This window comes from Calonectris borealis, chromosome 4 (genome assembly GCF_964195595.1).
Source record: "Calonectris borealis chromosome 4, bCalBor7.hap1.2, whole genome shotgun sequence".
Taxonomy (NCBI): domain Eukaryota; kingdom Metazoa; phylum Chordata; class Aves; order Procellariiformes; family Procellariidae; genus Calonectris; species Calonectris borealis.
In genome coordinates this window covers 15037485-15152381 of record NC_134315.1, presented here as the reverse complement: position 1 = coordinate 15152381, position 114897 = coordinate 15037485, and the positions used below count along the sequence as shown (strand labels likewise).

General features: G+C 39.3%; 4 protein-coding genes across 11 annotated transcripts; 1 reads left to right on the top strand and 3 right to left on the bottom strand.

Annotated features, from left to right (window-relative positions):
* Nucleotides 1-26556: 26556 nt before the first annotated feature.
* On the bottom strand, nucleotides 26557-28014 carry DRD5 (dopamine receptor D5). Its single transcript, XM_075150531.1, has one exon. It carries the CDS (start codon nucleotides 28012-28014, stop codon nucleotides 26557-26559), a length of 1458 nt encoding a protein of 485 aa, XP_075006632.1.
* An 11470-nt stretch (nucleotides 28015-39484) lies between these two features.
* On the bottom strand, nucleotides 39485-55191 carry OTOP1 (otopetrin 1). Its single transcript, XM_075150530.1, has 6 exons — nucleotides 54906-55191; nucleotides 48828-48964; nucleotides 45836-45894; nucleotides 44094-44224; nucleotides 40780-41723; nucleotides 39485-40391 (listed from the first exon to the last, which is right to left on the bottom strand). Exons 1-6 carry the CDS (start codon nucleotides 55189-55191, stop codon nucleotides 40221-40223), a joined length of 1728 nt encoding a protein of 575 aa, XP_075006631.1. The 3' UTR covers nucleotides 39485-40220.
* A 2627-nt stretch (nucleotides 55192-57818) lies between these two features.
* Nucleotides 57819-87280, bottom strand: LOC142081731 (transmembrane protein 128-like). Of its 6 annotated transcripts, none has more exons than XM_075148768.1 (9): nucleotides 87178-87269; nucleotides 86519-86707; nucleotides 85325-85439; nucleotides 83216-83323; nucleotides 81709-81792; nucleotides 79488-79824; nucleotides 79110-79214; nucleotides 78120-78205; nucleotides 75690-76199 (listed from the first exon to the last, which is right to left on the bottom strand). In XM_075148768.1, the coding sequence occupies exons 2-9, from the start codon at nucleotides 86638-86640 to the stop codon at nucleotides 76194-76196; spliced, it is 963 nt and encodes a 320-aa protein (XP_075004869.1). In that variant the 5' UTR covers nucleotides 86641-86707; nucleotides 87178-87269; the 3' UTR covers nucleotides 75690-76193. The 6 variants fall into 6 exon arrangements, with proteins under 6 accessions (XP_075004870.1, XP_075004871.1, XP_075004869.1 ...); XM_075148766.1 differs by having other exon boundaries at nucleotides 75690-75943; XM_075148765.1 differs by lacking the exon at nucleotides 75690-76199 and adding an exon at nucleotides 76517-77803 and having other exon boundaries at nucleotides 87178-87280.
* A 29-nt stretch (nucleotides 87281-87309) lies between these two features.
* ZBTB49 (zinc finger and BTB domain containing 49) lies at nucleotides 87310-107234 on the top strand. Of its 3 annotated transcripts, none has more exons than XM_075148762.1 (8): nucleotides 87310-87416; nucleotides 88935-89108; nucleotides 91099-92204; nucleotides 98281-98327; nucleotides 102138-102211; nucleotides 102968-103050; nucleotides 103141-103302; nucleotides 105878-107234. In XM_075148762.1, the coding sequence occupies exons 2-8, from the start codon at nucleotides 88957-88959 to the stop codon at nucleotides 106549-106551; spliced, it is 2298 nt and encodes a 765-aa protein (XP_075004863.1). In that variant the 5' UTR covers nucleotides 87310-87416; nucleotides 88935-88956; the 3' UTR covers nucleotides 106552-107234. The 3 variants fall into 3 exon arrangements, with proteins under 3 accessions (XP_075004863.1, XP_075004865.1, XP_075004864.1); XM_075148764.1 differs by having other exon boundaries at nucleotides 87317-87416; nucleotides 88917-89108; XM_075148763.1 differs by having other exon boundaries at nucleotides 87317-87928.
* Nucleotides 107235-114897: the final 7663 nt, after the last annotated feature.

Sequence of the window (114897 nt, the reverse complement as noted above, 5' to 3'; positions counted from 1 at the left end):
CTTCTTCCACACTATAATCAAAGCCTTTCAGTGCAATTTTCTTAACTGACAGGATACAAGAGATAATTGTTGAATTTTTGAGTGACTTCACCCAGAAAAGCCTCTCTCCTGTTAATCCATATATTTCTGTCTCCAGCAGGAGCAGGCTGCAGTGATGATCATTTTTTTATTTGCTCAGAACTTATTTACCCTGAAATTGTTTTACAGTGCATCAGAGGAAAAGCTAGCGGTAGCCATACTGATTGTATCACTTCTAGCTAGCACTGCTTCTAACATGGCTAGCTGCTCTCGTCCGTATGCTTTCCACAGAGACAGGGTACAACAGTGTTCCTCTTGACTGTGATGGAAAAAGTCAAAAAAAGGAAATCAATGGGAATAGGAAAAATGTTTTAATTAGCATCTAAAATTTAAAATGCTGAACATATCGATCTGGAAAGTCTCTAGTAATTACAGCTGAACAACAGAGAAATGCCACAACACTCAACTACACTATGTTTTAAAGCCATGTGGCAAAAAAAATAAAATCGCTGCTGAACAATTTTATTCTCTTGGCTCAACTTCAGTGGCAGCAGCAATTTGTGTTGATATTCTGGAGTGGGAGACTCCAATCTGTGTCATCTGGATGGGACCAGTGGGTGCTGTAAATGCGCTCCTCATTAAGGCAGTGTGTTTAAATGAAGGAGCGAACTCTACCATCAACCATCGAGAAATTTCAAGGCACCTTGCTGTGTGCTAGGAACTTGGTAGGCGCAAGTTTAATCTTCCCAAATGAGTCACGATAACATACACTCAAGCAACAAATACCATGCTGAAAATAAACAGAAAATGGAGTCTCTTCAATATATATTCCAAATCCCAACATCTGCTCCACAATAAACATACGCTGTACAGTTGCAGAATATTAGTCCTTTCATTAGCAGAGGTAATCAACTTTGAATAGCTGACTACCTGCTTGCAGTAGTTACTTAGTGCTTTACCTTAAATAGCTATCTTTTGGAAGAGAGACACCCTGTAAAGGATGTTTTAAAGATCACCTTTCAACAGCATCCTTACCTCAACTTAGTAATAGTTATAATGTATATATGGGGGTGAGCTATGGCCCATGACCTCTCTCAGCATCTCAGGCGTCACCGCAGTGCTCGCTAACACCGCACGACAAGCAGTGGAGTTGCACTGGATTGAGAGCTGCCGCGATGGGAAATGGTGCAACGTGCCTGCGGGGAGGATGGGAAAAGTCAGGGACCCATCTGCAGACCCTGCTTGTCCTCCTCTGAGAGCAGAGCAGTGGGACTCCCGAGGAGCTGCTCTCATCTCTGCTCATCATCTTCTCAAGGTCTTTTTCTCATGTCAGAGAGGGCATTTGGAGGCACGGGGGAATCTGATGACTCTTTCCCTTACAAAGATTGTCAGATGAGGCTGAGAGGAGGCAGGGAAGCTGGCCATCCCTATCACAGCCAAAGCAAATCAGAGTGCTTCTGAGCAGCAGGATAAACCCAAATGCAATGCAGTCTGCTCTGTGGCAGCAGCGGCTTGAGGCAGAAAGGACTATGCATGGTTCTGCCCCCACTCTTAACTGGGAGCATAGCACCTCACCAGGACACATAAACAGGGAGAGGAGGCCTTTAACATCCCTTACCTACTTTTTGCCAGGTAAATCCTATGGGATCATCCTACCTGGCTCATCCTACAGCCAACCACATCACACACCAAACTCGTTCTCCAGGGCAGCTGCAGGAGCCCTGGGTAGCTGCCATCATCTCTTGTTTGTCAAACATGCTACTCTTCCTGGGTACCTGATTTATGCCCATAGTCTTGACCATTTAAAAGCGTTTACAGAGTCGCTGAGGTCAATGGAGCAACTGACCCCTGCCACAGAGAATGTAGCTGGGCTTTAGGCATTCAGAAGTACTCCTGTAACAGGCTCTGAATAAACACTTACAGCCAGAGGGGGAGAAGTGCCAAACACCCGGGCACCTGGCCACGCTGGCAGCACCCACAGCCCCGAAGATGCGTGGATGCATCCTGCACGTGACAGGCAAAGCGTCACACCAGTGAACACTGGACATATCGGAGGGGAAGGGGGGGGGGGGGGGGTGCCAACTGTCACAGGTGCAGCAAGCTCCTATTACAGCATCTCTGTTATCTACCAACCTACCAGGCAGTAAAATCATCTTGTCCATAGGATTCTTCTTTACCTATGAGAGGGCAGTCTAAAAAGCCTTCATGTTGATGAATAACTGGCAAATATTAAGAGTTATCTTCACTCAGCAGTGGCACTTTGCCAGCTGCTAAAATATCTCAATGACCTCAGAACTTCAGAAAAAAGAATGACAAAACTTTCACAGTATAATGAAAACAGAGGAATGAAATGTAGTCCTCAAATTAGGGCAGCGCCCTGAGTTTTACTGCTCATAAAGTCTAATGCTTTCTTCTACCAGCATAAGAAAAACAAGGGCTAGTTTTAAAATTGCTCCCTCCCCAGAGTCCCCATCCTGCTGTTGGACACACACTTCTTGTGCCCACCGCATCCACTGCTCACAGACAGACACTAGCGACTGGCAACGTTTAGTTTGTTGGGTTTTTATTTTTTAAAATACTAGTGATAAAGGACAAACTTTTCAAGAGACCTTGAAATGCATTTAAGCAATAACAGAAGTGGTTAGATTTTGACGTGAAATGAGCACGGCGAGTTGGGCCATAAGCATCTTTGAAAAAGGGCTCCTCTGTCAGCACCTGAGCAGTGGGAAAAGGTCCAGCTCCAGTGCAGCAAGCAGAGAGATTTTGAAATATAGCGCTTTCAAATTATTTATAATAATTTAAAAATGTTATGGTTTGAGCTGGTCTTTAAGGAAGTGAACTCAAGTGCCAGCTTTTTGCAACAGGGTTCATGCGGAGATCAAATCTGCCTCAGTCAAATTCCTGTCCAACTGCTCAGTAATCTAATGATCACCTTCCTATTTTACAGGTTACACAAATTAATTTTAAATAGAAAGATATGACATACAGGAGGAGAAATGAACCTATGAATTATCAAAATTATTCTTTCCCTGTCTATTTTGACATTGCCTATTTTGTCAGAGATTACCAGGGTTGCTGGAGTCACACTACTAGTCATTTTTTGCCAGGAATATCAGGCTGCATAGCTAAGAAATGTGTGCAGTTTGCAGGAAGACTGAGAAAAATAAATAATACCTGAATACAATGGTGGTATGTGAATGATAGCGTTACATTGCTTCCCACCAAAAGTATTGCCCCAGCTGTAACCAGGGCTGGATGCAGGGCTTTGTTTCCATGGTCACATAATTAAATTTTAGATCAACAAGCTGAAAAAATAGTATTTTCCTAAAGTAAAAATAATCCTCTGAATTCTGGTGAGACTCTGACTGTTACTGTGCCTATGTAATTTTGCATACAGTGGCCCTGGGTTTGTGTCACTATAATGGTGACAAAATCCTGGTCCTTGACACTCCCAAGAAATGTAAATTTTATGCTAAGATGAGATGTGAAATACTGAAACTCTTCTGATGAGAAAGGATGCTCATAGGAGGAAAAGACTTACAGGCTTGCCAAGGCACTGGGAGACATCCACTAAGGCTGCTCTTAGTCCTGAGGCTGCCTGCCTACTGCCTGCTACCCAAACCGTGTCCTGGGGTGTCCTTCCCTCCCTTGACTACAGGGCAGCCAGGAAGATGAGTCCCACTAGGCGAAAGTGAGCCTGTTTTTCTAATACTGCCTTGCAATTGGGTACTCACTGTGTAGCAAGCGTAGGCAACCGTACAACTGAAGAGGTACAGCCCCTTTCCAGGGATTTGTATTGAAATGCATATTGGTGTCAAAAGATCAAAGCTACACAGGCCAACTGACCATTGCTCACTGGATCTTGCACGAGCTACAGCCATTGCCATGCTTGAACAGGCCCTGTAGGAGCTCCCGTACCACCCCAATCCAAGCAGGACCTTTCCCCATGACCTGACAGCTCCAGCTCGGCCACGGTGAGATGAGCTGGGAGAGGGGATGCCCAGCTCCAGCCTCTCCTCCCGTGCTCCGGCAGCCCCCGGGCAGGGCCAGGCAGCCCCCGGGCAGGCGTAAGCAGGGGGTGGAGGTGGAGGCACAAGAGCTGCACAGGGCACAGCAACAGGCTTAGCTGTCACAAGTTGTCAGCAGTGCAGATTATCAGAAGCACCTTTTGTAAATGTTTCTGTATTATTTTATATTACATACATGAAGAATGAAGATACTGTACCTTCAAGCGCATTGCCTAACGCTACTCTAGGGGCAGCTAACCAAAGTTTTATTTTCAAGCATAGCTAATAGTGTGAAAGGATATGACAAAGAAAACAAGGCCATTACTCTATTTTTCCCCTTTGCAATTTACTTTAATTAGTACTTGTTTCACGGCTAGAGATGCTGTATAAATGTTATTACTGCTATTCATAGCATACAATCAATCTACATATATGGTTTCTTCTGATGGTAATGTACAAATAGCATGTCTCATGTTTTGAAAATCACTTGGCTTACTTTGTACAATGTTTGCAGATCCTTTCAGTCAGAAAAGATGGTATAAATATAAATTATTGTTTCCATGTGCTGTTTTCTTCAAATAAATATAGACTTTATCTAGACTCCAATTTTTTTCTTCCTGGATCTTTCTGTTGATTCTTAATTCATCTCTGTGGATTCTGTCAAAGGCAGACACTAAAGTGTAGTGGTAATTATTGCCATTACAAGCACAGATGATCAGACTATGCAGTGCAAAGGTTTTGTGCTTTTTAGAAAAAAATCACTCCTTCTACTTACGACATTTATCTAAATGAGCTTTTAAAACAATTTGGCAATGGAATAAACAAAAGATAGCATTTTGTTGCAGAATATTAATTTAGTCAATGCGAAACGTTCTTATTTGAAAGTGCTTTCAGCCATTGATCGTGTCTCGGGCTCCAGCTGTGGAGGACTGGGTGCACTCTTTGTAAATAGTTTATTTGGGAGGACAGGAGTGGCAGAAGCTGTTTGTTTTACTGGTATGCCTCGGGGTAAGTCAACGTAAGTCCTGATCCCTATTTACACCCACACAGTACCACACCAAACTCTGGGACCCTGGTCCTGAACGCTGGTCCCATGTTCCTGGAAAGTCAGTGTTCAAGTATTTCAGAGCTAGAGCCTTTTTAGAAATTAAGGTGTGCATTGGGTTAATGTACACACAGACTCTGAACCACCTGCAATAAATTGATATCCCTCCACTTCCAAGCTACTTCAGGTATAACAGCCAAGTACCTGGAACTGATTTAATTGTAATATTACAGCCGTCAGAGGAAAACATACTTTTCTATCAATTCATAAGACATTTTATAGTAATCAATGTGCATTAAGTTCCACAATTTCTTACCTACAAAGGATTGAATTCAACTCCCAAAGCACAACCTATTACTACATAATGTGGCACAAGTAATTTCTGGAACCACTCTCCTGTCCTTTAGGATTAAATTCAACGTTAGTACATTCCCCACATGCTTCAAAACAAAAACTGTGTAAAAGATGGTGAATGCTGCAGTTCGATCCAAGACCACTATTAAAATAATAAACCAAAGCAAAATTTATTGTGTATTGGAAAGTACCTTTCAGATCACTCCAGAGAGGATACGAGTCTGTTGTACCAGCAAAGGAGATAAATGTTTCCCTTACTGTGTATGTCTCTCTGCATTCCAGCAGAGTAGCAGGTTATATTTAAACTCTAGAGGACACCATCACCTTGCCCCTCTCGTTGGTAAAGGTTTTAGCCACTAAATTTATTCTTAAACAAGTCAGTATTTATTAGCCTCTCATCCAAAGCTGGACATTCATGAAGATCTGCATGCAAGTCCTGTATAACCCTCTGTCTAATTTGCACCCTTACTGCAGAGCCAGACTTTGTGTTTTGACTGAAATTCTAAGAGGTGATATTCATACCAGCTGCCTGGTCTCTAGTGGCAACCTCCTGCCATACATCACAGCAAACCAGCTGCTCCTCCATATGGTTTCACAGCGTAGCTGCTGGTGGGACGAAGAGAGTGACCAGAGCTGATCCCTCTGCCACCGCTGCCTGTGCTCCTGGACGGTGGTGGGGAAGCCTCCCAGCTGCACAGCCCCCACGCACGCATCCCGGGGCAAACAGCCGTGTGCCACTTTCGGAGATGCTTCCACTGCAAATCCCACACGGGTCAGGGGCCAGAGGGGGCAACAGAGGTGCACAGAGGAACAGCACCCGTCTCGGTGAGACCAGGTGGTCCAAAAACCAGTAATATTCCTCATGATCTCTGATGGTTAAGTCTGAGCCTGTAAATCAAAAGGAAACATGCCTGGGCACTCCAACCTGACTGTTGTCTATAGCGTTAAATCACTATGGAGGTCCCTGGCTCAGTTTCGGCCCGTGCCGACTGGCAGTCTCCCAAAAACTTCCCATGCAGACTCTGGGAGCTGGGACAAGCCAAGGACCGTTCCTGATGAGCAGTTTCTCGTTTCTCTGTTATTTCTTACTGCGGAGCATTGTCATGAGTTCATGCATCTTGGTAATAGGTCCAATTTCCCCACTTTTTGGAGACAGTGCTTGTGTGTATCACTCTCTCAGTAAAATGTTATGCAAAACTTTCTGGTTATGTTTTTTTCAAATATGGAGTAGGAAAACAGAAAAAAAGTTTCTAGGTTCACACTTGTCAATGTTTTCCTATTTGCTGGCCCCTAAAAAGTTTCTACTGGCTACACAGATTCCCGTATGAGGCAAAGCCTATTGACAATAAAATTACTTTTCTTAGACATTTCCATGTACCTTCCAAAGTAACAGTCAATGCCCCAGTGCTCAGCCGCTCGTCCAAGCACAGTGCTGCACTTTTAGGCTGCAGAGAGCCATCCTTCAGCTCACCATGTTTTTCATACTGTACTAGAGCTCCCTTAAAGAAAACAGCTGCCTTAATTCTTTGTGATCGTCAGGTGGCAGGAGGTGACTCATTTTGAACTAGCAAAAATCCAAGAGAGAAAGAAAATGCCAAAGCTCCCAAGTTCAGGACTCCAAAAATGACTTTCAATTTGACAAGCATGAGTGGAAAGAGCTCTTCACCAGACTCTGAACTGCAGCTCTGCTTAGCTCAGGAGCTGCAAAGCACAGGTCAGGCCAGTGAGATATGCAACGGAGAGCAAAACAGAGAATACTGACAAGGCATTTGCCTTCCCAGAAGAAAAGGAGAGGAATGATTCTGACATAAATCTAAAAAGCCTGATGAGCATTTAGTTCTTAACTGGAATAAAAGAGGGGTGAATATAATTATAAAAAAGCATGCAGAGCCCCAAGAGGAATCTGGAAGACTCTTAGAGGACCTGTACATAGAAACACGAAACACTAAAGCAACTACAATATTACTAAAGAAGTTCCCTGGGGATTTCACAAGTACCCAATTCAGGTTGCAGGAATAAAGCTGTTGCCATTCTCCAGAGAATCTCCAATGGGGCATAAATCAAAAGCCTAAAAGCAAAAGGAGATGATTCATCTCTCAGATGGGTACCCATCTTGCTGAGAACAACGCAGAGTAACCAGTTAAAGCCCTGGAGAAGGTGATCGGAGGAAACAGATTTCTGAGTAACCTATCACCAGCTAAAGATACTGCCTTGTGATAGCAAACTTCCACAGCTTGTAAGATTCAGTACATGCTCAAGCCCTTAATCAAATTATTACATTCATATATTTCTGAAAGCCATGACATGGACTCATCATGCTTCTCAGCACATTTGCCAATTTAATTTCAAGGCTTTGTAAAGAGAAATCAACTTTTCTAGAAAGGTCAGCCAGTTTGCCCTGTTTGAGGCAGGGGGGCTGCAATACTGCTGGGGTGTAGCAAAAAAAGCAGCCACATTCTGGGCAGAAGCAACCACAGCTTTAGAACAGAAATGCAACAGAGCGGCATTCAGCTTAGCTGCATGCAGCAGGTATGCACTGTCTGTACCACAAGAAGCCCAAAAGAACAAGATGTGGAAGAATTTAGGGAGTTATATGTAATATCTTAAAAGGAGCTAACAGCATGCAGGTGAAAAGCTGTAACTAGAATTACATAACAAATATAGCTTACTTGCTCTCTGGGCATTTTCATCTTCACTTACTGATCTATCTTTCAGTGGGATCACTACTAATGTTTCAAACATGTCAGCAGCTTCCAAAGAACCTTCATGTCTTTTAAAGTTAGTAGCTTCAAAAAAATAATTTCTTCCCCAAAGGTCATTAGTAATGCACTGCTATTGCAGTAGGTCATGCTTCATGCTGATGAGGTGGAGACATTTTGAACTAGCGTATTTTTATTTTATTTTAAATTACAGGAACCATCTCAGGAAGGCTCACTGCAGATTAAGGATGGCTGTCCAGGCTAGCAAAGTCAAGCTGAGGGACCTCCCTTCCTGCTGGAACCGTAGCAGTGAATAAGAGACCATGGCCAGAGAATTTGCAGAGAGCTGCATTAAAGCTAATGAAAGTTGTGCGTGAAGAACAGTTCCAGAGCAAATGAATGAATAGCATGATGACAACTAGATACACAGATGTATTTTTTCCCAAATATCATCAAACCTGTGTGATATAGGGAAGACCAGCAAAACATGCACAAACGGGAATCTAGTGAGCTCTCCTTTTAGCGTCTACCGCAGTCCTGAGCTGGGAGTTCATGCAGTTGTACACAGCCAAGTGGTCTTTTGCAAAACAGGGTGGAGAAAGGAGGCCTGTTATCCTCCCAGAGTATATGGGGTACACGTTTCCAGCTGATTGCCTGTTACGGAGCTGGTAAGGTAATTCATGGACCTGTTTTCCCCAGCCTTGGTAGAGCAGTGCAGCTGCAGGGACACGAGCAATTGCCTGGCCTGGCCTTGTAAGAAAACATGGGAGATTTGACCGGGGGCACTCGGGAGCATAAAAGCAGGAGAGTCCTTTCACCCTCTGTGCCCTTTCCAAGCAATGCCGGGCTGCACCTCAGCCGCATATCCCACACCTCTCAGTCACGATTTGCTTCATTCTGAGGATCAAAAATCCCAAACACAGCTCAAAAACTTTACATTGTATAGCAAATATTCTCTCTAAATGTGTCTTCAATGAAAAGATTGTCCTAATGGCCAGCACCTGAGAATAAAATATCCAGGCTAGCCAGAAGTGAGCACCCAGGCAGGAGAGCCACGTCTGAGCTGCTGTGGTCTAAGGCCACCGAAGGACCTCAGTGCTCGCAGGTGAGGGGGCACAGCCCGGCCTCCAGGCTGGAGTACAGAGGCACAGGCAGGTGTCCAGCTTCCATATTGTGCGAGAACTCCTCAAAAGGGTTACCCCAAAACCCCCAGCACACTGTAGAGAGCTGTCTAGAGCTGGTGTCAAACACCAGGTCTTGGAGTGGAGCTTAAGCCTCAACTCAGGGCTGTGAGATGGGTGGGTGAGCTTTCAACCCATCAGTCCAGAGACTGAGATCTGCTGGGGGAGCTCCTCTGAGCTCATTCCTTTCTTTATTGCTCACTTGGCATACAGTAACCTGGTGGTTAAAGTACAGCAAGCAACAGACCTGGATTTATTGCTTTATTTTTGTCTGGGATGGGATGTTCAAACTCCAGCTTCCTAGAACAAATTTGGACAAAGCAGCTAAGCCTTTCTACAACATTGCTTAGGCTTCTGGGGACATGTCCCAGGTGTCTTTGTGATCTTTACCCCTTCAAATTAAAGGAAAAATTGTCTGTCTTTCTAGCCCTAATTAGGAATTGCTGTGTTGCCAGCTCTGCAGTTCATATCATGACTCAAACCTGACAATCATGAGATGAGGAATCACCTAGTCTAGGGGGAGCCGGGAGGGGAAAAAAAGAAATCAAATTTCATCACTAGCCTTTGTAGCTTTCTACTTCACCTCCCTTCCCCACATAGCTGTGATAACTGTTAACATATTTCCTTGTTAATTGCACAGAGGGAGTTTACTTTTATTCTCTTCAAAGGAAAATAACACTAATTTTCAATTACTCACTTGATTAGTTTCTTTCTTGCGTAAACATCCTCTCCAGATTTCCCCCTTTCTTCCTCCGCACTCTTCCTTGCCTGCAAGTGAGCCCCCTCTCAATGCCAATCCACTTGCAAACAGCAAGTCCTTCAGCTGAGGGCCATGCTCCGCTCCTCTCCCACCCCTCCCTCTGACTCTGCCTCGCCAACCCTCACTGCCTATGGGTACATCACTAATTTACATTGAAGATACATTAGGGAAGAAGAATCATACTAATCCCCCAAGCCACTGACAGCCTTTTGCTGTCCCAAACCTCAGCTGTGCCTGCAGCCACAGGACAAACGTCAGTGCGATGGCATTCATGTGAAATGACCGATGTTTGGGAGTGTTTGCAAACCTCAACTTTAGGGCGACATCTTGCAATCCCTTCCATTTTTCAGAAGTTCCTGCCGTGGAACATGACCATTTTTTTCTGTAGAATCCTAAAAAAGTTGATATGAATGAAAAATTAGTTTTTCTAATCTGGCTGCTGCTTCTCCGTGCTTTATTGAGAACTGGGGTGGGATTTACCAGATATACATACGGTGTGTGTGGTCCACCCCCTGTTTGCACCTCACTGTGAAGCTGCGTGACTGCACAGGATGCCTGACCCTGCTCACACCAGGTCACCTCTGCCCCTGGTACTGCACTAAAACACCCGTGCTTTACCTCCTTTACTGTTCTGTAAACTCACCCACAGTGATGGCTACAGAGTGACCAACAGGCAGGGGAACAACAAGGGTATCATCAGGGGATTAGTGAAAACAGAAAGACAAACGTTACCTGGAAATTTATCTGCTTTTGTCAGCTTGTGTCATTTTTAGCTGAAGTGGAAAGAAAATTGTGAAAAGAATTTTTGGCTTGGATTGGAAATGGATATCTGAAAAATAGCTTCTAAATAAGAACAAATGTAGCTTAATACAGTGGTGAGTCAAGTTGTTGGAAGAAAAAGAGAAAAGATTTCTTTTTGTAACAGTAATGATAATTCCACTGGCATAAGTATCTCTCAATGCATGATTGAAGGTAATACTCAAACAGACGAATGTCTGCATCATTAGAGACATAATAATCACCCATAAATTTGGGACACATCAAAAAAATCGAATTTCATCAGAACATTCATGCAAACAGCAAATTCTTCAAATCAGTCTACCTTCACCTTTCACGTACAGAAGGCACAAGCCATCCATCAGCTCTTCACCTTCTCATTTTTTCCCTCTTTTTAGGGCAAGTTTCCAGGTATGGCAGGCCACTGGGCTAATGCTGGATACACTGTGGTATAAGCAGGAAAGTGGTGGGAGCCATTGTGGCTCACCAAGGACCGGCAGGGAACAAGTCCCAACAGCTGAGGGTAAGAGTCCCTGTGCCCTGCCTGCCCCCGCGCCGGCTGCCTGTGCTGGGGGTTCGGGGCGGGGGGCGTCCTGCAAGCCCCACCGATATCACGGAGCTTTAGTTTGATAAGCGAAGGGTGGAAGGATGGGAGGAAGAAAAAGCAAAGCAAGTGAGGCACAGGCAATCACTCACCACCTCCCCTGCGTAGACCGATGTCCAGCCAGTTCCCGACCGAAAGATGACTAACCTACCGAACCTCGCTCCTCTCTTTTATTGCTGAGCGTGACATTATACGGCAAGGAATATCTCTTTGGTTAGTTCAGGTCATCTGCCTGGTTGTGTCCCCTCCCAGCCTCTTGCAGATCTCCAGTCTATTCGCTGGGGGGGCAGAGTGAGAAGCAGAGAAGGCCTTGATGCTGTGCAAACACTCTTCAGCAAAAGCTAGAACATTAGTGTGCTATCAGCAATGTTCTGGTCACAAACCTAAAACACAGCACCATGCGGGCTGCTATGAAGAAAATTAACTCCATCCCAGCCAGAGTCAGTATAGAAGAGCTGATTTTCAGATGAGATGTGCAGCTCTGGCTGTAAATAGCTACATTAACAATACAGAATTCATAGCCAGAAGCTGATCATATTTTTGTTATATTTATCAAAATTGCCTCTGCATCTTCAAAGGCAGATTTAATGTAGTTGGGTGAGCTGGCCATTGAAAATCTTATGAACACAATACTAAATTTGATGTCAGAATGGCTTATGCAGCACAAGTTGCAGAGTTTTAATATGAATATGGGTTTGTTTTCTTTCTACCGAGAATGTAATGATACTTCTTTTAAATTGCACCTAGCAGCCTTGTCTTTAACTTACTTTTTTGTGGGGGAGAAAAAGAGCTAGGGGAAATAAAATATTGCTGATAGAATTTCCTAACAATCTGGCAATCAATTGGAGAAATACAAATTACTTAAAATGCATCTGAGTGAAATATTTTTACTTGAATTTAGATGTTTCAATTTCTTGTTTGGAGTTATGTTTTAGGTTGGGAAGGGGGAGAATCAAGCTTAGTGAACTTCTAGACTCATCAGATCTTGGACTGCCAGCTGCACCTCAAAAGCTGTTGAGGCGTGACAAGTCTGCTTTCGTTATACATCACCAGCTTTAGAATCGGATTTTTCCTAAGAAGGATATAAAAATGACAAACCCACTCAGTTACAAAACTACTTGGTTACTCCTACGAGTGCAGGATGCTGCAGTTATTCTTTTGTTGTTGTAGTTACCTCCAAATTTTAACACTGAAATAAATAGGTTTCTGCATTTTAATTGTGGGAAGGAAAACAACAGTTGGCCTTTGCACACAGCCACTCACACACCCACAAATGCAGGACTGGGGCTCCCATACGACACTGTCTACAGCACATTCTGTCACTTAAAAGCATTTGATTTGCTTCCTCAGACTAATACTTTTTTTTTCTACTAAATCCTGCATAGGAAAACAGCTATAATCCTCCAGGCAAGGAAAGAACATTGGCTGAAGATTTTTTAATGCCATGTTATCTGCACAGCGCTGACTCAAATGGTTAATGATGTATGGGAATGTTAAGTAAAACTTGAGTCATTTTCTTTTATCAGGCCTGCCACTCCTTAGATGTATAATTTAAAAAATAACTTCAATTTTTTCCCAGATCTGCATAGGGCAAGTCAGTTACTCTCAAAACATTGGATTGAAAATACATGGAAGAAAAAGACGATTCTCTGTCAAATGTCTCTTTGAGTTGCATCAGTGAGTCAAACTCTTCATCTGAACCATGCTCCCTGCTTTGCCTTTTTTTGGTTTTGCTTTTCTTCCTGCTGCTTTGTTATCAAATAACGATTCCTACCAATCTATTGCAAATTTACACCCATGCTCTTACTGAAACCACACATTAAGATGGTGTGAAAGTGCCATAATTCAGTTCTGAATCAGGCTTACAGAGGTTACAGGATACTTCACATAAACTAGGGAGGCAGAACTGTAGTAGGGCAGAGGTTTTGCACAAGTCCCCTGTAAAGTGTAACTGAAAAGTTCGGAACCATTTCTCTTAAAAGCATATAAATTCACAAATAAACTAGACTGGGCGTTTTTGTTCTCTTTGCCATGTGACATAAGAAATAAGGAGGCATTAAATGAAACAGAGAGGCGGCAAATCAAAAGCTGATCCCAGGAACCAGTTTTTCAAACAGTGTTTTACATCCTCAGATTTGAAAGTGAAACCGTAGTGAACTTCTAAGACCAAGTTGGATATTTACACAATCTTCAGTAATATCTAAAGTTAGTTAAAATTGTAGAGGAATCACTGCTCATCAAGGCTACAAGGACACCACTCTGTAGCAGGTGGTAATGCCTTTAATTATTCTCTATGACAAACAGACTTTCAAGTGCACACACACTTTGCTTCATCAGATATAGAGGCAAAATACTTCAGACCTGAAGAAGGGCTTTTTTTCCCAGAAGTTTGACTGTTTATTGTATCAGTTAAATATAAGATATTATAGCTTTCTCGGGATTTATAGTAGTCAATGACAACAAAAACCAGTGACAGAGTATAAAACATCATGCCTCAGACACTAGTATTTTAAGCACACTAACAAGGAACAGCTACAGAAAAGGAAATGCCTTCATTTTGAGCTGCAATATTCAAAAGGGTTAGACAAACCGTGCACACAACTTACCAGTTGTGACAGTTCCTTTCTTCTGGGATTTCAGTGCAAGATCTCCCTGAAGACCTCAGCAACCTCCCTCCCTCCTCCAGGAAAGAGTTATTGGCTCATTTTCAAATACCTTCAATACCAGACTGGTAAATAGGACATAAACTTTCGTAACTGTAGAAGACGTTAAATCTAACGCTTTGCCATACCCACATTAGGGCTTATTAGAAGTTTGACAAGAGACATTTAAGACACTTTTCAGTGCTCCTCGTCCACTTCTTCCTACAGGAAGAACTTCGTGCTGTGGGAGTATGACAGTTTATCTTGCATAGGTCGCTCAATGGACTTCATTGATCCTATAATTACTAACAAGGTCTGGATTCCAACCAGAGGCCAAATGCAGAGACACTTTGTATAATCCACCTTCGAGGTATCTTCTGCTGCTGTATCAAATATTTGCTAAGAGGTGGAAGTGGGAGAAAGAAACTGAGGCTGAAATGAAGCCAGAAAGCAATCCAATTACTGCTTGCTAACCCTAGAAAGTTTTTTGTTGTTTTTTCTTTAACATTTTAAGTGTAGGTTTGTCAGGCTGGACATCTCATCTTTCCTTCTAATTAAATTCTGAGGTTTACCAGTGAGGAGCAAATTAAGCCAGTGGTGTGGCACAACATGGGCTGCACAGTACAAAAGCCAAGAGGTAGAAAAGCATTTCCAACTTCCTTTTAGCTCTCAGTTTTGGAAAATCCCAGATGAGTGGAAGCTATGGAATGGGAATACCAGCCAACTAATTTTATCAAGGACTTTTGATCTGGACTGAGCCTTTGAACTGGTGGGAACTGTATCCGGGCTAAACTTTCAAAGCACATTATTTACACCAGGACCAGACTTTCTGAGCTCTGCTCACTGGGAGAGAAGAACTGGACTGAGAAATGCTGCCAATGTGAGCCTGGGTGTGAGCTGCCTCCAAATCTGTCCTTGCTGGAGGAAGGAGATACAAAGGTGTAGCCAGTTCATGAAGAGCCAGCCTTGCATGGGATGCCAAGACCATAAACTCTAAGTCTTTGTGTAGCTATTCACTTCTTGTATTTCATCCTTCTTCTTCTTTCCTGTATTCTCTTCTTGTATGGATATTCTAACTCATAAAGATGGGGACTGGTCATAGTATGTAGCTCATCCTGTAGAGAAGGTAAGAAGGCAGAGTATGAGAAGACCACATTCCCACTGTTCAAAGCCTCGATAGATACGATGTCAGTCCAAAGTGCTGGCAGCTAAGGTTCGTGCAGATCCCACCGCCTCCAACAGAGTCAGAGACTTAACTGAATAGCTGAGAGTAGCAGGAACTTCATAACCTGACACAAGCAGCAAATGAGACCTCCAAGGACTTAGGAAAGTGTGCATCTCTTTTCTCAAAGGAGAGCAGATTCTCAAAGGGAGAGGGTCTGGCTCCAGCACTGGGCAAGACTAAAGACTTGAATAGTCAATCCTCACTTCAGTCACAGGTCAGTTGCAGGTAAGCTAGAAGCCCAATGCCAGTCTGGCCTCAGATCATCACTGCTTGCCAACTACAAAGAATACACAGACCCAAAGAGGTATTTTCGTATGACCCGAAAGTCACTGACTTGAACACAGAACAAGACATGCAGAAATGAGTCTCCTCTGAATCTGGAGTTCCTTCGCGGGGAAAAAGAAAAGAGAGTTTGTGGAGGACAATTTCTAGCATATAATTGTTTCTAGCTGTTGTAGGTGAAAGAACGAACTTAAATTGTGAACATTAACAGGCTGCAGATAACTGGTATGGAGGAGCAGAGGTTAGCATCCGAAAGCAAACTTTTGAAGTCTCAAGCAGAAGCCTGCTACTGCAACCAATACAAACAGGTAATTTTTGATAAAACCTGGACTGAACTAAAGTGGCACATCCTGAATCCTCCAGTAATAAAGAGGTGTGAGACAGCTAATTAGGAGGCTGATCACACAATGTGCTTCTGCACATAGACTGTGCAGTGCATGGGGTCCTGGAAAGCCGAGGTGGTGCAGAAAAGCAGGGTTCCCAAAAAGAAGTAGTCATCCTGGAAAGAAGAAAGTTGAGATCTTGGCTAGAGGAAAGATCTGGAAAGTAGGTTTCCTCCAGCTATTGATTAGCAGCTCCCTAAGGAGACTATCAGACACTTTTAGGACAATGTATTATATCTAACCAAATAGAAAATAACTTTTTTTCCTGTACCAAAAAAATTTCTCTAGTGCTCCAAATAATATGCTAGGAAATTAAGAAGGAGAGGAGAGACAACAAAAAGGACAATTTTAGAATGGCAAAGTCATGTCTTCTGAATCATCTTCACCACTGAATGACCTGTCCTAGCAGATTAAAGTTATAAAGTTTGTATTGCTGCCATCACTGAATTCATCGCATTTGCTTTTATACACAAGGCACTGAAGCATACCATCTTTTAAAAAAGCAACTGAAAGTCGGCTGTGCTTCTTTGAGCAACAAAATAAAGCTCTCAGCCCAGAAACATGAAGTTAAGGGCGTCTTTCAGCCTCCCCGAGGCTGCCTGAACGTGCAAAGAGGCACAGATGTAGCACAAGCCGTTCTCCAGCCAGCCCGAGCTGGGGGGCACATCGCATAGGATGGTCCTCATTTTACACCCATTGGTCCCAGTGCTGCAAAACCCTGCTCCAGGGTGTTTTAATAGCCCTGTACATGAATGGATGCAGTAGTATGTGGGGGCCCGGGCTTTGCTTCATCTCACAGTGAGAGAATATAAAGTAGATGCTGAACCAGGTGATGCTCACAAGCGAGAAGGGGCGATCCTGCTTAACCTGTGCTTGCAAAGTCGCTCAGTTTACACACTTCTATGTTGCATTTCAAAGCCTGTCCAGCTGGGATCCAGATTCATTTGCAACATGTACAGGCATACTTGAGTAAATACATCTGTAACCTAGAAGGTATTAAAATGTTTACATTTCCATTTACGTGGAATTTAGGAGCCTAAATTTAGGACAACAGTCTTGAAAAAAATCCCACTTCCACACCCAGCTGATTTTTAAGGCAATATTGTCTCCAAGTGCCTAAAGCGATGCCATCACGTACACCCCACTGGCCTTCATTTTTGCTAAGACACTTTCCCACCAACTATGAAGGGTTGGCACCTGGAGACTAGGTATTCCTGCATTGCTGCCACTTGCTTGATTTACCGAGCACACTCAGAGCCTGCCATTTAGCTTGACTCAGAAACATAGCCAGTAAGGACAGTATTTGCAATCTGTATCATAGTCTGGTGGTTAGAGACCCGGCTGAACACAGAGAGATAGTGTCTCCAGCCTCCAAGGAGAGCTGCTGAGCTGCGGTGTGAGCAGGGGCACCGTCTCCCCTTCTCAAACCTGGGGCACTTTTGGGCCAAGACTGTCATGTGCACCAATCCAGAGGGAATGCAGGTACGAGATGTTGAGCTTTACCTGGTGCGGATCTTCGTGATAACATGGTGAATACATTCAAACAGAGGTATTGTGACTTCTCATCCAAACAGTACATAAACAAAACATTTAAATTTTGGAGTTTACTCTGCAGATCTTTGCAGGCTGTTACCATCACCTGGGTATCCTGACAGAAGCCACCAAAAGATTAAAAAAAAAAAAAAAAAGGAAAAGAAAAAGGAAAAAAAAAAAAGAGAAGCATTCTGCAAAGATGTAAACCAGCGTGAGCCTTGTATACTATAGAACTGAATATTTTCCTATTAGATATTACATGATATATAACTGTTACGAAGTTAAGCTTTCTGTCTCTTAAGCTCATTTCCAACTGTCCCATCACTGTACAAAAGTATCTGTACTCAATATGCAAACCAATAGTAGAAGCTGGTATCTTTGTATTTGAAAAAAATATTGCTAATACTTGTATTCAGCAAAAAGCAGAACGCCTACATCTTTTGTACTTGCATTTTGGCAGATTTGGGTTTGAGTCACTAAGAGTCAACTCCATAAAGTCATGTTACAAGTCACCACAGGATGTCAGCTTTTTACAATACATATATGCATTCAATATATAGCAGCAGATTTTGACTATGTTCGATACCTTATTTGCACAGATTAAAGAAATCATAGTACTGACATATTGAGGGCCATTCTACCAGAGATTTCAAATGGGACTAGGCACCTTCAGAAAGTTTCTGGAAAACAGACTTGCTTATAGCAATCCAGCAGAACTAGGACAGACCTCTAAAATGCCCTACCATCCCACAGTGAAAACAGCACTATCCAGCACAGTGGGAAGATGATCTCAAAGCTCTCTTTGCTCTCCACTCCTTGACTAAGTATTCCTTGCGGGATGACGTAGGGTGATGCTGTGGAAGTTATTTTGCAAGCTTTAATAAAATGGAATAAATATGACAGCTGTTCGTCTGCTGCACAGTGGACTGACACTTGAGTTGTACCTGTTTAATGATAAAATGAAGTGGCAATATTGAAGTTAATCGGAAGTGGTAGGTGGGGATTGCACAGAGCAGGAGAGTCTGTGGATCCTGGGAGGGGAAGGGGCGCGTGAGTTGTCCATTCTCAGCACTCCTCCATCAGCCTCCCCACAGAAATCTCACCAGTCTTTGTACAGCCTCCCAGAGCCCCAGGAGCCCTTAAGGATGCTCACTGCCCAGACCCCATCCTGACCCCTTCCAGCCCCCTTTCACCCACTCGCTCCAAATCCTACTGACCTCTTGTTATCACCCCTGCCTCAGCCACCTGGGACCATATCGATTCCTCCTGGTCCCTCGCCGTCTTTAACTGCCAACAAATGTCTGGCTTCCTGAACCCTCAGCTGGCTTCCTGAACCCTCAGCTGGTTTCTCTCATTCCTCCCTAAAATTCTCTCCCTGCCTCATACCCAACTATTGTCTTCCCCGTCCTCAGACATGGCTCTGCTATTGCCAGGATGTTCAGTCTTGCCTACTTTGTTCAGTGCTGCTGAGCTGGTCCTTGAATTTGCACTTTTCTATTCCGTTTGACCTATGAAACCCTGACCTATGAAACTTTTCAAATATTATTTTTAAGAGCAAGACATTATTTGAATTATCAAAGTAGTTGTTTAATACAGAAAATACTTCTACCTAAGATGCCATTTAAAATTTGGACACTGTGTTACCTAAGCTGGATGTTTTGAAAGGTTATGCAATACATTTTATCTTCTGATGAAGCAGAAACACTTTGCACGTTGTCACAAAGTCTGCACCTTTGTTTCACCAAATTGGAAAGACAAAAACATTGTTTAATATCCGTCATTGAGAGACATCCAAGAGGTACTTCTAAGTCATTTCTTCTTCTGCTGTCTCAAAATGCTTACAGATAAGATCAATTAGCAAATCAGTATAAAAATATTCTGACTATAAAATAGTTGAGAGAAAGAATTTTGTACGCTCCCTTTCACTGCATAATTCAAGTTTGGATTTTCAAAGATTCTCAACAGCCAAAACGTCTTTCGAACATCTGGGAAGACTGTGTGCTTGTATTTGATTGTTGTGATGAAAGAATAACAGTAAAATTTTAAGATCTGACTTGCTTCCTTCTGGATGAATATGCACATTTTGTATTTATATAGAGAAATATATTTAATTACCCTGTAAATATGATGAAATATATTTTTTGTGTGTGTATATATCTATATAAAAGAACATATGGATGCATGTAAGTGTATAAAATCAAAGGCATATACTCTTCACAATGAAAGCATCCAGCCTTTATTTCTATAAAAAGCCAAAAATTAAACCTCTTGTAGAAAAAACTCTGTTTATCTCTATGCCTAATACTGATCCATTCTCATTTTGTATAATCAAGCAAAATCCCTAAGAGCTTTAAAAAAGTCTATTTACGCTTGTCCTCTAAATTATGTTTCTGGTGAATTATCTTGTGTTGAGGAGGGAAATGTTGTCGCTTGGGGAAAAAAAAAAAGATCTAAAAGATTCCCTTTGGGCTGGAGACATAATGTAATTTAAGTGTTGCTTGAGGTAGTTCCAGATTTGGTGACGATGAGGTACGCAAGCAGCTAACTCCAGGAGCTTCTCTTCACCAAAGGAGACTAATTATATGAAGTTAACAAAGCAAGCAAAAGATCAAGGCCAAAGGCTAGAAATGTAGATTTTTAATCTTACTAAAAACCTTTTAGATTTGAAAAATGAGGTCAAAGGGTAAAAGAGAGCACGCTGAACTTCCTTGTTAATATTTTACTCAAGGGACATTTTCAAAACTGGAGCAGGTGAGCTGCAGATTAGACTTCTCTGATGTCCTCGGAAGCAACCAAGCTCAGGCTGCGGTCGAGGTTCATCTCTGCTCTGCAATCACCAGCCTGTGCTTTGCAGTGCTCCTCAGGGGCTCTGGAAAAACTGTATGAATTTAGGATTTCTTCCACTCAGTATTAGGCCCCTAAACTATGACACACGTGCAGTTCAGATATCTAAACCCCGAGCAGCTACCATAGCCACATCCTCCAAGCGCTAGCCAGGCAGCAGCTAAACCAGAGAGGCTACACCAACCAGATGTCGTTTGCAACCACATATTTCAGAGTATAACCTCGAAAAAGAAGAGTGTGGTTTCTCTTTTATGTAGTAAACAGAAGTCAGAGCAGTTGTTAAAAAGTTCAGATTTCCTAACCATTACATGCAGATTTTGAGCATCCACCTTGGGAGCAAGGGGTCTACCATGCAGCCAAGGTCTAGGGAGTTGGTGTTTGTGGTCAAGGCTGAGGCACTTGTGCATCAGAGGGAACAACTCACTGCCATGCAGTCCCATGCAAGGGCTGGCTGATGCTAGACCGATTTCATGCGAACTGAACTTATCTGTACATGTTGCTGCTGTTTCTTTTCTTATTTTTCAGACCTTCCTCCTAATGTGAACCAGCAGGTTATGAGCAGCAGGTTCAGAGCATTCCAGCTTCTTGTGGTAGCAATGAGAGTGCAGTACAACAGACAAACAAATACTTCTTGTTAGAAGTGGGGAATAATTCACAGGAAGACATTTTTTTCATGGACTGGAATTTTTAATTATTTTTTTATGATTACTGCATTGTATTTTGCAAACCTCACACGTGTGACTGTGATATAAATTATTAAGGCCATAAAAATGTTTAGCCTCCTCAAACAGCTATCTGTCCACTATAAACCTTATTGAACATTATCTCCAGTCACAACTGAGAATGGATTTAGACATATAACAAGATAAAATCATCTTGTAAATTTTCTATTAAACTAAACTATCCTGGGAGAGCCAGCAGGCATCCTGGAAGAAACAATCCATCATCTGCTTCAGATGATAGTATTATTTGTATTTCCACTCTTTATACTGCTAATCCCATTATTGCTCACTGCAATCTTACCACTGCTACAATAAACAAAAGGCTGAAGACAGAGGCACATCTTGGGTGCCCCATTAATAATGGAAATGTCCTCATTTATAGGTATTTTTGTGCACATCTGTGCTTTTAAACCAAAAGTGCACCTTCACCTTTGAAAACATCAGTTTAAACTTACAGAGGCATAATTCTGTTCATAAAAGCATAGTGCACTATATAGTTACCAGGGCACTAAAAATGCAACCAGTTGTTGCTGATCTGAGATATGATCAAAGTGGAGATGCTCTGTGTGGACTTTGTGAACCTCCTGGAAAGTTTGAAAAGTCTTCCGAAGTTTGAAAACAAGTGAGTAAATCTGAATAAAAGAATTATTTCTGCATATCATCTGGTGAAATATTTTGTTCAGCATGCCAACTTTAACATGTCATCATCCACTAGCAGAGAATACCAGTAGTAATATTCGTAAGAAGCCAGGAGAAATAATTTCATTGCTCTGTGACCTGAGCCCACATCCATCACTGAGGTCTTCTACTGATTTAAATAGGCACCGAATAATTTTAAAGATCTGATGAATCCAATTAAACAGTAGTGAAGATGGCCTCAGAGGAAAGAAAAATCCCTGCATAATTATTAACACCGACATAGGTGTACACCCTGCCTTCTGTGTGACAGTGACAAAAATGCCCTCCTTGTTAAGAGTGGCAATTTTGGCACATACAAGCAGCTGAAGGACTTGTGACCTCTCAAACCTCCAGTCTGATGCATGTTGTGAACGCTGCCTCCAGTCTTGTCAGTCTCTTGAATGCTGAGTTTATACATGATTGACTCCTAAATGGTAGAAGATTGTGCTTAGTTTGCTTTACACAAGAAGCCTTCCTAATTTTGAAGCCTTTTTTTGTTATATGTTACAAAAATACAGGAGTTCTCAGTAGGGAGCCTCCCTGCACAGGCACATCAGATGTGGCTGGCAAAAGTGAAAAACACAATGAAAGCAAAGGGATAAAGTACCAAACTTACCAAAAAATTATTGCAGTAATTTTTCTCCCTTTGAAAAGTGTTTTGTTTCTCTTCAGCTCTGAGAAAGTCACCTACATTTCTTTAGCTTGGGGGGAAAAAACCCAACACTATACAACCCACCACTCCTTGGTAAAGCCAGTGCTGTTAAAAGCTCTTTGGGGGTTTGAATAGAGAAAGAGTCTTCATGGTGTTTGCAGCATTTTACATAAAACACTGTACTTTCACGTCCTCCATGTCCCAGCTTCTTAAAAATGAACTAGGATACCTTCACGTGTTCTGTTCTTTCATTAAAATGAACTCCTCTGTCATTAGTTGACTCAGACAGAAAACACAGAGATTACTGATATACTGACCCTCCTTTGGATATGGAGCTATCCAGGACTAACAGAATAAGCCGCAACAGAAGATTTGGCTGGCTCGAAGGTAATTTAACAGTGACACGTATTGCAAGGTAAGATACATAAACAATAACACAAAATAGAAACTGAAAATAATCGGGGATCTTGAAGGTCAGCCGTCACTCAGGACTAGATTAAGTAACGATGACTCAAAGCCAAACTGCACCGTAAATTCAAATCATTAAAGTACAAAGGACAAAGAAAGAAAAACCCCAAAAAACTGAGCTAGCAATAAGTGATCATGCTTAATTAGGGAGTAAAATGCATGACAGGAGGAAGGTGCCTTTCACGGAAGAAAACATATTGAGGGGAGGCACAAAACCATTGGCACAGATGAGTTCCAGAGTGACACCACAAGGATATGAGGATTATAAAAACCTACTTGCCCTTCCAATGAACTCTGCTCTACGGCTCGGCAGAGGCAATAGTCCTTAAGAGGGAAACCATTAAAAAGTAGGGCAGCAGTTTCATCTGAGAGAAACCAGTTAAAACAATCTTTTTGGGGATGTTCTCAGTAAAACGGTCTGCCCCTTTTTATAGTTCAAGGCAAGAGACACATTTCTTTAAAAAGTATATCTTACTAATTCTCGATACTCAGGCTTTGTCAGTGATAAGTAATTAAGACACATTAAAAAGCAACAAATCATCCCTATGTTACAACTCAAAAAAAAGGGTTTTTTTCAGATCTGTAAGGTCAACCTGTGCTTCTAGCAAAAAAGTACCTTTTCTCTGTCTTTCGAAGCAGAAATGTTCCCTTTCTGATATTCCTAGGCTCCAAAGGATGAAGTCCCCGATAGGTACATATTCCAAGGAGAGAGACTATATCGAAGAGCCACCATCAGAAATCATTTACCAGCTGAAGTCATAAACTAAAAATTTGTGATGGAAAATGGCAATTTGACCAGTTTTCTGTATTGTCCTAAACATGCTCCCAAATTCTGGGTGCAGGCTAAAAATTGTCTTCCTTCAGACCTGAAGTAAAAGCCGGTGTATAAACCCACTGATGGAGATGTCATCTTCTTGCATCCCAGCGTTAGTCCACCCACTTATTCCAGAAACCCAGACAGGTAAAGCCTCGACAAGGAGAAAACACCTGTCAGAGGGATGCACTAGCGTCTTCTTGCACACATCTACCCCTCCTCCACACCTGCAGGGAACTGGATCCAAGGGAACTGTCACACCACCAGCACAGGGATTATTTTGAAGAGGAAAGGCTACCTGGGGAGGTGGGGGGACACCCTCTTCACTGTTACTACTGAAACTGTTCTGCTGCTCTGACCTGCCGCTGGAGCAGGGTGTCACACGCAGCATCAGACTGCGCAGCCCGTTGGCACGCAGGTGCTCAGGAAGAGATCATCTGTTTTCCCTTCCCCATTTCCCTGGGCTGTTTCTGATGGAATATGGACAAAATTGGATAAAATATAGGCGTTGCCCTGGGAGCTGGAATCAGCACCAGGTGCCTGCACCTCTTCCATCTGGGTATCATAGGCTTTTTGCACAGATCCGGAAAGTTTAACATGCTGTACTAGCCTCAAAACTTGAGCAGTACCTAGAAAATGCAAAAATCTAAATTCTGGTTGGGATAATTCATCACTGCACCACCAGCAGCGTCCTTCATTTTTATTTTGGAAAATGATTTTATTCTGGGCAAGTTTATCTAACCAGCAGGGCTAGAGCTATGGTTAAATCCTGGCAACATATGATTGCTTTAGCAGAGAAACAATAACATACCCACCCTCAATGTCAAGCCATTAGTAGGTTGAACCTAGTTCTGGGCATGGGATTTCTGCTTTTCAAGCTTCCCTAAGCCACAGTCACAATACCCTTTTCTGAGGACAGCTGTAAAGGGATATTACACTGAGATTTCATATCGACAGCAAAGAAAATGCTCAGGTAGATGTCAATCTTCAGTGACAAGCAGTTGAAAAGATAATCCAAAACTATGATATAACCAATTAGTATCAAAGACTACACACAAAAAACATTGCTTGCAGAGAAAACCGGATTACAGCAGAGGCAACCACAGAGGGATTTCAATCACATGCCTCCTGCGCTTCTTCCACCCCATATCCCAAGGGGTGGTAAGACAATCCCCAAACCAGTATCGGGGGCTTGACTTCCAAAGAGGCTCAATCCTATGTGCGCAACATTCACAAATCCCAGCATCTGCTTAAACGACTTCCCCTGAAGCATGCTGACGAGTGCGGATCCTGCTCTCCCCCCAGACATCGTACAGGGGCTTTCAGTCCCAGTTAGGCAGGATGGGGGGAGGCCCCAGGTGAGGCTGGTCAGGCCATTAGGAGGGCACGCTACTGAATCAACACCTACAATTCGATTTAAATCTGCTCAGCTCATGGCATGGGTATTTTTAAAGGGCAAATGAATTCAAATGTTGTTCATTTTGTGAACTAAAACTTGAAATAAATATTGGTATTGCTTTTACTACCTTTGATCATTTGTCTTGCAAATAACATCACTTTTGATTTCCGAGTTGAAAGCTTACAAATGTTTCTAAATAAAATATTCCATTTGATGTAAATATTTCAATAGAAAGAGAGCTTAAAATACTCTTTTACAATTTTTAAAGACTGCTTTAAAATGTTTTGTAGAGTCAAAGCACTTAAAGTATATTTAAGTTCTGTTTAATAAGTAAATAACTAAAAAAATCCATCAACAGCATTTTTTTCTTCTCTTGGTTTGAATGAGTTCTCTAATGTCTACACCGGGAAATGCTGATTATTAACATCATTTTCAAATATAATTATTGTTTTTAGACACATCCAGCTCCTAATGCTATCACCAAACTCTTCTCATTAATAGTATCTTTAAAAAGTAAGTTCAAGTATAGAATTAAGTGGAAATTTTTAATAGCTTGTAGGTATATATATTGATATTCTTAGCTGCAGAGAGGGATAGCAGCAGTTACAATACTAAAGAAAAAGGGGCATAAATCTAGCTGTCAGTAGAGCCATATAAGAGTTCATTTAAGTCAATCATTCCTATAAGCCTTGCTTTTCTTCAAAAATTGTATTTTCTATACAGACTATTTTGCTTTTAAAATAATAGGGTTTAGCTGTTAATCATTCTAACCATTCAAACATAAATGTTAAAGTTTCAATACTTGTTGTAAACCTTTCAGGGTGATAAATGAAAGATAATAACCCCTTGGTCAATGTAACTTTTATTTATTCATCTGGGAACATGGCAAAGATATCATAGGCAACAATGCCGCCTAGGAGAACATGGATTTCACATAATCTGTTTTGGCAGAAACACGCATTTAAATGATCATCCAAATCACCACCTCACCATTTCCAGCTTTAAAATAAAAAAAAAACAACAACAAAAAAACCCAAACAAAAAACAACAGAGAAAAAGAAACACAAGATCTGAACAAATGAACAGCCTAGAATTTTTTTCTGTTTAACGTCTATGCCAGCCACATCTGTCCCTGATTTTAGAAGTTGCAATACTTAGCACTGACAATGGCACCTATCATTTGCAAACACGTTATAAACATGAACTGACGGTAATTATACCACAATACCTCACGACAGCTAATCAACACGACTGCCCGCTCCTCTCTCAGCCTGGGGAAGTGCTGAATGAAGTTTGTGCTGCCAGCTCCCTGTGTGACAGTGTCTACATCCCGCAAAGTGCTACATGTAGAAGTGAGTTTAGCATGAAGTGACTGACTGAACTATAGCATAAAATCAAGCAGGTTTTTCCACTCAGTGCTAGTATTTTGTTGTATAATCCAAGAAGAACTGACCAGGACAGGATGCAATTTAATGTAAACCATTTGGAGTGAAAGGTGTTATTTTGCCTAGTGAAATCTCCCCCTCACAGTCCAGCTCACAGACAGAGTCAGTGGCAGCCTCGTGGTCAGGGGAGAGCTGGGACATCCTATCAAAAGGGTCCTCGCGATTTTCCTCACAGTCAACCACATTTGGGATCATGTTAACATAAGCAGTCACTATCTCCTTATGGAAAAGGGTGTCCTGGTTGTAAGAGATAAGCTCGTTGCTTATATTAACAGTCTCCACTGGAGTACTAGAGCAAAACTGACCGCATCCCAGGAGGTTGGAGAAGACCTTTCTAAAGTCAGCATTGAAGGCATAGATGATGGGGTTGAGAGAGGAGTTGGCCCAACCAAACCAGACAAAGATATTAAAGGTGGTCTCACTGACGCAGGGAAGGCCAGCATCGGGATCACTGGGTGGGCTCTCGCAGAAGGGAACCATGCAGTTCAAGATGAAGAATGGCAACCAGCAGCAGACAAAGACACCCATGATGACGGAGAGAGTCTTCAACACCTTGGTCTCTTTCCTGATGGAGGACTTGAGGCTTGTGTGATGGCGGCAGTCAACGTGGCTGCTCCGGCAGCTCTGCGCATGCTCCGCTGCCCTCTCCAGGGAAGAGATACGGCGAATCTGCACCTGGGCAATGCGGTAGATTCGAGTGTAGGTAACTATCATGATAGCCACCGGGATATAAAAACTGATCAAGGAGGATGAAATAGCGTAAGTCCTGTTGAGGCTGGAGTCACAGCTCTCTGATGGTCCAGTGAGGGTATCATTGCTGCCAGAGGTCCCATCAGAGGGTCTCATTGCTGCTAATGCCACCCATGTGGTGCTCAGATCTTCTGCCCAGGTGGTGACAGCACCTGCTGCTGCCCAGCCAGTGCCAAATCCATCTCCAATATCACCAGCAGCAACAACATCCCCACCTTTGTGCCAGTTGAGCTGGACAGGGATGAAGGAGATGAGCACAGACAAAGCCCATGCCACACTGATCATGACCAGAGCCAACCGTTGGGTCATCTTCCTCTCATAGCGGAAAGGGCTGGAAATAGCCCAGTACCTGTCCACGCTAATCACGCATAGGTTCAGGATGGAGGCCGTGGAGCACATGATATCGAAGGCCACCCAGATGTTGCAGAAAGCCCCAAAGGGCCAGTACCCAGCCACCTCAGCCACCGCCTTCCAGGGCATGACTAGCAGAGCCACCAGCAGGTCCGAGACAGCCAGGGACACGATGAAGATGTTGGTGACCTTGCTCCTCAGGTGCCGGTAGCGGACGATGGCCGCACACACCAGCACGTTCCCAAAGAGCGTCCAGAGGATAAGCAGAGCCAGCAGGCTGCCCGCCGCCACCTGCGCCGCCCCAGGGGCGCCCGCCGGCCCCCGCGTCCCGCCGGGGGGCCCCGCCGCCGGCGACAGTGGGCTCCGGCCGCCCCGCAGCATGGCTGGAGGCTCCCGCCGGCGGCGGCGGGGCGGCGGCGGCCGGGACGCGCCGAGCAGCCAGCGCCGCCCCGCCGCCCGGCCCCATGGGACCGCTGCCCCGCCGCCACCCCTGCTGGATGCCCCCCGCCCCGCCGCTCCGGCGGCCCCGCTCCGCGGCTCGGCGCGTATCGGGCTCTGCGCCCCGCCGCTCAGCGCGCCCCCTGCTCGGGGTCCCTGCCCCGCGGCTGCTGCCTGGGGTCCCCGCTCCGCAGTTCGGCGCGTCCCCCTGCACGGGGTCTCTGCCCCGCGGCACCCGGTTGGGCTACCCGCTCCGCGTCCCCCTCGCTTGCGCTCCCCGCTCCGCGTCCCCCTCGCTTGCGCTCCCCGCTCCGCGGCTCAGCGCGCCCCCCTGCTCGGGGTACCCGCTCCGCGCCCTCTCCTCGAGGTGGCCGCTCCGCGCTGCGCGGCTCCGCGGCTCCGGCTGGCTCCCGCCCGGCCTGGCTGGCTCCGCCCGCCCCGCGCCCGCCGGGGCTCCCAGCGCGGCGGAGCGACGCCCCCGCTGCCGGCTCCCCGCCGCCCGCTCCGCGGGCCGGCCCTCCCGCCCCCGCCGCCCTCTGAGCATGCTCCGGCGCCGGGGACGCCCCGTCCGAGCCGGCGGGCAGCGGGGTTTGAGGGGGACGGGACGGGACGGCGCGGCGGGGGCGGTCGCCCTGCGGCTCTCCTTTCCTCCCTCCCGAGACCGAGTCATCCCCGCAATTTTTTGCAGCCGTCACCGGCTTTGCGCGGCGGTTTTGCGCAGCTGGAGGGAAAAGCGCGGTCCCACCGCGGGGAACGGGGAAATGCCCCCCCCCCCCCCCCCCCAGCATCCCCGGGGGAAGCGGGGCTGCCGGGGACGGGCACGGCCACAGCTCGCTTGGCCTCTCGCTGGCTGCGAGCGGGGCTGAAAGTTGCCGTGGGGGGAGCGGGGCGGGCTGGGTTTCTTCCATGGAGAGGGGAAACAGCCTAAATCGGTAATTGTTCCGAACGGTTCTGCTGGACGACTGAGATGCATTACAAGAAACCCGGCAAATGAAACCCGATTCTTTCTCTTTTCAGCTCTTTTATGGGATGAATCATTCCTCTCGGTAGGGCTCCAGCGCAGCTAGCGAGCGGAGTTATGACCCTAAGCAGTACAGGTGTGAATGCTGTGCTGTTGGACTCGCCATGCACTAATGTTATGCCTGTGTTTCAGAGAATGCTTTAGTGATTTTTACTCAAAATATTACGGATTTAGTTTCTCCAAAACTTAATTATTTTTTAAAACCATTGACAGAGATCAAACCCGTTCTTGACTCAACAGCCTGTTTTGGCACTAGAAGGGCTGAGAAAGGCCTTCCAGCTGCTTCTCCAAGCAGATGGGGAAGGACAAGACTCACTGTACCTTGCTGGATCTGCAGAGACATGAAGGAAGATTAAGTGTTAGGGTTACTAAATAAGGAGTAAAAAAAAAAAAAAGCTCTGCAACCTTTAAGGCAATTTTCTAAAATTGTTACAGTTACAACTGGAGCTTCACTTTAGCTCTCGCTTAAGAAATTTCCCCATTTAAGCAGAGTTACTTTTCCCCATTTAAGCAGAGTTATATTTAATATTGGAGGGAGAATTTAGCTTTGTTACCACTGAATTCTAAATACCATGACTAAAGCTGTGATGCTGAGGCAATGTGTTGCTTGCACAAACTCTGCTTTCCTAAGCAGTGCCTCTTACAATTTGTAAAAATGAAGGACCGAATTGCACAAGTACTTGTGCACATGCCTGTTGAAGCTGCTGGTCCAGAAATGTGGCTATTTTATGTAAAAAAGCAATGATCTGATTTGCTTGTTTAGTTTACATTCATTGCTTCACCAGTGTAGAGGTGTGTGTGTGCACATACATGCAAATCCATCAGCACAAATTATGTATATAATACGATATCTATATGCATGTATGTATTTACATGCATGCAGTCAGTATGCATTAGCTATTTAAATAAACAGATGTGTAGGTATCTGTCTGCTTAATAATAATAGTGGCCCAATAACAACATAGCCTGCCCACACCACGCACACACTGGTGGCTTGGTACAAATCAGCCCCGGTGCTGGAAGCGAAGACGTTGGGCCGTGGCTAGGAGCAGCGGAGGTGCAGGCATCTGTTCCTTCTTGCCAGCTCTGCTGTGTGTGGTGGAGTCAGGCAGAGAGGAGGCGCAAGCAGCTGGGAAAGACGCCTTAACCCATTGAAAAAAAAATTGACAGAGCTCACTTGTCAGACATCTGAAGAATGAAATTTTACTATGCTTTCTACACTGCTGTCTGCAATAGGCAGACCCAAAGTAGAGAGGAGTTTCCAAAGTATCTCTTTTATCGGCCAAGTGTTGCATTTGGCTGTCTGGTTCCTGCGTAACTCAGAATTTAGAGGATATAATATCCTCTCCCACCAATTTCATCTTTAGCAAACATTCTTGAATTTCAGCTGGTGTGAACTGAAGTTGCTCACTGGAGGTGCTTATGGAAAAAGACCTATCATTGAGCTGGAGGAAGTTTCATCAGCCAAAGACACACCTGTACCTATAGGTGCACTGGTGATACAGTCTTCAATGTTGATCCAACATTTCATGCATGCTCCAAACCTGTTTTCAAGTCACAGGAATGCACTAAGAGATCAGGAATATTTTCAATGGTAGTAGAAAATAATATTGGTTTGTGATGGGGTGGCATATGAGACTAAACCCCCCCGTGCTAATAGACTCCAGTGAGTTGGGAAGAGGTGGAGCAGGAGCAGGCAACAGGACAACCGCATTGCTGCAGCACGTGTACCGGATCATTCATACCAGGCCAGAGCAGCAATCATGTAATGGGGACGTTTATGGTATGGTATAATATTCCGTCCATTGCCATTAACACTTTTTGAGCCTGAGATAAAAACCTTTAACATTTATAGGTTATTGGCATCCTTTTTTTACTTTCTGTAGGCAGTTTGCATATAAATCTCATTTTAAAATAGTCCATTAAAACCACAGCTGTCACTTGCTGAGAGATTTGGGGTGGGTTTTTTTCATCCTGAAATCATCTTTGTAATGGCTTTTGTGCTTTTCCTTCAGAGCTTTGTCTCGTTTTTCTTTTTTTTATTCACCTGTTAAAATTGCACTTCTCTCTCACAGCTGGCAGATTGGAAGTAACGGAATTTAACTGCTATTGCAATGGTTCTGAGCGAAAAAAAAATCTTTGCAGTTCCTGATTTTAGAAATGTATGTTTTACTGGCTCTTTCCCTTCATTGCCACATATTCTGTTTCCATTGCAAAATACACAGACCCACTGTTCTGCTGAATGATATTTATTTAAAATTAGACGTTACTCAGAAATTCACACATTCTGTCATCTAAGAGATACTCAATGTAAAGAGATAAAAAATAATTAATGCCAAAGCAAGTCAAAATATATAGATGCAGATGTAGCATCCCAGTAAAAACCTCCCATTACGGTTAGGCTCTGAAACAGGCAAGAAGAGGTAGTGGTAGAGGTGGAGGAGGCTGGAAGTCACTGTACATTAGGCCAATTTAGCGAAGTAGGTGGACATGTTCTCAACTGTAGAAGTATACTCAAGTGGAGCTATATTTAGGAGCATCGTTGAACGTATGCTTAAGGTCCATCAGTTTTACTCACTGAAGCTGAAATGCTTTACTGCACAGGGATGGACAAAACACAGGTATATATATAGCCACGTGAAAATATTGAGGAAGGAAGGGAGAAAACTGGTATCGTCGATTTATTCAGCACGGAAAAATCCTTGCAGACTAGGTCTGGTTCTGCTGCTCGTGTTGCAAATAAAAATAAATGTGAGCAATTGGAAAATGATCAGAAAAGCGTTACAGGAATTATGTCTGGGAAAGTTTTTTAGCTGAGCAGAGGGCACCTGAAGGGTTAGAAACAGCTGGTGATGTCTTACAGGGGGAAAAGTTTTCTGATAATAGATGACTTTTAATTTTTCAGTTAAGGTTATAAAAACTGGAGTGGCTAGAAACTGAATCTATGAGAAATCAGGCTATAGATAAGGTGCACATTTTTAACAGTAAGGATGATTAATGGCTGATGCAATTGATTTCGGGTTGTAATGGATTTGCCATCATTTGCAGTCTGAAAGCCAAGGCTGAATGCATTTCTTAAAGACTGTGCCTCAGCTCACCCCCCAGCTCTGTCTTGATTCAGACGGTACCAAAGAGTATTCTGTAGTCTGCGTTGTGGGAAGAATCATTTTAGACAATTACAGTTATTCCTGCTGGCCTTAAAACCTATTCAAGTTTTTGTTGACTTGGGACTGTGATGGATAATTTTAATTAACCATATATAGCAGAATGCACAGTCCTCCCAGTATCTCTGTTGCTTTTTTTTCCTGTAATGAGTGTGATATGGTTCCTACCTAAGTTGTTGATCACTCCCTGGGTGAAATCATGAAGAAATTGATGCTACCAGAAGAGATTTCCAAAATTTTCCTTTTTTTGTTATTCATAATGAGCCTGACTTCATTTAAACCAATGGTGAAAGATGAGATGTATGCTAGCCACGACCAAAAGCAAAGGGAATAGGATTGTAAATACAGTTTACTGGTGGACCATCTTAGTTCATTTTGTCTTATAAAGTATTATCTTGTATTTTTGGATATTCATAATTATATGCTAAAAATTAGTATCATTATTTTTCAGCGGCTACAGAAAATGCAGCTAATATAGCAAGAGCTCACATGATGAACAACTACTAAAGATCAGTGACATCTGAAACAAGACAAAGAAAAAAGAAAATAAACTGATTTATACAATACAATTTGGGTATGTTATTCGTATTCTCTGGGCATGCATGGCTACATCCCAGGTGAACATGTGTCCTGGGAAAACTATCAAGATGAAAAAAGTGATTGTAATGTTCTAATACTGAACATTTCAAGATTTTTATTTTCTCTTTTGTCAGCTGTATTACCAAACTGCAAATAAAAATCAGGTGGGCTTAATTCCCAAAGAAGTTGCTGTAATTTTGTCTCTGGCTTAAATAGTATAAAGATTTGCCCTATGGAGTAATTTGAAAACAAATTTCTTTTCAGTGTTCTGATTTCTCTGTTTCTCTAACCCACTGTATATTAATGGGACCTATGAATTTTATATTGAATGTATAAATTATAGGCTTTTTTAGTTAATAATTTTTATTGGAATGCTTGCAATCGATGTCCTTTATCTTAGGATTTTACCCTGTCCATTAGCTTGGTGTGAGATTGTCTTTCACAAAATGAGTAGGAAAACCAAATCCTCTATGAAATCAAACAAACAGTAGTTTTCGTAATGAAAAGAGATGCTATTTTGAGGACTTGTAAGTCTGATAGAAAAAGGGAACTCAGAAGGCAGAAGTCAGCGGCTGGGTCTTGGCCTCTCGAGGAAAGCAGGTAATGTCTCATAGGGTTGGACAGTAACTCATCGCTGGGCTTCCCTCCTCCCAAAAGCCAGCTACTGGATGGAAGGGAATGGGATTGGGAAGCGGGATCCCCAAACCTCGGCTGCTTTGCTGGCACTGTGGGACAGCTGCATCCTCGTGGGATAGCCTGTTGCAAGTGCTAAACAGGAGACTACAATGCAAGGTAATTTTACAAGTGTGTCAACAGTTAGAGCTGATATGATTTTTGATCTGTATTTTTAAGAGTCATATAGGACCAGGGCTAGATTTTGTAGTTCAGGATTTATTTGGGTGAAGAATTGCAGTTTCAAATTTTTAAACACTAGTGGTAAGAATGAGCAACTTTGTCACTTTGAGATAAACTGCAGTAAATTACTGCTTTTACTTAGTTCTGCTTTTTTTTGCCTTAAGTAAGACTTAAAATAAAATGCCTCTTTAGAATCAACAGGTCTCAGTCATTTCTGTAGCAGAATATCAGCAATAGGGATTAGAACGTTCTTTATTAAATATCTATTGCAATAATCCTTTGGACTGATGGTGCTATTACAGAACTGCTGATGAAGACTTCAGTCTGCCAACACAAGACAGAGTTGTACTGGGGCTGACAAAGAAAAACTAAAGTGTATTATTCTGTCTATCCATGAGAGAGCAATAGCTATTTATTTTGAATTAAGAATAGCCTTCTGCATGCTGAGCAGAGGCATTTCATCCTACAGTGTGTCTAGGTTTGCCATTCTCTTGGTTTATCCTGAAACTGAACCCAGCAAGACTTTCTGTATATTATTTTGGCAGGCTTGGTCAATCAGAAGACTCTTATATATACTAACTTTCAAGATATGTTAAAAGATTATTTTTGCCTTGGGAATTCAGCAGAGGTAACTGTACGCAGGCCAGGCTTCATGAAACATAAAACGCGTATTGATCCGAGAGAAAAAGAGTTGCCATAGGGAGCAGCGGGTTCCCAAATGTTACACCAGAAAACAAAGCCAAGGACAGAAACTATCAATTGAAATATTGTCTAGCTGCTTTCATCAAAGAAAATATTGCAGATCAAATTATCTGATATTTGCGAATTGTTTGTTGCGCGTAGGCTGTACTGATTGCACTAATTACCTGCAATAATGATACCCAGCTCTGGATCTGAATTTTAATTTTAGAATAATTTGCAGCTACTTATCGCTGCTGCCGTGGCCTTTCTAATTAAAAATAACTAGCTAATGCAATTCCTTTTAATACTATTGACCCAGATCTGTGGCCTGAAGAGTGATGGGCTATTTTATTTTAGCTCTACTTAAACAAAAAAGATAATCATGAGAATTATAGTTGAACAAAAGTTTAACATCCATTTCTGCTTTGACAGAACATGAGGTAGTTTCCTTCCTTGCGTCGTTAAATCTATTAATTATGCCCCACTGATTCATGTTGTCCCAGTGCCAGGTCCCCACCTAGCGGTGTCCGGACTGGCTTGTCCCTGTCAGGTCTTACCTGTACTTGGTGGCCGCATCTCACAGCCTCAGTGTCGGTGCCACACCTACGCGCAGAGCTGATGTCGGATGCAGGCACAGTCATCTCTTCTTCATATAGTGAAATTTGGGTTCTTGACTCTTATTGCACTGGAAAGGTTTTCCAAAATGAAATAAAAGAAAATAAAATTAAAGGTTTGGAGAGAGGAAAGACACTCTGATGCTTGGAAAAGGACTCAAGAATGTTTTCAAAAGTATGTTTGACTGGTGTTGCATCTTATTAAAGAATTTCTTGGTAATGAAGCTATTTGATTCAAGCGGGCAGTGGTGGAATTCAAAAATGTGTTGGTAAAGATTTTACCAAAGGACATATTTATAGGAATGAAACTCTGTTCTCTCTTAGGTGAAGTATAGTAGCAGAGGAAAACAGGAGACATGCCATAGAAAACTGCAAGTTTTGTTTTAAATCTCAGCCAAATGAATATTATGGGAAATAACACACCTCCTCATAAAAAAAAAAATACGGACTCTAACCATTGACTATTGGCATTAAAGTGAAATTCCCCACTATCATCAACTTCAAGATCAAATTCATCCTTTAAAGCTAATAGAGCCAACTCTGTTTTTTCAGGTTCCTATTAACAATTGCAGCTCCTTCAACTTTGTTTAAATCCAGATCTCATTTTATTCATGCGTGCAGAGAATGAGGCCAAATCCTCGGGGACAAGAGTCCCAGGGAATAAGGGATCCAATGAGCCAGCTGTACGTACATCATCTCTAATCTGACAGAGCAAGGTAGGAAAATTAAAAAATGAATGTTTGTATTAAAGTCTTGAAGTTTAGGGATCTTTTTATTCCATGGATTTTAGGTGCAATTTATTGAGTGCATGTTTGTTTTTGATAACACTTCACATAAGATATGGTGAATGGTATCCACAGAGTCATTTTTCAGGATCCAGAAATGAACTGTTTAAGGGTATTTCTACACCACTGTGCACAGATACTCGGCAACTTGCGTTTTATGTATTGTCAGGTCACATAGAGAATAAATAACATTCAAGTAGCATTCATTGGTTTTGCCAGGCTGCTTGCCGACCTGCCTTGCTAAAACTTCAACAGGGCCATCACAGGCCTAGTCAGACAGAAGTAAAGAAGTGGTGTTAACTGTTAAAATAAAAGCATCGTCTGTAAATCCACAGTCTAGTAGTGTCCAGAAACCTCACCTTAGAGAAAGCTCTGAAGAACTACCCTTTTAAAAGCCTTTTTCTCTTTATTCTTGCAAATGTGATTTCTAAGCATTTCTTAATCTCATTGAGTAATAAATTAAATTAAAATTCATACTGACTACACAAAACATTGTCATCAAGTTTACAAGTAAATTACGCTGGTCACATTATTATGATGATTGAAATTTGCCCTTCATTTTCAGCTAGAAACAACTCCAGCAAACAACAAAGCCTACAACTTAACAAAACTACTATATCTTTAATTTTCTTTTTAACCAAATCATGCTTTGTTCAGAGTTTTTGCAGGAAAAGGCAGAATAACATAAGCAGGATATGCTATGTGGCCCTACTTAGGAAAGAGCAGATCAGATCTTGAAGAATTTATTATATGCTGCTCAATGGAAGAGACAGCTTTTTTTTTTAAATGAACTAATCATCCTTATAAGGACCTTAAATTCCCTAATCAGTGGACAGAAGCATGTACTTAAATTACTTGGATAATTTCCCTCTCTGCCGTTCTCTGGAGCCATCTACTTCTCTGCACTGATATAGTCCACTCAAAGTCTATGGACCACAAGTGGGCCATACAACACAGGAATATTTCCAAAATTATCAAAATGGTCATTGGAAAAAATTTTTATAAGTGATTAAAAGAGAAAATTCAAAGTATTGAGAAATACTAGTAAAAGGAATTAAGTTCTCTTAGAAAGACTTGACCATCACTCCTCCACCTTCTTCCATCTTAGAGTTAGTGTCACTGACACTGAAAAACACTTGGAAAAAATGTATGGTCATGCAAGTTTGACTCTTCAGGCAAATGTTTGAGGATTGTAGGAATCTTTTTGCACCTTAGCAGCCTTTACTCCTCTACATATATGAGTTTAAATGCTACCCAAGCATATATTATTGAATAAATAAAATTATCTAAGGAGGAAGGGAGGGAATGGAAGAGTCTAAGAGAAGGATATGGTGAACATCAGAGAATAGCTGTCTGGTTAAGATTATACAGCAAAAATTTAGAATCCTTTACATATCAAGTGCATTTTGGAATTGTCTAAAGAAATTTCCTTTAAAAAAAAAAATCTCTTTTAAAATAATATTAAATTGGTCTCAAAGACATTCCCTAGGGATCTCAAAGTAGACAAACTGTTTCCTGGAGGCACCTCAGGAACATAACAATGAGCAGCTATTAGACCCCTCTCCTGGGTAAGCCAGCTCTCCTGCCTCCTGTCGCATGCTTGAGCAGGTAGGTAGCCAGAAATAGGGTAACTTAATGCTATTTATTATATTTTAAAAACTGTGATAAATTAGTGTTGTTGATACATGCTAGAGAAAAACAAAAAAGAGAAGTTTGAAAGCAGATGTTTGAGAAAGCCCAGGTTTAGCATTGATCAGAGAGCTAGAGGTCACACTATGTTAAACAATCTGATTATTGTTCCTGGACCAAAAATCTATGTTTATTAAAAAATTTCTAAAATGTTCAGAACTTTATGACTCACCATTGCTTCAGGAGTAATTAAACTAAGACCTGCTTCCATAAAACATTCTGCATTTGGCTAAAACAATATTTTTTGAGAGAAGTCCTGTTGTGAAAACCTCTTAAGCTTCTCAGACCAAAATCTAGTCTCTGGTTCCCTGAAACAGAACCACTTAAGTCAGCAGGGTTTCATCAGCGCAGCTCGGAATAGAATTTGCCCATTAGCATGTTTAAAGCATTTGTTCACTCCCAGAGTGCTGCCTTAATTCACTTCTCTGAATAAACTTCAATTTCAGCACTCAAAATCAATTTAATATTGTGGACAAATGAAATTATTTCAATAGTAATCCTAAGAAACAGAAAGGGCTAAGTAATTGCAGATGAAATATAACTAAATAAGGATGCTATTTATTTTTGAAACTTCCAAATGTGTGCTAAGTGTTTGTAATAGAGCCCCTTCCTGGCCCTAGGGATTAGCTAGCTCTGCTTCGGTTGAACACAAATGCTGGGAATCAGCTAAAGAGCACCAGTTCTAGCTGAAGAATGACATAGACCCATCCCACAGAAGGGGAGGAAGAAGAAACAGGCTTCCTCTAGCCATCTTTATGAGCGCTTAAAAGATGAAGTGGAATTTGTGGGCTTACTGAGTGAAATTTTTTTTTTCTGATACCAGAATTAGCTGGAGGGTTGGTCCAACAGTTGATTTGGAAGGAAGATTAAAACTTTATTTGATTATCTGGATGGCCCTATTCACTCTACTTAAAATGAAAAGAGTCTGAGAGACAACCAAGTGATGTGGTTAGAGCTGGTGTTTGCTTGGAAGTAAGTGAGATCAAGCAGAAAGATAGAAAAGGCTACTCTCCAGAATGAATGTAAGAACTAATAGAGGTGTGATAAAAGAGCATGATAAGCAGCCCTAGAGAAAGGCAGAGATTACAGCAATCTTTCAAAACTCTTTCAAAAACCACTCAAAATCAAACAACTGGAATTGCTTTGCTCAGCCTCGCTGATGGTTCATCAAATCCAGACTTCACCTGAGACTTCAGATGAAAGTTGCTTTACCTGATCTGGGTTTTGCAACAGGTGAAGCAGGTAATGGCTGTGTGTACCGCAAAATAGAACTGAAGATTAATTATGATGTGAAGCAACTCCTAGAAGGACTCGGGTAATTTATCGAATGGTCTGTGTTTGCCATCTAGTGGTACAAAGCCAAAATTTTTGTTCTGATGCTTGAGAGCAGACCAGGCTGGTGCAATCTTCTGTCTCAGCAGCAGACCTCTCCCATGCAGAAATACGACTGCTTCCAGGCAGGTGGCGGTGGCAACGGTGGTTAAAAGTATAACTGGCCTTTGGGGAACTAGGGGCAGAAATTTTGCAGCCCCTGACCCACCAGATTTAGGACTCGATCATGAGTGAGTTAGCAAGGGTTATCCAATAATGGATCTGTTGCTCCCTTTTAGTACTCCGGTCGTTGCTCCAGTCTTTTGATCTTACAGATCCAGATTTCAAGAATATTCAGGCACCCAACTTTTCACTGCTTTCTGTGAGAATTCAGGCAACTAAATATCCTTTGGGATTTGAGATTATTGGGATTTGAGATTATGTTCTAACAGCTTGTAAACCATGCTTGTAAAACCCTCAGCCAAGGGCCTTCTGGACTTCTGGAAGCATCAGCTATGCTTGGCAGCATCCCTGTATGAAGACATATGATTATCTTCCAACCAGGAGACTGAACTACGAAGAAATTAGCAGCTCGTAAAAAAAAAATTGTACAGGGAATATATACCATTCTGGCAACGGAACGTATATACCTAAACATAAGTTATAAGAGTAGTTTTCTCTCTTAAAACATTTCAAGGAGATGTGAATAAAGAATTAAGTAAAAGGTTAACTTTATTTCTCAGTTATGTCATATAGTAAATACAAAACAAGGGGGATGCATTAATAGAAATATTTTATCAGAAGAAATTATATACAGCATGATATCTAACCGTACATGTTATTTACCTGGATTTCTTGCTACATTGTTAAGAAAATGATAATTATATATTGATTTTTATCAGTATTCAGGAAGTTTAAAATAATTCCCGCACCCCAACTAAAGCAAATGTTTTCAGATTTTACTATAAAAACATAGCTAGGAATTAAGAGTTGGAGTTTTCATAGTATCTCTGTGATTCAGGAGCATCACTCAGTTTAGCTGTTCCTGGAATTTTCCTTCCTAAGTCATATAGATTTTTTCTTTCACAAGCCACAATGAATGAAAACAAAGCAATACAAATTATGTAGAGAACAAAACCTAGATGACTAAAACAAAGATTAATGAGATCGAATTAACTTTACTAGGCAGTGTTAATCATATTAACACTAATATGATTCTGAAAAGTGTACCTATACAATAACACCACATATATAACAAAATATGTGGAAGAAAAAAATAAAAAAAATTACATGCTATTAGCTATGGTCCCTTCTTTTTAAAAAAAATTACTGAATCTTCTATTTATTGAGCAGCTGTTGCTATGTTCATTCATTCATCCATCCACTCATTCAACTGTTATTTATTTAATTAATTATTCAATCAATTGTTCACTGAGGGACCGTATATGATCTATGTTTTACAATTGACCTCAAAGAGTGAGGCAGCTGAATGCATCCGATAGAAAATAGAAAAAGGCATCGCAAGGTTCACAACAATTATCCAGGGTTCAAAGCCAAAAACTATTTCTTCTAGTCCATTGTCATATTCCGGACGGCATCCGAATGCCGGTGGTATCCAAAGCTGCAAGGAAAGAACGCAAGGCCAATATTAATCACCAGCGATACGAGTGACTAGCCCTTAATGACTGTGACCCCACCAAACTGCAATTTGGTTTCAGAAATCCCTGGGAAAACCCTCCGTGTTGCTGCTGGGGCACACTGGTGGAAGAGGATTTCAGCTTCCGCTGCTGCTACAGTTTTTGTACTGTGACTAAAACGAGCCTAGGCTCATTTTATTCCAAGTTTAAATAAACTTTGTTCCCCAAAGGCACATTCACTTATTCTTCCAGAAGAAGTAAAATTTACTTGCTGCAAACTATAGAACCATGTAATTTTAATATATTTATCAGGCTTGAAAGGTTGGGAAGCTTTTGGGTATTAACTTGTGAATTACGTTCAAAATGTCTTACCGAAAGATTGCATAGGAATAAAAATGCAGCAATGTTCTTCAGAACTCTCCTCTTGTTGTTAGTAACTGAATTTCTACTGTAAAATGAGAAATCCGAGCCTGAATGCATGACCGAACTGTTTTCCTGACTCGTTTCTTCTTTGGCACCACCACCACCATTTTCTCTCCCACAGATACTGCCCGTGAACAGGCAGGGTACCTCTCCACTGTCACGAGCAGCTCTGTCATTGTAAATCTCTTTGTATGAGGCGGTAAGTGATAAAGTGCTCCCCCGAGATATAGTCACTATTCGAAGAGTTTTAATATCGTCGTTCACCTTTTCCTGCTCACGATGTATGGATTCAATGATAAAGAGGTTCTGAATATATTTCTCAATAATAACCAGGACGGAGTAGGGCAGGTTATACCATGTGTATTTTGGATGAGCCTGGGCACAGATAATGGCGAGGATCGAGCCCCAAGAGAGGAGCCAGGACCCTGCAGCCGTGCCCACCAGCAGTTCTGCATCAAGTTTTCGAGCGGGATTTTTTGAATTATCCAACGATCTATCTTCCAGTCTGTAGATGAGAAGGGCGACGATTCCAGCTGTACACATCAGAGCCAACACAAAGATGGCATGCAAGTAAAACATAGTAAGTGCTAACTCACTTTTGATTTTTGAACGTCCAATCTGAATTAAATACACAACAACTATGGCAATTGTGCTAGTTAACACGATTAGTCCAAAAATCATTCCAACAGTTATGCCATGGAATTTGAATGGAGTTTTGTGCTGTTGGTGGTGCTCTACTTTGCGGCCAATGTTCTTCCACAGGACATAGAGCATCGTGGATGCTAGGATGTGGTACTCTATATTAAAGGGGTATAGATAATATATTCCTTGAGAAAATATCGAACAGAGAGTTGTTGTTGTGCAATTGCATTGAGGTGCATGATCATCTAAAACTAAAAGAGAGGGAGAGATTAGTTATGTACATTATAAGGATTTCTCATTTAAAGTGAATAAATAAAAAATAAAATTATAAAACATAAATAAAATAATAAAACATAAAAGGTAAGATTTCAGTCAAACAACACATCATGCCACCCAGTTAGCCACCTAAGAACAGGTCTCATCATTAAAGTCATTAACCTAACAAAGCTTTTGTACATGCACTGAAGTATGATCACAGCAGTACGACTTCACTGCTCATCGCCTGCTGAGCAATAATCACATCATGAACGAATGCTGCACCAAAGTGCACCAAACTTCAGCAGGGCCGTGGTAAAAACACCTTTTTTTAACATGAAAATCCAGATCCCAAGGGCTTTGAGGCTCAGCCCTTCAGCTCAGAAGTGTTTTACAGAGGCCTGGGGATCTGTGGATCAGATCAAGGACAAGCTTAACAAGGAAGGGGCTCGGTTCTGCTCTCATTTTTATCAGTTATTTACTCTAGTGTGGTTTCTGATACCAAAATCACTTTATTAAAAAGTTGTTTATGTCTAGGAAAGAGGTGAAGTAAACCACAGACACTTTCACTCAATGTCCCTGTATAGTTTTAAGGTTACAAAAAAATTAAAAATCAATCTTCTCCTTTTGAGAGGAACCTATGAAATCTCTGCACTCTCTGCAGTGCAGTTACCTGCATTGTGAACCCCTAAGGCATCTCAATGAACAATCGCTCGTATTTGTAAAATAAATATATTTAATGTGCATTTGTAACGTAAGCAAATAATTTCAGAAATTTCCACAGTGGCAGAAAAAAAAAGATACTTATTTTCACATATAATATATAAACATACATGCTGAAGAGTGCATTTTTAGGTGCTGATCTTAGATTTGTGCCTGGAAGTTTTTCTTTTGTTTTCTATAATTTTAAAAGAGAAGAGGAGAGGAGGAAGTTGGTATTGTTTTGTCTCAAGCACACACTGTTAAGAGATGAAAAAAAATAGCTTTTGCAGTGGATTGTATGTTAATGCCAAACTTGTCTTGCGGATCACTACTTCACTCCCCCTTGTTTCAGATGCTATAGCTGACTAATCCTAATTGTGTAACAAGTGTGGCAGCAGAATAATAGGAAATACTATAAGGAAACTGCTTCTATTTAACAACTGGAAGTATCAAGAAGAGCCACTAACTTGTGATTTGCCTGCTCTCTACTAATGCTCCATGATTACAAAATCTCTGAACTATGAATTCAGCTACCTGATTATTAATGGAAAGTAGATAGTTTCCATAGATACATCTAAAGGGTAACACTCACAAATAGATGTAAAATTGTGGGCATAATTTTAGACACAGTTATACTGAAAATACTATTTTACAGATTTTAAGATTAAGTTTTCACTTATATATGAACTTTGGCAAGAATTATTAAAAATGCCTAAAATTTTTCAATTTATACAGACTATAAACAGGCAAAAAAGAAATTAGTTCAGGCTTTGGCTTTGTAGATGCAAAATCAGGAGTTTTTAGGATACGGGCACTATTGAATTCACTGGGTGGGAAAACATACATTTTCCTCTTCAAAAGCTGTCTGTCTTTTCCCTTGTGAACACAATCAAAATTTATCAGCCGATAAATTTTCATGGGAAGAAAATTACTTATAGCTGCCAAGAACTTTTATTTTCTCTTTAAAGTTAAGCACTCCTAATTTCCCTATGCTTCAGTGGCGTCTGAAAGCGGAAGGCATCCCCAGCAGTTATACTCAATGTTTGTTGACTATAACTTGCATCATCTTACCAATGGAGAAAATGGTTCGTTATAAAAAAAGAACCACCCGGAGCAAAATCCTTGTTTTGTAAAGCAGCACTAATGGATAATCCCTATCCCTCTGAGCCATTCCACTGAATCCCATAGGATCACACGCCATGCGTAACCACTCTTCTGGGAAGGATCTGCAGAATTATCCACACTTGTTTTGCTATGAATAACTTACAAAAAAATAAACTCTGTTTTTAACACTGCTATGTTCAATTTACTTCTGTGATTTACTAATAAAAGGGTTCCTCAGTGATGTTACTCCTGAAATAAAATGTTTTTAAAAATCTGTTTGTTTGGAACTTCCAGCATTTATTTTTCTTCTGGACCTCATCCAAAGGGGAGATGGGTAAACAGAAAACTATGGCCTGAATCACATATATGATAATGATAACGATCATGTAACATTTTAGTTGTGATCTGAACTGATCACGTATCGGCTCACTACCATTTGCCCGGGAATGACTATGCTGACATAGTCAGGAATGACCCAGCTCCATCCTGCAGTGACGCAGTATTTTGTATGAGAGTGTGTTGGAGCAGGAATTCCAAAATGTACCAACCCTTTCGCTTACCTATTGTTATGTTCCCAAAACCAAGTGTGATTAGTCTTTCCTTATGTTCATTCAGTTGATGTTTTGACTCTGTTAGCACTCCATTTGTCCACAGGAGTAAATTTGTGAACACGGAATGGATAACCCCAAACCTACGACATAAAGTAATTATTGAAGGAATCTGCACAGAGTATACATCCATATATGTTAAATAAAATGGATTAACTTTCTGTAAACATGCTACATGGCACTATTTAGTTGTCAGTGCAAGGAAAATAAAATCATAACCGATCTTTCTAAAGATGTTCCTCAGTGGAGCACAATGAATGTTAGACTTCCAAAATTTTATAGAAACACAGTGTCTTAATGTATTAAACCATTAATACCATGCTGTTATTATTTGTTATGCTTTCTTATGTGATGGTTGTTATTCTTTGGGCTGGACAAGCTTCATGTTAATGACAGTGATTGAAGTCTGAACAGGGTTAATTGTTTTGCAAGCCATATTTCACAGCCTTCTGCGGTGCTCCTTCATACTCACTGTGGTCTTTCTTCACAGATACCACCGCCTTCTATAACTTCTAGTCTATGCATTTTTGTCTGCTGGAGATGGTTGAAGCCAAGAGAGGGCTTTGTCCCGCTCAGACTACTGGTACAGTGAGGGTAGGTCTCCAAGTGTTTTTGAGACTCCTGGTTTCTGACAAGCTAGGCGTTTTTCTCCTGCACCTGAGGCTGGTAATGTTCCTTCACCAAGAAGCAGTTCTTTATTACTGCACTGTTCTCACCGATAGACTTGCAGTTGGGGATTTTTAAAATTCTACTTATAAACTGAGCTGATTTCACCAGCTGGCACTGCAAGCCTTCTGCAATCTCTCTCCTCATTGGCATGGGGCTTGAACACGTACCCAAGAGAGCAAAACAAAAGGAGAACCTTTTCCATAAATGACATTTCTGAGTAAATTTCTTTTACTTCCTATAGAAACTGGTCAGCTCATTGATAATTTGAGTATTTTCAAAGTTACCATGTTTGCTTATTTACGTTCTATGCACAGATAATTTGCATTAATCCACCTTCTCACAAAACCACAAATACATTGGAACTGGCTGCGCTGCCTCAAAGACTAGTCCTCGGTTCTGTAAGAAATGTCTGTATTCAGCTGTTCAGAGGACATAACAGTTACACCGCGAGAACCAAGTTCTGGTGTCAGAAATGTGCACAACCCTTACTGCTTTGGGTATATGGGATACCACTGGGGAGGCTGCATTTCCCAGTGAATTTGCACATCTGCATCTAGTTCTGAAAGATGCTTTCCATAAAAATCAATATAAAATACCTCAGATATATTGCACTGACTGATGGCTGCTGATGGAGATTCCCTTTCAGTAACTAAACAAAGAAAACATAATATAATGCATAGTCCTAAGACACATACATGGCGCTTCCTTCCTTCAAAAAAAGCAAGTGACACTGTGGTATCATATATTGCCCATTTCCCTCTCTCATGATAAAAATATACTTATTCTGTGACTGATGTATATTACAAAATATAAGCACAGTTTAAATAAGAAAAAAATAATTCAGACTAACGATTATCTCCTCACTTGGGTAAATGAAGTTACTTTTTATTTATATTAAAACAATTAAGAGGACAATCAAACTCTGTAGGTTTTCAAAGTCCCTCATACAGTAAAACTGTAGGTGTTAAAGCACTGTGCAGACCTACACCTATTAGCATTCCAGATGAAGATCAGACCCACTTTACCTTTCAAGTGTTTTGAAAGACTGGATAATATCCTTTGCATGACACCAAAGAAAGTACACCTAAATGAAAGGAATACACAGAAATGTCATTACGCTAATGAGCATGTGTGACACGCAAAAAGGAAAGTGCATCTGTAGACGGAAACTCTGACGATTTAAACTGAGGCAGCTCCATCTCCACGCATGTGAAATAACTTCTGATTTCCAATAATGTTCACCAGAACCTCTCTGGCATGATGAACCTAAGATTTCTTATACGCAATGTCAGTGGCTCAACAGTAGAAAGTCTTAGTACAACTCACCAAAACATATCTTGTGGCTGTATCTGGAGAGGTTTTTTTTTCAAAGGAAATAAAGCTACCAGCTGTGGAGAACAGTATGATTGCTGCAGGGCGTGGTGATGCTAAGGTTGAATAATTTATTAAATATATGAAATTCTAGGGAGGGAGAGAGATAAGTGAAAGGACTTGATTAATAAAACAAACAACGGACACCCAGGAAGCAAGAGAAAAGGTTGCACTACCACTCCGAGAGACAACCACACTAGGAACACATGCAATTGAACTCAAGTACAGCGCAGAAAGCTCAAGCTGGAGAATAAAAGAGAGAGAGATAACAGTATTGAGTTAGCAAGTAAAGAGGAAAGAACTGTTAAAAGTGGGAATCTGTTTGTGGGAGGATAATGGAAACCTCAGGATACAGATTGTTGCTGAAACAACACCAGTTCCAAGTGCTGGTAAGTGCAAGGAGAATGATACCAATATTCCTCAGGGATGTTAGGGTGAAACTAAGAACTCAGAATAGCTCCTAGGATATTGAACTTGACAGTAGGTGAGCTATCAGGAGAGAAGCGGTCCAAAAGGTTTTCTTAGAAACCTGTCTGGTTTGATGTTCCAGAAATGGTCTTTGGGTTCTTCTTCAGCAATTACAGTAACTGGAAGTCCATTTTACCACTGTGCCCATTAATGTAGGCACCCTGCACCACAGCTGGTGTTGTCTGAGACATTCAGTATCTGATTTTTGAAAAGCTAGGAAAATGCAGTTCTCTGTGGGTTGCCTACACCACCTAGCAAAAACATCTTCATTCATTCCTCTAATGAAGCATTTATCAAAAGGAGGTGTGACCACTGTAAAACCCCAGGTGTAGAGACTACAAGGTATCATGGAGGTTTCAACTGAAATCAAACAAATTGAAATTAGCGCCTTAGTCTCATCTAATTACATGTTCAATTTCCCATTCTGGGATAGGTGCAGTAAAATCTAACAGTAGATATGAAAGCATTCTTAAAAAATTTAAAAAACATAGGTTTTGAAGATCTGTTCAGACATCAGAGTTAAGAAAGCGGGGGGAAATAGGAACAGAAAAGTCAGTAAGGTAAAGAAATAGCATAAAATCCAATTTTTGCTCACAGAGTACTCATTGCCTCAAAGGGACTTCTGCCTGTGAAAGAGCGTAATGCACAGCCTCTCTTGGACGGGCAGGTATGTGTTAGTTCATTGCTTGCACAGCTGCAGTATGTATAATTCAATGGCACATATCAGGATGCCTCATTAGAGTAAAATACAACAGAATCTGACACATACTCTGTAGAAAACAAAACCTTCGGTTTTTAGATGACACATAATTAGGGATGTTCTCTGCTGTAATTTCATCCTGTGTTTCAAAGTCATGGGAAGATCTGTCTTAGGTAAGAGGTATCTGGTAAATTACTTTTTTACTTTTCCTTGGATTGCTCAGGCTAACATTCAAGATTTCATTATTTTAAGCTAAGTAGATGATAAATTCAGCAACATTGGGTGATGTAAAATTTAAATTAGAATTCTTGTTCCCTTTGTTCAGCATTGTTATACACCATTTCTTCCACGCTCCAGTTCACGGTAGCTAGAAACCTTGTCAGCTCAGGGTCACTGGATGCAATGAAGAATGCTGCATGCAAAGCAGCAGGGGAAAAAGGCTTAATTTCTTTGGTTTGTTTTTCCGAGGTAAAGCAAAGAAGTTGCAAGACATGGAGAGTGGATATTACAAGAATGTGAAATTAAGATTACTTCAGCCAAATCAGAATTTCACCCCCAGAGAAAAAGATAGAAGAGGTCAGAGTTACTGCTTAAATTTCAATGCTTTTTTTGTTACAGAAAGCACAAAAATGTAAGTTGTTCAAATGCAACTGCAATTGCTAGGAAAATCTTTCTTTTCTTTCTGAATGACTTAATCATCTTCAAAAGTGCATTAAATGACCTGGCTATAACTTAGTATCTTAGTTGGGTGGCTTTTTCTTTCCTTCTTTCCTACAAATCTGCTGTCAGGGGCTCAGAGGAATTCATGTGATAAACAATCAATCAGCTGTGGAATATCACCATATAATATAGACCCAAAGCCTTAAAATAAACAAGCAGCTGGAATATTTTACTGGAGTCGCTGACTACTTCGTTTGCTACTGTGCAGCCACTGATAAGCATAACCAAATGCTTCTAGAAGGAAAATCCAAATGTTTGTTTGGTATAGGAAAGATGTGCAAATGTTTTATAACAAGCTAAATACATGGGAAGGGTTTTGTCCCTTTCAAGTATTAGGCCTCCACCCCTAATCACAACGGGACATCAGGATAGACAGATTGAATTGAATTTGTGTGGCAAGTCCTACATACAAAAATAAGTGAATTGTCTTTAGCCAAGCTGCTCATTTCAGCCTGAAATTCTGAAAGTTATATATGTAACTTGAACTGAAAAAGGCATGTAACTTCAACTATAGGAGAGCATTTTTTGATTTCTTCTTTTTTGAACCCATGTGAGTTTTACAGCTGAGCAATTTCAGGTTGCAAGGCCGGAATTTACATATAGAAAGGTTATACATGCACAAGAATTTAGTCCTCAAAAGTATCCCGTGATATACTTTGAAATTAAATTAGTATAAAATTCACTGATGATGAGAAGATAAAAGATATTTTTTGGAATAAATACAGATACAATATAAAACTGCAACGAGTGACTTTTACCTGTAAGATGGTGTGCATGGCATGTGTAACAGGAAAAATGCCTTCGGTTGGTGATAAACAGTTTGAAAAATCAATATAATATCCAATTTTAAAAGAGTCCAGAATTAAAGTAATCACTGCAAATAATGTAATCCCACCTACAAATGAAAAAGATATTAGAAAATGTCAATGTACAGTTATAGTGTCTAGAGACAATCTGTACCAATATGCTAAATCTGTTTAGGGAAATAAAAGTTGATCGATATCCGTGTTCTTGTTTAGGGAAATAAAAGCAGATCGATGTTCATTAAGATAATACACTCAATGTACTAAGTCCCTCTAATTTGTGAAAGCCTCTGCCCAATATGTTACGAAAGCACATCCCCGTACACGCCTCGCAGAGTCAGTGCAGAGGAGCCAGCCCAGCAATGGCCAGGCCCTGGAGACACCCGGCACCTTGCAGAGGCTCCCAGCTCCTTGCAAGGTCAGCCTCTCAAGTAACGGTAGCACTGAAGCGGCCATACAGTGCATGAATTAATGCTCTATACAGCCACATAGCAAACTATACAATTCCAGGGAGCTGAACAATCACGTTACAGTCTCCTGGCCCAGGAGCTCGACAGTGGGAAGTAACACAATCACTTGGTATGCCTTCCCCGTCGTCCAGGAGGTTACGCTTTAACTCAGAGACCGAAAACTACAATGAGCTGTATGGTTTGTTCTCCTAGAAAGGAACCAAAGATTTCATTTCAGTATCTATTATTTTCACACACACACAAAAAGAAAACCCTAATACGTTTGTCTAAACATGTATTTCGTATCCTAAAGAACTTTCAAAATACATGTTTCCCCTTGTTTAATTTTTTTTTCTTTCAGGAATGTAAATGTTTTTATAAACTTATTCTGGAAAGCTATATGGTAACACAATGTATATTATTAATTATTGGTTTTGTACCTGTATGACACAGCACAACTGGCAATAAAATTACTGAACCAAACTCTAAAGTCTTCATTTGCTTGGGTTTTTTATTCTCTAGGCTTTTATTCAAACAAGTTTCCACTGGATTTAGTTTGGGTTTATTTGAATTAAGTCTAGATAAAAATCTATCCATGGACCTTAACTGGACCTTAAGATATAGATCAACATCAGTATCTTAATCTTTCTTTGTAATTCCTTACAGAGTAAATAACATCACTAGTGTTGACTTTGATGAGTGTTTATCTTTTATAAGGGCACACAACTAACTTCCTTATAAGCACCATATGTTCCACTTGACTTGTGTTAATAAAATATAACACTAATTTAATAATTTATTTAATTAATAATACATTTATTACTAAAGTTGCATTGATAAAAATTAAGTATAAATGATAAAAATACAATGTATTGTTGTTTATTATTTCACTGATCCTTTAAAATTAAACAAAAATAGATTTCAGAAAATTTTTAAACCACAAGTGTATGAATTCCAATAGGATTTTATGTTTCTGTTTTACAGTCTCTCTATAATAAAAACAATGTCAAATTATTGACGGAGTGTAGTTTACCAAGAGACAGTTTGCCTCCCCTCAACTTTTGCCCTCATATTTCAAAATCTAAAACCTCCGCTCTGTACTTCATGCATGTGTATAACACTAAACATTTTTTTATTTATGTTTATTATGTCAGCTAATTTGTATTATTCCTAACATATGTGAGAGGACTGGAGCCCACATTTAAATAGGTATGCCTTTTTCATTATGTATAAAAGTAAATGGCATCACAAAATGCAAAATTCTAGGCTACTCTTGAGATTGAGTGATACGTTTCCTTCTTTATTTAAAGATTTTAAATTATTCTAAAATAAATTAGAATTGTTAATTCTTCTGAAATAACTTTACCTGAGGTAATTGGACCTGCTGTGAGCAAGGACTAGATGACCTCCAGAGGTCCCCTCCTACCCAAATTATTCTACGATTGATTCTGTGATTCATGGTTTATTTAGAAAGTATGCAGGAAATGCAGCCTGTTTCATTCTTTGTCTGAAAGACGTCAAAGACGACTTACTGTGTATGGTTAAGTGTTTCAGTAGGAAGGAAAATGCTATCTTATGAAGAAAAAAGATTGTAAAAATCTTCCACGATTACTCTACAGTGAGTTGTTATGCCTATGTTACTTTACAGAGTATTTTAGGAAGGTATTTAATTCCCCATTTGTGACACTAGTAAGGTAGTTTTCCAATTAATTCAGTGCAGGATCAAGCCCTGAGGAACTGCTCTAGTGAGGTAGTAATGTCAGAGCAAAATGGGTAGAAATGTACGTTATCATGTAGAAGTTCTGCATCCTTGCTTCAATTACTCATAAGAGTGTCTCAGCAGAATAGGATCACAAGGGCCTTGTTAAACTAGAAGAAATGGGAAGAGGGAAGGGAAGGGAAGGGAAGGGAAGGGAAGGGAAGGGAAGGCAAGGCAAGGCAAGGCAAGGCAAGGCAAGGCAAGGCAAGGCAAGGCAAGGGGCTCAAGTTTAAATTCACTAAAATAAAAAGCAAACGCATCTTAGCTTATTGATCTGTCTCCTGCACCATACATGCATCTTGTCTTTACAGGGATGACCTGTGCTGTAGTTCCACTTTGTCTTGCTTGCATTTCACAAGGTCACTATTTCACCTGTATAGTTTTACAGTTTTACTGTATCAATGCCCAGGAGACCACTGGGACACACACACACACAAAAAAAACCCCAACCAAGAAAAAAAAAAACCCACGAAGTTCCTTTCACCTTGAGCATTTTGATTTATGCCTTAGTATTTCTCTTCATGTTTCGTTTACTTTCACCAGAGATTTGGTGGGCTTCAATCTGTTCCCACTGAAATCAATAGTTTTGCCATTGTCCTCCAGGGATTAGAAGATTTTATATGGCTCATTTCTTTTATTGTTCAATTATTTCACTTATTCAAATGATAATCTAGATGTTTCTGGCAATCACTCAGGTGACCACGCTGTAAGCATATGCAAAGTGTCCAACATGCATATTTAAGGAGATTCAAGAGAGAATGATTGTACTAATTTGCTTAGGCAAAAATCAAAGCACAACTATAATGACCGTACATATGGTATGCTAATGGTTTTCATGTTAACTTTTCCTGATGGAAACTTCAGTATTATATACTAATACTAAATACTAGATATATATTTATTATATATTTACTTATAAATTATGAAGATCATTCTACTATTTTGCTATTTCTGTTTGAAAGCTAAAGAAATATGAAGTGATTGCTACTGAGCATTGAATTATTAAATAAAAAATTGGGATTTTTTTCAAATGGTCATTGAAACCCGCATATCTTAGGAAATCAAGAATAGGATTTTCAGTATTGCTAAGTGCTTAATTCTTTCTATTAACCATCAAGAAGAAGAAAGCCATAATGATACAGTTGTGAGAATGCCACTCTAAACTTAACATGTTACTTGGTTTTTAATAATAGACAATTTAATGCAAGAAGGAAATACACAAGTTGAAGTCTGTCAAGAGCTTTGTAAGTTGACGGGCTGTCTATGCTTTAAACAGAAGCTGTGCTGCTGGGGAATGTGATAAAATAAAGCCATTTGGGAAGCCAATTGATTTTCTTTTGAGTTCTCTGTCTCACTTGGCTGAACTTCCAAATAATGGTCAGAGACTTTTCTCTAACAGGAGAGTGTATTCAGGGAAATAACATTTGGAGTAAGTCAAGGAAAGGACTTCCTGAACTTCCCTGTGATTATTTGGGTCGGGGTAACTGTACCTGATTCAAGATAAAGCTCTCCCTGAAACTTTTCCCACATTCAGACTGTAAGAGCGGTTCTTGGTCTACCAGACAAGTGGGAAGACAACTGTGCTCTAGGGTTCACACAGTTGCAAAAATGCTCAAGGAAACCTTTCTGCGAGCAATTCTTGTAAACTGTTTGTCCTTCTAGCGTTGTTAACCATGTGCAAGAACTCAGTTATAGGAGGTTTTTGTTAAGCCACTCTTTTTCAATATTTGTCATAGCAAAATGCTTCAAGTAGCCAGCTACCACCACTTTCACTAAAATGATATACACAGTTTGAAGGGAATCATGAATATATACTCATTTTATACTGGTTAGTGCATGGACATTTTCTCTAACAACGAGAGGAAGGAGTCATTCTTCAAAAGCAGCTGACAGAGCTAGTAAAAAATTGCAGAGAGCTTTCTGTGGAAAGACTTAATGAAAATTTGTCCTCCCCCCCTCCTCCTTTTTGGACTTCTAGTCTTTCAGATAAAAGATTTCTCTGACAAAACCATTGATGCAGAGGAGGGCAAGGCAATCTTGGCAGAGGAATTGCCACCTGAGTTTTTCCTTAGCTCAAATAAGTTTTCTTTTACCAACAGAGGATAAAGGACTCGGACAGGCTTGTTGTAACTACAAGAAACTCCTAAGAATAGGAAAGTGTAGGTCTTTCCCTAAGGGCGAATTTGTTGAATTGCAGCCTAGACATCCAAGAGAAGCGGTGGAAGCCGCACCACTTGAGAAGCTAGTACAAAGAGCCATCCTGTGCTGGTAAAAGAAATGGATAAGGTAACCTAGTAGTTCATTCCAGTATCTTATTTCTAAGTTTCTGTGACTCCTTATATCCTGTAGGACAAATGAAATGCTGGGAATGCTGTGCCAAAAGAAAAAGGGCAGGGGGTCCTGCTGTACTTACCCATCTTAAGCAGTATTTATTCCATACTTAGGAGGAGAAGGCTACCCTCTGAGTAACAAAAGCATAGCTTGGTCCAAAATAGGATCAAATTAAGCCTTGCATTAATGAATTTCGGGAGGTTGTAAGCCACATAAGCTAATAAATGAAAAACGCCTGAGAGCTGAATATTGTGTTGGAAAACAGTGAATAATCAAGGAGAACAATTGAACAGCTGGTACATGAACTCCATACATTTCAGGAAAGAGTATACAGACCATGGCTGTTATGTTAGACATTAAAAAAAAAAGATTTTCCCCGAGCAATTCATACAGCACAATTGTTAACAGTTGCAAAGAAAATAAAAGACACACAAGCACTAAGACTGAGAACAAACTGAACTTCCACAACACAACCTTACTTTTCAAAATAATCAGGTTTTAGGTGTTCTTGGGATTTTCACTTAGATATTTCCTTAGCTGCTGTGATAACTAACTGTCGTCTTATTGCTAGCAGGACAGAAATATTTAATGGAAAAGCTGTCTTACAGCACTCCACTTTACATACTTACTTTCCAACCTATCATTTACGGTGCCAAGACTGAAAAAGAGGTTGGTAAAACTGGGCTTGCCTATTACTTTACACAGTGCTAATGTGGGCTGTTTCTTTTTCTTGGGACCCAGAAACACAGCATTCCTGTCACTGTGACTCTGTGATGTGCTCCCCAACCAACTTCTCTCCATAAACCTTTATATCCTTACTCCAGTATGCCCCTGACTCTGCCAATAAGGGCCACCACTACCCTTGCAAACCTGTATACTTTTCCTACAAGCTAATGCTAGCTTTAGCTTCCTTGCTTAGATGTTTTATGCAATAATCTACAAACTGATCTGGCCAGGGATTTTGTCTGCTTCTGTCTAACTCCAGATGTTTCTAAGGCATCGTTGCACACATATAAATGGGAATCTCTCATATACATTGGTATAGAGAGCACTTGAGGACCTTTCTGACTGGTACTAGCCTAAAGTAAGTTGCATTATATTGTCTGGAAAAGGTGATAGTTCCTCCAAGAGAGTTGCATGACATCAACAAAATTGCCTCTTCCATTAGCTATATTTTATTTTATCTATGATTCTATGATTCTATGAGTGTTGCCAAACCAGCCTGGTAAGGGAAAAAAGGCGCCACAGCTTTCAGTACTGTAAATGGTAGGTTGGAAAGTGAGGATGTTTAGCAAACAGCTTTCCCATACAACCTCCTAGTATGTTCAGCTTATGCATATATTTACTTTAGAGTCCACTGCGTGTGTTAAGTTCATGAATACCAGGATGCCTCCTGGTAGGGATGGAGAGGGTAACAAAGTGGTAGCAGAGACGGGTGATGGCACAGATGTGCCGTGCGCAGTTCCACTCCGTGTGCCACCGGCCAGTACTTACACTTCAGCCAGCGGGCTCCGGCGTGCGTGTCCTTGTCCCGGATCAGCCTCTTCTGCGTGCAGCTCCTGCAGAGGTACCACAGCATCCACAGCAGCTGGATGAGCATCAGTGTGATGAGGTAGGAGAGCAGGTGGCTCTTGCTGATGCCCACAGCATGCACAGCCCAGGCAAAGGTGAGCAGCAGCCCGGCCAGGAAGAGGTTGATGCCGTACTGGCTGCTGAGGATCTCGGCGTTTTTCTGCGGGTAGCTGCCGCCCACGGAGGGGGAACTGGCGGCTTTCTCCATCTCCCACGCCGCCGGCCAGGTGCTGCAAGCTGGCGGCCCCGCTTTCCCCGGGGAGCCCCGAGGCCGTCGGCTGGCCCGGCCCCCACCGGGGCCGGGGGGGCGGAGCGGGGCGGCCGGCTCTCGCCGTGCCTCCCCGCAGCCACTGCCGGCCGGGCGGGAGGCTCCGGGGGTCCCCGGCTGCCGGGGGGGAGCCCCGGGCAGCCCAAGGGGAAGGTAGGCTGCCAGGGGGGCAAAGGCTGCTGAGGTTTTGCGGGGCAGGGGGGTCTGGCCTTAGACTCGGCCAACGGCGAGGGTCGAGACTGGGGATAAGGGAGAATTTGTTCAGCGGGCGGTGAGCCGGGAGGCGGCCGTGTCCCTCGCGGGGGGCAGCTGAGCCCCGCGCGGCTGGCTGCGGCGGGGACGCGGCGCTTGCCTCCGCGCTGGCGGAGGCGTGCGCGGCGTAGCCCGTTCTCTAGACAGGGAGACGGGAAGGATGGCGAGCGGTGAACAGAACAGCCCTGGCCGTAAACGGCCGGCTGGAAAGCCGAGGAAGGGCCGACGTGTGGGAGGCGTTCAGAGAAAGCGAGGCCGGGGCGATGGAGCCTGCCCCGCAGCCCGGGGAGCGAACAGGCGGTGAGGCGGCTCCTTCGCTCGGGGAAGTGGGAGCACCCGCCATGGGTTCATGCTCCGGGCCCCACACTCCACCTTCTTTTTGGCAATTGGCACTTCCATTGGTAATAAAACCCCTGCTCTTTCAGGAATTTTCTAGACCTGTCAAAGGTAGCAATTTCTCTTTTTTTAGTAAGCCCCATTCTGACAACAGAAGATTACCGTGATTGCTAGCTGGAGGAGCAACTACTGAGCTCAAAGTAGCAAAGACTTCTGCAGGATTTAGTCCATTTTTTATTTATTCATTTTCCCAATTTTTATACGCATTTTAAGTATTTACCTTCTCTTATTTAAACTGCTTAGTTGTAACTGTGACCTATGGTCATAAGATATTAACGTATTCAAACCTCAAGATCTGGACAGTTGGTTGTCTATAGGGGTTGACACGAATTTAGCCATGTAAAAGACGTCATATTTTAGATGGTATTTTGTTTATGTACAATACAAATTCTCTTAATTCTAGGTATTCAGGTACCTAGCCATAGCTTGGGGGCCAAATACCAAGATGGACTGGTCCTTGTTCTGGCCAGGCAGGTCTTACATTTTTACCCTATATCTGTTGGTAACATATCAAATATCCAAAACATTGTTTTTTACAGTGTGACCTATGTCTCACATGAAATTAAGCCACTAATTCAGCTACATAAAAAAAATGGGAGAAATGAAAAGACAGCATCTATTTTACTCCACTTCCACTGGCAAAACTTAGAGGTTTTAAGCTTTTTCTCTTTTGAAGTCAGAAATGAGTAAAGAGGATTTTTTTCTTAAGTACCAAAGGACATTTCTAAACTTGTATGTAAATTTTTGAGGTTCACATTCCTCTTGAACTGGGACGGAGAACAAAATGGCAGGAGGAATGAGTGAATTCTGTACAATCCCCTATGTAGGTAAGCATAAGGAAGTAGTAGCTCATGTCCTTTATTCATTTTGGCCTGTTCTCAAGAAACAGGTATTTTAAGACATCTACAAGTTGTCCTTTTGAAAAATGCACTTAACTGAAAGCTATCCCTACGTTTCTGTCTGGCCCACAACAGCAGTATAAATAAAAAGCGTAACTAGATGAACAGTTAAGGCTTCAACCACCTCTACCTCAGAGGTACGTCCATCGCTATCTGAAGCTTACGGAAATGCCAAATCCTACTTTTATCTTAGGTAATGTAACCTTTAAAGAACAACTAAGGAAGATGCTTTCATTTTACAGAGCTTCTATGGGCAACTGATAAATAATCTTTACTGTCTAGACTATTTTATTTCTATGTTATTTTAAGATGATTCTAGAGTATCCCTTGTCGCCTGTGAAGAAAAGCTCTTTGGTGCTGGTACACATTCTCATCCTCAAATGAAATTAATGTAAATGGATACAGAAAATATCTATGGTGCCCTGTAGCCAGCTAATATATTCAAGCTTCGGTAGAGGTAGGGATTTTGACCACCTAATAATTGTTTTCACGAAACTATTAAGATACCTCTTTTTAATCTCTTGCCCCAAATGCTTTATTTGGTGGTAAGCAAATAACAAAAGCAAGGAGTTCACAGAACTGGAAGTGGCAGCAACGTTTTGTCAGGTTGCTAATTACAGCAAACATTGTTTTAAATTCTTTCCAGATTTGCCCCTACTTCCTTTTGAGCAAGTAAGTGACTTAAGCATTGCATTGGTTATTCATAACTGTTACTGAAAGACTTTGCAGGACTCTTCTACAATGAGCATATCTACCTGGGATTTTAGCTCTCCAAAGGTGTACAGAATGGTATTATACCTTCAATAAACCCAGCTGAGAGGTCATGAAAGACAAAAACACTCCAAGTCAAGTACGGTATTTAAAATCTACATGAACATCTACTTTACAGGCAAAATGATTGGCTGACAGTGCCCAAGAACAGTGGAACTGGATGGTTAAACAATTAAGTACTGAAAAATAATTGATCACTTTTGTACAAAGTTTATTAGATGTCCAGAAGAATAAATCTGAAAAAACATGTAGCAAAAAGTAATTTTAATTCAAGAGTACAAGGCAACTTAACACACCTAGAGCATTTATATAGTTGAAAAATAAAAATACAGTGATAATTACCATCCCTGAGCAACAGTGCATTTAAATATCATAATAAACAAAGTTACTCAAATGTACCTGTGTATGCAGATGTAAAATTGCTAAAATTTGTTAGAAGATGAAGACCTGAAGATAAGCAACTTGCCCTTTAAAGCTGTGAAGTATAACTGGTTTTAGAAAACTTAAATATTACATATAAACAAATCAAGCTGTTAACTTACTCTACAAGCTACTTAATGGTAGTGCTAAATGTGTTTTATTCCGGTTTGACTGATCCTTTGTAATGCATACCGGCAGCAACTTTTTTCCTTAATGAAACTGTAGCAGCTTAAGACAACGTTTATCTTTTTCATTACTGAACATTTCATGTATTGTGTATTCAGCAATGATGTGAATTTGAAAGTCAGAATGAAGAACACAGTCTCCTCTAACAGTCCAGGCTTCAAGCAACAGTCACAAGGAGTAAATTTCAACAAGTTTCAATACCCAGCTTCTACAATACTATCTTGCAAAAGGTCTGGATGTGAAAGTATTTAACAGAAGGATCTATATAAAACGGTCTAGCAACTAAATGGTGCTAGATACTTAGGTATCCAGATACTTAGGTATCTCTCCCAAAGTTATTTTATTTTCCCAACTGTGTATGACTAATGGCATTTAAGTTAATATCAGCCTCTTTATTGCTGAGGAAGAAAAATGGCTACTTCGTTAACAGGCACCGCTGAGAATGAAAAGTTAATTTACAGAAGAATAACATGAATGCTGAAAAATAGTGTATACATCAAAAGAATTTACTTTGTGCTCTTAATTTCTTGTGTAGTGTTAATATTTTCATATTATTGTTATTCAATAATATTGTTCATATTATTGTTATTCACAGCTTGATCATCTATCTTTGGCTGTGGACAAACTATATCAGCACAAGTATAATCTTTTTATTTCATTGGTGGCACTGCCGAATTAACAACGATGTAAACGTCAACCAGCTTTCTAGGCCCCTACCCCGATCCGTATCTTTTTTCAAACATTAGCAGATCTGAAGTCAAGAGATTAGGTAATAAAATATTTCCTACATGATAACACACATAACATTAGAAATTTAATATATCAAGAAATGTCTCCTGTGTCATCTATGAGTAAGTTTACAAGTACAAACATAGATTCCAGGTAACAATATTTTAGCTGTCAATTCAAATGGAAATAATGTAGTATTAAAAACCCACAACACTTTTATTAAAGTATGAATTACTTTCAAACCAACCAACCTGTTTTGAGCAGGAAGTTGGACTAGGTGACCTCTTGAGTCCCCAGATAGGATTTAGGACTATATAACTGACTTACTACCCATGTGCTTAATATTGAAGCATAAATAAAAGCTTTACAAAGCAGTGATGAAATGCTTTATGTTACTAAGAGAGATACAACCTATCTATCTTTCAATTATTCACTAATCAATTGCTTTTTCCCAGCCACTGGCTGACCTATGGTTATGTCCATTTGATTTATAAATCAGGTAGTCTAAGAATTACGGTATCAGTTAGAGCAAACAAGCAGTATTAGAAATAACAGAAGTACTGGAATGTAACAAAGGTGACATCCACTTTGCAGGGTAACAGTTACTTGAATCCTTCACATGAAGCTGGAAGAAAAGAAAAAACAAACCCAACTTCAACAACAATGCTGTAAGGTTGTATATACTGCACAAGCTGTATCTTGTACTAATTCAATATTGATTAGTTAATGATTTTGCATCACCAAGTAATAATTTGGTGCTAATTATAAGGCCAATAATTATTTGGCCTAATTCAGAATTTATAAGTTCTGTATAACAGAATTTACTTGGCTGTTCATATAGAAAACCAGAATATTTTCATAAGGTTCAGCTGTTTAGGATATCTGTAATTCACTTGTACTTCTTACTTTCCGAGTACAAATTAATGCAGAATGGTTCTTTTAGTCTGTTAATACGATCAGCTCTAACACACTGAAATGCGTCCTTTCCCCACAGCCTTCCAGTGCTCAGGCAAAACACAGCTAATGACAGAACGAACAAACAAACATGATTTGAAGAAGTTTGCATTAACCAGTGTGACTGAAGCTCCCATAATATAGTAAAGAGGTTCTGAAGTAAGTATCGTATTTTTCGGAAGTCTATAGGTGTTGTCAGAGTATGACCTAAGTTAATTACCTCCTTAAAAAATCAGGATTCTTGATATCTAGAAAATAGGGAAAAAAATGCAACATTAGTTTCAGTTTGTTTATGCAAACAAAAGCTGTGTTTCACTGTCCCAGCCATTAAATATTTTTTGCCTACAACTCCGGCACTACAAGAGGCTACACTCAAAATCCAGCACTGTCTCATTCTTCTTGCTGCACTCATTAAAATGCTGGGGGACTTCCTCACTGGAAAGGATTTGTGATGGCAAGCAAAACCAAACAGGCTTCCCCACATTCCCTTGAAACTGTACAGCAAACAAGACCTGCTGAAGGAGTCACTTTCACTGGACGATGTAGATGCCTGTGATACAGGGAACATCCCTTACCCTATTTACTGAGCGGTCTTTGATGTCTTCTTTAAGCTTTTTCAATTTCACAGGATTCATTTGAATAGTATATCCTAACAAAAGATGCGACAACGCCTTTTCAGTGTGGCAGTTACTGAGAATGAATTTTTAAAGTGAACAAAATATCTGGTTTTGCCTTTGAAAGGTTGTTTTTCAGGAAGAACAAAGAACTACTGATATCTGGCAGTTTTCCAGATAGCAGGTTGATCTGGACTGTTCATCACAGAAAATGAAAACAGCATACTTAAGACAAAGATAAGACACAGAATTTGAATTAAAAAAAAAAATAGAGAAGACAGTTGCATATGGATGTTAATAGCTTCTCCCTTTTATTGTCAGGTCAAGCAACTTCATTAAGAAGTTTTCCCAGTCCAAGTAAAAGATGCAGGTATTTGGCCTGTACTCCCCGAAACCATCCATTCAAACTAATCACTTCTTTTCACTGTCTAGAACGGAATCTTAGAGAAGAGAAAAAGGATATTCTTCCCCTTAGGATACTTGCATGTTCTCCGGTTACTCTATATGCCTCAAAATGTCAATATTCTAAAAGTGTACACAAAACATAGAGAAGGAATCCTTAAATGGTCTTACAATCCTTAAATGTCTAACAAAGCAGTTCATGCAACAAGATGAATAATTTTATGTGCTTAAACAATTCAATTATTTACCTGAAGGACTTATCCCAGGAGTGACATAAGCATCACAACACCCATAAACTGAATGAAGAGCAAGAAAGGTGTCATAAATGACCAGACAGGCCACAAGGCAATGTTGAAACTGGGAATAAAAGCAGGAAGTTTTTGGTAAGTTCAATTGTCATGTTATGGAAATACCAGCCACACAAAGAAAACATGGCACAAGAGGAAATGAGATTTAAATTACTCAACCTGGAAAAATACTTGTTTCTTTATGACTTGAGAGAAAAAAAAATGAAGATCCCAGCACTACTTATTAAATTGATGGTTTAGTTTACTGTTTATTTACTGACAACTCATCCTACAACTTCAGTAGCTGCTGCAGATTTTACACTGAGCAAGTCCTCTCAGTCCCATCAGGGTAAAGATACCTTCTACTTTCAGGGTATCTGTGTATGAAGCACCTGAAAATTAACTACTTTTGATTTTTCCATGGGCATACATGGCAGCTGAGAAAAGCCTTAATTTGTACTTCCAACCAAGCAGACTTGAGTTAACTAAAGAGAAAGGAGGAAAACCAACTTATTTTACAACTGAATTACAAGGATTACAGATTTGACTAATTCTAAACCATAGGGAACCTTTATCTTCCTCAGTCTTCCTTTTTTTCCCAGCATTGCAACAAATACTGACTGACGTTATTCAGATACAACATCCAAACTGAAGAGAGAACCAGCTTTCATGCAGAGAGCAAATATACTGGCACACACATATATAATTTTTTCATTCACATGCACGTTTGCTCAATTCTGAGTCCTATAACCTCATAAAGAAAGTAGCTCTTACTAAAAGTACCATCCTCTGACAAGATATAAACCTTAAAGCTCATATAACAATAGTTAGAAGTATGAATTTCAGTATATGTTTGCTATTTATAGATTGTTTGATAATGAAGGACTCTGTATTAGAAACTGATCAGGCATAATTTTTTCTAAGCTAGAGAATACACCTTTGTCTTAATTTGTAAACCTCACAAATAATTGTCAGAGGTGACCAATTTACACTAACAAAGCTAAGGACTTCAGTTTTCCCATAACTTTTCAAGAAGAAAAGGTCCGGTACATCTACAAGTACATCTACAAGTATACAGTTTTGACAGTTGCAACTCTTGCTTTGTGGATGAATGTCAAAAGTGGAAGAAATTATGCTACGTAGAACTGGTATTGTCACCAATACACTTAGTAGAACTAGAGAAATCATTATACTTTTTATAAAATGAGCCCATTAACACAGTTAGACTTGCACAGGTTTAGCAGAAGTTTGTACACAGTGTTCGAACTTACCAAATTGCTGCTGCAATAAAGGTAGCTGTTGTGATAGGTATTAGTGCTGGATACTGTGCATCATAGTCCTCAATTCCACAATACCACTCAAGATATAGTATGCAGTAAAAGGCAACAGATAAACATGCAGCCAATAAACAACTGCCAGAGGCAAACCACCAACTGTCGGGGAGGAAAGCACGTTAAAGCATGTTAAGCACAGTCACATTGCAATCTGCGCATTCATCTTCATTCTAATCTAGAAACAGAACAGACAATACCTGTTAATTATACAGATTGGCCTAGAGTTCCTGTAGTTTTTTTCTTAAATTACTTTTGCAAAACACTTTTTGCGCTTCTAAAGCTGTCTAATATACGTAACTATGCGAGTTTAATTTTGTAATGCAACATTCCTGTCATTTGTTTTTCCCTCAAATATTTTGGAAATGCAATGCAACAGACCTTGTCAGCGATCTACTACACTACCACACCAAAAATACTTTGTCAGTAATGAAATAAAATAGGCTCCATTGCAACTGTGCTTCTCACTATAAATTAGACTACTGTTTTTTGTGCAACAGAAATGTTGCAGAAAGCTTTAAAAAGGTTTCAAGTTTATGAACTCTCAAATTTAACAGACAAGAAGCATGAAGATTTTTCTTTATAGCAGCTGAAGAAAACCATAGAGAAAACCAGGATTTCAAACGCAGAATCAAGAAAACTCAGGGTATGTGATTATTTAGGAAGATGCACTTTTGAGTCTCTTTGAGCACATACTTAAAGAGTAAGATGGGAAAGACAACTTGGGAGGAAGGTGCACTTCAATAAAATCTTATACTTATCTGAATATGTATTTAGCAAATAAAAAATTTAAAAAGTGAATTCTTATTACCATAGCTTGATTACTAAATTACAAAGGGTAATCAAGGATCCTCCTACTCAGATAAGATTTGCTCTGGTATGGTACATCAAATATCGTATGCTATTTTGGTACCTCAATACTACCAACTGAGAAATCTGCATTAAGAGAGCAGTTGCCATAGTCTACCTAAATAAGCAACGCAGGAAGATGGGGTACTGCAGGGAGCAGATGGGGCCACCCAAAACCTTGATCACATCCTGGAGTCACTAGTTTGTATCCACAGCCAACTGGATGTACGGTGTATCTAGACCAGCCTGGAGCAGCAGCTCCAGCAAACCGCACAGCACAGAGTGACGTCCTGTTCAGCTTCCACATATTGATACAATCATGACAATGACAATGAGAGAGTTTTAAAAGCACTTCCAGGTGAAGCTATCTAAAAATATTTAACATCCATCAATCCCACTGAAAACAATTTAATAGAAAAGAAATAGAATAGGTTAATTCTTTATTTAATAAAAATTATTTCACTAATCTTTCACTGGTCTATTCAAAGTCTAGAGAACTTCTAGAGAAATGAACTTCATTTTGACGTTTAAAGATTAATTTCAGCGCTTTTTTGATTAAAATAAAATCAAAACCCCAACACTTTCAACAAAACAGGCAGTGATTTCTTGTACTTAAGTGTAAACTTGAAGGTACAGTATTAAAACATCCTGCTATTCGAACAAATTTTGCATGTACATAGATGGCTCGGTAGAGCCTAAAGAAAAAAAATAATTATAGCAAAATTTTAAGCATTGTATTTATTTAAAAATTAGTTTAATAATAATGCCCAGGACCGTGTCCAGACAGGTTTTGAGTATCTCCAAGGATGGAGACTCCATGACCTCCCCAGGCAACCTGTGCCAGTGCTGGGTCACCCTCACAGTAAAAAAATGTTTCCTGATGTTCAGAGGGAATCTCCTGTGTTCCAGTTTGTGCCCATTGCCTCTGGTCCTGTTACTGGGCACCACTGAAAAGAGCCTGGCTCCGTCTTCTTTACACCCTCCCTTCAGGTATTTATAGACATTGATAAGATGCCTCTGAGCCTTCTCTTCTTCAGGCTGAACAGTCCCAGCTCTCTTTATTCCTATTGTGGATCTTGTTTATCCAAGATTTAAAACAGTGTTCAGATGTAACAAACTGAATACGACTGTAAGATGAAAACACAACTTTCTTTATAAGAAAAGGTACCTTACCTATCTGCTTGAATAGTTTCTTTAACAGTTTTAAAAAAATCAAAGTAGTACGTTACAGCAATCGATGCCAAAATCCAGAATGCAGAATGAATATTCAGTCTGGTAAGAGGCTTCCTCTTCTTCTCTACAGCTGTAGACTCTTCTGTAAATAAGAACATAATTATAGCACTAAAGCCAGTCATTAAATGGAGTATGATTATAGTTACGTAAAACATGCTGCTTTATCCTTTTAATTCATTTATCTTTGGAGATTATTATACTCAGTATAATACACTTTGTATTACAGAGGAAGTCTTCTAAAAAGCTCTGCACATTTCCTGAGATAAAACAGACTAGGCAAGGTACCCTCTTAGATAAAATGATAAAGCAGTAACAATCAGCACATACTGTGTTTGTGTACCTTTTTAGGAAATTAACAGCTGACTAGATTTTGAAAGGGTTATTTAACTGATTAAAAACCTCCTCGTGTTATTAAAGCATTTTTATTAATCTAGCATATAGAAAGTCAGGATGGTATTTCTGATTACTAATTTATTTGTAACCTTTTGTGTTAATTTTAGTATTTGCAAACCGATTTCAGGCATAAATAACTGCATACCTTCAATAGGTAAACTAAAACTATCATTATGCAGAAAAGTATCTTTTCTTTTTTCCTCATCATCGCATATAGTTTTAGAGAAAGCAAAAAAAACATGAGCAGATTTGAAAGCATATTTTTGAGCACGGCAGTAACCAACTAACACACTCAATACTTGTACACACTGTCCAAAAAAAGGTGTCAAATGTGCCTTTGGTGTTTCATACTTTGAACTTTATCACTAGAAGCTATTAGTGGCCTGTGTGCCTCCAGCAGTGCAATTGTATGCTGGCTCCTCCACATGCATGAGTGTGCCAACAGCTCTGCTGGAGTTTACAGGCACTTTTATTTTTTATTTCCTAGATTCTTCCTCATCTACTAAAGCTTGGGTCTGGAGCATTTAAGCACTTCATCCCCATCAAGAAATCCACGGTTGCAAGTCTTCTACACTACTCACGTCCCCTTTTCACATCCAGCTCGCTGTTGCCACCAGCCACCGGAGGGAGGATGTGCTGCCTGCACGCAAGCAGTATCCCAGGGGCAGGGCAACGCGCCCGTTTACCCGAGGGGCCCCCCACTCCTGCCGTGAGCAGGGTCCGTCCCCTTCCCCCGCTCCCGCCGCGGGGGCAGCGCTGCGGCAGCCGCTGCTTGTCACCGCTCCCCGCCCGGGCATTTCTGTCACGCCGCCCGCCTAGCAGAGCCTGCCTCCGCTCCCCTCCCGGCGGGGTCCCCGCGCCCTCGGCCCGCGTCCCCGGCACCACCCACCAGCCGTCCCGCCGCCGCCCCCGAAAGGTGGCTGCGGCAGCAGCGGGTCGCGGGGCTCTGCCCCTCGCCGCAAAGGGCGCCTGAGCCTCGGGAGCGGGTCCCTGCTGCTGGCGCCGGCCTCCATCTTGGGCCGCTCCGGCAGTGACGCCAGGGCGGGGGCGGGAAGCGCAGCGGCCGTTACGGCCGTTGGCGTGAGGGGCGGTGGCCCCGTGTGTAGGGGCAGAGGGAGCGCGCCTGGCGGCCGGGCGGCTGAGGCGGCCTCTGTTAGAGTTCAGAGTCGCTGTAGCTGGTCAGAGCTTTGCCGAGCCCAGTCGGAAAGCCAGTCTGACCGGCTGGTCCCCGCGGCGGTGCCCGGGTGCCGGGGCGGGAGCGGGGCGGAGGGCGCTGGGCGCCTGCGAAGCACCTCTATAGCAAGTGGTGACCCTGATAATGGCCCAGTAATATATTGTAAGTCAGCAGTATCGCAAATCGCGCTAGTCCCCACTGAAAATAGTAAAGAGTGTGATGTAAATCCAAGTGCCGGAGTGAGGACTGTTTTGTCAAAATGATTAAGAAAAACAGGGAAAAACTGGGTCCATACAAATGCTTTGGTCATCACATTTTGCAAACCAGATGCTTCCAAGGACAGATGTTGGAAAAATTTCGATTTTCGTGACCGAGCAGTGGTTTAGATAGAAGTCAAATACAAAGCTCTGAGAGATTTCAAGACCCGTAGGAATACTGTAATGCTATGAGAGCAACCCACAACTGAAGATAATAACCGTATTTACAAGACAAACTAGATGAAAGTTAAACTACTAAGATGGTAAAATAGATTGCCTTTGTTTCAGCTCTAGCTGAATTCTTCTGCATAACTAGACGCAAAGTCACACTAGCATGTTTCTGCAAACAAAACCGTGAAACATTAGATTAGTGCTGCTTTATTGTTTATTCACACAGACTAAAAACAGACTAAAACTAACAGACTAAAACTAACTCAAAACTAATAAATTATATTGACAGATTAGATCAGGTCTGGTCTAATTTTTCCTGTTTTATAAGAATGCTGTGAATATGTATATTGTATCTTTTGGGATGTGTTCACTGAATAAGTAACATGGCTTTTTAAATTGAAATTTGTTTCTAATAGTAATGATTTATTAGGCTAATTAGATTATATATGTGGTACATACAAATCCTGTACTTTCTTAGACAAAATCATATGTGGCATAAAGTTCCTACTAAGGCAAAAGTCCCACTGACTACAGAATGGCTACCTGTCCGATACGGCACCTGTTATGGATAGCTTTTCTTTACAGTGTAATTAAATGTAGAAATATTCAATAAAAGCTCAGATAATTATAAGGTAGATTGAAAAAAAAAAATTAATTTCAGAATGTGGGTTTTACTTACCAAAATCAAATTTAAAGTCCTTCTAGCTGTATATAGATTAAAGTTCAAAAAACAAATGTTCAATTACCTGATTATACTTTTCCTTTTACCCCGATCAGAAACAGAGTATTTTGTGTGAAAACAGTGAGTATGAGAAATATGTCAAATTTCCACTTAACGTGCATTCTTTGCATATTGTGTGGCATTTATCAAACAAAGTTTTGCAGATACTTCCTCTGTAGTTTCATGTTGAGAAAACAGGAAAAGCAAGAAGAATGGAATCTAGGCTGTGGATAAATAATTATGTATTTTATCAGTAAACCTGCAAAAATGTCAGGCCATCCTAAGGGTAAAAACTAATTGGTAGAAACTAATTAGGGTACAAGCTAGACTTGCTCTGACCTGCACTGTTTTTAAGCAGTTCTAAATCTGTTGGGTAACTAATGACCTTACCAAATGCCCTTTGAAATGAGTGGAAAAAAAATGGAATAAGTATTAATAAAACAATAAATCTGCATATATAACCTAATTCATACAGTGTTATAGCAGGATTAGCTCAGTTACATCAGTTTAACTAGTGTAATGATGAACCCTAGAAGTATATAAGACTAAGTTTTTTCAACGTATTTAGTTACCACAACTTTTTCTTACATTTGGGTTGAATTTTAGGTGCTGAAATAATGGTGAATTTTACTTAATCTGTGCATTCTACAATTAGAAGAAAAATAGCACTGGCTCTTCATTTGTCATATAACCTGATCTGTAGATACATTAGGTTGTATAATCTACCTGGAGAGGTTATCTTTTCAGCAAAAGGGCTGCTAACAGTAATTTATCAGGAAAAAATTACTACATTTTCCTAAATATCCTGTCACCTGTTTTATAGATGAGTGAGGTTCTAGGGACAAGGGAAGCACAGGTTCTGGTTATTCTTTATTACTTTGCATTGAGTTTTGAGTAAATTCAGCCTAAAAGATACAAGAATGGAACAATTTTTTTTTTTTTTTATTGCAGAAAGCCGGGCCTTCATTTACATCTGAGTTTCACATGAGCCATGTCCTAGTGAGTAGTTGTTTTTCCCAGCCTTAGAACATGTCTCACAATAAGGGCCAACCACATCATAGTCCTTAGTGACTACAGTGATTATTTTTTATTTAGTTCGGTTGAATATTTTGAAGTTAACAGCTCATGGGAGCCTCTGAGCTCTGCTTTCTTAGCAATGAAATAGAGGTTTCTTTGTTTTCTTTCCTTTGAGTGAAATGATTACCTCAGCCTTCACTTTCATGCTAGTAATTCAAATAAGAAACAAAGGAAATTTTCATGTACTTTCTTTGCAAAAGCTATTCATAGGAAATCTCTTTGATTTAAACGTGGCAATTAAATAAATATATATGCTTGAAAAGGTTAAGATCTGTTAGTGTTGTTAAACTGAAGACTCCTGTTTACCTACAGAGTAGGTATTGTGCAGACCTGAAATAAGAGCTTCCCTTCCCTGACTCACTATTGACCTTAACCTTAGACCGCTCATGTTCAGTGTTTGTAGAGCTGAGATGTTTTCTGTGATCTTTTCACAGAGCTTCTCTGATTCAGAAATTACTAATCTGTTAAAGAGCAGATAGCGGTCAGGAGCTGAACTGAGACTGTTACAAAATGAAGAACATAATTAATAAAGCATCTAAACAATGTGCTGTTATGGATAATTAATTTTTGCAAGTAAAAGTTTAAGAATCCCTGCAGAAATGTTACGAAGTATTTTAAAATGTGATGCGTGATGTGATAAATTTACTTAACAGTCTGCAAAAGGAATTTGTGAATTTGAAGATTCTGTGAAGGAAATGTACAAACGGTAGAGTTTGCAGCAATTTTTTTGTTAAACGTATTCCTGGTCTCTCGCATAATGTAAATTCTTCCCGCATTTTCAGAAACTGACTTCAACACCTTTGTGTTCTTTTAAATAGAAAAGAATGCTTTGTAGTTATTTGAATGTTTTTAAACATACAGGTTTTGGAGTTATAAGTGAAAGCTGAATTTTGCAATCTAGTTGGGTATTTTAAAATTCATTTTCTTGTTGCTCACTGAGTATTTGCCATTTACTGATTAGTTGTTTTTATGCTGATTTTCAGGTAACTCTTAACAACACAGACGAGGTAGCTTTTTATGTTCCTTGACTGAGAATTAGGCATCTCAGTTAAATTCTCACTTTTAGAAAGTCAAATTAGTTTTCTAGTATTCTAGCAAATATTCATAACTTTTTCCCCATTACAGAAGTCAATAGCTAAATGTTGTCTGTTCACAAAAGAGCTGATTGGAATTTTCTTCATTTCTTATCTAAGTAGGGCTGGCTCCTCTCTCCCTATGTTCATTTTTAGCTGAAGGAGGTTGGCTACAGTGTATGCATATTCTTCATTTTGAGGAATGATTGTACAATATCCTCTCTGCTTTCTGTTCATGTTAGAACATTTTCATGTTAAGAAATAATGAAGTGAGTAATCTGCTCCTTATCTTCTGCCATCAGGAGTAAAAGGATCGGATGGGTAGAGATTCTCAATCTGTTGTGAACATTGTTCTTGGGGTAAAGCATTGCATATCCTCTCTTACACTGAGTGAAAAAGTAAATGCATTGTCTCAGTCATCCAGGTAAGAAAAAAGCCTTCAAATACTACTACTTCAAATAGTTCTCTTGATTTCATCTAGCATTCCTTTAATTACTTTAAATTCAGTACAATGGAAAAAAATCACAAAAGGACTTGAAAATACTTGGTGTGAATAACTTAATGCAGATCTGAAAAATGACTGAAGGTTAGAACTCAATCGAATCTGAATGTTGTACATGTACAAACTATTGAACTCAAGTTGAATTCTCATGCAAGAATTAAACTCCACTGCAGCCCTGAATTGACCCTTTAGGAAGGAAACAATACATATAATAGTCTGTTTGATACCAGCACTATATGTAAGCATGCAAGTGTTTGAACTTCATGAAGGAAAAGAGAGCAGAAAAGATAAAGGCAGTTAAAAAGGTGAAGAGGGCATCTAAGAGAACAGAAGAACGTACCACATAATGTCATCTGATTTACCTAGGTATGTTATTCTTCACCTTGAAAGTTGTCTGCAAATTACAAAAAAGTAGCTGGTCCAGAACGTTATTTTAATCTGAAGTATCTATTTGATGGAAGACCATTTCAACACCCTCAATTGTCCTGATTAGAAATATTAGGTAGCTTCAATGTTTGACTCTTACCTTTTGCGATAATTGGCATTAAGAATATAAAATGAGAAGACTGTTCATTCCAGCTTGGATCTTCAAACGTGTAAACAAAACCCATGAAACAAATCTGGATAAACCATTCTCCTAGAAGTTGCTAAGTAAATCTTCCTACTCTCTCTCCTAAATTATGCGTACTTTCTTAGCGAGTATAATGGCTCTCAAAATGTTTTCGTAAGACTACAGTTTAATGATACAAAGCACTTGGCAGCAATACTCCAGCTGTAATTGTTCTTGACTACTCAATCCCCAGTAGTGGTATATAATACTTCTCAGTTTGAGGATTTGATCTGGGTTTAAAAGCCTGCAAAAATGCAGGGGGTGGCAGAGAGGCAAAAACAAATGGCCAGATGTGGGAGGGTGGGAAAGGGAACACTTGAGAATTACTGAAACTGATTTCCTCACTGAGGAAGAAGTCTGTGCAACCATGCATCTGTAACAATATGATGAGAATTTCATACTTAGGGCATTCAGGAACATCCTAAAGTTTGGGGTTTTTTTGGAATAATGAAGATCACAGACCTAATTCACACAGGAAAGACTGTGTATCAATTGTGGGAATGGGCATTCAGGTTTATTATTCATTGAACATTTGCTTTACAGGAGTATTGCTCTCTTTAGGCATGACACTTTATTTCCGTATTGATAGAGGTTAGCATTTTTTAAGACTGTGGTAGCATATTAACTATTGTTTTGGAGATGATCTAGTGTCCCCACTGCCTGTGATTTGACTGCTGTAATGAAGCATGGACAAAGCTTCTTGGGCACATGGACCTCACTGTTACAAGACTGGAAAGTACAGATAATTTTCATAATGCGTTCAGCATAGGAACATCTCACTGATGTATATAGTGTGGAATTCAGCTCATGCTGTTTGCCTGGATAATTTTTCTGTGGAGTCCTGAAAAAAATAAACATGAAACAAAGCTCTTACACACTTCATTCAGGTTTATAAGCAGGTTTTCTTTATCATTGTCCGTCACAGTCCATTACCACTTATGTATCCTGTAGGGTCAATATTTCATATATTTTGATCTGGTATTGTAATTGGACAACAGAGTTAGAGGGAACACTGACAGTGCTATACTGTTAGAGAGAGAAAGGAAGAGAAAAAGATGTTTGCTAGTATGAAAACTAAATTCAGCAATACCTCAATTTGAAATTTTAGCCAGAGGATGGTTGTACAATTCCTGTTACTGTTTTGGCTAATCTGCTTAACATGGACAGGTCTTTAAGAATATAGACTGAGTTCGTATTTTTTCTTCTCATGGAAAACTTCTCCAGTGCTAACCTCTGAAACCACTTAAGTTCTGAAAGTTCACCAAAAAAGCTGAACTTTCGAAGGTAGGTGAGACAGAATTGTAGCAGCAAGAAGAGGAAACATATTTCATTGTGTAAGACAAGGAAATTGTAGGAACAGTCAGTCCATAAAATGTCTTATAGTAAATGGTAGAAGGGACAGATGGAAAAAAAAAATCAATAAAGCGCTCTAAGTGTAAGAGATGTCTGTACAATTCAGTAAAAGCTTTTATACTGACAATTAATTTAGAAGTGCAAGGCAGAAATGCAGGCACAAAGTATTGGCTTCAGTAAGTTAAGCACTTGCTATAGTGGTAAGAAAGAAAAGCCTAGGAGAAAATTCTGGTCCTGTATCACCCATGAAAAACATTAGCTTTTGTCATGCATGGATACTATGCAGTGTCAATAGCTGTATATTCCTCCTCGAATTCTTTCTCATCATCAAGAATCAAAGGCCATCAGAAGGGCAGAAAATCAAATGTATAAAAGTGCACTTCATGCTCTGTATTTATACATTAATGGCTGGATCATGAGAGTTCATGACATGGCTACTGCAAAGAACAACGAAGGAGTAAAAACCACATGTTTTGAGCCATTTGCAATGCAGGCGGAATTCTGGTGTTATTTTTCATTCAGTTTGTCACTTAAATGAGATGTAGTGATCTGAATACTTTCGGATGGATTTCATGCTGCTGAGTGGAAGATCTCAGTATGTTTAAAAGCACCTTTTTTCTAATAAAACAAATATATGTGAGAGTTGAGCTTGACTCTGTAATTAAGCCTCAATTAGGATTTTGATACTAATTTAGTAGTAATGCATTCCACCTAAAAGTTTGAGAATAGTAGTTTAATGGGTGGGCATACAGAGACACAACTCCTGTTTTTCTGTTACTTTCAAGTCATTTCAGGAACTACAAAACTACTTCTGTAGGAAGTCAGTTATTTTACTTCTGCTGTAACTCAGATACGGAGTTGAGTAGCAAGGGTAGTTTCTGTACAAAAGATCTAATGAGAAGGGCAAAACACAGTCTCTGAAGACTAGACAATTCTATGTCTTCTAGAATAAATTTAAAAAGAAAGGATAAATAAAAAATAAGATGAAGATATGTTTGAGAAAGGACTAAGCTCTGTGATCTGCAGCCTTGCAGAAAAAAGTCCAGCCTAAGCAAAAACCTTGAAGGTTTTTCAGCCCTTACCCTGCGAGAGCATAAAAGTATGAGGATACAGGTGCAAAAGAAACTGTATCTCAACAAGTGCAAAGAAAAGCAGTAGGTTACAGGTGCGAAAGGAATTGTATCTTAATAAGTGCAAAGAAAAGTTACTACTAAAACTTCTTCTAGTCCAAGTGAAATTTAGAATTCAATATAAAATAACACTTCCTGTAAAAGTACTAATGGGAAACATGATACACCGCTTTTCTTGGCTGACAGAGCAGAAAAGAAACTTAGAGGACTTATTCTTGCTTTTTCTTAAAAGCTAAATTGGGAGAAGAAAGGGATAAATGTTGAATGTATTGACTGAGGTATCTTGTAACCTGTGAATACAGCTCAATGTATAGAACAATATGCCTTTTTTTGTTTATCTCGCACAAAAAGTTTAATATTTGCTCTCTTATTTCCTTAATAAGGGTGAGTGTTACAGCTTTAAAAGTTTCCGAATGAAATCATGTATTGGGTCTCTGTATCCTGTGGTCATCAGCTATAAGCCACTGTTCATGTTGGGATCTGACTACATTGTACTGATGCAATCGGATTATAGCACCAGGTGGGAGGATCAGTTTTCACTGGGAAAAAGAAGAATGAACTACTCTAATGCACCAGTACAGTGGAGTGCTGAGCACAACAAGGAAGTAGCTGTCCTTTGAAGCTTTGTTCTTCCAGTGGTTAAACTCCCTGCTTAAATGCTTATCCTATACTTGTCAAGAAAGCCGCTAGCTTTAAACAATTTTCTAATTTACAATACTTCTTCCTTCCCCTACCCCACCACCAAGACACTCAATTTCTAAGACATTATTTTAGAAATGAAAATTTTAGCAATAAGGTGTATTTTATTACGGAGAGACACTATTAGTTACACTATTTAGAAAATCAACAAAACATATTCTGGAATATTTTGTAATGCTATGTTACTATTACCTGATGGTTTCTCATCAATTTCTTGTGACTGTTGACATTAATAATGACTGCTAAACATATAATTTGTGGAAAAGAAAAAAAATAATTTCTGCATGATTTTGTCCATTTGTATTAAATGCTAAGTGAAGCTTTATACAAGCACTGTCTTGCACTAATTTTTCAGTACCTTGACCCATGTTACAACAAAGAAATTTCCGTGATTATAGTACTGACTGAATACTGAAAAACTGTAAATTGTTAACATTAATTTTACCTGTTTCCACACCTCAATTTGAAACAGAACAAGTGTAAAATATGTAGTTACAAAGTAAGTATTTAATATTGTGACTTTTTTTCATAGTATAATACTTAAATACCCAGCTCTTGATAGTAAAATCAGAACTCTATTTGCATTCTCATTTATTGAGATCTATCTGTACAAACTATACTAAAATATTAGCTTTAATGGTATAAATTCATGCAACTGAACTAGGAAATGCACAAAAATAGAATTGACATTTGTGCTACCTTATCTCCTTTTTTTTAAATCACGTGATTAGTAGCTTTTCTGCCTCTGCAAAAGTTTGGAAGGGCTCCCTCTCTTTTCCTCAGAATTTGGAGTGGCAGCTGCAAGACAGCAAAGTCCCTTTCTGAATATTATTACTGGTTGACTGCAAATGAGAAGAACACAACAAAAGGTGCATGTCCATCAGCTGCACGATTCTGCCACACTGCAGAATCAACACTAAGCAATGCCCCTTTGTCCTGAAAGAACAGAAAAAACCAATAGTGGGAAAGATGATGATGCTCTAAAAATACATCATCTAAAAGAACTTGAAGAGGTGCTGCTGGCCTTCAGGGTTTTTTTGTTTGTTTGATGTTCAAACACTTAATGCTTAAGTCTTATTTTAATGACTTGCATAATACTAATATTATCTGAACTGCACAGCAAGTTCACGTACCAAAAGATAGGATGTTAGAATTGGAAAGATATCAGAATAAAAAGTGGAAATGTTGTAAACCAGCAATTTCGATTTTGAGGGTCTGCAACAGCTCAGTGGTCTCTGCTTTACTGTTGGGTTTGTGGGTTTTTTTAATTATATGACTGCAATGTGTGTGCTAGATTTTGCTGAATCTCCCCCTTTATATAGCTGAACTCATTACTCAGAAGTGGTTTTGATGGATTCATGACCAAATGCTACAAGAAATGAACTCAATGGTTCAGTATATGGCAACGCAAACCCAGTACACTGGCATGCTGTTAAAAGAAAGTCCAATACTGAAGCTGTTCTGTCAGAAAAAATGTTAAAATAAAGGGCTAGTTAGTACTGTCATGACATTCTTTTAAATATTCTGTACTTTACATGTATTTTTGAACATGGCGTTTCTGAACATTTAGTCTGCTGCTTCGCTTCATTCAGTGATCACTAAAGTAAACCCTGAGCATCAGACACCGTAAGTCTGCAATGACAGGAACCACGTAAGTGTCTGGTTATCTGTTAGACTGAATAAAAAGAAGTGGTGTACAACTTCAGAGATTCTTTTAGACTCGTAACTTGTTTCCACCTGATATAGATCAGTATTTTGTCTGTGGATTAGAAAACGCTGATGCTTTTCACGAGCAGAAACTGTCATTCTCCAAAGCTATAGAAGAGAACTTGCAACAGTCCAAAGTAAGAATTTGCTGTGAATATTTATTTTTAAATGCATAGCATAAACAATCCAAACTGCCCTTACCCATCCGAAAAAGAAAAAAAGATGCAGCTGATGAGTTCATGAGCATGTCAAGAAAATAGTCGGCCTTTATTGAAAAAACATGCGGGTAACGCAGGCTGCCAACAGCGGTACAGCCAGGAGTGCTACTCCACAGCTCGCTGGGCGGCGCGCGCTGCTGCTGCCCTGTTCAGAAGCTGCCCTGAGCTGCGAGATGCGCTCCCACAACAAGGCAGCTGGAACCAGCCGGCTGACGAGAGCGGAGGCGGAGAGCAGGAACACAATCCTGGCTTGTGGGCACGGGACTGGCGTTTTGAAGTGTAGGATAGAAAGAGAGGTTAGATGCTAGTTTGAGGGTAGGGAGGAGAGGATGGAGGCGTGGCACAGAATTAGCTGCCACAGCTGTAGCAGCTGCTGACTGCACTCATAACTGCTGCTGTCATCACAAGAACTTAGGATATCATCAGGATATCATCAGCAAAAGTTCAGCAAATGCTTCTATACATGTGTCAAACACGTGCGGTGGTCAGCAACAATGGAAGATGAAAAGTATAAGAGAATGGCATAATTTGGAATTAATCCTAAACAAAAAAAAATGAAAACCTGTAACAATTACTGTAACAAAACTATTTAGGATCTTAATGTAACAATATTTGTTGTAAAATAAATACAGTGGGTGAAAAGATTAACAGCACTGTATTAATTTCAATTTCACTGACAAGGACTTACTCTTTTCTATGTCCTTTCCTAAATTAAAAACAAAACAAAAAGGATTCTTAGCTTTTGAAATGTGTTCAAACAACTTCTCGAAGATTCTCCATGTCTGTAAATAAATTTTATTCTATTTATCTCCAAAGCCATTTTCACGAATTAACAACAAACACTTACTGAAGAGATCTTAAATTTATTAGGTATTTTTATTGCAACTTTTATAATAAACAAGACAAGTATGTACTCAGAAAAACTGGACCCAGTGTATCAGTTAATTTTTTTCATATTTATATTTCTAATATATTCAATATTTCTATAAATTCAGATATTTTCATTACGGAGTTTTATAAAAGTGTATCTGTTTGAAATCACTATGCAATTTTCCAAAACACCATACCATCTACTGCAAGAAATTTTCACTGGCTTTCTACCACTGTTTTTAAGAGATTACTTCATGGTAGGAAACTCCCTATCTGGAAGTATTTTGCATTTGATTAAAACCCTGTAAACGTCAAGTAATTTCCCCAGGCAGCTGTCTCTGACATACGTGTAAGATTTCTGGCCTGCCTAAATTGTTTCCGTGACTGCAATATAACAGCCTCTTCAAATTTTATATGATCATATAATAAATCCACAAATTATCAAGTGGCAAGACTTACTACATTTAAGGTGGTATTTTAAAGTAATTTATTTCATCAGTCAATTTTTAGTCCATGTCACCACTGGTATTCAAGTCAGTTGCATTACTAATTAAAACATTCAGTAGCTATGCATATACAGGTAACTCAGTCTTCACTGAATGTGCAGTATTACATATACCAACTTGACAGACACTTTAATTACACATTTTACAACACAGAATTAACAGGTTATTAAAGCCTGCATATACTAGCTACAGTGCGTAAAGGGGATATCATTTTGAATTTTAGCATAACAAAGCATTTATTCCATGGTGGGTTTTTGAATATGAAAATCCTATTTGCTCTTACAATAGTTTCTACAAAAAGCCACACAACCCAGGTCTTGATAAACATTCATGCCTATAAATTATATCCATTACTGGTAGAATTTTAATATAGTGGGCAGCAATTATTTTCAATGCCTCTTAAAACTTGTACCAAAAAATACACATTTTCCATAAAATCAAAAAATAAAATATCTGAAAATGATCTGTGATAAATCTAGAAAAAGAGAGGAATCCGGTCTTAAAAGTTAAATTCTGCTCTCACATACGCAGTTTAAATTGAGACCAATGCCTGATAGTTGCACAGAAGACAGAAGAATTTGACTCAGTCTGCAATAGATTAAAATGCAAAGGTTATGAAAAGTATGCAAACTCTTATTTCAGGAGTTTAACTTTGTCCTTTAAAACTTTAAATTTGGGATTGTTATTCACTTTCTTATTAAATAGGACTAGAATATCCTCTTCTGATTTGTGATGTTCACCAGCTACTGCGTAATACTGAGCTATAACCTGCACAAAGACAGAGGAACAGTTTTGAGTTAGTAAAGACGATTCCACTTTAAGCAATAATACATTCACATTACTGTATTAAAAGTAGCATGGAATCTATTATGCTATTATTCCTTTGCAGAATTAGAACCGAATTTCTTCTGTAGTCCAGTAAGCAATGAAGAACATGTCCTTCAGTTGACATTCTGTCAATTGATATTCCGTTAAACAATGTCAAATGTTTTGTTTATGTGGGGCAGGATTTTATGAACTGAAGCATTACAGAAAGAAACTCACAAGACCAAAGGAGATTTAAAAAAACCCTGTTGTACAGTACCTTTTTTCTTAGCTTTTTAATTGAAATTTCATTGTCTGGAGCCTGTTTCAGAACAGCTTTGATGGTTCCCTTCCAGTTGAATTTACCTAGAAAATAATTAGGTATACATTAGTAAAATTAGGTATTTCCAGGTTGTCTTCTCAAGTAGGAACCAGCCTTCAATCTCCTAATTTTGGAACCAGTTCAGCTGCCACAACAGTTGTTATCTTACTGACCCTACAACAGCAGGGTGTCTTAAGCATAAAGTCAGGTAGGCTGTTTCTGAAGATTATAATAGGATAGACATGAAGAACCAACACACTACTTGGACAACTAGGGTCAGGATTGCTTTTACTTAACTTCTGTGCTTCAGCTATTAAGCAGCAACTCTTACATAATACAGGAATAGTTGGGAAGATCCTGTCTCCTTAGAGCACAGGTAGTGAATTTCCCAGAATATCCACTTCAGAGGTCATTAATTGGTAGTTTCCAAATAAACAACCTGTATGTTCAAGTACAGACATTCCCCAACAGTAACAGTGTGTTGGATGATAGGCATAAGTAGGTTTATCCAAGCATAAACTAAGGTCAAACACAGCTGAAGTCCAATTTATGATTCACTGAGCAAAAATGGGGATAAAAGAGATACAAAGAGATAGGAGAGGTGTTACCCTTTTTCCTCTGTGTTGGCTGATGTGCATGGCAGCAGGGAAGAGACCTGCTGTGGTGAAACAAACATGCCAAATTCCTCACTGCCCACTGAAAGCAAGCGTAGCCAAAGGTTGCCAGCACAGCAGAAGCAACAAATGAGAGAAGTAATTCAGCATCAGGTGTTAAGCGTAGCACAGGCTGCTTACTCTGGAACAGATATGTATACTGAATATACATATGTATATGTATACTGAGGTATAATTTATTTCATGGCTTGCTGCAAAAGCACCGTTTTATATTCTGCACTAGATCTTTTGCAGAGTAGTTTTGTAACTACCTAAACTCCCCCTTTAAGAATACCTTTATCTGTTCCCACATTTTCTTCGTTGCCATTGGTGTTTTCTGTTTCCATGTCTTCTGAAACGTTTTCAATTTTCATTCTCTTTGTTGTGATATGAGGTTCCTCTAGACATGGAATTGGATAAACACACACAAAAAACTATAAAATTAAAAGAAAAGTTCTGACGTGACTTAAAGTTTCTGTTCTTGTAACACGAGTTTACATTTGCTAAGAAGTTCAGATTTTATAAAAGGACTGTGCAACCACAGTGTTAAAAAATAATCTAATTTGTACATGTAACTTACTACTTAAAAAATTCTACTAAAGCAGATTATTGAGCTTTAAGGCATTGAGAAAAAGCATCTCAAAACCAAACAAGAATATAAGGTGTAGGATACCTTCTGCATGTTTATGTTTGCGTTTCTTTACATTTGTTTCCTGTTCTATTTCGCTCTGATGGCCATTTCCATTTATTTCAAATTCATTCTCCAAGCTCTCCTTTCCTTTTTTGGACTTTTTACTCTTTTTTACTTCTGACTGGTTTTCTAATTTCAAGTCTTTTTTCTCCTTCTTTTTGTTCTTCTGTCTCTCTTCTTTTCGTTCTCTCTTATTCTTTTTCTTCTCAATTTTATCATCTGTAATTCCATTTTCTTCTGCCATTGTTTTTTCCTCAGTTTCTGCAGACTGCCCCTCTTCCTTCTGTTGTGGTTTGTCTTGTTCTTTTTCACTTGAAACCTTTTGTTGAAAGACAGAACATTACAATTTTTACATGCCTTTTTTGACATTGCAGCTTTTCTCTACTACATCATTCATGAAGAACACTAATATCCTGAATTCAATTAGATTGCTTACACGTGGTGACACCAGTTACCTCAGAAACAGCATTAAATAGTGTGGCTGATTCTTCTTTTAACTTAACAGCCTGAATACTAATTACCTTAACATCATAGAAGAAATGTTATCTTACAACATATATAATTTCTATTTGAAATAATTGTCTATGTGTTTTTTAAACTTATTTGCTAAATGTAGTTAAGTTAAGAGAGAGGCAACTCTTTGACAAAAGTACAGCATATTACAGCAAGATACAGAACCTATTCCCAAATATACGGCCCTTGAGTAATAATGTTAGCTTTGCCATCCAGTTCCCTGTCTTGGGACAACAAACTATTATTGCATGATGTCAACAAAGGCAGTACTTGTTGTTTTAATTATACTTTTCTCACCTTAACATATTTGGTTTTCTTTTAATGTTCCTGGGCTTAGAATAATTTTCTTGTAGAAGAATTAATATATTAATGGACGTTTTTACTTTTAAAATAAACTTTAATTCTAATAATTACAAGTGAAATACAATTACTGAAATGTTAATGTGGCTATTTAGAAAGAGAATACATGTTTATACAAGCAACTTAATACCAATACGTTTTTGTAAAGAGTAATTTCAATTCAATTTGGATTCCACTTAAGAACTTCCTTTCAGTACATACACTTCAAAGCATGTATTACAAAGAATTTCTTGAGATATTTTTAAGAACTCTTAAAGGTGTGTTGAAATGATCTGAGCAAGAAAGTTGTGTTATATATTTTACTTTAATGCTATATTATATGGAAAATTTAAATTGTTTACTTGTGTTTAAAGAAAGTAATAGTTCAGATTCAAGATTTTTTTTAAAAAAAAAACAGTTTAAATCAAGAGGGAACTGCTTATGGCTTTAGTGAAGTTGTATCAATGCATAATTAATGTTCCAGCAAGACAATGTATTTGAAATTCAGTGCCCAGAGATTATGTTATGTTCATATCCTAAAAAAAAAAAAGGTATTTCTCTCCTTCCTGGCTCTTATATTTGGATTCTTCAGAAAAACTACAAATAGATTTAACTGGAATCATCAAATCAGGAACATGAAGCATGATCAACAAGGGATTAGTGTCAAAGCTATGCCTGCACTCTTCCTCAAAAGAAGCTGTGGGAGGGGGAGAGCAATCTTTACATCAACAGAGATGTAAGCTTCCATAACAGCTTTCTAGTAGCAGTAATAGATGTGAACAATCAATCAAAACACCACCCTACCAAAACATGCTAAGCTAGTACTGAAACAGCAAAGAATTAGGCGCTGAGAAGAAAGGTCAGTGGGAGGAATTTGCACTACAAACTGGAAGCTCCATCTCTCTCCACTAATAAAATAGGTAAACTAGGTGGTGTTAATTTCCCACGCCAATACACATTAATTTGAGGCTAATAAAGTTCTGAAGAGGTTTTTTTTTTCTTCCTTCTTAGTGTGTGGTACAAGATTGGAGCCAAAGATAAAGGTAGTGTTTTTCCCTTTCCTTATGTACTAATAGCAGAGAATAAAGTTAAATTAGCCTTCTGATTAGTACATGTGTCACTGTGTCCAAGTCTTTAATCACAACGTGCCCAGTATGCACAACTACTTCAGCAAAGTATGTTCCACAAATTAGCAATTCAGTCTAGGAATATTACATTATAACATAATCCATTGTAACAATGAGAGATAATATTTCTGCTAACATCTACAAACAGAGTCTGAAAGATCTTCCTTTCAGCATTTTTGACTGCATTAACTGTTGTACGATGTTGTACCTCTAACTTAACTTACATTTCTGGTTGCTTCAGAGAAAATATCCCACACCTGGTCTTGCAAAGTGCTGTCAGTAATTCTCAAACTGTTCTTCATCCAATTCTGTTCAGGAAAAAACCAACAATAACTGAAAAGGCGCATCTCTGATTTTTTTCTTGATTACCATGTATTTAGTTCTTGTTTTTATTTTTCATTTAAGAATCTAATCACTTTTTCTGATTAACATCTAGTTAGATGCTTACTCTCTAAGAATCTCTTAAACCTCCATGCTAAATTATTTTGTATAATGCCTGTGTACTGTTACAAGGCTATACCATGCCTCTCAATTGCCTCACCAACAGTAATCCAGAAGAGGTAAATATATAGAAAAGATTATCCTCAAGCTTTTGAATACAGCTGGTTATGTTAATGTCCTACCAAACCTTTTGACTGTTCCCATGAGTTAAAACATTAAGGATCCAATCTTATTTATTTATTTGTCTACTGGACAGATGGTCATGCTCCTAAATGGCTACCTTAGTTTATTACCAAAAAGTAAAATTCAAGCAAATATCTCAATGCAAACATTTGAAAGTTGTTGGGGCTACTGCAGGAGTTCCTGCTGAAAATGAAAACAAAGCAGTAAATTTCTACTTACAATATGCTCACACGATCAGCAACAGATCAACTTTCAGGAATGTGGAATTCTAAGTAAAACCTAACATAAAGATTTTTGCATTGCAATGAAAATCCCAGGAAAGCTGCCTTAGTGAATTGGAACAACGAACTGCAAAAACTTTTGATTTTCCACCGCAACGTATCTTACCAAAAAGAAAAGAGGCTTCTTGACAATATCACTTTCCCTGCTTAGAACATTAATTTTGTAGAAAAGTATTCTAACCTTCAGCTCATTAGCAGCAATTTCACCGTAGCTCTATTAGGTTCTATTTGAATGCTTTGGAAGTAATCATGATCTTCTCTCAGCCTCACAATCTGAGGCACAGAACAGAAGGAGGTGGGGGGGAAGGCCAGCTTGTCCGTAATTATTTACCAATACCACATAAAACATTTGGAATTTGCTTTGGCTGTGATGCAAAGTTTAGTGAAGCATCCAGTGTGGGAGATTCTGTCAGAATGCTTCTGTCAGAGCAACAGGAAAACTCTCAAAACAGGATCTTGCCTTTACCAGGAAAAAATGAAGCCACAGAAATAAGAATCCTTCAAAAGTCTGTCTAACAATTTGGACATTCAATAGAAATTGCAAACAGAAAAAAGGAAAGATATTAAAAAAAGAACAAGCCTACACACAGAGTTTAATTGAGTGGTGAGTCTGGCTTAATACCTAATTAAAATGGCACACAGAGCATCTTTTAAGCAAGATGTATTTTACAAACATTGCCTATTTGAAACTCAGCTATTACACCATCTATTTACCAATGCCCAAATAAGCAATTTGTCCCACCTTTGTTAAAAGAGTGGCACTCGCTAAGAAAGTCTATTTTTAAGCTCACTGCATGGATTACTAAAAATCTCTATTAAAACACACCTGAAACTTTACTTTTTTTCTTGGAATATTATCAAAGACACGCATTTGCTCCAGAATGTTCCGCACTTTAGGGCTTATGTTTGGCTTCTTCATTACTTTATGAATTTTCTGGATGAAGAAAAACAGAATTAAATCAGCAAAGAAGCATAATGATCAGATGATACATGCAAGGTATACAAGTTGGAAACACACTGGACAGAAATCACCCACAGACTGCTCGAAAGAACTGTTAAATATGCATGGGAAAAAAAAACACTAATCTTTGGTATCATAGATCATAAGATGCGTCACAGCTATCTATATAAATATTTATACCTATATAGTAAGCAGAGGCAAGCAGGACTGCTTAGCAACACTTTCAGATGTACAAGTTACAACCTGTAATAAAAACTTTTAAGAGTTTCATTACATATGTATTACATAGGGGATTCTTGCAGCATGAAAAAGACCTGCATTAAGAAAAGCAATTGTCAACTGATCGGTTTTTGCAAACTTCTGGAGCTAATTGTGAAAAATCAGGCTAACTTTGAGACCACAGTTTGACATGCATTTCTTTTAGCAGCAGTGCCCGCTTCACCAACCATTAATCCCTGTAAGACAGCTCAGACATATTCCTGTGCTAGGGGTGCCAGCACAACAGAACACAGGAGGTTACACCAGGGCCTTGTGGCAGTTACTTGAACAGCACTGCTGCTTTTGGGGGAAAAAAGGCTCCGAGCTTCTCATTATTTAAAGATGTAGACACTGGACACTGGAGAGCCTTCCTGTACTTCTGAAAATCTGTTTACTGAAAGGTTTTGCAGATGTGTTAAGACTACCAGAAAAGGACACTCTGTAATAATCCCTCACCTTTCTATGTAGAAAGTACTTACTATTGAGGAAGGCTAACAATTTTCGCCAGCAATAGCATTCATATCATACTGCTTTTGAACAATGTACTCAAACAATGTTTAATCTCAACAATGGCACTAATCTGTTGACTTCAGTGGTATTATTCATATGCCTTGAGTATGCATGTAGCTTAATACTTTGTTAGATTGTGTTCTATATGACGTAGAAATCAACAAATCCGTGGTAAAGCTAATGTAACTAATTAAATCTAATGGGGTTTTAAAAACATGTTTGAGAGTTCCTTCCTAAAACCTTTCAAGGAAACTAACAGCCATAAAAGGCTAGGTTCTTGTATAGGATAAATAACTACCTGAAGGGTAGGACAGAAAGGGTAAGACACATTTCCGGTGATCCATGCTGCACCCTCTGTTCAACATATTTACAAAATATCTGAAAAGAACACAGGAAAACTTTCCTGATGATATAAAGCTATTCAGGATGAGGGCTGTGAAGAATTCCAGAAAGATCTTAAGGGAATGAGTGACTAGGTAATAAAAAGGTGAATTAAATTCAACACAAATTCATGTAAAACAGCATGCATAGGAAAAGCAATCCTAACTTAACATCTAAAATGGCAGGCTTTAAGTTGATCACTGGAGCTTAGACACAAGATCTTGGGGCTAAAATAGCCAATTCCATGAAAATGCCAGCACAATGATTAGGAGCAGTCAAAAAAAACCTCATCAACTGACAAAAAGCAGTAAGAAAGGAATAAAGAAGGACACAGAAAACATCATTATGACACAGAGTACATCTATGGTTCATCCATATCTTGAACAGTGCATGTAGTTCTTGTAACCTCATTTCACAAGGATACAGTAGAACTGGAAGACTTCAGAGGACCAAAGATACAATTTACATATGAAGAACAACTGAGCAGGATAGGGCTTTTCAGCTGGAACAGAGACGATGAGATGGGGAGGGATGCCTGACAGAGGTCTACAGAAGCATATATGGCATGAAGATGGACAATGACCAATGCCTCTTGGTATGCAAGAACTAGGGAACATCAAATCAAACTAATAGGAGACAGATTCAAAACAAACAAAAGGTGTGTTTCTTACCACAATAAGCAATAGACCTGCCAAAGAATTGCCAAAAGAAAGCTGTGGATATTGGGAAAAAGAGATCTCTGGTTTGATCCAGTATAGCCTCTCTGGTTTCTTCAACGATTACAAACAAGTTATTCATCATATCTGTATATAGTACAAACCTTACCTGAATCCACTCCTGTTGTTTAGCATCTCCTTTGTTAGTTTTGGCTTCAAAATCTTTTCCACCGTATTTCTGGTCTTCACTTACGCACTTTACATGTTCCTTATAATCGTCACCCCTGAACATAGGAGATTTTTAACTGTAGTTCACTGAAGCGTTTTAGTCCTTTGAACTAATCAAGACTTAATGTAATCAACAAACTGAAATAATAGATGGTAGCATCTAAGATTTAAACCTTAATACTGCCAACACTTGTATGAGTAGTTCGACGTGCTTAAAGTACATGCTTATAAGACTGCTGACATTTCTGTCATGCTACAGCCTTCAGTGAAAACTTCTGATTTGCAAAATCAGATCTGAGTCTTCAGTATACTGCTGCTCTTATTAATGACTCTGTAACTTATGCACATTTGTACAATTAACATATGCAGAGCTATTAACGCACATCTGTGTTTTACCACTCACATTGAGACGTTTTAAAATTAGAAAAGCAGGTGAAAAATGCTTGCAAAAACCTAATTCCTAAATATAGATATACTAATGTGGTAGTTCTGACTAATGTGTAAGTGCCCCCAAAAAGGCATGAATAACATAGATCTTAATCTTTTGTCAGTGAAATATTGAGAAATATAATCATTATTCGAGGACAATCTTATTTTCTTATGCAAATTTATATATTTATATTTTGAAAGCAGATAGTAGCACTGCTTTCTTCTGAGTTCTAAGAAGTGACAACCAAATTCAGAATTTTTGATGTTATTGCCAATCTCACTCTCTGCATTAGCAGAATAAGTAACAGCTGTTGATGATCAGAGGCTGAAAGCACTGTCACTTATAACTGTAAAAAAAGAAATTGCAACTCTGCTTATGGTGTGGTTTAGTTGTCCTTGTGGTTCCAACTTGGATGATTAAGCTTGAAATTATATAAAAACATGTGTAATTTTAAAATTTGTACACGTAACATATGCACAGCTATTAACACGTGTCTGTGTTTTACCACTCACATTAAGACGTTTTAAAATTAGAAAAGCAGGTGAAAAATGCTTGCAAAAACCTAATTCCTAAATATAGATATACTAATGTGGTAGTGTGAATTATTCAGAAATTGCCAAATTTAATTCTAATATCCATTGGAAAATCTTGTATTTGTGACAACCACTGCAAAGTGAGCAAGGCTATTTGCCATCCTTTACCTACCAGAAATCCTTGCCACAATCCATGCAAGAAAGGCACTGACAGTTTCTGCAGATGTTAACATGTTTTTCAACTTGTGCTTTCTTCACAGATTCTCCACACGCATCGCATGTGAAAACTACCATGTTGGTGAATGGTCAGTAGCTTCTGTGAAATGGGTACAATCTTTTTCCTCCCTGCACAAGCACAGTCCTAGAAACACAAGGAGGAGATCTTACATTTACAGCTTGAAAGAAGCACTTGGATGGCGAAAAGACATGGAGCTGCGCACCCATCAACAGAAAATCTAAGCAGTTTGATTTTGCACGTGCAAAACTTCAGAAGGAAAAACTCATTTCGCCTGATACCTTGAGCACAGGGGAAACCGGTAACCCTGAAACTAGTAATCCCCCCATCCCATGCCCATACGCTTCGCAGGCGGCGGTTCACGGTTTCCCTCCGTTTCCCGGCGCGCCCCCCCGCTCTTCCGTCCCACTCCCCGCAGCGGACCCGTCTCCGCCGGGTCCAGGCGAGCGGCGGAGCCGCCTGAGGGGGGCCCGGCCACACAGAGCAGGAAGGCCGGCCTGCCCGCCGCCCCCAGGCAGCTCCGTTGCTTGGCGGCAGCAGGCTGCTGCTGTGCTGCCTCACCGCGCTCCCCCCTACCGCCGCCTGCCCCGCCGCACCTCAACCGCCGCCTCCGACCGCCGCCCCGCGCGGCACGTGCAGCCGCCGCCCTGCCCCCTCCGCCCCGCGCCCGTGCCGGCGCTCAGCGCCTGCGCGGCCTCCGCCCCGCCCCGCGCCTCCCGCCCCGCAGCGGAAGCGGAAGGAGCGGCAGCGGAAGCGGCGGGGTGAGGCCGATGGTGGGGCTGGCGCTGCCGCCGGGCGGCCGCGCGGGGATGGAGCTGGGAGGTGGCTGGAGCCGGTAAGCGCTGGGCTGAGCAGGGCCGGCTCCTTCCCCTCGGCCGCTCTCCCGCCTCTGCCAGGCCGCGCCGCGTTCCCCCCGCCGAGGGCTGTGTGGCGGCCGCGGCCGTGTCCTCCCGCCGCGGCGGTTGGCGCTCGGCCCGCCCTCAGCCCCGTCCCCCTCCGGCAGCGGCTGCTCGGACCCGCTATCGGCCCCCGCCCGCCCTGCTCCGCCTGCGGCGCGTCCGCGCCTTGCCGCGGTGCCGCCTTGTCGCCTGTTCTCGGGGCAGAGCCCGCCTTCCCCTCGGTGCCCGGTCTCGTCTTCTGAGGCAAAGCCTTCCTCTGTCCCCCTCTCCGTGCTGCACCGTGAGCCTGAGCTTTAGCTAGGCAAGGCTGCGGGGAACCTGAAATGGCAGTTTAAGCATAAATAGCGACTGTGTGGCGGGGGTTCCTCTTGTTCGGGAGCAGCTCAACGTGTCTGCCTTTTCCGTTGGGAGACAGGCACCTGATTGCTGAGATACTCTGAATTCACAGGTTGTTAAAGTACTTGCAAGATCCTGTGGTGGGAGCCTTACACAAAGCAACCTGTTATCTGGTTTCTTGAAAGCCTGGTAAAAGACATGATAAGAATAAATAGAAAAAAGTACAATATAATAGCTCACCTTAATACAACAGGAGGCAGTGAATCAGAGAGTAACAGAACAAATTAACATGTGGAGTCTTTAGCGCTCGTGAGAATTGAGAATGAGGGCAATCACTTTCTTCTCATGTTTAACCCAAGGTGGTTTTTCTGCCTCATTCATTAGTTAGAAGACGAGAAGTTCTAATTGTCCTAATAGTTGGAATTTTCCTTTCATATTTACAAGTGTGCAGGGGAAGAGTTTCATCTTTATTCCAAAAAAAGGAAGTATAGAATTGAGTGTAAATGTGTCCTGTGGGAATGTTACTTGTCTTCCCTTCAGCCTGTTCAAAGAAGTGATTTTTAAAAGAGACTTTACATTGTATTAAATAAAAAAAATTACCATACTAACTTGTCTAATGAATCAGATCCACGTGGGAAATGTGCTTAGCTACAGCAGCAACAAATATGCATAAATAATGCTACTACAGTGTTCTCCATTTTCAGTTTAGAGTGAAGAAACTGAGGTTTTCCTCTACAAATGCTACTGATTTTGTAGGTGTGATATGTTTTTGCCTTAGAATCTAATGCTTTTCGAAGTTGTCTAAATTGCTTTTTTTTTGTTGTTATGGAGTTCAGTTTAGTGGCAGTGCCATTAGCACGTTTTTGTGGAAGCTTTTTGTTGTAAGCAAAACGTCATTAAAATCAATATTTCCTGTGTGTATTGCTGTATTTCTACTCGTGAGCAATACTGTGACTCATCTTTAATCAGAAAAATGTCATTAGAGCTCACGTTGCAGGTGTAAACTGAAGTCTCTTTCCTTTGGGAGCTAAAACAAATTGTAAAAATGTTCTTCATATTCTAAATTCATTTTGCAATTTAATGTTTAGAATTCATCTTAGCATTTTATTTCATTGTAGGTAATTTAAGTGGCTTTCTAGCATGGACACTGTTGCTGGCCATAGTTGTCATCTTCTCCAGCAGCTACATGAACAGCGCATTCAGGGTCTTCTTTGTGACTGCATGCTGGTGGTAAAAGGTGTCTGCTTCAAAGCACACAAAAATGTATTAGCTGCTTTCAGTCAATATTTCAGGTATGTGATAGAAAATTCTTCTATTAAAAAAGTGAACTAAATTATGTTGGTTGAGGTTTTCTCTGAGAAGGGTATTTTTTTCTGGTAGTTGCAGACTAAGCAACTGTTGGAGTGTAAGGGGAAAAGTTAAATTGTTTGTCCAGAGTATCAGGTATTTAATCTAATTAAAAACTGTGACCATCCTAATTTATTTTCTAGATATATATAGCTAACTGCTACACTGTTTGAGTTTGGCGTTTTCTTGCTTTCAGTGCCTCATGTGATGGATTCTGGCATTGACCTGCATTTAGTATTTCAGTATGAAAAGATAACTGTTTACAAGGAGCATAGTAGAGTACATGAACAGGGCCAGATAAGGGATATAATTGATGAGACAATTCACATTATCCATTTCCGGATACTGGGAATTGTTTCATCAGTTATATATTCAAAATAAAATTTGATTATATAGGTTACTATTGAATCTCTATTTAGAACAGATTCTTGGAGACAACATCTGTGTGTTGAAGTATACAGGTGGCCCATGAAGCAACATCACTGGTTTCTTTCCTCTCTGTGTAGCCCTCATTGATCCTCCAGATTTTGGGGGATGCTAGATCTCCCAACTTAGTGTTTTACTTTAGTTATGAGTAAGCTGTTAGATCTGGCAGTTTTTAGACCTTGTTTCTTGAAACATCTCTAAAGCTTGACTACCAATTCTTATGTAAGAAAATTATTTTTATGTTACGACCAGGGAAAAAAGATGAGAGGTGGTTTTTCCTTTTTCTCTTCTAGTGTTGTAATCCTGATGATGAAGTGAAATTATGCTCAAAGACTGAATTTTTAAAGTAGTTAAGAAGAACTAATTCAACTCTTATTAAAATTGAATAGGATATAAGTGACTAATTAATTTAGACTGTCAATCCAGGTCTGTTCATTAAAGTTCTGGTTTTAATTTAAATAGTATGGGCTGGATTTGTGAAAGAATTTGGATGTGGGCACTGGCTTCAGAGTGGCATTTAAGTATGAGGATAGGACAACTTAAGTATGGGGGTGCATCTGAAACTCTGCATTTCTAAAGTTTAAGCCTAGACTCTCATTCGCTTAAGATTCAGAGCTTATTGATATTATGCCCATCTTTAACCAAAACCTAATTTGAGAGTTAACCCACGGAGAGGAATCATCAAGTTCAGGGCATTTTCTAGTGTAGGAAAATAGCTACATAGGAGTGACCTGACCCCATTTATATATCATCGTTTACTGTGAGAGTATCAGGTTAGAGATTGGGGGTTTTAATGGAAAGGTGTGAAGTTCCTGACTGAGGCAGAGTATACGAACCCACTTAATCTAGGATTGGTTATACATGTGAAGAACTCCAGCTCTGAATAAGAATACTTTATGCTAAGAATACTTTACAGAGAGAATAGATTGAAAATAATGCCATCCTCTTGTTTGCTATTACCATACTCATATCTACTGGCAGAGAAAGAACTAATAATAAGAACTTTAATAAGTTTGATGGACAAGCTCAGTTGCCAGAAGAGAATAGTTTAGCTGACTTTGAGGTCTATCTTCTCCTTCTTACTGGAAAATTTCTCATGTCCTGTTTTATTTGCCATGATGGAAGGAGAAACACCATTCCGAGTCAACCAACTTTTGCGAATAGTTCATAAATACACCACTGCACCTAATATGTAAAGGACATTGGATAGGAAACCACAAGTATAGGGTGTGATTTCAAAACATTAAAACCCACAAAATTAAAGTTATATAAAGGATCATTTACTGTGATTTATACTTTAAGTTTACTAGTGTAGGACTAATATGTAAGACAAATAATTGAACAGTTTTGAGACGTTCATCTGCAAAAACACAGCAGTCTAGATAAGACCATATAGTGTAAATTGTTGTTTCATATCAGCCAGTCTGTTTGAGGTGTATGTGTATTTTTTTATAAAAGTGTTTGTGAATTATTTGTGCTTGTGTTTGAATATTTGCCTTATTTTATCAGGACCCTTTTCCAGAATTCTTCAGGCCAGAAGAATGATGTCTTTCACTTGGACATTAAAAATGTAGGTGGGATAGGCCAGATCTTGGACTTCATGTACACCTCTCACCTGGATCTTAGCCAGGACAATGTACAAGCTATGTTGGATATTGCACAGTGTCTCCAAGTGCAAAACGTGCTGAACATTTGCCACACCTTTTTAAAATCTGCTACAGCTGTAGAGCAAACAGCCAGCATGCCTTGTAATAGTGTATTTTCACTGCAGAATACTTTGACTTCTGATACTAGCTGTGCCAGTGACAGTTATGGAACAAACCTATTGCATGAATGCTCATCTGACACACAAGCTAATAAAGTCTTGGCTGACCACCATTCTCATGCATCGCAGTCTGTTAATCTTCATGCACCCTCAGGTGATGTACAGAAACAACCACAAGACTCCTTAGATGGCAACTGCACAGAACTTCCATTTAAACAACCAAATTACTATTATAAACTACGCAACTTTTACAGTAAACAGTTCTATAAGCAAAATACTTGCTCTAATCATGAGAGAGTAGTAGACCAATCCTTTTCTTACAACGCGTCTCCAGAAATAAACACAGTAGAGAATAGTTCTTGTACTGTCAATCACTCTGAGTGTATTCTGGAAACCTCTGATCATTTACCATCAAACTTCCTGGTTCAGTCCTTGAATGAAGCTGCTCCAGACCAAGATGCAGAAAGCACGCTTATGCAGCCCACTAAACAGATGCGGCTGAAAAAGGCAATACACCTCAAAAAGTTAAATTTTCTAAGATCTCAGAAATCTGCAGAGCAGCCGCCTGAGCCTGAAAGAGATGACAGTAGAATAACGGAAGTAATTGAATCTGTAAATGAAAGTACCATGGACATGACAAATGTTAGAGTTCCTGAAGAAAAAGAAGCTGAAGATGTCGTGAATTCTGAGAATTTTGAACAAACTATTGAAATTGAAAGATCTCAAGGTCCTTTGGAACAAGAAGGGCAATCACAGCCTCTTCAGTCGCAGAGGCAATATACTTGTGAATTATGTGGGAAGGCTTTCAAACATCCAAGCAATTTGGAGCTCCATAAAAGGTCTCATACAGGTACAGTTATCAATAACTTGGGCTGCAGACTGAATATTTCAATTAAAGAGGATGTCTTGCGGTGTCTCTTGATTCAGAGATGCTGGTTAAGGGTCTACTTTCAAGAGGCTGTGGGTTTTGTTTTTTTAAAACAAATAGTCATACAGGAATAAAGACTGTAAGTCTGAGTTTAGCTGAGTGTTTTAATTGCATTAAAGATTTCTCCTTCATATTTGTTTTTTTAGGGTTCTTTTTCAAAGAATGTTGTGTGTTATTTCAACGAAAATTTTATTTTTGTCTTGCATTTAGAAGAGACATTTCTAGTCAGTTTTTCAGATGGCCCAGGAGTCTGAGTCAGGTAACAATGAAAAGTGTAAATGCATAGAAGACAATACTACAAGTGTTCTAGACGATCTCAGTTCTCTCTGATCATATATTCATTGTAAGATACAAGTGATTAGGGCTTGGTGGTCATTTCTTTAAGTAGAAATATGCACTATAATTAATTTATACTTTTTTCCTACTGTGAACAACTTTCATTGCGTTTACCTAGAGAGTAATGCTATTGCAGACAATTAGGCTACAGAGTGAATGAGAATTTTTAATGACTTTGTTTTAAAAACTCACAGGTAATATTATTTTTAAACCTAGCATAGATTTACTTCTAGTATCTTTTTATTCTAGTGAAAAACAAGACCCAGTCTAACTTTGCATTAATTAATTTGTCTGTTCAGTTTAACCAGTATGTTCTATTATATTTCTACAACTTTAGATATGTTTTTTTAAAAGGGTTTTTGAGAATTACCTTAGCTAGTCAAGTAACACCATTGATTTCAAGTCCTTGAGATTCCATTATTCCTGTTTAAGCTGTTGAATTTTTTTTGCTGTTCTTTTTCCCTGTATTAAATATACAAATGCATCTCTCTCAATCTTGTCAAATAAACATCACTTTGCAAATGAGCATACATGTATCAGTACTTTGACAGTAAATATGAATCTCTCTTAGCAGACATTAATTTCTTTTGTTAATTGATCCTTAGTATTAAGAATTTATTTTTCCACATTATTAGTAGAAAAATCTTTCCAGAACCTGAAAATACAAACATTTTGTATTAGCTTCCTGAAGTTTTCACTTGGTATCTTTGACTACTTCTGTATGTTCACATTACTAAAACTATATATTTTTTTTTTTAATTTGGTCTCCTGTGAAAGAGTTGCATATGTCTCTTACCTAGATCTTCTCTTTGCCTTGTATTTTTTTCAGTCTGTTACCTGATTTGAGCTGACATCATCAGGTATATTTTAGTATCTTAGAAATTTCAGGAAAATAGGTGATAGAAGATAGAGCATCTAGAGAAGTCCCAACTGAGGGAGAGACTCTGAAGTCAGTAAGAGAATCTATGTGAAAGAGAGTCCCCAACTATGAGAAATCTGTTAGAAATCTGTCTTCCTTAGACATCTTAATCACTGGAAGGAATCTGGATTTTTTGAGTTCTGGTGCCCATAAAGCTACTTGTTTTTTTAAGAGTGTGTTGCCCGAGTGATAGACTCAATTATTGTATGTTTCTGAGTCTGCTAAACCATTTAAAACATGAAGTTCAAAGTTTAGTTTACCTCTTCTAATGTATTGTAATTTAAAGGTCAGGGGAGTGGACTGGGTACTAAGCTTTACAGAAGAAAGATTTTATAGCCCCTGACACAAGTGTTTTACAAATATTTTTTTTCTTTAGACGCAGCATGGCCAGCAAATGCTTACAAGTGTAGGAAATGGGAAAAGGGGAAAAGGGTTGCAGTAGCTTTGCAAGGTTATTTATGTATGTTGCAATTAATTTCTTTGTTCTTATTTGAGGTCTGTGTATTTACACATGCTTCCACTCCACTTAAGCTCTGGTAGGTGTTGTTTCACATTCTGCAACACTGCCTGATATGAACTAACTTTATACATTGTATAAGAAAAGTGATCCTAGACTTGTTTTGTTGTTGTTGCTGTCCTCCTCTACTAGTCTTGAGTATACATTGGATTCAGGAATTTCATACGCTATGTTCTTCCAATAGTTTTAAAAAATTCCAGACTTGAATGCTACTTAACATGGCATTAACATTCTTCTATAGATGTGCTAAACTGGCAAAGCTTAAGTTTAACAAATAATAAGCACAACAAAGAAGGATGGAAAAACTGAGGCAAGAATATGACTAGATATTCCTGTTCTCTTGCCTGTTATTTTTGGGTCATGTTAATTTGTTTTTAAGTATCCAACTAGTGCAAAAAGAGTACTTGGAAAATTTCAGTGGATAGTGAGTAGGATATTAATATAGGAAGGGTCTGTAGCTGAAGGTACAGGGCACATCTGCATCATCAATATTAGGTATACTGGTAGTTACGTAATGTAAGTGTATGCTAAAAGCCATTTTCATTCATCTGCCACTTCAGAAAGCATAGCAAATTGCTAGCTAATAAATTTTATTTAAAAACATTCATTTTCTAGAACTGAGCAAAAGGGCTAGCAAGCATTTAAGTATTACAGTGCTTACTGAAAGTCCTCCAAATCTGGTTTTGCTGAAGAGGTGAAGGAAGCAAATTACTAAAGTGGACCTTTCACAATGGCAAGCCAGTTTTTAACCCACAAATGACAACTCTTTCAACATAAGTGTTGTGGTGGCCTAGTTGTCAAGAAAAGGCATAAGTAAAATTCTCTGTCCCTGAATCCTAGGAACTCCTAAAGAATTTACAGGTTAGCATGGTTGCATTGACAACTTGTCTATGTGAAGGACAGGCATACTGTGTTCAACACAAGTCAGTGTATTGGGTTGTCTAGCTGGTCTAATTGTGTTGCTAGTGGATATTTAAAGGAATCTCTAAATAGAGCTTATTGCATTGACTTTAAGATTGATTTTGACTTGACTGAATGTTATAATTTGTTTTTTATTAGATTGACCTGTCTGAAAAAAAGGAAGCAAATATCTCTCTCTTACACAGTCCTTACCTATCCAGGAACATCCAGTGTTTTGTTTTTTATTAAAAATATTTTCAGGAAACATCTCAAAAAAGACTCAAAACCCAACCCTGTGGAAAGAACTTTTGGCAGGATGGAAAACAACAGGAGCAGAGTTACGCTGTCATGTAATACACTGTTGATCCTCAACCTTTTCATGCTGAGCTTTGCTTGAGCAAGTTGCCAGCATTCCATGCTTTAGTGGGTCCTACTCCTCACCTTTGTGATCTCTTCAGGAACACCGCTTCTGCCTTCATGCCTTTCTCCTTTGGAGCTGACACACCACTGCTTTGATCCCATTACTGTGTACTTTATCTTCATCTCTTTTTGCAGAGTGTTGAACAAGAAGAATGCAACAGAAGATAGAAAGCACAAGGCAGTCCGAGGGTTCAAAAGTAAAGTCCCCTGGATATTTGTTTAAGCATTGTCTTAATTGTAGTTCAGTTACTACTTGTCCCCAAATTTTCTCTATTGCTGTTGATCCAACTGTGGTCTTTGAGAAGATTAGTGTTCTTGGATAAGGTTTTTGGTTTGGAATTTAATGACAGTCATAGAATCATAGAATAATTTAGATTAGAATGGACCTCTGGAGGTCATCTAGTCCAAGCCTCTGCTCAAGGCAGGTCAAATTAGATTGGATTGTTTTGCTCATGACCTTGTGTAGTCAAATTTTGGATATCTCCAAGGACAGAGATTCCACAACCTCACCAGGCAATCAGTTCCAGTGTTTGACCACCCTCATGGGGTAAAAGATTCTTTTCTTATATCTCATCGGAATTTCTCATGATCTAACTTGTGTCTGTCACCTCTTGTCTTATCACTGTGTACCTTCAGGAACAGCCTGGTTGCATCTGTCTTCCCATTACATGTAGACAGCAGTAAGATTTCCTGTTTGTCTTCTCGTCTTAAGGCTCCACATATGGTCTCACCAGTGATAGGTAGAGAAGTTCAGCTTGCTAGCTGCACTCTTATTAATACGCTCTAGGAAGCAATGAGCCTCACTTTACGTGAGGGATGCTACAACACTGAGTAATTTAGTATTTCTGCTAGAATTTATTCTTGGAATAAGCTACTTGATATGCCCGGTGGTTTGGAGTTTTATGCAGGTGCAGAATTGTTCTCCAAAAACTAATTTGATGTTTCTTTTCAAATGAACCTTTTTTTTAATCTTTATCATGGGAAAAGAAAAACTTCAACTCTTTGTACATCAGTACAGTTATAATGCAGCTGCATGCAGCGTACAACAATAGTTTTGAGAAATTTGAGCCTCCAATTCCCTCCCTCCCTCTCTAGTTATTTCAGGGTGGATTTCTCTTCAGATAATAGTCTTTGTGTGAACAGTAACTTTTTTCTTGGTGTAGGTAATTTCTGCAGAAATTGCTAGGGTTTTTTATCTCCAAACCAGTGTTTTTTATCCTCCATTTCAATTTACCTTGATGCTTTTATGGTTGTCAGAAGCCTTCCCAGTTGCCACAGATCTGTCTTCCTGTTGGTTTCATCTATATTTGTGTTGTCAGTACCAGAATTTTTAGTGTTTTGCAAATTTAGAGCCATAATGAAATCAAGCCTCAGTGCTCTTTATAGTTGAGTTATGGGTTTCTTAATTTTTATCTTTAATTGAATAAAAGCTTTCTTGAAACTGCCGTAAGATTTTCATTCTTCATTAAGTAGAAGAAGTAGATTTAGGTTCAAGTTGTCAGAATAACTGCAAGATTGCTATCTGTGAAGCCACGTAACTGTGTATGTTTACTCTGTGCTTTAAAATCAGAGAGGATTGCATTCAGATCCTGAAATACGTTGAAAGAACATTTACCTGTATTTGGCAGCAGGGAAGGAAAATGAAACCTCAACACCTGGATATTGTAGATGTTGCTCGTAATACTTCCAAGGATGGAGAAGAATACTGAGGATAGAGGATACTTGCTGGAAGAGAAGGCTACAAATAGCCAAGAGGTGTTCTGTAAAATCAGGAAAATTATAATTAAAAAAGTAAATAAAAATCTTTAGACAGATTCTGAATCAGCACAAACATGAAACACAGTGTAAGAACTCCTTTTTCTTCTGGAAATATCTGCATTCAAAATCACAAGGATTTACACTAATTCTTTTGCTTCCCTGTACCTGTGGGCGAGATCATATATGTCCTTTTAAAGTACAGTTAGACTCATGAAAATATCATTAGAAGTCTGGCTGTCATTGAATTCAGTGGTATTTGAGCATTATTATTGTTTTAAAAATTCTAGAAGATGCAGAAATTTTTATCAACGGTGTAAAAACTAGGAAATGAAGAACAACGCAGGGAAAAAATTACCTGTATGAAATACTGTAGAGGAGAAAAAGTGATTAGAAAAAGGTATTTGTCTCGAATTGACAGCTAAAGAATTGAAGTATTGTGCAGTCACATTCTAGATTTGAGAGTAAGTTATTTCGAAAAGCTAAAGTGGACTGCACTAGTTTTTTACTAAAGCTGCTCATATGTTTTTGGAGATTCAAGAATACCATTTTTATATGTATAAATTCAGAATTTTGGAGCAAAATACTTGGGTTAATTATCAGATACTCATATAGGATGAGAATTTGAAGGCAAATATATATTTGCTGGAAGTGAATGGCTACGTGCTGATCAGAGATGTATGTACACGTTGAACCAAGAAAACAGAATCCTTCAAAATTAGCTTCTCTGCATTCCTTATTCTTTTTAAGAGTGGGCCTTTGTGTGTACAAGTGGAAAAACTGGTGCACTTCCCATAGCTTTTATTGTAGGACCTTGTCGTCTGTTCTGTTCTGCCTGGAGGTATGGTACCCCTTTCACGTGGGAAAAATGTATTTTAAAAAAAATTACAAAACACTCCCATTCATATCAAAACTCTTCTACCTACTTGTTTTGCAAGATGAATTCTGTTTCTGAGCAAGCGTGCCTTACAAGCTTAATGGTAAATGCTGTAGTTCCCTCTTGAATTTCCCCTTAAATATATGGGTAAGTGTCCTTTTAGGGATATTTTTACTCTTACATTATATGTTTTACGAGGAAGCATACCAATTTAAAACATTTGTATTTTATTGCAACTATTAGAAGTTCTGTGTTCTGTTTCTTCTCCTTTTAGGTGAGAAACCTTTTGAATGTAACATTTGTGGGAAACACTTCTCACAGGTGGGAATATTTTATATTATGGTACTTACACTTGAAAACAAAATGCATCTATGTGTTGATTCTAAAAATAAGCTTGGTTTTAAGTCTATAGATTAGATTTCTTTGTTCAAAGACAGACTTGGCTTTAGGGATAAAATATTAAAATGTCTTATTTGAAAATAACATGTTAAATGTTTTAGATTTCTTTGATATGTTTTGTACCTTTGATTCTGTCTGCTCTCAGTGGATGTTACATATTTTACCCTCAAATGTTTAACTATACAGAGCCACAACTATATTTGAAATACAGAGAACATTCATTCTCAGACTGTGCTTTTGCCTTATGCTTAGGGATATGTTGTGAATAGCGTTTTTACAGTGTCTGAAAAAAATACAGGTTAAAATTTTATATGATGTTGTATTCACAATACAGTTTCATCTTCCTAAATGGCATAAATTATTAAGCAGATTTTTTTGAGTCAGTTTCCTTCTATGAAGAAGAACAGCAAAGTCTCTCTGAAATGACAAAACTCAGCTATGATTTAACAAAAAACTCCTGTGAAATTCCCTACTTACATACAGGCCCTAAGCTTCAGCTGTCTTAATTTGCCCTCCAATGTTTGCTTACTGTTCTGGGTACAACAATTCATTTGTATTTATACAAATTTGGTGCCTAGTTGTCTCCCGTTTCCAAAATGTCTATTTCTTTTCTATTTTCTTGGTTGGAATGTGTGCACCTAAGTACAGGAGATAATAGACAGGTGCATAATTTTATACTAAGATTAAATAATAATTATTGTTGAATAACTTTGTCTGTCTTATGGTTTAAGGATTAGAATTATGTGGTCTTTGTTTACCCTCCCACTGGTGCTTGCGCTTCTCTTGCTCCAGTTTTGTAGTCCACCAGTGGGACTTCTTTGACCCATGAATCTGATGCAATTGCATCCTCCATTCTGTTACTAAATATGAATGTAACACTGCATCCAGCAAGCAACAATGTTTTGTCATGCTTATCAAGCCATTTGAGCAACACTGGGTCTGCTTATTAGGCAAAGTAAGTGCATTTTCATTCATTTTGATGGCTGAACTTCTAGTTATTCAAAGAAAAAAGTAGGTATTTCCAAATTCCATTAAAAGTACTTTTGGCAAATGGAGTGGTATTCTGTACCATTACTGTGGGGGAAGAGGGAATAAAACAGCTTCATACACTCAGAGTGTATGACAGGCACGACAGACTTCTCATGCAACATGCATTGCTGCTCTTTAACTAAAAACAAACAAAACCCCAACAAAACTGGAAATTTCTGCCTTTTAGTTAAACACTCTTAAACACCTTCGTCCCCTTCCCTCCCCATTACCTCACTTGCCTGAAGGCATAAGTAGATATGTATTGATGGACAATACCTACATATCCAAAATATGAGCCATAGCTTTCAGCTTGTGTGCTGCAGTTCTTTCTCTGGTTATAAAAGGGAACTTGCATACTTCTGAGGTACTTGCCTTTGAATTGTGCAAATAAGTAAGACTCCACTTACCAGAAGGTAAGATGCAAGGATAATTACTATCTACTTTTTGCTTAAAAGACCATCTCTAATCTTGTTCTTGATCGTCTCAGTCTGCAGGCACAGAAGTAGTAACACTTTCCTTATTTAAGCCTTCATGTTCTGTGCTTTTGAGACAGTGCAGTAGTTGTGCCTGGTAGTATGTCTGCTCCTGCTGAATGTAACTGATGTTCCATGTGTTGGAATGAAGAAAGTGGCGAAAATTGACATAGGAACTTCTAGTCTGGAACAAATAACCGTAAAGGTCTTTGATTTTTGGAGAAAAAAGTTCCTTTTGTACTTCCAGGCCTGCATCTTCCCTTACTACTAGTACACAGCCTGTTGCTACGTTGTCCTTCTCTGGTTGGTGATCTGGGATATCATGTTTTACCTCCTGACTACTTCCTTCTGCAGAGCTTCTTTTGGGGGACCATATGCATTAGTTCCTTCACTTTAAAAGCATGCTAGTTACAACTGGACTGAGTCTAGCATATCTCCTTAGTCTTCAAATTTGTGAGGAGTGGTATGCAACCAGTATCAATAATAGGATTCTTCTGGGCATTTTTTTTTTCTTTCACTGAAATGCTAGCAGAAGTCCTCTTATGCTTTTCTATTGGGGTGGCATGTTATGCCTTAACCAAGGTTGTTACCACCTTAAAAGCTTAGGAAGAATACAAATTACTTATGTTCTTACCTTTTTTTGTCTTAGCACAGTTAATAACAAGCTTTTGCCCTCATTAGGAGGAAGTGACATAGACTTTTCATAAAGAAATGGATCTACTGCTACTTTCTGTAAAATGTTCTTATTCTGGCTAAAACTGCCTGTATGAGAAGTGTTTCAGAGTAATTGTTGCACTTCAAATTCACCCTGTGTCTTTATCCAGAATAACTTTCAAATGCCTGTGATATGATTTGTTTTGTGATGTGGATAAAGGTAAAGGTTCTGTCTTTTGTATGTTTCTCTCAAAGGCACCTCTGCATAAAATCCCTTGCCTTTGTAAAGCACGGATTGCACATGGAGAAGTCAATTTAGTCTTCTCCTTCCTCAGAAATAGGTGCCCAATGCTTCTCTTTGGATGGATTTTAGTATTATAAAGTTTGGCCTGAGAACAGTGGTTCAGTTGTACTGCTGTCTGAAAAACTTTACAGGGGTTAAAGAAAGCTCTCTCAGAGTTCAAACAGTGATCCATTTAATATTGTCCTCTGTGTCTTTTGTGTGTGTCTGCAGTACTTTAGTTCTGGTATATTATAAGCTCTTCTTACAGTGATTGATCATCACAGGTAATTTATTATGTAAAAAAGTCGGAAGAAATTACTGATGGGTCATATTTTTGTTGTCTTACTGTGACTAAGGAGGACATGATAATCTTTGCATCCCCGATTTTCTTTCCTGATTGAAAGGACTTAATGTTCCTTTAGTATACTTAGATAAAACCAGGCAGTTATCCATCAAAGCGAACGGAAGGGTTAAAAACTGACGGTGGAAGTATGCACAATTTATGGAACCTCTGCAGCTCTTCTATCCAGACTAGCTGTATCTTGTGCTTTGAGAACTGGTCTCTCAGTGGATTAGCCATTCAGAAGCACCAGTGGCTTTAAAAAAATAAATTAAAAAGAAGTTGGAATGAGTAAGATGGTTTTGTCTAGTCATTATCTGATTTGCCTGCTAGGCTAGCATGATTTTTACAGGATTGGGAGAGGAAAGATCTGTAATAAAAATTAGTTACCATTTGTTCATTTCTGTACTTCCTGTTCCGTTTTCTTTTGATATGAGTAAATATTTATAGGTTTGGACCAATTGGCTCTGAGTATTTTATGGACTGAAAAATGTTTATCCTATTCTTTTCTTTTTAACCTCCTGGTAGGTGAATTCAGACATCCTGATGTAACAATATTTTATTTGTAGGACAGGGAAAATGAGACTAACATGAACCATATTACTAGTAAGTTTTCTTCTTCACTGCAATCTAGATAGTGTAATTTTCATTTATAATTGGATCTGTTTTCAACTATAGGTCTTTCTTTTTCCTTAGCATTTGATTCCAGGCGTCTTTTTTTTTTTTCCCTGTTCTTGTCAATGTATAATTGCATACATAAGCAATTGGATCGTGAAGTACATGGTAGTCTGTTCTTACTAGGTAAGAAAGCCTGAGTTCCTACATGCTTTGTCGTCTTCACTGTCTTAGAATTAGGAATAAAAAGCCAGTCTCATAGTCCTCATCGTTGTCTTTTTATCTGTCTACAACAACAGGCTAGCTGAATTTAAATGTTTAAATTACTGTCTCTTCAGGCAGGTAATCTCCAGACACATTTACGTCGACATTCTGGTGAAAAGCCATACATTTGTGAAATCTGTGGGAAAAGGTGAGTAGAATTGTTCATCTTACGAAAGTTAATATGATAAAACTTGTTCATGTTCTCTTTAATCTTCATGATGAACTAAGGGCCAAGAGCTAAGGCAGCATGCTGCTCAATTTTGTTTGAAAGACATTGGGTTTAAATGTGTACTGATGGGATTAAAATACATAAATGTCTGCAAGTGTCTTGCTGCAAGTCTCAATAATAAGATAAACATGTCACCACATATATAGTTTATGGTCTTACTTAATTTTTTATATATTGGTATCTTTAGTTAAGGATATACTGTTATGTGTATTTTGAACAGTGTGAGTCACAATAAATCATGCAGTTTTGTACCTTTCCTTCACATTTTTTTCATTGTTTGGTAATGTAATTTTTGTTACATTTTATGGAAATTATGAAGTATGGGAAATTTGACAAATTTAAGCAAAGCATTAAATATTTCTGCCTTCCACTAACAGGTGACAGGAAATACACTAATTTAGGAGTAGCATTTGTACTTAAACTAAGTTAAATGCAGAATAAATTAGCAACATTAATGGTGAAAAGGGGTTTTTTGGGTTTTTTCTAACATAAATTTAATTGGACATTGCCAGCTTCAAAATGTTTTTCTTAAATGCATCCATTTATCTGTGTTTTAGATTTTAATCTTTGTTCAGAACATCAGCCATTCATTATAGTTGATTTCCACGTGATACTCAGTTTAGGAGAATAAGGGGCTTATAAAGACAGTAATTGGTTTTCCGTATTCTGTTACAGATTTGCTGCTTCTGGTGATGTTCAGCGTCATATTATTATTCATTCTGGAGAAAAGCCTCATCTGTGTGATATCTGTGGCAGAGGTATGCAAGAACCAAAGTTTCTGCCTCTGAGGTTTTTTGATTGAAATGTGAGGAGTCATTTTAATCTCAATGTCTGTCATATTTTTCTAGGATTCAGTAACTTCAGTAATTTAAAGGAACATAAAAAGACTCACACAGCAGATAAAGTATTCACCTGTGATGAATGTGGGAAGTCATTCAACATGCAACGAAAATTAGTAAAGCACAGAATTAGGCATACCGGAGAGAGACCATACAGCTGTTCAGCATGTGGTAAGATTTACTGTGTATAGCTCGGTTGTGTCTTTGCTTTTTAAATGCTAAGTAAAAGTACCTCTGTCAGCAGAATAACAATTAACCAAAATGATTTTAAATTAAAATAATACCGTGTTGTGAAAGTTTTTCACAAAATCTTCTGTCTTGCATACTTCATAGTCTTTCATTTGGTGTATTAAACTCCTGTAGCGGTTGTAAGTAAGTTCAAAAGTGAATTTCAGTTGAAGAATAGGGAAAGGAAGTACGAGGAATCAACATGGGATGTGTACATGTTTGCTAGAGAAGTACTGATACTAGCTGCTTCAAAAATTGATTTATTTTCAGTATAATCCTTTCTGATGGAAAGCTAGGTTTGGCATCTCTTGGCTATCGATGGGATTTTTTTTACTTCTTTTTTTTTCCCCCTAATTGAATACTGTTTGCATTTATTGTGGTTTAACTCAGCAGGCAGCCAAACACCACACAGCCGCTCACTTACTCCGCCCCGCAGTGGGACAGGGAGAGAATAGGAAGGGTAAGAGTGAGAAAACTCGTGGGTTGAGATAAAGACATTTTAATAGAACAGAAAAGGAAGGTAAAATAATAATAATAATAATAATAATAATAATAATAATAATAATAATAATAATAATAGAATATACAAAATTAGTGATGCACAATGCAATTGCTCACCACCCTCACTGACCGATAACCAAGTAGCGATCGCTACTTCCTGGAGTACGCCTACCATTCATATACTGAGCATGACGTCACATGGTATGGAATACCCCATTGGCCAGTTTGGGCCAGCTGTCCCGGCTATGCTCCCTCCCAGCCTCTTCTGTACTTGGCAGAGCATGGAAGCTGAAAAGTCCTTGACTAGAAGGGTACTTAGCAACAACTAAAAACATCAGTGTGTTATCAACATTCTTCTCATACTAAATCCAAAACACAGCACTAGGAAGAAATTTAACTCTATCCCAGCCGAAACCGGGACAGCATTTAACTGCATTCAGCCACAGAGTTGATAATAACAACCTTTGCTACTTTGCTTCAACCTCTGGAATACAATCAAAACTTGATCAATGCTTCATACCAGAGAACACCCGTTTTCAGAATCTGCTAGGTAGGTCATACTTCCAGGTGGTCTGAAAATTGCTCTTTGATCAATGATTCATCCTTGTATAACATAGTTCTCAGAAATTGCATTGTCTATCCTTATCTCATATGTTACTCAGCATCCTGCATACTACTTACTTTTCTGCCCTTAAGTGCTATTTTGGTATAATTTCATTCAAGTTCTGAAGAATCAGCTTTGGAGGAGGGTAGCTCCATATGATAATGTCCAACTGCAGTATGTTTTATTTATAATGTCTTGAGGCACAAGAAAAGCTAAAATTATCAGGAGGTCTTGCATCAGAGGGAGGAAATACAGACATGCAGGATATGAAAGTATAAACAAACAGTCGTGTTGCTGTCATTAAAATAGGCTTATTTTCATCTTGTCTTGTAGTGGTCTTTTGATTATTTTTAATTTTAGCCAGGTCATCTTGTACTGAGAAGGCAAAAATTGTGCAAAGAGGATCTGATCGATCGTTAAGAAATCATTCACATTATGCAAAAAATCCACATGTATTATTCCAGTAATTTGTAATTTTATTGTTACTGTTCAATGGCTTTTCTGAAGAGAAATTTGGGCATAGAATGAAAAGTATGATGCCAAAAATTGAGACTGCAGTTTTACCGGGCTTTCAGATAACACAATTCATTTTAGTTGATATCTGTCCACACAAAATAAAATAATCTTTAACCTAGGTAAAATGAGATAAAATCACAAATAGGTACCAGCTTATTTCTACTATCCTAAAGAATGTGAGGTGTCTGAATCATGTAGCAATACTGCAAATTAATGCTCTCTTGTTCTGCTTGTTCTTCTACACTTTGCCTTGGTTCAACTTCAGGCACTTTTTTCTTTGCAGTGTGTTAATTGAGCTTATTTGAGCCTGTGGTTCTGAAAATAGGCAAACAGTTGAATATTTTATTGTATTCTAATATTTACAGCAATAAAACATTACAGTTTTGACACATTTTCTGGCTAGAATATAAAAAATGGATTGCTGCATTACGTTAGCTCAAAGTTAACAAAAAAAGCTAACTTTGTCAGCACTTTAAGAATAGTTCCTTGGTAATGAACAAACCATTACTTTCTATGATGTAGTTCTCACTGGAAGAATATATTTAGAAGCTTAACAGCACAGTTTTTCCAGACAGATTAATTAAATTGATTATTTTAAATTTTTTTTTCTCCACGAAGATTGATACAAACTGCGGGCACTCACAGCTTTCAAATACGAATGGATATTCCTGTCTCTGGAGACAAAAACTAAAGCACTGGGAAACACAGGTTAGAAAATCAGATCAAGAAGAAGAAACAAGTCATTGAATTGTAAAAATAGATGGAACTTGTTTGAAGCTGTTCTAGATAAACAAAGTACTACGATTGGGACATACCATACCTTATTTTCTCTAATTAAAACATGTTTATGCACTTGTGTTAAGAACAAAATCTTAATATATCACTTCTGTGTTGTAGGGAAATGTTTTGCAGGCTCTGGTGACCTGCGCAGACATGTGAGGACTCACACAGGAGAAAAACCCTATACCTGTGAAACTTGCAACAAATGCTTCACTCGCTCTGCTGTTCTGCGGCGGCACAAGAAAATGCATTGTAAAGCCACTGATGAAGGTCCAAACACACTAGATGAATTTACTCAAGGGATTGAAACTTCTGATCTTGACAAATCTCAGAGTTCTGATTCTTTTGGCCAGGAAATGTCTGTTACATTGTTACCAGTGTCTGTTAAATTTCCCATTCGTCCAGCTGCAAATTCAACGGAATTTGATAGTTCTGCAGATTCTTACTGTAAGTTGCGATCAATGATTCAACACCATGACTCAGCAAACCAACAGAAACTGAATATGGATTCTGCTAAACTCCCAAAAGCTCAGGCGCAGCAAACACCACCACCACCACCATATGCTTACGGAGATGTAGATGTATCTTCTGCAGAAGAACCCTTACAGTCTGATAATATTCCCATGATTCGTTCCTCTATGGTTAGCTTGGACAGTCATTGTAATGATCCACTGGGCAGTCGCACATCATCTGCTGCATACAAGAATAATGAAGGACCGTTCTTCTCCAGCATGACCCTCTGGGGCTTAGCTATGAAGACCTTGCAGAATGAAAGCGAATTGGAACAGTGAGGGCTCAGGTGACTGTATCAAAACTTCTCAGAGGCATTTCATGCTAAAGTGATTGCAATTGCACTGCAGCGTAGAGAGATCAGAGCTAGGTTTTAAGCCAACTAGCTTGGATACTGGTAGAAATCAAGATACGCATGCCCAGAACCCAGTGTAGGCTGCCTTTACACTGCTTCTCAGCAAAGTTCAAATCTAGTTTCAAGGACCTTTGTTGTTCTGTGACTGCACTGTGTAGCTCATGTTGCCAGGACTTACTAAAATTTACCATTTACTAAATTTGCCATTTAACTTGGTATTTTTTACCTGATAATGGAGGAAGGGATGGCCCAATGTCTAATTTCATTATATGGGTGCAATTCAAGTATGGGTCATTAGAGTTGTATAAGAGTGTAGATATGAAAAGAGGAAAATATTTAACAAATCCCTAGTGAACCTGAGTTTCAGTAGTGGCTTTCTTACCAGTAGGATCATTGGTTTACATGACTTGAGTATTGTGATATTAAATTTAAATGTTAAATACTGGACAGTATTTGTGATATTGCAAAGTAACTGTATATCTAGAAACTTTATTTTTTTACAATAAAAGCTTTTTTAGTATTTTATAAACTATTTTGCACAGCAGATTATTTGTACAATGAAGACCAAGAGCAGGAAATGCGAATAAAGGGAAGTTGTTTTACATTGTATCTGAATTCAATGTGTTTCATCTTTTTATGAAAGTTTTTCAGTAACATAATTCCATGTATTCCAGGTATCTTTACAATGCTAATGGGGATACCACCACAAGAAGAGCTGCACTACAAAATAAGTGCAATCAATATACCAGTAGATTGTCTTGCATTTCAGTGAATTGGTGTAAAATATTGGCTAATTAATTAACCATCAAAAGGTTTTAGCAGCGTGTTGTCAAGCTGTATGCTAAAACGTTCCTTACATACTGTAGTTTCTGAAATGAGAATATCCTTGTACTAACCCTTTTTCTGAAGTTCATTCACAGGCTGGAAAGTCTGTTTGAAGTACGTACTTCTTATTTCCTATAAGGAATCTCAACGTTCACCACTAGCAAGACAGCTGTGTGTACTGGTATCTCTAGTATTATATGATAAGACTGGAAGACTTCAGAGTTGCACTTGCATGAAAAACAGTCCAACATTTATTTGGGACTACAAAATCACATAAAACCCCCAAACATCTGGTTATATAAAAATTTTGGTTGTGAAAAGTAGATTGTAGGCTGTGAAATAGATTTCAGTGTTTTGCAACAGCTAACAAGATCTGGTATCACTGGTATTTTAATAACACTGCAGTTCCTCTGCTGAAAAAGTCGTGTTTGTGTAAAACTAATAGCCTGAACTGTCTAGTAATTGATATACAATGTCACATTTTACTGGTATTAGAAAATATATTGTCATTTGTATCCCACTAAAGCACAAAAATTCAAATCTATTATAATTGGTTAGTTCTTGGTAGAACAAGAATTGGTAGAACAGGAATGTAGACCACAGGTGACTTATAGTCCACTGCTTGCATTCTGTGGAAGTTCAGAGCCTGGAAAATACAGTATTTTTCATATTTTTAAAGTGCTCACCACATTTTTCCCCCCAGGAATTCAAAACTAGGTGTTCAGTTTCTTATTGCACCATCCATTGCAATTTGTGGCTTCCCTTCATTTAGCTGGGCCCTGTACCTCCCTGTTTTTAACTGCTTTCCACCTAAGCTGCAATGAGAAAGATAATGTTGCTGGCCAGAGCATAGCACTCCTTAAAACAAAAGGGGCAGAACATTACACTGTATATGTAAGTCTTGAAAGATACAAATTTCTCTCAATCATCATTTAATGTTATGAAAAACTTTTTTTCACTACACTAACAGAGCAGTTAAAAAATCCAGATGCACTGGAGAGCAAATTGGGGTTTTTTTTCAACTTTCTTTTCTTGTAGTGCACATATATGAGGAAGTTCTAAAACATCTCTATTTTTCCAGGCAGTGAAGTCAAAACAAAGAAGCTTTTGCAGTGCCTAATTTTAAAAATAGCATGTAGGCTAGCAGAACACAGTCCCACCTAGGATTAAGCAGGGAACACTTTGTATGTTTGAACCCTTAGCTCTTCTCTCATTCATTTTCTTTTACATTTTTTGCTGGTGAACACTGCAGATCTTTGTGGAAATCATCCACATGTTATTCAACAATCCATGTATTATGGTTCTGCCTCTGTCTCTCTGTGCTCACACTCACTCTCACTCTGCTTTCCTTGCACTAGTGCCTAAGGCAAAATGTGGGTATCTGCCAGTCACTAGCTCTGTAGCTTTCCCCATGTCAGAAACTATTTTTAGATTTACTTATCCCAAGAGAAAATAAAAATTTGATTCTGTTCCCTTGAGGATTCTGTTGCTTGGAAAGGACAAATCTGCAATTTGTAAACCTCCTAACTCTTTAGTTGCCTCTGGTTCTGCAATGGTTTTGCTTTCTCTGTTGTATTTTGGTGGACTCAGTACAGGATAGGTTTAAAACAGACGATGTTGCAGCCTTTGTGCTCTTCTAACAGAATGTTGGAGGTCTGTACACTTTGTTTTGGAGGAATGTGTTACTGCTGGGGACTGTCTTAAAGTGAAAAAGGCATCTTGAGATGCCTGTGAGCGTATAGATTAGATTGGTACGTATCAAGTGCTTTATGCCGAGAGGACAGCCGTGTTGCATAAAGGATAATTTGCTTGGCAGTATTTCTTTCTGTGAGCGTGTTTCACACCGAAAACGTGAAGGTTCTCAAACCTGCTACCAGATTGTGAATACTATTTGCAGTTTGGGGAGTTTGATAAAACACCATGTTGCAATGTGGCATCTTTGAGAAGGAAGTAGAGAAAACACTGGTGGGAGAAAGCAATCCCTCTGAGCTTGCGCAGCTGGAACCAGAAAAAGCAAGAGTTGCAGCACTGGGCAGGAGCACTAAGAACTATTGTTTCTAGCTGGCTTGAAGGAAAACCTGAGCAAGAGAGAAAATTCAAAAGGTGAGTAGATAGATACAGGCAGATGGAAGAGAATGAATTTTTATGTATAGAGTAAGAAGTTTTGGATTAAGAAGCCCCATCCCTGCAGCCACTTTGCAGTGAGAATATCACTGCCTGACTGCAAGAAGATGTATTTTGCTTTTGCGGTTCCAAAATCAAATATAGTATGTCATGTCAATTTAGTATTGTCTAGTGCTTTTCTCAGTGAGAACTCTGTAGGAAATTACCTTGAAAGAGGATCTTTTTCTGATTCCTAAGAATTTCCTATGCCAACCTATAGGTCCATAATGAAGAGGATGTTTGAGTGGGAATAGCAAATACCATCTGATAGTCCTAACGCTGCCATAAAGGTGGCATAGTTGGAAAACAGCAGCCATCCTGTGACTTTGAAGAACAGGTGCAAACCATGACATAATTATTGGGCCAATAGTATTTCACAAGCAGCAGACGCGCAGCCATAGCTATTGCTCATAAATATCCATAGCCAGCATGCTGAGGGATATGAATAAGCATCAGTCAATTGGCTAGTAGCAGGCACTGCTGAAATGCCATTGTAATCGATGTAAATGGCATGCTATTTTAAAAAAAAAGTGTTAACCAACCTGGCATAGTAAAATCGAAGGACTGCTAATTGTTATTTATTAGAATCGCTATCCTGCAGTTCAGAGCTGCTGTTCAGTTCATCTTGCAAACTTGAATCACACTTGTTTCCGTAAAATGCAGGTAACTGTTCAGGGCTTAGTTTGGGTTTGTTCAGTGCAGAGATATCTCTGTCATTTGACTCCTGCACAATATAAAAAAAATTAAATTATAGTTGTGTTTACACTTTGAAGGCATTATTGTGTTTTTTGGATGATTTAAGTGCATTAAACCTATACAAAATTTTTATGTGGGTATGTTTTCTGTGTGTACATAGGAAAATGATACATCATATAATTAAGTCTAAGTTGAAATAACTCCCCCTCCAAAAAAAAATCTTCTGCTTATCTTGAGACTTACGATCTAGTTTAGTTAGAACTGAGAATAAAAAGTTGTTTAAGGAAGGAGAACTTCACTAGGAAGGACATACCACTTGTTTGTTACCTGTTGCCGTTCAGCACGTATAGTGTTTCTGTGGTCGGAGACTTTATCTGCATTCTCTCATACTCTTTTTAAACCTGGCCTACTAGATGTTTTGCAGTTTCTTGAATTCAGAGATTGGGCTTTAGAACAGAGCACTTGTGCTTTGTTTCCATGGCTTCTTCAGCAAGTCCAAATAGTCTTAAACTCCTGTTGATAATTTTATAGGGAAGTAATTGCTACACATGAAGTCTTCGCAAAACATCTAAGTGGCATATACAAGAGCAAGCCAAATTTAAGACAAAATCAGTGTGAAGCAAGTGGAACTGGCCCCATAGGCCATTTGCTTCTGGAATCCACTTTTTTCTTTCCTTTCATTGTCTTCCCCACTGTGGGTAGCTCCATTCATACGTGGACAGCTGCATTCAATTCTTGCTGCTCACTTTATGCCACTTACGCACCCCTCATAATCCAGACCAGAGGTTAACATATTCAAGCCCAGTGAGGAAAAATGTAGAGGCATATAGGTAAACAGAGTCCCACATACTTTTAAAACTTTATAAAAATCTCTGGTCTCCGTGTTTCGGAGTGTGTGCTGGGATTTTGGGTATTCAGCTTTCTTGCTAAAGAGCTTGTTTGAGAAGTGATACGTAAAACAAACATGACAAGAAATGTAGATGGTCCTGCTTGTACAGAAGACTTAATAGAAAGCAAGCAAACGTGAGCTTTATAGGCAGACTTGAAGGAGGAAAATGTGATAGGTTGGGAAATGTGTTCTTATGACAACTGAAGGGCCTTAGATGCAGCTATTTTGTAATTCAGTATGCTAATGACTTCAAAGTGACCTGTGCTCCACTGTGCTGCAAATAGATTTCTTTGTATTGGTATACACAGGCTTGTGCTTTCTGGTCCATAGCCTTATTCATTAATCCTTACTGACATCTATTATTGAATTTGCCTTCTCTAAACAGTCGGTTTCCATCTCTGTTATTAAATCTCCATCCTAGCAAATAGGTAAAAATTGCCTTTAAAACACAGCCTAGTGAAGACACAAGCTAGTGACTCAGACATTCTTTTTTGTAAAGACAGTACCCCTACTGTTTAAATACAATTTTTTTTTTTTTGTAGTTGATATTCACATGTGTGTTCAGATCTGACAACAGTTTTGTTCTCTTGGTGAGGGAATTTTTCCTGGAAGGTTACAAAAGCCCATTAATGCAACCGCACAATGCAGTGCTGAGGAGCGTGCATGCATGAACTACAAGTCTGCCAGCTTTTTGTGGAGCTCTGCAGGGGGCAGTATACTGAAATAAAGCCTTTCAGGCCCTTTTAATGTAGTTCTGACCTTCCACTCTATATTAAACAGATGACTGGAACCAGAAAGATAGGTCATTGTGATTGCAGTTAATATTTGTAAGGACCAAAGCAGCTCTCAGCCTTTGAGGTAGAAGGGAATCATCTTAAGTGTGAAAATGTATCATCACAAGAATGGAGAGGATCAAAGGAAGGCCAGCTGGTGCTCGGACATCTTTTCATAACCTTTATTACAATGCTAGCATACACTAACCTCAATGGGAAGTCCATTCACTTCGTGTATTTCAAATAGATAATCTGTATTCTGGTGAAACAAAGACAGCTAAAAAAGCCCCTTCTAAAAAGGCACTGGTCGGCACAAATTTGCCTATGATTTAATCATATTGGTTTTCTAAAGTCAGCTTTGCTTTTTCAGTGCAAGTATATGAATGTATGACATGCTTATTTTGGAAGTGGCTGAAAATTTGTAAATATACGTACAGAGCTGATTTTACTGTGTTTTACTTCCACTTCAGAATAAAGGCCCTCTGCATTTTCACTGCTATGCACAAAAAGTAAGGCACAGTATTTCAGGGAAAAACTGTACAGAACAGCCATAAGCATTAAATCATGCAGGAGGTATGTGTATGTGGAGTCATGAAAAGGACAAGATTAACGCTGATTAGTTTTGACAAACACCAAAATTTAAGCTTGGGCTTCCAGGGAACATCATACCACTGTAAGTATATATGAAATTAGCAATATCAAAGCAGAAAATCAATGAAGATTGCTTTTTAGAGGTAGGCTGTTACAGTAAAGTCCTGTGTCTACAGGCTGAGGGCTGCGCTACTAGATCTGTGCTAAATGGATAGGGAAAAGCAGTGGGACTGTAGGTATAGACCACAGGTGAGCACTTCTGCCATGATATTTTTCAGATGGGGAACGCCAGAGATCACTAGAACATCAAAGCTCAAACTCAAGTGTTAAATGGTTTAGTCATTACTTTCAGATTTGGATTTCAGTCAATCACTTTCTGAATTTGTTCCATGGATCCAGAATGGGGAAAGTATCTCCCCTACTTGTTGAGCTGGGACTTACTTCCAACCGACTTTATTAAATGTTTTGTCTAAAGATTGACACCTATGTAAGAATTGAGTTATTTATGAAGTTAGGCCTTGACAGGAAATTCAGCAGTCAGTCTCTTAATGCTACAAACCACCAAATGGACAAAAGACTATTGCCTTTTCCTACCCAGAAAGGGACGGCAGACACTCATCACATCAGCTGAGTAATGACTGCAGCCTGTGAAAACAGGTCTGAGGGGTGCTGAAGGTCTGACAGCATCAGGAGATGCAACAACTTCGTTTCAATTCAAAAGACATTAAAATCATTCCTGAATTCTAAAGCTCAGAAAAAGAGGTATTTAATTTCTTTTTCTCCAAGTAATTTGCATATCAAATCTCTCTCCCTCTCTCACACGCACTCTCTCCCTCTCTCTCCTCTCGGTGATGTCTCTCTCAGCAGCTGTCTAGTTACGAATCACTCCTGTCATCTGAAGCATATTTTTAACACTTCTGGACGTGCTCTAAAAGCAAATGCTGTTAAACAAATAATTTGCACTGTTTTTCCATATACTCTCTTCACTTCCCCAAACCTTTCTTAATCATGGTTTTAAAAGCTGGGTCACAGGGGAATCAGGTACTGGAAAATACAACCTTTTGTATTTGTGAGAGTATCATAATGTTACATCAAGTTCTTATGTAATGTAGATCTGTCTGACTTGCAGAAGACGAAGTTGCCTGAATCTTAAGAATTTCACTTCATTAAGATTCATATGAATGTTGCCTTTGGTTTCACTCATTGTAGTCTGCACCCTCTCAAGCTCAGACTTCAGTTTGAGTTTAGGAATTGAGCATACAAAAAGAAAATCACTGTCAAAGCTTAGTTCAGCTGCTGTTACGGTAAAGTAGATTAGATTATGCCTTGTTTGCTTCAGAGCAGTTATTTTACAGCCTGAAATGGAGAACATAATCATGGAGCCTGATAAATTATTTGTCTTCTAATCATAAGTTTCAGAGCTACCAGAAAAAGTACATTGACCAAAAAGGTTTTGATCTTAAGAGCTTTTCTGCTTTTCTCATCTCCTCTTTGGCCGAAGGATGCCCGCTGGGGCCTTAGGGACCCAAGGATCTTCGCTAGGTGCCTGGAAGGCCTTTGGAGTCATCCAGTAACAAGTCAAATAGGAAGAAAAGTGTATTTTGTTCTTCTCCCACTGGCTAGTAAGTGACTCTTCTGGAAATTCGAATATTTGTCAAGAATAAAAGTTGTTGAGCTCTGGATCCAAATGATTACATTGGCACATGGGGAAAACAAGAATCCTGATTGTGCCCAGCTGGAAAGAACTTTATTTTTCCAAATAAAATGTGGCTTTTAAATACCTAGGACCAAGTTAGGTTTGACTTTTCCAAAGCCAAGAAGCGATAACCCTAAAAGATGCTTTTAACTGAAGTCCTAATGCAAGTGTTATACAAACAGTATTTATGAGCCGCTCATTTCCACTTTGTGTTTGCATCTGGAACTTCTGTTTTTCTTTCTTGTTGCTTTGATGTCACATCCCTTTGTATTTTTTAAGTGCTTAGAAGAACCCTAGTGTGACAAAATACTAAATAATAATGAAAGTCTAGGACATAAAAGGATATTGTGTAATGTATTTCTGATAAGGAGTGCTCTCATTTGTGGACTGGAATATGGATGAGCATCTTGAGTGCTCTGACTGTCCTGCATAAATTGTTTGTCTTTGTTAGTAATGTGGCTGTAGTGGAATCATCAGAGAGTCTGAAAGTTTTGTTTTAAACAAGGAAGCTCTGTCAACCACCATTAATATCGCCACTATTCAGCAGCATAATTGTAAGATTTGTGCTATTTGCTGTTCTCAAAAGTTCTTCCCTCTGAAGATGTGATTAGGTAAAACCTACCATTAAAAGGGGTTAGC

Coding starts and splice junctions, on each gene's coding strand:
- LOC142081731 (XM_075148765.1), bottom strand. CDS start 86,640: ATGGTAGTTTTCACATGCGATGCGTGTGGAGAATCTGTGAAGAAAGCA. Junction 78,206..79,109: donor AAATGTGGGAACAGATAAAG/GTATTCTTAAAG, acceptor ATTATTTTCTAG/GTAAATTCAACTGGAAGGGA. Junction 77,804..78,119: donor TTAAAAAGCTAAGAAAAAAG/GTACTGTACAAC, acceptor GTCTTTGTGCAG/GTTATAGCTCAGTATTACGC.
- ZBTB49 (XM_075148762.1), top strand. CDS start 88,957: ATGGACACTGTTGCTGGCCATAGTTGTCATCTTCTCCAGCAGCTACAT. Junction 102,212..102,967: donor TGTGAAATCTGTGGGAAAAG/GTGAGTAGAATT, acceptor ATTCTGTTACAG/ATTTGCTGCTTCTGGTGATG. Junction 103,051..103,140: donor GTGTGATATCTGTGGCAGAG/GTATGCAAGAAC, acceptor ATATTTTTCTAG/GATTCAGTAACTTCAGTAAT.
- OTOP1 (XM_075150530.1), bottom strand. CDS start 55,191: ATGGAGAAAGCCGCCAGTTCCCCCTCCGTGGGCGGCAGCTACCCGCAG. Junction 45,895..48,827: donor CCATGCACACCATCTTACAG/GTAAAAGTCACT, acceptor CCTTTCATTTAG/GTGTACTTTCTTTGGTGTCA. Junction 44,225..45,835: donor TCTTTCAAAACACTTGAAAG/GTAAAGTGGGTC, acceptor TTTATGTCGTAG/GTTTGGGGTTATCCATTCCG.
- DRD5 (XM_075150531.1), bottom strand. CDS start 28,014: ATGCTGCGGGGCGGCCGGAGCCCACTGTCGCCGGCGGCGGGGCCCCCC.